Source organism: Spea bombifrons, chromosome 4 (genome assembly GCF_027358695.1).
Source record: "Spea bombifrons isolate aSpeBom1 chromosome 4, aSpeBom1.2.pri, whole genome shotgun sequence".
Taxonomy (NCBI): Eukaryota; Metazoa; Chordata; class Amphibia; order Anura; family Pelobatidae; genus Spea; species Spea bombifrons.
Genome location: NC_071090.1, coordinates 51,361,120 through 51,479,193, shown reverse-complemented (window position 1 = coordinate 51,479,193; position 118,074 = coordinate 51,361,120). Strand labels below are relative to the sequence as shown.

Sequence of the window (118,074 nt, the reverse complement as noted above, 5' to 3'; positions counted from 1 at the left end):
TCTGCTCCCATGATTTGATAGCCTTTTTTAAACTTATAAGGTATTACACATACAGTGTTGTATTTTGTACACCGTGTAGAAACCTGGTTGCTTAGGAGCTATTAGGTGATGTGCTTTGCAATGCATTCTGGGATTTGTATTTTCACGGTCACTGAAGGTTGAAATTCAAGTGTCTAGTCTGAATTCCCAAACACACTGTTCAGTGCCTTTATCCGATATGCATTCCATAATGCACTGCTCTGCTGACCGATAAACTACAGTATCATCATTGCCAAAAATGTAAATTGTGTAAATGAGAAGTTATGAAAAACAGTATGCTCAAATCTATAGATCGTCTTACTGTAAATTAAATGAACCTATTTGCTGCTATGGGTACACTGTGTTAATGATCTTTCTTGGCAGCAGTAAATAGTTGATAGCACAAACACCTACCATGCTCAAGTTAAAGCACAACATGCATAGAGAATGGTACTATATATATATATATATATATATATATATATATATATGCAAGGTGACATAAACATATTATGTATGTGAAAGCTACTTGCAGAGATTGGTAGGGATAGAAAAAAAAGACATTGTGTACCTAAACTATTCCAATACTGTGGTTTAGCTTCATATGACATTATATAACAACCTATGGTTGAAGCAATGCTCAGTTTCATTTGCCAACAAAACTGCTTTTTCATAACTTGCATCAAGTTTAATTTTAAGTACGCTTTTATATGTAGATATTTTGTTCAATTTGTAAATATACTGAAAGTTTAGATGCTCTATGCTTCTAGATGTTACAGAGAAATAATAATAATACAATCATATTGTACTGTGTAAGAAGAACTATAGCCAATGGAGTGCATGGTATTTTTAAAGCATCCACTTTAAGAAAACATATATTTTGCTGTGAAAACGACATAGTGAATTATTATACTTACTGCAGATTTTCTCAATTTGTGCCAGTATGTTACATTTTGCCATGTTCCTCCTTGAAATAAAATTCAGAAATAAAGCACAGGTTTGGCTGTTGTATATCCTGGTGTTTTGTCACTTTTAAATACATTCTGCATTATATAGGTGCCATAAATTGATTATTGTTAAGAAATCATGTTTGAATGGAAACTTGGTTTAAAGGAGTAAACCAATAAATAACTGTTTTCATCAAAAATTATATTCAAAAAGCTGTCAATGGGAAAGACAGGGGAACAGAGGAGTAGGTGCTCACTGGATACAAGTGTATCACCATCAGAAGACTCAGCCCGGATAATGGTAAAAAACAGTTCTCCTCTTTATTTATGGAAACACCGACCGGTTTCAGCGTGAGCAAACGCCCTTATCAAGATGAAGCAATAATTATATAAATCGCATTTCATAACACATCAAAGACTGATCTCAGAAGACACAATTAAAATCATAACATCTATATGGTGGTCTATTATCTAGGTAACTATAGCAGAATTGCTGTGATGTGATGATGAAATTAAGCTAATTGGCAACCCATTTAACAAGAACACTATATGCTAGGAATCTCAAAACAGCAGGAGAACTTTTTCAGATAGACTGGCCTACAAGTCGGTATAGGCCCTGGTACATGGATGTGCCGTACTGTCTTGGAACTCTCTCTTCCCTGTGCCTCTATCACTTTAGAAATACAAATAACAAAAGTTATGGTGGGTGAAGGTGATGGAAAACCCTTCCACTTAAAAGCACAGCGGGCAATTTCTTTCAAGGGATCCATGTATAAAGTGGATACAGAGGCAAAAGGTGATCATTGTTGACCTTATTTGCATGTGCCTACCCAGAATCCCTTGTGGTTGTGGCAGCACCATGAGATTTCTGAGGGAAAAAACAAGCCTTCTTTAGCACATTTTGTTATCCTTATTTTTACTACTGTTTCTTGTGTGTATTGTTTTTAATATATTGGGATAAATACCACCTTTAGACTCAGTCTTTGCATTATGGTACAAGAAATGGTTTACGGTTCAACTTACTTGCTCTTGTGGTAATATCCTGATAAACAAACATCAATCACCTTTGGCTTTTATAATCCAAATAAAGATACCTGGATTCATTGTCCCCACTGTAATTCAACCATTTAGACCTACTTGATGTTCCACAATGTTAAGGTAGAAACATATATTTCATACATCTTTGCTGAGACATAATAGTTTTGAGGCATTATCTTGGGGTTTGCAGATCTCACCCCTTCTCTTCTGAACTCTATTCTCCCAGGTAAGTAGAAACACTTTTCTGGCACTTGCTCACCAGCTAATATTGTATCCATAAGAGTACCTCTTGTTCATTAGCATGTTAGAACTTATCTTAATTTGATAATTTGGTAAGGCACGGCTTTACCACTTACTAGAGAGGGCAGCAACCACTGCTAATTATACATAAAGTATATACATATATGAAGAGAAGACCTTTCAACACAGCTTGCAAAAGGCTCCCAGCAATTTGTGTTTTGCCACCGCTACTGGTGCTTGTCTTTCTGTCCTTGTCAGGTATCATGCCTCTCACAGGTAAGTAGAGATTCTACATCTCCGTCATGGTGTTTATGCGTTTCAGCTATTTCCTTCATCTACACTCCTGAGACTTTACCATTTTAGAAGCTCTATCACTAAGTGGGAGACAATTTTCAAAATCTAAAAATGTTATTTTTAGTTGTATGTGTGCCATTAACCAGTAAATTTATAAACAATTATTATTTATTTTATATAGTGCCATCATATTCTACACACAAGGAAAATATGAAGCAAAATAACTTATAAATAGATTAATTTCTTCTATGAAAATCAGTAATAAGGTAGGGCAAAATGTACAGATGACAAATGAATAAATGCAGGATATTATGAAATTCTTTCCATATTTCCTATTTCGAGAAATCTGTCAATCAGAAAAGAAAATGGCATGTGATTGTCCGACAAATCTTGCAAATGCAAGATGGTGAAGACTTTTTAGGCATCCATATTTCAACTTCTCTAAGCAAGCAACAATAGATTCCTGTGATCCGTGCATACGGTACAGTTTGCAGAACAAAATGTATTATTTTATACAACATACCATGGCGGAATTTTCATACACGGCTTATTTTAAGTTATCCTGTGCCCAATTTTTCAATTTTTTTTATCTGTATCCCATTTACAAATTATTTGGAATATAATTCTAGTTCTAAGGAGGGTGTCCAGCATTGTTTACTAAATATATTTTTGTAAGGGTATATTTCATCTGACATTTGGTGATTTTATTGTAGACTTTTAATCTCAAGGTAAACTTGTATATATTGTACATATAGCACTTTGATGTTGAAAAATAGCCATCTTTAAGAATCGCTAAAATGCTTCCTTCGGTCTTAGACTTTGCAGTTAACCCCTTCAGCGCTAGACGAAACGAAGAGGAACAGCAATACAATGTAGCCGGAGCGTAGCTACACAGTGCTAATATTGTCCTGTAAAGGACAATAAGTTGTCATAGCAGCCCACCCCAATCATCAGACAGAACCAATGTGGAGGTAAAAAAACACAGTTTATTAGGAATAGCACAGGTATTTATACATACAAACGTAATTAAATCAAGAGTATAATCCCATCGACTACCAGACAGCCCAGCAATGATCCCGGGGTATAAATGGATAGCTTGGGGTCCCAAGATTGTTCAGTTTAAAAAGTGTTGTGATCCATGGTCAGGACCCCGAGCAGCAGCAGTTTGAAGGTTCACTGATACAGTCCGCGGTGCACCCCGGTTGAGGCTCATAGCCGGTCTAGGAACCAGGGATCTTTAGAGAGCTCCCAATCACCCCTTGTTCGTACCCCACATATTTAGGGTTAAAGTCAGCAGCTGCTCCTAAAGATCTTACCCTTTAAACAATTCCAGACCAATATTGCTAAAACCTGGTCAGGCAGACAGCTTGGGAAATTGGGTCCAAGAGGCTGGTGACATAAGAGTGTGATTATACTACTGTGGAAAGGGGAAATGGGAAAAACAACTCCAAAACAAGGAAAATTGTCCTCTGCAGCCAATGTTCCATGACACCTATGTTTACATAAATTCTTAAAATTTTATATCTGCACATGATCAAAAAAAAAAACCATTTAACCATTTTTTAGATATAAAGAACCCTTTCACGATGAACAGAATGTAAAAAATTAATTTTAAGAACAGAATCTTTGACAGACAAGTCTTTATAACAAATTAAAAATATGTGACAAGAACAGTAAAATAGATTCTTAAACATGTAATGGGTATAATAGGGTAGATGGTAGTTTGGGTATTATTATGTCTGATGGCCAATAGGTTTAATCAAACACCAAAGGAAAACACCTAGAGAAACCAAGATGGCATCTGGTAAAAATACTTGAGGGACAAGCAGAAAATCTCCACACTTAGCAGTTATGTTACATATCATAGGACTTTATTAGCGTCTAGGGATTTCAGTTTGGCTGGACCTCCTTTTGGGTGATACAATTTATATCAAGGTTGTACTGCCACAGCTTTGACATTGGCTGACTGGGTATCCATTAATACATAAGTGATGTTATGTGACCAGGCGTACACCGTGCTTGCTTCTCAGGAGTAAGAGCCTCTGTGACTACCAAGAAAAAGCCTTTCATGCCAGGCCACTGTTAAACTCAAGCTGCAATTGTGCTATAGGGGGTGTCTTGGCCTTCATCTCTAAGCTGCTGATTCCATTGATTTGTCCATGTCAATAGGGGTCAAATATTACTTACCTATATAAACCCTGCTCACTCCTCATTCTATGCTTTAGTGTTGCCAAGCTGTGGTGTGTGTCTCTATACAGTCACCATTCCCATTGAACCTGTTTGACTTCATTTGTCCTCCAGGCTTGACCTTTGGCTTGTTACCTGAATTATACTGTCTGTCTCCTGTTCCACCACATCAGCTTGTTAACCTATTTTGGTCCTGTGCTGCCTGCCTTGCCAATATGGGCTGCCTGCTTCTGGGTGTCTACACCTCTTGCTTTAAAGCTCACAACCCAGTCCCAACAATTTTAGTTTTTCTCCAATACTTAAATGTTATATTTCAAAATGAGTATCAAGTACAAATTGTATAGATAAAATATATAACAAATTCAGAACCTTTCTAGATAAGCAAAACCAGAAACAGCAGAATGATGACCTTTTAATGATGTGTATAGTAGACAGATGGTGAGCAGAGTAATCTAATGTTATTCTATAAAAGAGAGTATAATCCACTCACTTTGGGAAATTAACATAACTTGAACCTTCCAGAAAATAGAACCTAACACACTGTATACATTGTGGAATACATTGAGGAATCATTGGAAAAAAATTAACATTGTATCTTACCATAGATAAATTACGAATATTACCGTATAAATTGTTTTTACACAGTATGTGTTATACTGTATCATACACTATAAAACAATATGTAGATACAGTATGCTTAATGTTTAGAAATACTGATTACATGGCTCAATAAAGATTCCAGTGGATGATGCTAAATTGCTGAGTATTAGGAGAACCCGTCAGAATCATGTGGGCTTTAGAAACTTTGTAATTTTGTATAGTGCTTTTAATGTCACACTTGCTTTTTATGAATATTGCACATTATGAATATTACACGCTATTGCTATTGACTGCATTTGAGATGTAGGTTGTGCTGCAATGATGCTCCCCAAAGATTAAGTTCATAAATATCCAATTCCACTCTGAAGAAATCATTTCAAGTTACCGTACACGTTATATCTGAACCACATAAGCATCCTAACAAACATCTCTTTTCCTGTCTAATGCTCCTGATTGAGTTTTAGCAATGTATAGAATGCTAATTTGGACTTTATTAATCTCTAACCCCAGATTTTCCTTTGAGTGAGCAAGTCATCTGCCTTCAGTGTTAAGTTTAGAAGACCCTTGTTTCTAGCTTGAAGTGCCACCACTTTGCCCTTGGTTCTATGGGAATGGGAATATAGTAGTGTAGGCAGCCAAAATGCCAAAAAGCTTTATTCCTTTTGCTTTAATTAATGCTAGTGTTAGTTATCCATTAAAATAAAATGTGTTTTTGCTGCTGCTTAGAATATTCAATGTGGCGTCCCCAAAGATACCAAATACAGGTTTGGTAGGAAACACCAGTGTTAAAGGGCAAGTCTTGTTGTCCCCCAAAATGGCAGCATTTGAAATCTAATATAAAAGTTTTTTAGACAATATTTTATTGGCACAGTTTGGGGGCACTAGTGTTATAGTCGTGTATTTGTTTCCAATGCATGCTTTAAAGACACATTGTTAGTTATTTCAGTATTTTTTACATTTATAGGGTAATACATGGTAGTCTTGGTCAATAATAGTTTAATAAAATGTCTGAGCTTTTTTGATTTATTTTGCCAAGCATAAGATATAAAAGGTAATGAGAAAAGGAAATGTGATGTAAAGGCAAGGATGGGAAGTATTTCGTTTTGAGGGTAGGGATCTAGGGGGCAAAACTATTAGCAGCTTTGTAGGTGATCTGATGACAAAATTCTGATGAGCTGAAAGGGGTCTGTCTGAATTAAAAAGAGTAATAGTATCAGCATTTAATTTATCCCTCTAAACATTTTGTATTTTGATTGAATATGATAAAATGTATTTATGGTGAATTTCATTTTATTATTACTTAGTCATATGTGCATTTTTGATAAACACTTCTGTATGATTTACCCAAGTTAATGCTATATTTGTTTAATAGTTAAATAAAATATATATTTTTGAAATTTACATTGCTGTGGCTGGTTAATAGAAATATTCATAGAAATATTTATTGGATTAGAAGAACATGCGTGAATTGGAATATAGCAAATGTGATGCCCTTTTGTGGATGGATAGGCATATGTCTTTTCTGATTAACTGACTAGACAGGAAATGATCTCTGTATAGACTGCAGACTATGTAGACTGAAGTTCAGTACTCAAGCAAGCCGGATAAAGGATGAGACAATCAGCATTAACCAAAAATATATTACTGTCTGACTAGCTAAGGAATAAATTGAAAAGGACCAAAAAGAACTAATAACTGATCTGCCAGAAAATGTTAAATTTAAACATAAATTATTTCTGGAAAGGATCAGAATATCTTCCCAGGAGCTCAGACTGGATAATTATTGGAAATTAGAAGACTCATTTCAAGAGGTGTTCTGCTCAAAATAATCTCTGAAAAGAAAAGACATATTGTTTCATATTGAAACATTTATTAATATACAAGACATTTTTGTTTTACCAAGGGCTAAAGGATATTATGTACTATGGGCTACTCTAAGTATAGTAAAAATTGTGTAACCGAAAAAAATCCCTGAACAATTAAAGGACACTTCCAAAACCTCAGTTTAAATTTCTATAAAATAATGTGATTATTAATTGATATATTAAATGAAGAGAACGAAGAACAAGAAATGGGAATGGTTACCTTAAGGGGACATCCACATCTAATAGATGTGTTTCAACTACCATTCTGTCACATACAAATACCATTCTGTCACATACAAAGTTACCCATAGTCGTGCTCTTACATTCCTACACACAGTACTATAAAAATGTAATAGGGGACATCCACATCTAATAGATTGTATACTCATACAAGCAGGTCCTTCTTCTCCTTATGTATAGGTGTGTGTTAATGTTATTGTCAATTTTGCATATTGCCAATGTTATTCAAGAGCAGATCCAGAGCCTGACCTTGGGAGGGGCATTCACACTAACACACACCCAGACACTCGCACTAACGCATGCACACAGAAACTAAGTACACTAACACACACCCAAACACCCACACAAACATACCCAGATACTCAAACTAACACACCAGTGACACAAATAAATACCCAGAGTCAGAGAGACACTAACATACAGGCACAACATTGCATGACCCAGTCTCCTCCTAGAAGTTAGGGGCATAAATTAGGGATTTAGCGGTAAATCCTGGTGTTGGAACTAAAATAGAATAAAATAGTGTCCTATGGCTCGGCTCAGAGACCTCCCTCATCACTTTTACCATGCATAGTTAGTATCCTTTAAAATGATGTCGGTATGCATATGGCTAGCAGATTATGGGGCTATATTCTACAACAAGCATCTCCAGTGCTACACTCACAGTCTGCACCTTGAAGTTTTCTGACATGTCTGGGGGATTTTGTTGACTTTAAAGTCCATGCTTCTGTTCAATATGTCATACAATGAAAATCTATATTTTAAACTTCATAGAACTCTTTCTATATTTAACAGTCATAATGTGGCTTACTGTGTTCTCTACTCACTATTCTTGTCTTTTTCTTTCAATGTTTCCCGCATCATTACTTTACATACGAGGCCACTGAACTTCCATCACTTTGCAAAGAAACATATTCATCGGATGTTTATCTAAATGCTAATGCCCTGTCAGTGTCTTGTCTTTTAAACTGTCATTTTTCTTGGCAGTCAGACCTTGTAATATACTGTTACAAGGTTTAGTCTTGAAGGACTCCATCCCTTACTGACGTAATCACACTGCATTTACTAAAATCTGTGCCTTATCTATAAATATATCACATGTGAATCTACCTATATACAATCACATTAAACAACAAACGTCAAACATGTCTTTGTCAAATGGATTCTTTCATCTGAGGTTTTCATTCTCATATAAATGTAAAATGCACACCTACGTTGTCACAATTATGTTTTTGTTGTGGATAGGTTGGATTTTGCAAGGATTTTTGTTTAATATCTGGGAGATGTCTTAATTTTGATTCTTACTTTTCTTGATGTATGGTCATTTTTCTAAATTGTACCCATAAAAGTGTAGGGAGTAACCAGTGACCTTTATACCATCTACTCATGTATCCCAACCCAATGTGTGCACGGTAGGTGCCAAACTAAGATAGTGGCTTTTATAATATGCACTCAGACAACAACCTAGGTGAACACAAGTGAACTTATCCCACTTTAGTACTTGTTGCATTTACAAATTACTTTAAGTGCAATCTTCACTGATCTGTTCATTGGCTGGAAGGTTTTCTGTTATGCAGACCACGATGGCTCGAAAACATGTCCTCTGCGGTCAACAGTGCATTTTAAATCCTTAATAGTCTAAGAAAAATCCTAACATTGGCACTGGCCACAGACAGCGTTCCAAAAAGGAATCACTCCTATATACCTAAGGATCTATCACGATGCAATCAAGACTGCTAGAGACTATTATGAGACTATCATTGCTTTATCTATTAAGCATTGTTCCAGATCCTACAGACCAAAGGTGTTAAAAGAAGGATTAGTCACATACCTGTGTCTGTTTTTCTATATTAAAAAAAAGCCCTATTATTGCTCAATATCATAAAGTGATACTTAATATTAGTCCAGATAACAAAAAAGGGCATTTTAAGAGAGAAGAGCAGTGGGACTGTAGTTTTATTGGCTGATTAAATTCTTTGCTCATACAGTATAGATGAAAGTATGGGCTTTCCTAGTGATCAATATGCAAGTGTTTCTGTGGTTGGTTATTGTTTTTATATTCTGCTTGCTCAGATCTACAGGATGTTTCTCAGTTGATTCCAGTATGAGAGCTTATTAAAAAATAATGTGAAGGAAACAATTTGAGCTGACACAGCACATTACTATGATCAGTGCCGCAGAGAGGATTCCATCAGTCTCTTGTTCCCGGAGCCAAGAAGAGAGCCAGCCGTGTAGATGTTGCTGTCTTTGTTAATCAGCAGCCCAAAGAGAATGCCTGCATAAAATTGGCACTGCTGTATTGGTGTGTCTTTCATACATATGCAGTTCACAACACAAATATAATTTTCATTGTTATTTTCAGATCCTGATATAATACAGCTTTCCATATACACGTTTTTGGGGTTCTGTAAGGTTTGCGCCACACTTTACTCTCACCTTAACCTTCCTATATTCATTGGAATTTTGAAAAATGGGAATAATATAATAATATTTATATTGCCAATGACTATTCAATCAGTCATTTGGTTTCGACAATTTACCCTCTTCAAACAGAACACTCTTTCATTTATTTCCAGCAATCTCATATAATTTGAATTCAAAATAAAGTGAAACAAAGAAGCCATTAAAGACATAAACTTGGGATGACGTTAAAAACAAATGATTATCTGCATTATTATAAATCTAATTTTAAAACAGACAGGAGGCTTCATATTATGCATTAAATCCTTCTTTACTACTCCCAGCAGCAAATAGTTAACAGAGGGAAAAAAAACGGTTGAACAAGAAATCTATAACACAGGTGTGCAATCAAGGTGAACACAGGTAACCAATCAATAAACAGCAGGTAGAATAAGATCAAGGTCCCTTCATATATCATCCTCTTTCTTTGCTGCTCCCTGGAACAGATAAGTATCCTGCACATTTACTAGATTACTATTTTGGCATTTCCTAATTATATATTTTTCACCTACATCTGCTAGTTTGTGAAATACATATTCACATTTCCTTCTCTTCCACACACTGACCGGGCTGACCCCCAAGACTGTTATACCTTTTTGCGGTCTGTATTTTGGTTTCCCTGCATGACTTACATGACTGCAACACACCTGGTTCCGCCCCCTCGTACTCACGAGCGTTGCGGACCCGCCCCCTTCCCCAGCTGGTTGTCAGCTGTTCTCCCGCTCTTTTTGTTTTCCCTCACAGTACACAGTCAGAGTTTTGGGATTACCTCAGGATTTAGTAATTCTTTCTCCCTACTCACCCATTCTGTAACTTAGTACCCCTATTATATTGTTTCCCTCATGTCCAAAAATTGCTCTAATATGCCTTCTGAGGACATTAACCCCTCTCCTTCCCCTGAAGGGGATTCTGTAAATGAGGAACACTTCCAGAGGATTTTAGACTCAACAGTTAATAAAACTGTTTCTTCAGCAATTGCCTCTGCCATGGCCTCTATGCAGGATTCCATTGCCCAATCTGTGGCATTGGCCATTGCCCATTCCACTGCAGGTACACCTAGTACCTCACATACTTCACACCACAGGACCCCCTCTGACCATTTCTGGTCAGCTGAGGAGTCTGTATGCCAGCTAGCCACTGGTATTAAGAGGTCTGGGAAGGCCACCCAGAAAAGACGTCATTGTTTTATTGACGCACCCCAAGAATCGCCTAAAAAGCGTAGGGGGCAATCTAAAGATGACGAACAGACCTTACGCTCTGAGCGTAAAACTACCGAAGGTGTCAAACAACCCTTCACACGACCCTCTACCCGTGAGGAAGACAAACGGGCATGCAAGGCTGCTTTAAGGAGCAAACCTGACTCCTATTTCACCTCTTCATCTACCGATTCTAACTCAGATTCAGACGATTCGGAATACAAGCCTCCCACTTCATCAGACTCGGAGGCTCAAGACACTGACCCTCATAATGGGGAAGATAAAAATGCACCAGTTTTACTGGATTCAAAAGGGCAACCATTGTTTGACCCAGAGTTAATTGCTCACCCTCGCTCAGCAGAGTGGATTCCGAACACTCATATTTCCAAATATTTCATGACCTGGCTAAGAAAGCCTCTAGATAAGGCAACACGTAACAAATTAAGGGCTGAATGCCCCAGGCCTACCTTACCTAATAAAGTCGCGCAGACCCCTGAATTGGATCCTACTATGGTCCGTTTCCTGTCCAAATCAGGAAAGAATCCTAACAAAGGCCTGGACAGGTCTTTTAAATCATGCCAGGACAAGGTGTTGGACATAACAGGGCCGCTGGCAAAAATGTTTGAATTAGTTGAGGAAGCAGAGAGGACCGATACATCCGTTGACAACAGCGTTATCAAAGGATGGCTCCAAAGGGCTATTTGTTTCCTAGGCAACGCAAACTCCTCACTATCAGTCGAGCGTAGACGCTCGATCCTTATGAAGATTGACCAACAACTCACACATGTGGCTGAAAATGAACCGGGCCCCTCTGCGGAAGGTCTCCTATTCGGGGATTCTTTTATAAAAGATATCGGGAAATATGTGAATATTTTTACATCCCTCGATAAAGCCCAAAGTTCTATTAAAAAAGTATTCAACCCAAAGGTTTTTGGGAAGGCTGGGAAAGGCAGGGGCCACTTCCCCAGCCGTTCATCTCAGAGATACGGCTCCAGAGGCTCTCGATCCTCATCGTACCAACAGTACAAGGAGACCTCCGAAACCTCACCCTTCTTTCCTCAAAGAAGCCGACCTTGGCGGTCCCGAGGATACCGAGGGGCATCACGATCCAAAACGTCGACCGGTAGGTCCCATAACACGTCCCCTTTTTTCCCCAGTAAACTTGGGAGGCAGACTGGGTCATTTTTTCCATATATGGGAACAGATTACATACGATCCATGGGTTTTAAACACCATCAAAGGTTACCTGATAGAATTCGTAACCGAACCCACCCAGGTGACACCCCCTGGTCCCATTCATTTCTCCACACACGACCAATTATTAGTCGACAGCGAGATTACCGATCTGGCATTCAAACAGGCCATTATTCAAGTCCCTCTTGCCACTCCAGGCTTTTTAAGCAATATCTTCTTAGTAAAAAAGAAGGATGCAGGCTACAGACCTGTCATAAATTTAAAACATCTAAACAATTATGTCAAATACCAACATTTCAAAATGGAGGGAATACATTTTCTCAGAGATTTGTTAATTTTCAACGATTGGTTTATCAAGATAGACCTAAAGGATGCTTACCTGATGGTACCCATCCATCCCTCACACCAACACTTCCTCCAATTCATTTGGAAACACCAGAAATGGCAATTTACATGTTTACCATTTGGTTTATCTTCAGCACCATGGTGCTTCACAAAACTACTCAAACCAGTAGTCGCTCTATTGAGGAGCAGGGGCATACGACTTATAATTTATCTAGACGATATCCTCATCATGTCCCAAGACTGCCAGACACTACGCACTCATATGGGGTGGACCATTTCTCTACTTACAGACCTGGGTTTCATCATCAACGAGAAGAAATCAGTTTTGATTCCTTCTCGGGAAATGGAATTCTTAGGTTTCCTGGTCGACTCTCATTCTGCCACACTCAGTCTTCCTCCTCGGAAACTAAAAACTATTCGCAAAGAGATACGTTCAGTACTCAACAAATGTTTAATTTCGCTCCGCAATCTAGCTCGCATTGTGGGTCTCCTCTCAGCATCCATTCAGGCTGTTTTCCCGGCCCCGCTACATTACCGGGCCCTTCAACGCCTGAAGGCCCAACATCTGCGAGAGGGCCTGGGATATTCAGACGAGATCCCTCTGACGACAGAAACACGAGAAGAACTCTTGTGGTGGCTTCACCACATCTGCAAATGGAACGGGAAAGCAATTTTCAGTTCTTTTCCAGATTTGGTCATAGAATCAGACGCCAGTCAACTGGGATGGGGAGCCCGTTGTGGCGCCATGTCTACCGGAGGGAAATGGTCCCCACACGAACTTCTTCTTCACATAAATTGTTTGGAATTGTTAGCCGGGTTTTTCTCTGTCAAAAGCTTTGTGAAGGACAGGACCCATTGTTGTGTCCTTCTCAAACTAGACAACATCTCTGCGGTGCAGTACATAAACCGATTGGGAGGTACCAAGTCCAAAGCATTAGCGGATATTGCCAAAGAATTCTGGCATTTCTGTTTAGACAGACACATCGTCCTTCGGGCCGAGTACCTACCTGGTTTATCAAACACCATAGCCGACTGGAACTCTCGTTTCCTCTTGGACCTCAGCGATTGGATGTTGGACCCAAACATTTTCCATCGCATATCTTCCCTGTGGGGCCCATTCAGCATAGATCTCTTTGCATCGAGACTGAATCGCCAACTCGAAATCTTTTTCAGCTGGCGGCCAGATCCCGAGGCAAGGGGCCAAGATGCCTTCCTCCACTTGTGGTCGGAGGGAACCAATTATGCTTTCCCTCCATTCGCCATGATTCCCCGAGTTCTCCTTCACACGAAATCCCAGAGAGCGACCATAGCCATCATAGTACCTCTCTGGCCAATGCAACCATGGTTTCCCCAATTGCTCAGCATGATGATAGACGTACCCAGATTGCTCCCGTCACACGACCACATCCTCCACGACCCTTGCGGGAGACCCCATCCACTGATTCTATCCAATCATCTACATCTGATGGCATGCTTGATTTCGGGTCAATCTCATCTAATCGAGACCTTTCGGACTCGACTAAGAACATCCTATCAGACGCCTGGGCTCCGGGTACCCGTATCAATTACGGATCAGCCTGGAAACTTTGGGTTCGTTGGTGCTTGGAGAGACACGTGGATCCCACACATGCCACTATAGCCCACATACTTAATTTCCTTTCCTTTCAATTTGATATGGGTAAGGCATATCGCACACTAAATGTATATCGATCAGCCATTTCTGCCAAACACACTCCGATTGACTCTCTACCTACTGGTCAACATCCCCTGATTTGTAAACTTATGCGAGGTATTCGGTTCAAACGCCCCCCTCAACCTAAATACACTTGCACATGGGATGTTAATATTGTACTGCAACTTTTGAAATCCTGGGGACCTGATGACTCTCTTCCTCTAAGACTACTGTCCTTTAAGCTCACCATGCTCCTTTGCCTGATTTCCTTCAAACGAGTTTCTGATGTGAAGGCATTAGACCTCACCTCCCGAAACTTCTCTCCATCTGGAGTTTCCTTTTCAATTCTCAGACGTACTAAAACTCATACCTCATCTGTATTTTACCCGTCTTTTCCTGACCACCCTGACCTGTGTGTAGTTCACTGCCTTAGAACATATGAGACCGCAACGTCTTCCCTTCGTAATCCTACTCTTCCTCAACTTCTTATCTCTTTTCGCAAACCTTTTCTCCCTGTCTCTACGACGACCCTAGCTAGATGGGTTAGAACTACTATGGAGATGGCGAACATCGATGTCTCTCTATTTGGGGCTCATTCCACTAGGAGTGCAATGTCTTCTAAGGTTTTCCGAGCCGGGGGATCTTTAGCTGACATCATTAAGGCCGCTGATTGGTCTTCAGACTCCACTTTCAGAACTTTCTATTTTAAGCCTGAGGTCCATGTTTCAACTGTAATTTTGTGACATAATTGGCTAGATCATAGCGTTGAACATGCATAATATGAAGCCTCCTGTCTGTTTTAAAATTTTAGATTTTCCTAGCTTTGCGTATGAAAATATAGATTTTATTAAAGACAGGAGGCGAATATTATCCCACCCTATTAACCCAACCCTGTTTTTTTATACCGTTTTAGCATAAAGACTACAGCACAGCTAGTGATCTCCTGTTCATCGCCATTCGGTTCCGGTTACAAGATTTTTTTTTTTTTTTCCAGTTCGCAGCGTGAAAGAGGATGATATATGAAGGGACCTTGATCTTATTCTACCTGCTGTTTATTGATTGGTTACCTGTGTTCACCTTGATTGCACACCTGTGTTATAGATTTCTTGTTCAACCGTTTTTTTTCCCTCTGTTAACTATTTGCTGCTGGGAGTAGTAAAGAAGGATTTAATGCATAATATTCGCCTCCTGTCTTTAATAAAATCTATATTTTCATACGCAAAGCTAGGAAAATCTAAAATTTTAATTACTTATTTTTATTGTTTCATAATTGAATTACCGGTAGTTATGTTAGCTCTTTTTGTTGGTGGATGGTATATCTGTGACGTGTCCCTAGACTATATGATCCTGACTTTCTAAGCTGTAAGATTCCTCATAGACCTACGATTGAAATTGACAGTAAGGTGCTTTACATCTGGCTCTGTTTAATACATCTTGGATAAATGTTCTTATTATTTGAGATGAAAAATTGAAGTCATTAGTTAGAATGAATGAAATGGAAATAAGCTTGGTACTTTATTGGCCCTTTCATTGGATTAAAAGCTCAGCTGTCTTAGGTATGCTTGTCTTAATCAGCTCTGAAGGCATCTCTAAGCAATATTATAAAAGGTACAATAAAGTGATCGAAGATCAAAATCTAGACCACTGAGGTATGTGCAGTGACGCTCTGAGGTAGTAGTTAGCCCTGTGTGAAAACAGGGTTACTATTATGTTAATGTACACTAAGGGTATCTTTCTAACAACGGGCATCATATTGCAATAACTCGCTCGGTCCGGCAGCATTCCTCCTGGTAGTAGTGAAGGGGGTGCGGCCGGTCTGCTTCAGAGGCGGGGTTCTGGGAGATCTTCCAGCGCTAATGTGACACGGGCAGGGGGGGGGCTTCGTCTGATACCCTGTTGTGGTCTTCGTTGCTGTTTGTATCCTGTCGTTTAGTTCTCTGAGTTTCTCCGGACTTTTGACCCTTTGCCTGCCTGACCATACTTAGCCTTGCGATTTTGTACCGTGTCCTGTGTCTCCTGGTTTCCAGTTTTGGCTCGTCTTATTATCCGCTCCGTTACCGACCCGGCTTGTAGGACTACCCGCTTTTGTGTTTTGACCTGGCTTTCCTGACAATCCTGTCCGCTGTTTCTCTGGCATTGCTGTACTGGCTCCTGCGTTGCTGTTCCTGCTCCTTGCATCCAACTCATTCCTATATATATCCACTTGCACCTGGCCTCCTCACTGTTGGGATCTTCTAAGTCCCAGCTTCCTGTCACTAAGGGTTTCCTTTGGTGGTTGGCTGACTGTAGAAGCCTCGACATCCGTGCTAGGCATTCCCAGAACACATGACTCCCCCCAATAAAAACACAACAACCAAGATTTTGGTTTGAAAAGGCCACAGCCGATTTTATTTCGATGCAGTCATTGCCACACAGACCTAAAACCGAAATAGGTGCGTTAACAGGACAATGACCAACACACGGAAAACAATAAATAACATAAATAACATAATTAAACATAAAACCATTAAATGAAAACCACACCAAGCTTACCAGGTTATCCAGGTACCATACATTGAAGGACATACCGTGATGCCCAAACCCAGACTTGAGTTTCCCAGCTCCACCTGCCAGGAAACCTCCCACCGCAAATGCTCTCCCAGCAGCATTAACCCCCTAGATACCTGGTAAGCTAACGCACGACTGTGACAAAACACATACACCAGAATCACTCAGCACACAAAAAAGGAAAAGGGAGGGTGGGACAAACAGCGAGTGGTAGGTGACACAAAATGGCGCCTGCCCTAGAGGCGCCAAACCCTTAAATACCCACCGTTAACCCCTCCCCCAACTATTCAAAAAATGCCGCCAAGGCCTAGCCCTGCTCGGCATCCAGTCAACGGCCCACTCAGGCCCATTCTGAGCTCCGTGTGCTTCATTCTGGGCAGAAGAACTTTTGCGGTGTGCGCCTTAGTGTAAGCGGTCGTGAAAGCAGGTTAACTTGCATACATGCAAGTTATTATTGTTAAAGATTATACACAACAATGATGCTACATTTACCTAATTCAGTGTTTAATGTGTAAAATATTTCACAATCTTATCCAGTGCACAATTCTAGTTCCATTTTTTTGGAAAAATAAAACTGATTTCATTTTGCATGCATGTAATTTACTCTTTTACTTTAGGTTACTATGTGGGAAGAACAGACAGTCATTTTTCAGTACACAGTATCCAACTGTATGATGGCTGGCACTGGAAGCTTCAAAGACATTGCCTTCAGCAAAATATCCATGTGGCAATCTTGTGATTTATTCATTGTTCCATGAAGCCCTATAATAGCTTAACATTTCTGTATCTAAATTTTGATTCACATGTTTTTAAAATGGTTGCATACTTGAGAGTTAAAATGGAATATGCATTCTGACTTAATGAAGGGGAAGTAAAAGAGCACAATGATATTTTTAATCAGTGATTTTTTTGTAAGCTATGGCGAATATTCATGTACATTCTTCGTGTTTGTTTTTTTCTTTGTTTTTTGCTGTTATTTGTAGAAGGGGTTAATACGGGGTTAACGCCGTACGCACTATGCAGCAGCTTTGGCGCCAGGATTTTAAAGGTCCGTACGAGCAACTCTACTGGTCACCGGCAGGGGCCTCCTCTGCCATCAACCAATGAAATGCACCTGCACTACGCAGCATTGCAGGGGTTAACGGGAGCGGAAATCCGTAGGTTCGACGTCAGGAGATAAATGTCCATAAGAGACATTTGGTTGATGCCAGAGGAATTCCCTGCAGGCGACCAATAGAGTCGCTCACACGGCCCTTTAACTCCTGACAGCGAAGCTACGGATTTCCTCTCTCGTTAACCCCTGCGATGCTGCCTAGATAAGGTAGGCTAGATGGGTAATGGACCAGGGATATTTGTAAACGAAGATTCTTCATGTTGTGTGTCTTCGTATACGTTTTGCTGCCGCTATGTTCGTTTCTTCGGTATTCGGGCTGAACAACGAAAACGCACCCTTCGTGTTCGTTTTCATGTTCACTCAAATATGAATGCACTTTGCACTTTGCAAATATGAAAGTCTAATAAATGCCATTGTGTTCGTCAAACCATTCCTGAACGATTTCTGCTCTGTGACAGGGTGTGACAGGTGCATAATCCTGTCAGCTTACCTTCTTCTCATGGTGCATCCAGGTGCCACGTGTTCTCCAGGTAAGCAACGCACATGCACCCAGCCATCCATATGATGTAAAAAGAAAACATTATTCATCAGACAGGCTACCTTCTTCCATTGCTCCGTGGTCCAGTTCGTATGCTCACTTTGCTGACTGGTTTGCAGCTATGCAGCCCCATACTCAACAAACTGTGATGCACTGTGTGTTTTCTATCAGATCAGCATTAACTTTTTCAGCAATTTGTTGGATTTGGCCAGTTTTCGCCCCCCCATGTGCATCAATGAGTCTTGGCCGCCCATGACCCTGTCGCCGGTTCACAGCTTTTCCTTCCTTGAACCACTTTTGATAGGTACTGGCCACTGCAGACCAGGAACACCCCACAAGAGCTGCAGTTTTGGAGATGCTCTGACCCAGTCATCTAGCCATCACAATTAGGCCCTTGTCAAAGTTGCTCAGATCTAGAGCCCTGCGCGGGACTGTTTTTTTAGTCTTGCTCCAGTGTCTCTTCTCTTGTTCCGCCCAGGAACCCAGCAGAGTCACGTGACATGACGTAAATTCACGTGACTCCGCTGGGTTCCTGGGCGTGGGAGCAACGGGAAGGCAGCCTTCCGGGAGTGCGCGGGATTACTGGGACCCGCAGGTACATTGTCTGATCGTCTGCTCCCGCCCGCAACACCCAAAATGTTCACTTGCTACCTAATATATCCCACTCACTGACAGGTACCATGATAATCAAGACAAAATGATTATCAGTGTTATTCACTTCACCTGTAAGGAAGGTCATATGGCAGAAGTAGCAGGACACTAAATATTTTGTGGTTGTCTACAAATTAGAGGTGTGGCTAGTAGTGTAAATGGGCAACTATCTTAATGAACCATATTTAATAAACAACTAAAACACACTGCGTGCAAGCAGAGGCAAATGCCTAATTTTGTCACACATATTTTTTTCCTGTTAACCAAAAACTAGAGGTTTTGCCCTAAAATTAATTGGGAAAAATATCTGCTGTAGTCCCTGTAAGTGGCATCGATAAATTACATACATACATACACTATAGTAGTACACTATAGTTTCTCCAATCCACCCCATTGATTTGTACCCTCCTATACACAGTCCCTCCCACTTTACCTTATCAACGAGCGCCAAGGCGGCAGCTACACGTGGCACCGCATGGACGAACCCTTACAAAATTTCTGCACTTTTGCATCTTCAGCGGTTTCATTGGGGATCACTCTCGTTATTGTAGATTCATGCAAACACACAAAACAAGCAATTTAAAAAAAAAAAAACAAGTTTGCATGAATCTAAAATTCTAAATTCTTATTCATTTTAGAACCTTATCGAATTGTGTCTATTTTTAAATTCTAGTTAGTGAGTGGGGGGGGAAACAAGTAAGGAACATTTCTATGTTTTTTTTAATACTACAAATACACAGTAGTAACTAAATAATAATGTAACAGCATGACCCTACCTAGTCTTTTAGAAAAGATTGTCCATGGGGCGCTGTTTTTCAATATGTACAAACAAGAAAAAAGGAAAAAACAAGTACTGTAACAAGTTACTCTAACACACATGAACCACTTTTTATACATATAGTTAATTTTCTTATATAAAGTATACCGTGTATATAGTACTAATAATGCCCCCTCACAGAGCACTGTAATAACTATAATAGAGGTGTCATTACAAATAGGTTTAGTATTGTTATAGCTTTGAAAAATTCAAATGATAAAGGCACCAAAAAGACACATTTCTGATATCCCGACTGCCACTTATGTGATGCACAATACACTAGTTCATATACAAACCAATACAAACAGCGTGTAGATAAAAAGAAACACTAAAACAGTTTTTGTTAAGAAAGTATGGATTTAAGGCACATAGTTCTTTATTGGAACACCTACAACCTTTTCCTTTTTCTTTATTAAAATCAAGAGCTATAATTTCATTTTTTGGAGCTACGAGAGACTTTAGATAATCACTTCTTATTTTTTTTACTACAGTAAAATGAATTACGGTACTATCCTCATTTAGTCAACTGTATATAATTAGGAAGATTCTGGAGTTAATGACTTTTTTGAATAATGTTTTTACATTCTTACTAAGTTAATAATTTGAAGGAACATAGAAATCACAATGCTGAACGTATATAATTGTTTCTCAAAGTGAAAAGGGCATTGCACATGGAACATAACACATACTATGATTTAAAGGGCATGCCTTCATTGCCTTGTGTGCCATTATTGCTTTAACACTTCAGATAATGACTTTTAACTTAAAGAATATAAGGGTTTTAAAGAACATGCAGACCCTAACTGACCATCTGGCACACTGGGCAAATGCCAGGTAGACTACTGGCCAATAGCGCTCCATACACACCCACTGTACTATTTTACCACACAGGTTAAAGACTGCATATTAAAATACTTACACACTACTTTAATATGAATTTTTTATTGGAACAGTAAACTTACAGTAACCAAAGAACTTGCCATAGACTTACAGTGACCAAATAACTTGTCATAGATAAAATGCACTACATTTGGACTCAATAAAGCTGCTAATGCCATATTGCTCTTTTAATAATAGTTATCCATTACACAACTTTGTATTCTTCTTTAATTAAAAAATGCACTGGTAAATTTCTAGTTTTTATGAAATTGCTGGGATTTAGGCAAATTATTAGCAATTACAAAATACCGTTTAAGATAATGAATAGTTGGTTTCAGCTGGGTTATAATAAGAAAAAAGACTGGAACGTGGCAAAAATGAACAGAACTACAGAGAATTTCAAAGACAATTAGGACCATCAATCCAAAATGTAGAAAAACAATTAGAAGTGGAAACATTATTGAACAATATACTGCCACTAGTTGCTTTTCACATACATACTGTTTAAAAGTCCAGCAACCGTTGGTCGAAAGTGAGAGAATTGGTCTTCACAGTGAACTGCGACTCACCATTTTAAGGGTGAACATTGCCCAGTTAACATTAGAGAAGACAGGGGGGTGAGACCAAGAAAATATACTTAAACATTCTGGAATCTAATGAGTTTACAGTCCCCAGATTCTCAACCTTAACCATTAGATTTTTTGGGTTAGACTACACAACTTGGTGAAACCTTTTGGGTTTGTTGATATGTTGACCCAGCTGTTGTTGGAAGATTCCATGGTGCAGAAGATGGAGGATATCTAAATTCATTAATTAAAGGTAGCTACAGCTTGCAGTGTAACCTTTTTACCCACCCTTTTTACCCACCCTTACAAAGGCTGTCACATTTACCTAATTCAGTGTTTAATGTTTAAAATATTTCACATAATCGTATCCAGTGCACAACTGATTTCATTTTGCATGCATGTAATTTACTATTTGTTACTTTAGGTTACTATGTGGGAAGAACAGACAGTCATTTTTCAGTACACAGTATCCAACTGTATGATGGCTGGCACTGGAAGCTTCAAATCCATGTGGCAGACTTGTGATTTATTTGTGGTTCCATAAAACCCTATAATAGCTTAACATTTTTGTTGTATTCATCTAAATTTGGAATCACATGTTTCTAAAATGGTTGCAGTTGAGAGTTGAAAGGAATATGCATTCTGACTTAATGAAGGGAAAGTAAAAGCGCACAATGGTATTTTTAATCAGTGATTTTTTTGTAAGATATGGAATAAATGAAAGACAAATAAAAAATTTAACATCCATTAAAAAGACACACATGCCATGCCAAGTATGATCTTTCCAGACTCTTCGCGTTCGTCTATATGGGGAAAAAAATCTTCGTATTCCACAAATATTCGCCTGTTCCCATGTTCGGTTCGGGCGAACATTCGTGAACATTTCTTCGTGTTTGTTTTTCTTCTTCGTTTTTTGCCATTTTTTGTAAAAGGGGTTAATACGGGGTTAACGCCGTACGCACTACGCAGCAGGAAACGGGAGCAGAAATCCGTAGGTTCGGCGTCAGGAGATAAATGTCCATAAGAGACGTTTGGTTGATGCCAGAGGAGGCCCCTGCAGGCGACCAATAGAGTCGCTTGCGCGGCCCTTTAAATCTTGACAGCGAACCTATGGATTTCCACTCCCGTTAACCCCTGCGATGCTGCATAGATAAGGTAGGCTAGATAGAGAAGGGACCAGGTAAATTAGTAAACAAAGAAGAACACGAAGATTCTTTGTGTTGTGTGTCTTCGTATACGTTTTGCCGCCACCATGTTCTTTTCTTTGGTATTCGGGCTGAACAACGAAAATGCACCCTTCGTGTTCATTTTCATGTTCGCCCAAATATGAATACACAAGTCTAATAAATTGTGTCATTGTGTTCGTCAAACCATCCCCAGTAGCGGGGGGTTGCGGTCCGCACCTGGTGCCGCTCATCAGGGGGGTGCCAACTTGCCGGCACCCGGTACCCCTCCAGAGACGGACAGTAATGTCCGCCGCTGGAAGAGCAGGCTCGCAAGTTGCCGCTCCCTTGCGATCCGCGCGGCAACTGCTGCTGTGCGCCGGGGTTTGTTGTCAGATCCCGGCGCACAACACTGAAGCCGCGCCCACCGCCGTCCGTGCCCTCTGAACCGGAAGAAGACAGAAAAAGAGGAGTGAGGAGCAGGAAAAGGAGCTAACTGTTGTAAGGAGAAATGAGGAAAGGTAGGAAAGCATTCAGTGAGAGTGACAGTGACAGTGAGAGTGGATTGGTATGTGTGGATTGGTATGTGTGGATTGGTATATGTGTGAGAGTGATGGGTGTTATGCTGTACCATTTCCAATGTCTTTTTCATTATGTAATTATACTATACTGTTCCATACAGTGGCAGAGCTGGGAGGCAGAGGCCTTGCACCCCCACCGCAGGACTCCTGAAAGGTAAGTGAACTTCAAAGGGGGGAAAGGGTAGATAGTTAGGAGGGGGTAGATAGATCAGAAGGGGGTGAGAAGGGGGTAGATTGTGTGAATGAGTGAGAGAATTAATATTTTACAATATTTTTATTTAATAATTTGTGTGAAAGAATAAATGATTGTGTGAATGAATTGTGTGAATGAAAGTGAATTAGTGAGTGACTGTAAAAGTGTTTGTGTTAATCATAGGTGTATAATTGATTTGTCAAAAAGGCAAATATGGTATAAGCAGGGTGTTTATGGGACAAAGATGGCACAGGTAGCGTGTTTATGGGACAAAGATGTACACTCAGCTGTTTGGGAACAATGCTGACTCATGCTAGTTGATCTATACCTGCGATGCTATGTTTCCGTACTTTATTATTGTATACCTGCAAATAAGGGATTTGTATGTCTGATTTTATGCCTATAATATTAATATATATTATAGCTGTTGTTGGAAGATTCCATGCTGCTGAAGACGGAGGATACCTAAATTAATTAATTAAAGGTAGCTACAGCTTGCAGTGTAACTGTTGTACCCACCCTTACAAATAGTGAAATAGTGAGAAAATGCTGGGATACATTTCCCCATACTATAAATATATATAAAATATATATAATATAATAAATATATATTAATCATTTAAACCTTTAAATGCAACTACATAGGCTTAATTACTGCATAGCACTGAAAGGTATAGTATAAATATTAGCACATTTGCTTTAATTAAAATAGGCAAACTACTATGAAAGTAAATCTGATTTATGACATCACTATAAAAGTGCCCCGTTAAAGAACCCTACTGTCATGTATTGCATAGTACATCACCCAAGAAACTTTAACCAGACGTTATTTTTTAAAGAACATTTAGGGTGTCAAGTAGTTGGGGAACTTGTTTTGGGCCGTAAGGAATTTGATGCAGAAGGGTGGCATGTCCTAAAACCACATATAAGCATGCAACTCTGCATGCAAAATCTGCATACAGGAACCTTCTACCAAAAAAATGGTTATCTGCAGTCAGAGGGGTAACAAAGTCCACAAGCCCATGCCTGTTTTGGATCTAAATTGGACATGTAACATGTGCTTTCTTATTTGTCTACTTATGTTAAGTAACAACCTGTATATGCTGGCATTTAGGGAAATTATAGTTGCCTATCCCTTTGGGGATATATCCCTATCCCCTTTTTTTTGCTTTATTTTTTCATCTCCACGTTTTCACTTTTATATTGAAGCATTTTTTCCTGAAGCTACAAAAAATACTCTCATGCTACTGAGCATGTGCAAGAAGTGTACATAGGAATGCTTCTTGATTTTGTTAGAGGCAGCTGGGGGAGGAGTTAAAAGAAACAGGTCTCATTTCCTAACTACAACAATTAAACAACTGCACCAGTTTGCTTGGAGTAAAATATGTTTGAGTCCAAGCTAAATGTTTATTTTACATTAAAAAAATGTCTGAAGTTAAATGAATGTCATATACAGATATATCTCATAGGAGGACTGAAAAACAAGGAAGCTCAAAGCTTATGGAGCCCTGACTAAGAATCCATCAGATATTAGTCCTGTGTCTATAGCTGGGTGGCTTGTTAGGAGGAGAAGAGTGTCAGCCAGAGCCAAGCTGGTTAAAATGCCTTCTGTCTTCCTCAGACGGACATGAGGGGTGGAAAATGATGTTATACCTGTATAGAACATGTCTCGGGAACAATGCCCATACTAAATATCCTGATTGGTTGTTGGTTGTAGCAGCAACCTGGGAATCTGAATGTATATGTATTTTAGAGGAGCCCCACCAGCCACATAATGTGCCTCATTAATGGTGTCCAGAGAAGGCTTTTAACTTGAGTCTCCTTTTAGTTCCACTGATTCAGCTCCTTGGTAAGCAATATCCATGAAAAATTAGACAGGACTCTCCAAGCTTTGACGTAGTGGCGGTCTAAGCAAAATGCGTCCATATAGTGTGACAAAATCCCCAATATTTATGCCTGAGGTATCCTTGAATTCTTGCTCTGTTAAGGGAGGTATGCCCACCTCACATTCGGAGGTATCATACACATAATGCCCCTACATGCATTTATTACTGAGGACCACCTTGAAAGTAGGTGACCAGCTCATTACCACCATGCTAGTGGATAAAATGTCAAGTCTATTTTGATTGAGTAAGCTACACATGGGATCTCCTTAAAAGAGAGCCCCGGTAACTGAATGAATTACTATTCCTAATTAGTGACCCCCAGCACCCGCTAAGACCTTGCTTGCCAATCCATGAAGCTTGTGCTCTCAGTTCCCCGCTGGAGGACCCCCATATGCTGGTGCCATGCAGCGCGTCCTAAGGGGGCTCCCGGCTCACCAGCCCCTGACTGCGGACACACTGCAGCTGCCAGGACTCACTGCACAGGAGCATCGCTCCTCAGGCCGGCTGGGAATGACATCACTCTCAGCCAATCACACATCGCCGCCTCTACCCCAAGCCCTTTTCTGCGCCGTAGCCCACCCTGAAACCAGCAAGGGGAGGGCACTCGGCTGCAGAGAGGGCTGTCTGGGCTGGGACTGCGGGCAAACCGAGGCAGAGCAGGGGGAGGGGGCTTTCCCAGGTGTTTGGAGCTGAAGTGAACCCTTTTGGTGGCCGTCCAGTGGTGGAGCTTGAAGGTAGGACCCCTTTATTTTCACGAGCTTCCGCTGATTTTCATCTCGAATGGTTCTTATTATATCTAAAACACTGGCATTGGTATAGAGTATGCAGCTCACAGCCTCGGGCATCGTGTCTTCAAGGGCAGAGTGTGGCATCAGGACCAAGAACGTGCCCTGCAAACCATGGCTCATAAAGCAGACCATTGAAGGGCTCGTGTAATGGGTGCCGGAGACTGAGCTTTCCGCTGAAGCCCCGGTTACCAGGCAGTGAGCAGCAGGCAGTGAGCAGCATTTTAATGCTTATGCTGCGACCATGTAAGTGAGATTGTGCCGTGATATAACAGCATCAATGCATTTAAAGGAGTCCATTGCAGCATCTTCTGTCTGCTGTGTGTCCACCCCATGCAGGGTATCATTAACCCTTACAAGTGTTTGACATTACATGCATCTTTACACTTGTCACAGTGTCCATAGTAACCGATCCCCCCACACACTGTATTGCCACCGGCATCGTCAAGCTTAACTCTTTTGGTGCCATATATTCAAAGGATCGGTTTAAAACTGAATGGGTCAATCCGCATCGGTGCATAACACATATTGTTAGCAATACACACAGCTATCTGATATTTTTCCGGGTGGGCATGGCTGCGGTGCCAGGATGGGTAAGTACATGTTAGGTCTGTAACCTGCAACCTCCATCTATAGTGTATAAGACATCTTCCATTGCACGGACCGCTTTCTGGGGCCCCCTACCCATCACTAGAATTACGAGTCACGATTTCTATAGACACCCATTGCACAGGCTCAGATCGCGATTCATCACGATTAATCTGTCTAGGCTTCTGCTTTAAGAAGATTAATTTTAGCTCGGAGTCTAAGCTAGCGGCAAGGGTCTTCTATTCACTGGGATGCCTTTTCATTTTTTTGATGGGGATGCATTGATAAATTTTTGATGAGGATGCATATATATATATAAATATGTATACATGTGTGTGTGTATGTATGTATGTATGAATGTATATATATATATATATATATATATATATATATATATATATATATATATATATATATATATATATATATATATATATATATATGTAAGTGTGTATATAGTCACATTGCGTTATGCGCATTCTCTGTCCCCTGTAGTATCTCCCTTTGCCCTCCAGAAGACATCTTGGTGTAATAAGGCGATGTTCGATGTTGTTATATTGCGTTGTCAGTTCCTTTTAATGATGAGGAATTCTCAGAGACTGCAGTAACACCTGCTGGTGTGAGAAAAGAGGAATTCTATGGAGAATCAGTTGTTACTACTGAAGAATTAACCAGATATCCCCACATTGACTCCTTCCCTGCTGGATACACCATCCATGTAGTACAGTGAGTTGTTATCAAGGCCATATGTGATCCAACTAGTCTTTATAAATATGACTAAGGAACTGTACCTGGGCTCCTATTCATTTGTATATAACCTATTGTTCTGAATTACTGAAACATTGTCATGTTAATTCAATATATTTTTTTTGTTTTGTTAGTCAACAATGCCCTCCAGATGTGCTAAAATGGAGTGTTTATGTATATGTGTTGTTGTAACAAAAAATCAGTTGTCTATCATATTCACTCCTATATCAAATTGTCGATATTTCATTCCTTTGTGCTATTCACCAATATCTACAAAAGGGGAAATAATATAAGGGAATGTAGGGCTGACATTATGATTGGTGTATCTTTTACCCTGGTAATAGTAATTGATTTAGCACAGTACTGATTGTCATTCATGCCTTTTGTAGCAGATCCTGGATCCCACCATTGTTTCCTTGGTCCACTGAGACAGATCATCATCTCATGTCCAGTCCATGCCATGACATTATGTCCACCATGCTCGTGGAAAGATATGCTCTAGGGAATATAATGAGCTGCTAGCAACATCAAAGGAACATCATTTCCATGTATTTTTTATAACCAACATGAGATGTGTCTCTCTTGAGAACTTACTGTATTATGTAGCTAAATCTATGACAAATCCTGCCTTCTTTGTCTTAAGACCACCCTGTAATTCAAAATATACACCCACGTTTATCATTTTGTAATAATAAGTATGAGGAATATTTTTCTGCTTCTGTGTGGGGCAAGATGCATATCCAGAATTTACTACTAGGATTATTCCGCTTTTCACCCCACCCTGAAGAGCTGTGTGGTTCAAGATATAGAGTGGATTTTATTCTGCAGCCCCTCCCCTGTGCAAATGTCACTGAATCATCTTCTTGTCTTGTTTGAAAAGCTGTGTTCATAACACAATTTAAATAACGCTTGCTTTCATGGAGATATGTTTTGTATCAGACCCTCATTTAATGTGCCATTGGCAAAGTGAAATCAGCAGGTTGAGTCTTTGAGTTAAAGCATCCTGAACATTAACCTGTCCTTCAAATAGGTTATAGCGTATCGTAGTCCATCAAAAATAAGGCTTGCTTTAAGCCAGGGGTGTTCAACTCAATTGGGCCGGTCCAGATATGTTTCAGCCTAACGGACGCTCATAAATCTCACTGCATTCACACAACTCACAGTCAGATACTCAAACATCTTGCTTTGCTGAGGCACTCACACAACTCCCAACAATCACAGATGTACACACAACTGCACAACCCAATAAAAAGAAATTGGGCCCTTATACAAGAACACATTGCAGCGCAGCATTTAAAGACATGCACTCACACAACTCACAGCACTAACACAAGAACACAACTGACATTCTTCACAGACACATCTCTCATGGACAATCCCACAACTTACATCACTCACAGGCACTCACACAAGAACCCAACTCACATCACTGACAGACATAACTCACAGTACTAACAAACTAGCCACCAGTCTTTGTTCTGAAAGAAGTCTTTGTCAATCAAATAGATTAGCAACACATCTTACTACCAACAATGGATACATTAGTTACAAAGCTGTTAATAAAGAAATGTATCCTTATGTACTTAGTTTCATCTGATGATGAATATTCTACCAAGATTACAAATTCAATCGGAGACCTGTATTTTTGAAACATTTTTCTATTCACCATTAAGCCTTTTTTTTCTTTGTTTTTCTTCCTCCACCCAATGTTTCTTAGGACAATTTAATAGTTTCCATTTCCAGAGTTTCCTGTTATACTGAGTTCTCAGATACCCACAGACAACTAACAGCAACTCACAGCACACACACAAGAACACAACTCGGAACACACACACAGCCAGCAACACAATTCACAGGCACAAAAATATAACTGAACACACACAAGAACCAGTGTTCAGAGACAGAGACAGTCACATGGCACACATCACTTACAGACAACTCATAGACACTCACACAGTCATTCCCCACTCTCCAGGCTTCATTTGCCTCTCCCAGCTTTTTTATAGCAGGTGGAACATCAAAGGTCCTGAAGCTGCCTGTCAGTACAGATGTCCATGTTTAATCCAGACACACAGTGCAGGAGCTTCACTGAGCAGAAACTAAAAATTCACCTGCAGCTACTAAAGCCAGCTATGTGCAGCCGTCATGCCGACTGTCCATCAGCATGACACACAGACCTCCTTCTCCAGACAGGCATCCATTGAGTATGTGGGGGCCAGATGAAGGGGTTAGCCGACATGTAACTGACTATGTTTTTATGTGCACTTCCCTTTATGTAGTTTAAACGGTTTTCAATGCTTCTGTACCTGGAACATGGGAGGTAGGAACACACAGATGAGATTTAGGCCTTCATAAGACATTGCTCTTTCTACCAGGAACAACAGCTCTAGTTGTTTGTGGTGCAAGAAGCATATTATTACCTGCCTCTCAAACTATAATCAGCTCAGACCGCACTGGCTGCCCATCCAGGGGTTGACCAGCCTTGCTCCTAAAACTGAGGCTGATAAGGTGAGTGCCTATGGACAGCTTGAGTGCAGTGATGTCTCTAGATACTTCAATCACCTGGTGAAACCCATGTCGGTATGGTCAAGCCTTAAGGGTGCATACAGTTAGTGTAGCCTTGCCTTACAGTTGTATTCAGTCACCAGTGCTGCCTTCCAGCCATGCCTCCTGGATTACTCACCTTTTGGTTTAAATGCCTGTTGCCGAATCTTAGCTGCTTGCCCCGACCACTGGACTCTTGTATTGACTTCACCCGATGCCTCTTTTCTGCTATGACCTTGGATTCTATACCCTATACCACCATTCTGCACCCTGCCACAGCTCCAGACCAACTTTCGAGGATTCTCTCCATCCTTACATATAGGGCTTAATTCTAAGATTGATAAATTTTCAACTTATATTAATTATCTAATATAAAGGGCCAACTCTATTCATCCTGCTGAAATTACCTATTAGGGTTGTTCCTTCGTTATGCATAGTTAACGTGACAAAAATGTCCTTGTTAAAGTGGTAGAGAAAATATAAAACACCTTTTCGAATATGTCACAGTTGAACCTTTCTTTGGGCTAAAATATTAATTGCCCAAAGTGTTTTGGCGCACTGATGACTGTTTTTCCTTTGATAAGAAATTAATTTTCTGCCTAGTCAACCTTCACAGTCACAATTACTTTATTTCACATTGTAACTCTGCTCTTGGCAAATACAAAGATTAAACAACTTTCAGCTAATCAGAAAATCATTTGCTTGCAGTTCATTTGGAAGATGATAACAATGTTCTCCATAGCATATAGAGAAGTATTTGTGTAGAGTTAGAGCGTACATGAATACAAGCTTAATTCATTTTAATTAAAATAAATCTTATGAAACGTTTGGATATTTATCATTGTTCACTTTGTAAAAGAAATTAGCTCTGATATTTGTCTTTTAATAAAACTCCTTTGAGGCATATATATATATATATATATATATATATATATATATATATATATATATATATATATACAGAATATGCTGATTTGCATTAAAAGCAAGAGAATAATCTAATAAACAGGAATATTCCTTCTGGGTGAATGGGCGGGGCTAGCCTAGAATGGGGCAGGGCTAGCTGTCCATAAGGGTAGGGCTAGTCCCAGGCAGTCTTAAGTGAGCAGTGAATGGGCTGCCAGTGGGCAATGCCAAATTCCTCTATTCCATACCCGAGAGAAAAAAATATCTCCCCCATTTACCGTAAATTAAAGGGGAAGCCTCATGCAAAACAATTTTTTTTAACTTTATATATAAAATACAATGCTGCATACAGTAATTTAGGTTTGTATTGACTGTCGCAAGTTATGTGATATGCTGAGTGATGTTTCCTGCACAGTTACCATACTGAGCTGATTCTTTATGGCAATGCAATGAAGTCCTTTCCTACCTAGTATCTGACTAGATGAACCATTCTATGGTTTAACGCAGGCACTATGCCAAGTCAAGGTGTTTGCCTAGTATATTGGGCTAAGACGTGAGAGTTAGAACACAAATAGATAGCTGCCTGAAAGCATTATATTTTGCAAAAACTAGATAAGAAAAAAAGAGAATGGTGCAATATTTTGAAAATTTATTTTTAATATGATACTAGTAATAAAAAAAGAATGTGTGACTTCTCCTTTCATTTTGCAGCGTCCCAGACTTCCAGCCTTTTTATATGTCATTATAATCTATTCAGATATATTCATATTGACCATATGCATTAAGTAGAACCCATACATTGCTAGATTAAATTAAATGAAGCGTGTGAATTCTTTTCGCTGGCCGGCACGGGGCTGCCAAAAAACCTGACACCTACAATTTACGTGCTATAGGCCAGTGTTTGACAAGTGCTGCCTGGCAGTAGGTGAAATTCGTGCACAGCCATCATTAGATTTTTCTTTTATGAATTTCCTAAATGGCTAGGCAGATTTTTCTGTAGCGTGTAAAATGTATATGGGTCAGCTATGAAACTGCAATGCATACTCATATAAAGAATTCTAATAGGTATAGCACTTTCACACCTGTAATCTCCATCATTATGTGTCAGACATTGTATGTACAAAGGAAAAAAAAGCTGCAATGCATAAAACACTGCCTCATTTTATTTAACTAACTTACAATACATGCACAATATATATAACCACTTTGTATTTATGACCACTATGTATATCTGTTTTTTTACATATAATTTCCCTTGAGGGTGGGATATCTGGATTGCCTTTTTAAGTTCTTATTAACAATACAGTTATGGTCAACATAATTGGCACCCTTGAGTATTTTGTACATCATGTGAAAGCCTTGGTCTACATACACTCATATGTTTGATAAAGAACAGCACAGGAAACATTTAAAATGGGAACATTGTCATGACATTGGCATCTTCTTGAAGAAAAGAAGAACTAGAATGTAATTGATGTGAAATTAGATTCATCTTCGATACATTTTCAACGCCCCCATTGCTTAAATTAATCTGTACCATAGCTGCACACTAAACCAAGAATGACTTTATGAACAAAGACCAAGGAAGACCCCATTGCTGAAAGCAAAACACAAAAAGACTTGAGTGATCTTTGCCAAAACCTACCTAGCAAAAACAGCAATCACTCTGGCAAAAGTAGAGACCTTCAACAATGCAGAAAAGGGGTATGTTTATAGGCGACAAAAAACGCTGATCAGGAACAGAACACCTTACCTATAGTTAGATATGGTGGTGGATCTTTCATTTTGTGGAGCTGCTTCACTGTCTCTGGTAATTGGAAGCATTGGAAGTATTAAGGGAATCTTTAAATAAGATGATTACCAAGGAATTTCACAGTAAAATGAGCTATCCAGTGTCAGAAAATTAGGTATCAAAGTAACTTTTGGTAATATCCAAAGACACAAAAGAATGGTTGGAAAGAAAAATGGACTGTTTGAGATTGGCCATCAATGAGTCCTGATCTCAATCTGATTGAAAAGCTTTGGACAGAGCTGAACTTTGGGAAAAGGATTGCTGCAAACATTCAAGAGCTTGAACAAATTACAATTTGAAGAGTGGAAGAAACTGCCAGCAGACAATGTTTGCAGGCTGTTATTGTTGCCAATGAAATCTCTACATGGCAGTTGAAAAAGCAACTTTTCTTAAATACCTTTGGTTAGCCCATTAAAATATGTCAATAATACTGGGTAGGAACATTTCCAATTATTTCTGAAGATATTGTACTTAATGTACAAAATATTCAAGGGTACCATAACTGTTAATATTTATGGTCTACAGTCATGTCATTTCCACTACACTATTTGCTGCTTTTATCATCCTTTCTAATTTAATCTTTGAGAAACATCAGCCTTTGTGCTAGACAATGGTGGGACTACCTTATAAACAAAATTTGAAGCTACTTAGGGTCCCCGTTGCCAGTGAGTTTATGCAACTCACATAAGATTAATACCATTTCCCAAGCTGTTTCCTGGACACTGTTTGACATGTGTCTAGGGAGTAATGAGCGTGGGTTATCTGTGATACGTAAAACTATTGGTTTAGGAGAATATAGAGAAAAGAAAGAAAGAAAGAATGCAGAGGAGAAATAATGAAAACACAAAAAAGAGACAAGAGGGAACCATAAGGAGAGAAAGGAAGGAAAGAAAGGGGATGACAAAAGGGACAGAAAAAAGTAGAGGACAGAAAAGAAGGAAAGAAGAAAAAAAGGAGAGAAGGGGCAAGAGAGTTGGGGGAGCCCCTTTAACTATTACATTTTTAAAAAGAAGCAAACCCAATCACAATATTATTGCTCCAGGCAGCGGCAAGAATGTGGGTTATCTCTAAAATTTAAATCTCCAACACATGCACACCTCAATACTGTGGCTCAGCTTACTGCCATGTGCTCAAATCCCATCAACTCTCGCCACCACCCATCTAGAGACCCCTTGCAGAATTTGACAACGGCCCAGCATTTCCTGACTCAGTAAGGTAAATCCAGAACCAAGGACACTAATACATTTGAAAGTGCAGTCTCGTTAAATAATTTCCTAGACTGGAGTGTTTTAATAAATTATGTACCCATTCTGGGCTGTTTATGTTTCCTGGATCCTAGTAATTTTTAGAATTCATTTACAAAGCACTTATTTCAGAAATGCTCAAGTCGTTCATTCAATATTTGTAGAATTAAACATTTTAACCATAGACCATGGGTTTCTTTTTCTGCAAGTCTGGTTATTTCATATAAATAATAAATGTTTCCTCCCTGTAAGTTAGGAAAGAGTCATTGAGTCAACTCAATTCAATTGATGAGTAAATGGAAATAAATGGATCTGTACACCTGGATGACCTGGATGTCAATGCTTGCCAAGATTACAATTAAAAAATAATTAAAAATGAAATGAGATTTAAAAATCAAAACAAAAAAATATATATATTGGCATGGGCATAACTAAAAAACAGGGCCCTGGTGCAAAAATTGCCCCGGGGCCCTCCAACTTCACAAAGCAACATGTCCCACAGTGCCACCTTTCTCCAAACAGCTTGCTTGTGAGTGCCTTTACCAGAAGCAGCTTATCAGTGCCATCTTAACCCCCAAAGAGCCTGTCTGTGCCACCTTTGGCCCCAGCTTGTCAGTGCCCCCAAACAGCTTGTCAGTGCCCCCAAAATAGCTGGTCTGTGCCATAATTTCCCTCAAACAGCTTGGCTGTGCCATCATCACCCTCAAAGAGCTTGTCTGTGCCTTCTTTGCCTCTTGCCCCCATTCCAACACATTCGTACTCTCACACACAATTACACATCCATGCCCACAATTATACATAGACATCCATACTCACACATACAATTACACATCCATAATCACACACTTATACACAGACATCCATGCTCACATACACTTATGCATGCACATTCATGCTCACAAACATACATACATACATACATACAGGACATATATGCAAACAAACATACACACATACCTCCCACGCTTACCTCTCACCACTCCTGCAAAAGAAACCTGGGATGTCCATAAAGTTATTTTAACAAATAAATCAGTACTAGGGGCTTTTTGCCATTGTTTGAATGTTTATATTTGCTTGGTAGCTACATTTCAACATCGACCATGTAAGCTTACCAGATGAGCATGCTTTTGTTAGGAAGTTGTCAAATAATTATGAATCAGAAACTAGGTCATGTTGTGCCTTTCTTTTTCCACTAACAAAGCTTCATATGCTAATAAAGGGACAGATAATTCATTATATATTTTTTGAAATATTGTTCTATGTTGAAGGGCCTGTATGTAAATGAGATAAGTCTGACATGGGTCTAATAGCAACCTGTATTTGAAAACCAAATGTAATTACCCCACTTTAACCACTTTGCAACACAGGATGTTTTAGTACATCTTAGCAGAGCAATTGCTTAGCATCAGAGGACATACAGTCTATTCCGGCGAATAAGACGACTTTTGAACCCGAGAAAATCTTCTCAAAAGTCGGGGGTCGTCTTATACGCCGGGTATACTTACTTACCGAGCCGGACTGGAGAATCACAAATCTCTAGGGGAGGGGCGAGCGGAGAAGCCGCCTCCCCTGGGCCAGTCTTCAGGGCCGCGCCGAGGTAGGTGCAAGATCGTGATCTCCCCAACTAGCCCTGATCAGCGGGCGCCCGATGAGCAGGGCTGGTTGGGGAGATCACGACCTCCCTCTAACTAGCCCAACAGGGAGCTCGAGGTCTGGCAGGGTTAGGATACAGATCCCCCGCACCGGTGCAGGGGACCTGCATCCTACTCTGCGATACGCTCAGACAGCCTCCCCTGCCTGCACTTTCCACGGGGGGGGAGTGCCAGCACGGGAGGTTGTCTAAGCGCAGATGTTCACCGGCAACGGCGATGCGCGTAAACCCCCGCTGCCGACACGTCTGCTCGGTGTGCTTTAACAATCTCCCTTGCCGGGAATTCCCACGGGGGGAGTCCCGGCAAGGGAGATAGTTAAAGCACATCGTGCAGACGTGCCGGCAGCAGAGGTTGTCTACGCTCGCCGGTGAACGCCTGCGCGGTAAGCTTTAACAATCCTCCTTACCAGTGCAGAACAGTATACAACTTCCGGTGCCGGAAGGAGTCAGCATTGCTTTACTTGAAAGGGATTTGTTTGAGCCAGCATAACTTTTATGGTGAATTGAATGCTTGCAGCAAAGGCCCCTTAGACTCAGGTTATGTGCCTGATCATCCTTCTGCAGCTAATCACATGTAGTATGGTGAGGAAAGCATCATGGATTTTTCTGGAATCCATAAAGAAACATCATATGAGAGCAATCAAAGATTTTCACAAGACATCTGGATTGTGTGACTCATTTTGTCCAACATAATTCGTCATACATTTGTTATGAAGTCTGTAAAGTATTTGGTGAAATACTGTTATAGGAGTAAATGTGTGAGTGGTTAGGAGTTTGACATTCTCTGTTTGATAGGGGCCCCAAAAAAATCAAAAACTACTCTGACATATGTATATAAATATATATATATTTTTTTTGGCGGAGTAACTAAAACAAGAAACTGTTAAATGTTCGAGAGTTACTTGATTAGGGAACATTGGTTGAAAGTAGAGGCATCGAATAGATGTATGTCTTCAGCTGATTCCAAGGACAAATCAATGGCTAAAGGGCTTGTAGTAACAGAACCTTAAATGCCTCATTAGTCTGTCCTTGGCTGACACAAGGCAAAAAAAAAATGAATAAAGCAGCATGCATCAACCTTTACTTATAGATGAAGGAAAGCACAATATCATACTAAAATATGTATACCTATAAACTAAAGTTAGATATACCTTTCTGTGGTGAGTCTCCATTTTAAGATTTGTACATGGCTGTTTCCAATATGTTTGTGCTTAGCATTTCTTTCTTATTTAGTGTACCCATATAAATGAAATATTGTTTTTTTTCCAGGACAAGAAGAGCTTTCTTTAGATACCATTATTTTGGTCATATCATAGAAACATAGAAACATAAAATTTGAAGGCCCATCTAATCTGCTAATTTTTCTTCTATGAGGCACTGTGTTGAATGCCTAACTGAAATCTAGATAGGGTATATCACCAGCTCCTCCCTGGTCTATTATCTTAGTTACCCAGTCAAATAAACTAAGTTAGTTTGACAGGACCTTCCGGTAGTAAACTAGAAGTACTGCTGTTTCTGATCATGCAAACCATTTACTTCCAGATATTTAACAATCCTATCCTGTAGCATGATTTCCATTCATTTGCCAACTACTGACGTAAGGCTTGCTGGTCTGTAGTTGGCCAAGTCTTCCCTCCTACCTTTTTTTGTAGTGAATGTACTACAGTTGCCAACTTCCAGTTCTCTTATCTTCTTCTGAAATTAGTTGCTTCTTAAATATTTGTGGTAGCATTAGTGACTTCTTAAATATTTGTGGTAGTGGATTTGCCAGGAAACTTCGGAGCTCCTTTATTAATTTGGATTTATCCTATCAGGTCAGATAGTTTTTCCGTTTTTACTTTCGAGAGTTCAAGCAGAACCTCTTCCTCTGTAAATGTTACCCTATTTCTCTTGGCGAATGAGGGCCCCTCACCTTTATCTTCCTCTATAAATACAGAACAGAAGTAATTATTTAGGCAGTTGGCTAGATCTTTATCCTTATTTATATAATTTGCCTCATTTGTCTTTAGTTTAATTATCCCTGGTTTATGTTTTCTTTTTTCACTCTTGTGTGAAAAATAAAGTACATTCTTTTTTTTTAATTCTATGGTTTTACAATCAAGATATAATAATAATTTTTCCTTAGCACGTTTAAAAATGAGGCAAATACAAGTTTAGATGAGCAACACATGCACCGTGTTATGATTTATTCAACAAAAATAAAGCTGACATGGAGAAGCCATGTGTGAAAAACTACATCCTATGATTCAATAGCTTGTAAAACTACCTTTAGCAGCAAAAACTTGAAGTAATCATTTTCTGTATAACTTTATCAATCTTTCACATCATTATGGAGGCATTTTGGCCCAGTCATTCTTTACAATATTGCTTCAGTTTATTGAGGTTAGTGGGCATTTGTTTATGCAAAGCTCTCTTAATGTCCCATCATAGCATTTCTATAGGAACACCTTAATTGTTTTCTTTTTCAGCCATTCTGTTGTAGATTTGCTGGTGTGCTTGGGCTCATTGTCCTGTTGCATGACATTTCTGCCAAGTTTTAGATGTTGGACAGATGGCCTCACATTTGACTCTAGAATACTTTGGTTTACAGAGGAGTTCATAGTCAACTCAATGACTGCAGGTTACCAGGTCATATGGCTGCAAAACAAGCCCAACTCATCACCCCTCCATCACTGTGCTTTATAGTTGGTAATGAGGTGTTTGTGCTGAAAGGCAATATTTGTTTTTTGCCAAACGTGGCGCTGAGCATTATGGCCAAACATCTCCACTTTGGTCAAAGGACATTGTTCCAGAAGTCTTATAGTTTGTTCAGATGCAATTTTGCAAACCTAAGTAGTGCTGCTATGTTCTTTTTAGAGAGGGGATTCTTTCTTCTGGCAACCCTTCTAAAGAAACATACTTGTTCAGTGTCATGAACTTTAACATTTAACATGCTAACTGAGGCCTATAGAGGCTGAGATGTAACTTGTTTTTTTCTTTTTTCAATCTCTGTAAGCATTGCACGGTGTGAGCTTGGGGTAAATTTGGTGGGACGTCCACTCCTGGGAAGATTGGTAACTGTCTTTAATGTTTTCCACTTTTGAATAATCTTTCTCACTGTAGAATGATGGACCTTAAATTGTTTGAATATTGACTTATAACACGGAACATCCTCTTTAATAAATTGTTCTTATTGCCTTATAACCTAAATTGATGGCCTTCTCTAATACATCATTGCGGATGTATTTCCTCCTTGGCATTGAGTTAACACAAATACCTGAATGTGCCAGACCAGCAACCTGCTTAAACTTCACCTTTTATATAGGTGGTCACACTTGCTGATGATCAATTAATCAAGGGCTTTTGTCTGCTACTTAGCATCTTAATTCCTATTGAAGCAGTGATGCTTTACTTAGATTTTCCACACATGGCTTCTCCATTTTGGCTTTATTTTTGTTGAATAAATCATGACATGGTGTAATATGTCATTTGTCATTCATCTGAGGTTGCATTTACCTAATTTTTAGACCTGCTAAGGAACAAATGGTTGTTATTTTGTTCTGTGTTAAACCATATAATTCAAAGAGGGTGCACTTTCTTTTTCACACAACTGTATATATCTAAAGAGGTTTTTTTGTTAACATGACAATTTGCTCATCAGTGTGTGCTTTGGCTCATCTAATAATGCGCTTTGTCCCCTTAAGCTTAGCTTTAAATTTGCTCTCATCTTACTCATTTTGAACCTGTTAAAAGCTAGCTTCCTCTCCTTCAGTATATTTGCCACATTTCCTTTTTCTTTTAGTCTTGCAGTTTAATGCAATGATTTGCTGCCTCTAGCAGGATATCTCTTAAATCGTTTCTAGACTCCATCTAAAGATGTCCAGACCATCAATGACTCACCTACAAATCTCTCTATGAAAGAAAAATCCACGTTTCTAAAATCAAAAACCTTGGTGTAAGTGTGGTTCAATGTAACCTTTAACCTTATCATAAACCACACTGATTGATGATCACTGGAGTCCAAATATTTTCCTACAGTGACATCGGACAGTGACATCTCGATTTGTAAATACCAAATCCTGCATAGCTTGTTTCCATGTTGACTCCTCTTCCAACTTCTTCAGACTTGTTATTAATGCAGTAAGTAGAGGGATCTTATTCCCTAAGCTACAGGCATTTGTACACATCACCACCAAGCTATTTTTAACCTATATGTCACAACATGTTGTGGTTTAGCTTTTTCTAAATCTATACCGACCCCACCATTTCTTTTTCAACTTCCTAAAGCTAAGCCCTGCCCCGAACTTACCCTTTTAATGCAACTTCACCCTCCCTTTATATTTAAGTTAAAAATCTCTTCCAACCGTCTAAACATCTTCTCCCCCAGCACCGCAGCCCCCCATTGAGGTGCAGCTCTTCCCTGTGATAGAGTCTGCAAAATCTAACCAGTTCTCTAAAAACCCAAATCCATCCTTCCTATACTGCCTTCACTGCCACACATTTATCTCCCTAAGCTCCCACTTTCTCCCTAGTGCAGCATATGGTACAGATAATATTCCTTTTCCTGAATATGTCACCTAGTGCTATAAAATCTTTTAATAATTTACTATTAAAAAATTAAAACAAAATCACTTTCTGATTTTTATTTGAAAACCCTTTAACCATCTAGAAAAGCTAATGAAAAAAACAATTTATAGGGCAATAAGTACAAGTAGCGCATTGCTTTTTCAAAAAAATATTTTTCAAATATGGTCATCCTGCGCCCATGTCAAATTTGGGACAGCATTGAAGCCAATCAATTCAATTTATTCCAATCAATCTATATATGTTTGAAAACTAGACTCCCAAGGGTATTTCAAATGGTGGTGTTTTAACACTTTCTACTCACTAATTCTGCAAACAAACATTTGTGAAAATTTGCGGTAGTAATTATTTGTACTTCAGGTATGAATTTATAGCTGTTCGCATATGTCACTGACAAACAACACCCTGATATGTTTTCAACAATATCTTCTGAGTACAGTGATACCACCTATTGATAGGTTTGTCTGGTAATTTTGGGGCTAAAATGCCACATTTGTGAGGTGTGCATTTTCCAGTTTGGAATTTTGACATCTCGTTATCCTGGGCCCAAGTCCTATTTGGGACAGTTTTGAAGCTGGACAATTCAAATTTCCCCATCAAACCACATATATTTTTTGAAAACTACCTGATACCTCAGGGTATTTCAAATGGTGGTATTTCCACAAACTCTTGGGAAGATACAGTGCTAATTTTAGGACTTCAGGAATAAAGATTTTATTTTTTATTTTTCTTGGACATTTATTTTTTACATTTTCTTGAAACTTGATAATCCCCCTTATGGTGTCATGGTGAAATCACAGGGGTCTTTTTTCTGTTTATTTTATAATATTTTTTTTATTTCATTTTCACATTTTCTGAGAGGCAGCTCTCACTGTGGAGTGACTTTTTTGTGTTGCTGAATGCGTGATATCGCAGCATTGCAGCGACACCAACTGAGCTTAGGAGACAATCGTTAGTCGCTTTTATTAAGCAGCTGGCCACCACCATATTGAATATGGTGAATGTGATGACACAATTCCCTTGCAAGTTTTTTGGTGTTGCTAAATGCCTCAATTTTGAGGAATTGCAGCAATATCGTGAAGAAAGCAATTGTTGTTAAAGGGTTAATATGCATTCTTCCAAAATGAATATAAAATTAAAATAAAGCACTTACCTGACAAAAAAGTTGCAGTTCTTCCTACAGGATCCGACTGTTCCTGTCAATGATTGGTTGCTTCAAACTGTGGCAGTGGCTGGAGAGTGTTCCCAATTAAACCAATGGGAGGACTTTCCACACACTGTGGTCTGAATAGACCCCTCCCAAGCAGCATTCAATCAAGCTAGTGCCAAAGCTGACTGGACAAAAGTGTGTCACATATACAGTGTGATATGTTTGGTGGGACTCATGTTCTGCAGGGCATTTAGCTGGGCATGGTTAAAGGGACAAATGCATTTGAAGAATTTGAAGGGCCCACTGAGTTATTGTATACATTTAAGTGCCTGGGCTGGTCTGAGTGCCTCTTTGAAGGACACCTCCTACAGCTGCACAAGTAGAAATGCCTGTTTGCTGACAATGCATAACTTTACAAAGAAATAGGGGAGACCTGGCAGGTACCTTCTGGCAGGTAAGGCCAAGTGACCTTCCCCTCACTGGCCCTTTGCATCCCCTCATAACATGCACTCATTCTCACACTAACATGCACTGACTCTAACACACACACATACATACTCAACATCAACATCACACCCCCCATCACTTTGTCACACCTCACACCCGTACCTTGCCTGGAGATTTTCCCTATAGCTACTGCTATACTGGGCAAGCAGCTGATCTTTCACCATGGATAATGGGGGGCAGGGTGTTTGAAATAGCAAAATGCTACTTGTAATTATCGTCCTGAGAAAAAAACAATATATAACTTGTGTGGGTTCAGTAAATGGGAAAGAAGAAAATTACAGTTAAATACAAGAACTGCAGAAATTTTAAAACGAAGGGTACAAAAATAAAATCAGCCATTGACACGAAGAGGTTAATCTTACATTATTATTTATTGATGTATATAGCGCAATCATATTCCACAGCCCTTGACAATGTGTAAACAAGACATTACAGGTAGTGCATAACATAAACATAACCAGTGGGCCAGAGAGAAAGCATGGTGCAGAAAGTGAGCATCGAAAGGTAAGTTGCTTAATTTTTCAAAAATGTAATTTTTTAAGACAACAGCTGTACAAAGCTTTTAAATTCAGTACAATTTGCCTAATTATCTTCTTATTGTATTAAATTTATCTCTAAAAATTCTGTCCTGCTGGTTGCTCTGGGCAGCTTAGTACATTTATTACAAAAGGACTTTTGTTAATACAGCTAAATGGTAGATTGTTGCAGATTATTAGTACCAGTAAGTGCAAGGGTTTTCTCGCTTTGTCCTATTGAATGCAATGTATTTATTGTCTTGTTACCCACAATTCTGTATTTAGGGATTACATTATGGTTGCTTTTTAGAAAACAAGAAATATATGTTTAAACTAATCCAAATACATGTCTATGTGCTTTCATAAAGGGACATGAGATAAAATATCAGTCTCTCCTGTATAAAAGGACATTTTACTATATTTATGTTATTTTCTTTGTGTTGACAAACCTATTAGATAACAGTATTGCAGCTCATATTAGTAGGATGAAGGGAGCCTCCACGTCTATAATCTGTCTATGATTAGCCCATAAGAACAAATGCAACTTTCTAGCTGTGTCATCTCAAGTCCTGGCAATGTACTTTCAGATATGTACTGATACACATTGGAAAAGTCTACTTAATGTAATTACCTTAATGTAGAATATATGAAATGTAGGATGCAGTGTATTTTGTTTTGCCTTTTGGTCAGTAGATTTACGTCTGACCATAGGGTGAGTTTGTTTCAGTTTTTTTAGTTACAAAATGTACCTTTTCCCTGGTTTAAAGATCACATATTTATGTACATTTTTGGAGCATGGAGAAATGCTGCTCAATTACCCAGTTAGAGACCAATTTTCCTGCCAGCATCTTAAATAATAATGTTCAAAGCCATTACAACACGTAAATTGCAAGTAATATTTGTGACAAGTACTGGATGTTTCAAATAAACCCATATTACAATCATTGTTATTAATGTTGTTTTGAGGAGCGTAATGTCATTTATAATTCTTCTATACTGTATATACCTCTCAAACAGACCTACTGTCTCGCTTTTCCACCCCCCAAGCCTCCCCCAGCCCCTGCTAAGCCCTTCCCCTTTCCAGTGGTACAACGTAGAACCGATGGGTTGAACCCTAAACCCAGCTTCAAGATACTGTATAATTACATCGAGAGCCTGTGGAACCTCTCCATGCATAAGCAGCATTGTATGTATATGAGAGGATACTTCGTGCTGGTGAATGACAAATTGGCAGTTGCAAGGAAAATTTACCGTATTGGCTTAATTATAGGCCTCACCCATAAAGTTTGGTGCTATTTTAAAATAAAAATTAATTTTTAAAGAAAAAATACACGAGTGGAATAGTAAAAAGTATTTTATCTAATGAACCGGAATACATGTATTTGAACATTTTTGCTATCTATTATGCAGTTAGTAAGCATATGTTATATACAAACTTGAAATTTGGAAAACCAATAGCCATTTTAAGGTCCCTCCCCTTAATGCATAATGCACCTTACTTATAGATGTGTCCCTCTGCCCCCCAGATATGCCACTCTTCTCCCCAGTTATATGCTTTATGCCCCCCAGAGATATGCCACTCTGCCCCCTAGATATGCCACTCTGCCCCCAGATATTCCACTCAGCTCCCCTGATATGCTTTATGTCCCCTGATATGTCCCCAGACATGCCACTCTGCTCCCCAGATATGCCACTCTGCTCCCTAGATATGCCTCTCTGCCCCCTCCCCTGACTTACCAATACATTCCCAAACTCCTTGATGTCTAGTGGGGGCAGCCGGTGCTCGATGCGCATAGACAACCTCTGCTGCTGCTCGCCACTTCTGCTGGGGCTCCTATGCAGGCGCTCCGTCATAGAAGCCCCGGAGGAAGTGACGGCAGCAGCAGATTTCCCCTGCAGCGCTGCCTGGCAGCTGGTGAACATCTGCACGATGCCCTCAGACAACCTCCGCTGCTGCTGGCAGCGCTGCAGGGCTTCTATGGTGGAGCACCAGAAGGTCATGTAACACTGGCGCTCCTTCATCGAAGCCCTGGCGGAAGTGCCTGCAGGTTGTCTGCATCGCGCAGATTTCCACCGGTTGCCAGAGAGGAGGATCCCCTGCAGCGCAGCAGAGCTAAATGAAAAGGAAAAAACACCTGCCCGGCGCCCGGAACTGCATGTCCCAGGCATCAGGCGATACGAATTGCGCACCCCTGCACTACCCCCCGATTATAGTCCACACCCCCACTTTAAAGACTTAAAGTGGGGGAAAGTGCGCCCTATACTTGAGCAAATACAGTAATTTCTCAATAGAGGATTTCCACAATAATCAACATTTTGTTTTTCTTCCCCAAATGCATTTGATATAGTTCTATGGTGATATGCAACAACCATCTGACCACTCTCATATGTTGTCTAAAACTTTCTGAAGGGAGATGACATCCAATTGTAATTTAATTACCTTGCATAATTTTGTGTCTTCTAGGAATATTGAGACATTGCATTAAGCGCCCTGTGAAATCACTTTCAATCATTAACTTCTCTACTAGATAAGGAAAGTCACAATATGAGCAAAATAATCAGGTGTTGTGTTGAATCAAACATGATATGCCTGAACATGAAGTGTCTGAATTTCATACCAATCTGACTGGCGGGAAAGTGCCCACTATTGATATCTATGGGTACAATTTCTGTACTGCTTCAGCCAAAAGTCTAGATGTATTTACACTCACAAAAAGTTAATTTAAACGTAATACTCAGATGTCATTAAAATGCAAATTTGTGCTAATTGAAATTTTAACGAAAATTGCTAATTTTGTTAATTCCTACAAATGTCTGAAAGTGTGGAGGGATTCCCAATGAAACACACAAAAGTAAAGCAGAGAGCTCAGAATTGTTGTTTGCATTTTGTTGCTTTCGTTACTCTCATACTCTCACTCTGTATTACACTCTGATTCACTCTCACACTCTTTCTCACACTCTCTGTCAATGTCTCCCTACCTTCTCCGCCGATAACTTCTATGCCCTCATTTTCTTTTCCACAGCTCCACTTTCTCTTGCCCCTACTTGTTTTTCTGTCTTCTTTCTATGTTGGCATCTCTTAAGCATTAGCCCCCTTATCTAGGCCTCCCTGATGGCTTCCATAAAGGGGCAGAGCCTCTGCGAACACCCTATTCCCCGATTGTAGTAATGGGGAGAGGCTGACCCCGTAGTGTGAACTGTGGCTCCGCCCTTTTTGCGGAAGTACTCCACAAGGCCAGAATATTGCAGACGGATTTGTGGTGAAAGAGAAGCATTTTTGTGGAGACAGACGATCAAGAATAGGCAAGAGAAGAAACTGAGATGTGGAAAAGGAGACAAGGACATGGGTGCCGAAGGTAGGGAGAGATTGAGAGAGAGCATTAAGAGAGAGTGAATGAGAGTGGGAGATAAAGTAAATAAGACTGTGACGAAGCATTAGAGAGTGTGAGAGAGCATGAGTGAGGGTGAGCGACAACAAATTTTGTTTCCAAATGGAAAAAGCCCATTGAATTTCTTCCAAACTGAAAGGGCAGGAAATAAAAAATGTGTCTGAATTGTTTTTGGTCCATTTGCACAAGTGTCTCCCTTTAAGATACAGCCATAAGGTATGGTTCCCCATGCTTGTGGAGAACTTTTGCTTCATTTATTTTCGAAACTAATTAACACCTCTAGTAATCTGGAAATGTAATTAGGAAATAGTACCAGAAGTGTTAATATTGCTCTACTATTCTTCGAGTATTTTGCCGCATTGAAGATTTAGCTGAACAGCTTGAAGGCCAATCACAAACTTGTCAGAATCTTATCCTGCATGACAAATGAGAAGGGACACCCTTTTTTTATGAACCACCACATATAAAGATTAGTGTCCTTGGGCCCTGACACTTTTTTCCTAATTTATTTGTTTTTATTATAATTATTATTTCAATATACATACTATTTATTAATTATGACCTAGCCTGTCAAGAGCTAATAATTTGATTTGATGTCCTCTGTTATGGTGGCATGGAGCCCACAGCATTTTAATGAATAATGAAGCTAATTGAGCTCCATCACGTTTAGTACACATCATATGCAATTCATTGAATAATTGACTTGCAAAAGCATACTGGATGAATTGAACTGCACCAGACCCAGGCAAAACACGCCAGCAACAGTATTTATAGACCCTTTCTACCAATTAAAATCAAAGCACGTTACTTTAATAATGGGTGCCTGAGACTTGTGCAGTTTAAGCATTGTAGGCCTTTTGCTATTAGTCATCTTTAACATTCACAATATGTATCGAGGGCTGGATCACACCCCATATTGAGTACTTTGTTGCTGTTCCCTTTTTTAAAGAAAAGTACTTGACGCTTAAAATTACTTTACAGGTGGAACACAATTTACTTCACAGCGGTATTTTTTTCATTTCACGACAACCTTCTGTTAAGTGCTAGAAACGTATGATGTCATATTATTTGCAAACATGCAATATTTCCTTATAATACCAAGATCTTTCCTTCATTTACACACCAAAGCACGCAAAATATACAATTGTCACTACAAAATATTTCTATAGCACCTTGAGGTATTATTGTTGGTTAAGCAAATTTCTCTATATGTATTCCAATGTAATATAGACATTTCGAACAATTTTTTAATACATTTCCTCAGAACAATTTTAACAAACACATATGTTTAATACCGTAGATAATGTGTGTTTGAATATGCTAAGATGAGAATGGAGCTGTTTCAAGTCCACACATGATATTTCATGTCCAGACTGAAATACAATTTGTGGGTCAGTGTGCCAAAGATTAACCTGACGCATAGAATCTACATTTGTTACATTTACAGATTTATGAATTCAGTACATACAAATGCAAAATGCATAACAAGAGGTAACAGACAGTTTGATATATGGAGGGTGTTTTGAGACCCGTAATATCTGTCCCTACTGTATCTGCATTTTAAATGGGTCATTTATTACACTAATTGAAGCTGAGAGGTACATTTTACGTCACCACCTTGTTTCAGCATTAAAATTCTGATTTTGTTTTACTACTACATGGTTTCTGCCCACGGTTAAGTCAGCTGCAACACTTTAGTACTAATATAAGAATTTCCTCATGTCATAAGTATCAAATCAAGTAGGTTGTAAGCATGGTTAGTAACGTAAACGCAAATAAAGAAAGCCCTGAAGCTATAAGCACAAGGCCAGCATGAGTCGGGAGCCGAGCAACCTGTAGATAGGCCATCTAGGGAGTTGTAACAGTACATAAAAAAAAAAAAGAGAGCTCAGGGTTAAAAATGATGAGTGGTGTAGATGGATCTGCGGGGGGAAATTACATCAGAGGAAAGGTGACAATTCAGAGTTCCCGACCAGAGCGTATTGTAATAAGGCAGAAAGGATTTCACTTGTCATGAACTATGTTTTTTTGTTTAACAGGGTGTATGCTTTTTTAGAGGAAATCATTTTACAAAATGAGTAAAAACACAATATGTGAACCACTTAATGTGTTTTATTAAATAATGACTAAGAGTGCATGAAATAGAATTTGTGAAATTGAGTGACATAAAGAGTGGTGAAAACAACTCTTTTGTTATGCGGGACCAAGGACAACACGGATGATGCACCCACTATGCAGAGACAGTAGCGTAGAACAGCACGAAGGGTTTAGGCAGAAAGTCCAAGGCAAATAGGTGGTACAGGGTCAGCGGCAGAGAGAACGCAATCAGGAAATTCCACGGTCGGGACAGGCGTACACGTAAATCAATCAGGAGTAGGAACGTAGGCAAGTGACTCTTTGAAGGAGCACTGCACTAATGGGACAGGAGGTTTAAATAAGAATAAGGGCGGGAAAACAAGCAATAAACCTGTAGCAATGTGTATGACGTCATCGTGACCGGCGCACACGAATGGCGTCGGGCCGATATACCAAAAACGGCATCTGAGTATGCTACACCCGTGAGCGCCGCAGGTGTGCCACACGGGCAGATGCTGGGGCAGCAGCTCTGCGAGTGCCGCCGACTCGTCACAGCGGCTCACTCATTGTTATTGCCATGTCGTGGGCGTGCCACGGCGGATCGCATGTCTTCCGCACGTTACACTGAGAGGACGGGTGCGCCTCACCCACCAGAGTCAGACCGGCGAGGGACCATGGCGGACACGGTAGGTATCACACCTTTAGCTAAAGGAAGGCAGAGAGAAAAAAAATTAAAAAAAAACAGCACTCAGTAGTTTATTGTCATCTTTAGCGGGAAGAAGATATGCTCAGGAAACTCACTTCCCCTTTTTTACTGGTATTTTTCCTCTTGCTAGGAAAACAAAACCAATTACCTATCCCCAATTGCTTGTGTAATCAATAATCCATTACTGGACATAACTATGACTGCAGGAAGTGCTGTGAGATTTTAATGTTTTCAATTATGCATGGCTTTCATTCTGTAGTCTGCGAGAGGCGTGATATGGGCCGGATGGAATGACTGGAGGAGTTCACTGCATCAAATGACTGCAGTAAAATGTTTCCTATTTCCACAAGCACAGGCAATGTTGCTGGATCAAAAGGCTTAAGCAGATAAACCCTTGACTTAAAGCACAGAATGCCTAATGTGAAATCAGTTCCACCATGTATGGAGTGCGCTTTAATTCTGGTTAGCACGCAATCTGTGCAAGATTGGATGTAGGATACGCAATTGCATGACTGCCATTTCTGAGGTCATATTGTGAAATCTGTTTATTTCTTCCCTGCTGCAGGATTTACTATGTGGATTATTTTCACTGGACCACCTTCTGTTTCACTTTCACATTCCCAATAGTCAAAGTGCGCCAATTCATCACTCGAGGTAGGACACGTAAAGCTTCAATAAGTGGATGGGGTCTTCATAAATTGAGGTAGAAACATTCTTGCGATAATTCAGCTACTTGCAGTTCTGATTTTGAATGCAGAGTCATGATTAGCTGTTAACTCTTAGCAGTTGTTTTGCTCCAGTGATCTTCATAAAGGAGCTTAGAGTCATTGTTTTGAGAAGATTTGCACTGTTGTTTAATGTATGTAAACATACATTAACATGTAAACGTGCACTCATCATATGTACAAACATGTAATGTGTGGGGTACTTATTGCAAATTAGTTGTTTGGACTCATGAGATGTTTAGTGATAATTTTGTAATGTAGCCTGGAATTTTCTGGCATTTTTAAAAGTATCATTATGATGAAATTCTGGCATTTTTCCACTGTATTTTCCATTACGTGCTAAACAAGCTGAAGACCTAGCCTGAGTATTCTGTATAAATTCATTAACTCCGTAATATAGATAGCTGACATAAAACATTGCTATTCAGTTATGTGATTATCAATTTGCTGGAGATTCAAAGCAATCAGCATCCCAAAGGGACTATGAAAATTGCATAATTTGAGATGGTGATGACCAAGAAAAAGGGTCTTTGTAAAAAAAATGAAAAAAGTCTTCTTAGTTGTACCGTTGTAAATCATTTTTAAAAATGAAAGCGTATAATGAGATTTCTCCCCCGTGTCTCAAAAGACACCTTCAACATGTTACTGTTTTATTTTTCTGTTTTTAGTGAGCAACGTTTTATATACAAATTCCAAAGCACATTCTTGTTGCTATAGCAATCACCGGTCTATACTTGGAACGTTATATTGATTTGTTGATTGTCATTGTTATGTTAATGATACATAGCATGTTGATAGCATTGACGCCACAAAATGTAGCAGGCATAGCTGTTAGCAGAGGCCTGTACATCGAGCAAAGATCCAACAATATATTAACTAGTCTAAAGGGTCTAAAAAAATGTCCCTCCCGGGGGTTCGGTTTCCAAACAAGGATATGCCTTACCACATACTTTATGTTTTGGTGTGTTTGATATTTCAAGATCGTCTAAATTGTGAATGTTCTTGAATGTTTTTGGGCTGTTGACCTCCAGAAGGTATCGATATGGAGAGCTCACATCTTGACCCAGCCACCACCACATATACTGTAGGTAAATGTTGAATTCCCAAGCAAACAGTCATGTTCATTATTTTGCTCTCATTTACAGTCCATGTCTCATTTTTGTAACTCTTTCCCAGAATCCTATATATTTAACCATATGTATTATCATGTAGAATATTTAAGATTTCTTAGCATTTTTCTATTTGACCCTATTTCATCAGAAAAAAGCCCCAAAACACCCAGACCTACATAAACCTGAAAATGTCCAAATTTTAGAAGTAATTAAAAAAAGTTTCTTTCATGTCTTGTCTTCTATGATAATGCTGTTTTCTTTTATTGTTTACTGAAAACTACAGCTGAAGTAACGGTTACAAAACAGCTATAGCCTGTGCGTTTTTGTTTATGAATCAGTATAATTCTGAGACATTTAGATGCAAAGGATGTGTTTTACCTCATAAAACAGAGATCTGTGGCAAAATATGACAAAACTAGTCATCTCCTTTTCTCCTCATCCCACACTTACGAATGATGGCGAAAACAGCAGGGATTTAAGAAAAGGGGAAAGATAATCTAAAAGGGGGGATAATAATGCAGATCCTGACGATAAAAATGTAATTACTCCCCCTTGGTATACACTTATGGTGCGTTTATAATACATATATGTCTTGTTTCAGTCAGTTGGACTTGAACATTACAATATTAAAGATGCTTAGCAAGATACTTAAACATATTTATTAGCAAGATCTAAACAAGTCTGCAGTCTTTCATTTATCATATGCCCGGTACAAATTCTGCATCACCTTACTTTGTGACTTCTAATTTACCTTATACAATGCCAACCACATATCCCATACAAGGTTGCACTCTCCCTCCTCTTGCAGTTGCACCATGTGTGGCACTTTCCCCCTTCGTCTTGTGATTACAAAACACCTTCTGTAATGTAGGACAGAATATTAGCTTTTATTTTATTTTTTCCTTTGTTAATATCCTGTGAATATTTATATAGAAGCATCCCACCTCTGGGATAACTGTGAGTGTGTTTTTGACTTGCTTCGAAATATTCCGGGATTGCATGGTTTATACTGCTGGGTTGGGTTCCATTTTTTTTCTGAATGCAGTTTTTCTAGTACGTGGATTATACAGCCATGAAATTCTGTTCAAATTGTGATGTTATCTATCTTGCAATATTTCTTTGGTAAATGTGTTAGATGTATCAGGGGACCAAATGAAAATGTGAGAAGCATTAGTACAGAGTCTGGTTTAAATCAAAAGCAAAGAAACAAACAAAAAACAATTATGGCAACACTGGTTTCTGCATTCATGTCCACCATTGCAGCGCACATGAATAAATTACCATTGTGTGAAGAAAATGGCTAGCGCATCTGCCTCTTCTCTGTCTTGTCATATGCAATTTGTGGAAGGATGCGCTCCTTATTAAGTGTTAATTAAGCGACTGAGATAGCTCCTGCAGAACACGAAGCAGCTCATTATGTAATTGGCCTGTCTCAAGTGTGAGATGAGTGTTCAAAAATCGATATTGGCTTAAATAACATAAATAGGAGTGTGCAATCATCATGACACTCTTAAAAATACTCATGTGAGATGGAAGTGCAGTGGCAGATTTATTAATGAAATGATGTTGTTTGGCATGAGATATAACATTGTAGGAATATACAAAATAGAGCTGTCAGGAAGGACAAAGCCTTTTTAGATTAAGATATTGTTTAAACAGCTCAATTCATATCAGTTGCAATATCGTTGCTTACTGCTTATTATTTATTACAGTAGGTACAGGAATACATTTGGAAATTATGTTTATATGATACAGCAGGACCAGGTAAAACTAAACTAAATTTGGCTACAATTGGAGCAATGTCTCTAGAAGCTAGTAAGGTGATTCTGCTGATTGGTCCATGCAGGGCAGTGGTTTGGTACTATCTGTAGTTGAAATATAAGCCCAATATACCCTATAGCCACTCCAGGCCTGATTCCATGAATTCAAAAGTCATTTTCCCTTGGTAGTTCTGGACCATTGAGCTCATTAACACTGTGTAGCACCTGTTTACCTACCCATAATGGCAGCTGAGCATTTTTCACAGCTCATTGGGTTTAGACTTTTAAAATGCATTATGAAGTTAGAAACCTGAAATGATCATATCTAATGCAAACTACCAGGTTAGCTATACTCTGAGTGTTCTTCATGACAACACAACTGAATTATTCTTCATGAAAATAAAGGACATGTTTGTAGAACCAAAAAGGAAGATGAACATGCAACAAATGCTATTTTCAGCGACTATGAGGCTGGCATTCAGGAAAGTCTCTTGGATGGATTGAATGTGTTATGTTAAAATTATCTACCCAGTGCCAGTTCATAAATTGAACAGTGTCCTATATTGTTTAAGCAAATATATTGCTATTTGCTATATATTAATCCATCATGGGTGGATGTTTATTTGTGGGTGCCTAAGGGGCTTTCCCAGAGTTTTGCAGTACTGCAAAAAGTCCAATGAATAAACAGCTTCTCCTTAGCAAAACATATCATACCTGGGATCTATATAAGTTTGATATGATGCCTCTTGGTTAAGCACTGCTTCACTAGAACTCCTGGTCAGTTTTGTCAATATCGAAGCAGGGGAACAGTGTTTGGTCATGCCCACTCCCCAGCCAGGTTCTGCCACCTTCTCCATGCCTACTTCTGCCTGTTCACTCTCTACCCACTGCGTGCTACTAGCTCCATGCCCTGAATTTAGCCACACCACCAGCAGATGGGGCATGCAATGTAGGTTACATAATCTAGGGATGAAATACACATTTCCACAAAATAGCCCATTTGCTGTGCTGGTGCTCCTGCTTTTGTGGACTACAACTTATAATTATATTTATATAAATATATGTGTTTTTAATTACTGTTATTTTTTTATTTCTGATGGGGGCTTTGACGAATGTGTGGAAGTATTTGTAATGTCATACTGTCTGATCGCTGAAGGTTATCAGTAATTGATGTAATATCATCACTGACTGTTGCCATAATTGTATCTGCATGTTGGCAAGCTGCCCTATCTGACAGCAGATCAGTTGCCAACATGTAAGAGCTGTTTTTTTTTCACTGTTGCTATGGTGACCAGGCAGGAATATTTTTTTAACGTGAGAGAATCTGCCAGTCAGTGGCTGACCTTCTCCTTTCCTCGACCATAGTATCCTCCGTTAAATTGTAACATAAAGCCTCAGTCTATACTCCAAGCCTTGCAAGTACGTTTAAACATGCAGGGGTTAGGCTGGAGTTAAAGGAGATGGATGCTGATTGGTTTAGAAGTTGAGTTGTAGACAAACTGTACTACAGAGGTGGGAAAGGTATATGTTCAACCCATATAAATACTGCTGTAGTAATAGTTCCTATAGTTTCTTACATCCCAATTTGGATGGTTGCTAGGAATCAAGTAGAGCATCTTAAACAATTGATCCCCAAAAAGCAGTCATAGAAACAAATATAGGTAAATTAATTTATAATTTTAATCCACATGCAATTTCATATAAGAATAGCATCAGTGTCAATCCTCATCAAAAACTTGATTGGAAAAAACTAATTTCATCAATAAATATACCCACTTTCAATAAATGTAATGGATTTAGGGATATTAAATTGTGGAATTAGCAAACACAACATGCCATTGGAACACAGGAGCGATGGTTGCTGATAAAGGGCCTCTTATGAAGATATTCTATTAAAAATTAGCCGTTACCATTCTGCAATACTGATTTTCAACGTTAACAACTCCTACACTGTATTTCTAAGCTATTTCATTTTATGGACAAAATGTGCTTTTCTTTAAAAAACAAAAACAAATGGTAGTGTGTATATATATATATATATATATATATATATATATATATATATATATATATATATATATATAATCATCCTGAATAAATGTAATCACTACTCAAAACATGGAGCGCTATGATCTTGATGCAGATATACCCCTGTGTCGTTGGTGCTGGTTTCCGTTTAATCAGTATAATAAATTCTGCTGGAGCCTTTGTCTGCTGTGGCACCATGCTGTGCTGATACACTTATTACCTTTCCCATCTGTGTATCAAGGTGTCCTTTCTTATGTTTACTGTTATAAAAGCACACTTAAAACTTACTTTGTTTTTTTATTTTATTTTTCTATCTAAAATGTAGACTCAGGTAAACAAACCATCTAAATCAAGATGTTTGTGGTAGGGTAACTAAAATGCATTAGTAATTAAACATTTGAAAAATATATATTTGATGTATTATAGTGTTAATTGGCAGCTCAAGAGCCTTAGTCATCTAAACAGATGCAACTTCATACTTTGCAAACCACAGCCCCACTGTTATCAGAGCAGCACAGAGTTTTAGGGCACTGCACCCTGTCATTGGGACTGATGCAAACTTGGGAATTCGCGGAGGCTGTCCTTCAGCAATTCTTCCTCTACTACTGCTTAGAGAAGACAGAAAGGGTGGTTTGAGTCAGGGGGCATGGTCAGCTGTGCATAGGTCATGCTAACTTAAAAATGGCTCCAAAAGGTCAGTGGGTGGGTATAACCCAAGAAGGTAGGAAACCATAGGCTGTTCCCTGTTTGGAGATTAAACATCTGGACCCTGGGGCTTGCTAAGTAGCTCTGAATTAGCGTTTATGAACCAGAGCTGGACACTTTAAAAGAACACTCTAGCCCCGTTTTCATGTTAACCACATATTGGAGTTTATTTTGCGTGGATCCAATGCAATTTACTGCATGCAAACTGGTGCAAACTTAGTGTTTCCAGATAATTTTTATCTTGCAAACCATTTACAATTTTAGTAGCCCTCGTCTGAATTCTCTCTAAAATACCAATATCCTTATAGCGATGGGGTCTCCAAAACTGTAAATTTGTCAACATTAAACTGCAGTTGTCACACTTTCAAGCATTCTTCTATTTTACTTTATTTACTTACCATTTGGCTTGTTCCACCAGGAACGTCTACCCTATTACAGACCTTTGTATTGTCCACAAAAAGACATACCTTACCATTAAGATTTTGTAATATCACTAATGAAAGTATGAGTCCGAATACAGATCCTTCAGTTACCTCACTAGTAACAAGACATTCCTCTGAATATATAGTATTAATTATATCTACAGTCTTTTGTCACTCAATCATTGTCATTCAACTATTAGAACATCCAAACCCAAAGACTGCGGTTTATATATGTCTTCTATGAGGGACAATGTCAAACACCTTCCAGAAATTCAGATCGGTCATATTTACTCCTTCTCCCTGGTCTATTATTTTAGTTACACAGTCAAACAAGCATATGAAATTAGTTTGACAAGTTCTCCATGCAGTAAAACCATGCTGTTTCTGATCTTGTAACCCATTTACATACAGATATTTAACAATATTTTCCTTTAGCAGCTGCCTCCACTTGATCAGCACATGATCAGTAGAACTCCAATTTAATTAAAGGAATCAGTTAGGGTGGTAGCAGCCAGTCACATGCATGCTGTGTTAACACTGATGTTTTGTTATACTTGTGATTCGCTGCTGCTTGCAATCTTGTGGAAAAGTATTTGCCCCTTCCCCTTTCTTCTATTTTTGCTTATTTGTAACATTTTAAAGTTTCAGTTCATCCAACTAATTTTAATATAAGACAAAAACCACATGAGTAAACACAAATGGCAGCTTATTGAAAGGAAAGAGTTAATCAAAACCTCTATTGCCCACGTGAAAAACAACTTGCCCCTAAACATAATAACTGGTTGTGCCACCCTTGGCAGCATCTACTGCAATCAAACATTTGTGATAACTTGCAATTAGTCTTTTATATCGCTGTTGAAGAATTTTGGCCCACTCTTCTTGGCCGAGTTGTTTTAATTCAGCCACACTGGAGGGTTTTTGAGCATGAACTGCCTTTTTAAGGTCATGTCACAGCATCTCAATTGGATTCAAGTCAGGACTTTGACTAGGCCACTCCAAAACCTAGTTGCATGAATATTTATGTGTGAGCGTGGATATGTATGCGTAAGAGTGTGTGAGCATGAATGTGTGTGTGAAACGGAATATATGTTAACATGAGTGTGTAGGGTGTGAGTATGTGCATGTATGTTGGCATGAGTGTGCAAGTCTATGCAAATGTGAAAGTGTGTGTACAAATGTGTGCCAGTGTATATGTGAGTTACTGGGGATATGTCAAAAAATAGGATCCTGGAGGCCAGAGAACACAGGGGGATGTGGACAAAGAAAGAAGACAGAAGAACATGATAAGGCAAGAGAAGAAGAGCCGTGGGAAAGGAGACAGAGACACAGAGGCAGTCAGCAGAGAAGGTAGCAAAATATTGTGAGCTTGAATGATAGTGTGAGAGAGCATGAGGAAGCATGATTGAGTTGATTTATTAATCACGATATAACCTAATGAATGTGGTAGTGGTTTTGATGGTTGTGGGAGGAGGGCAGCATTTCATCCTTGGACCCAGGCTCCACTTTTGAGCACAGAATATTAACCCAAAAGCCTTGAGGGTTATTAAGATTTTTTTGGCAAATGTGAGATGAGCTTTTGTGTTATCTCATTATATTAAAGATAGTTTGATGATCTGAAACATTTAAGTGTGACAAATATGCCAAAATAGAAGAAATTGGGATGGGGCAAATACTTTTTCACACTGGAAGTGACTTCTAGAAATTCTACTAATTATATGCAAGATGTTTACATACTAATGCCTCCTAGTCTCATATAAAATGGACTCCAACCTGCACTAAAACCTTTACCTATTAGAGTGCCAGTTACATACATGGTACATGGCTGCAAAAAGGGATGAGAGCACTAACCATATGCAAAACATTACATTTTCATTGTTGACACAGTCACCAAAAAGATTCTAATATTACTGTGTTGATTGTTAAAATTCAGCACTATAGCCAAAAAATGCTCAGTTTTTTTCCTTGATAAATATTCTATTTGCCACCTACTTTAAATAGTGATGTAGTAATAGTGAATTGATGTGTTCTTGTATATTAGCATCAGCACATCCCAAAGTGACTCCTCATAGCCTCTGGGCCTATCAGATTCATGTAGCCTGAGATGCATAGCTCATTAGGCTGTTGGGTTGCTGTGGGAGATGTAGACTGTTTGTTAAATAGGATTTGTGTGTAACCATTGGTCACAGGCAGGAAAACCTACCTTGCTGTTCAACTGTTGACTTGTTTTTTATTTTTACTAAATAAAGATTATGCTACATAATTATCCATGTATCTTGAAGCACAATAATTATGACATTTCATTTATTTCTTCATCTAGTTCACTGAATCCGTCATCAAGGAATGAAGAAGGCCCTTTCCTTGTTGTGTGCTACTGTGCTGCTAATGGGTAGTTCTGAGACATATTTTGCAACAGACAGGCAGTGTCTCTAGAGAAATGCTGTTTAGATAATTTCCCTTGGAGAATACTTGTCTGGCTGGTGAATACATACACTTTTCTGTAACACATGGGTCACCAGCAAGAATAAGATTTGGTTTGACATAGCCCTTAATCCAGGTAACAGCCTATGCCTAGTTTAGCTCCACTTTCCGCTTGCACTCAGTCGGGATGTTTTTTCACATTCGTTTCCTAATTCAGTTATGTGTTTAACATCAAAATAGGGTTAGAGTGCTCTTCAAATATATCAATTGAAAGACGGTTCCTTCCAGGTGCTGTTTGAACCTGGATGTCTTATGTTATCATCAGTCATCCATGAATTGTATATATATATAAATATATACAGATACATACTAGGCTCAAAATGATGGATCACGTCAATGTTTCAACCAAACAGACATTCTCATGTCTTAGAAGGGACCAATTAAAATGTGTTCATATATCTCAAATCAGTAGATAGAGCTTCTTACCCAACATTTCATATCTATTTTTAATTCCTTTCAGTAATTAAACAACTATACCTCAAAATCCAATTTAAAGAGATTTAAGTAAATCTCTAATCTGTAAGCACTTTATTATGCACCCCCTTCCAAAAAAAATAAAGCACTTACCTTACACTGAAGTTGTAGCCATGCTGCAAAAATGTTCTTCTTCCTCCATAATCCAACAATTCTTCCCACTGATTGGCTGGTTAAAGTGTCAATTAGTGGTAGGAAATGCTCCTGTTAGTTTCAGTAGGTGCATTTTACTGACACTGATTGGTTGGTCAATCAGTGCTCCCATTAAAATCAGTTGGAGGACTTTACACATGTTGGGCATGTGGGGCCATGCAGCTATCATCTTATTGATGGTGGAAAACAATTTAGAATAAAATATGTTTAAAGACTGGAACACTTTTTAAAATATATTTTAAGGTGAAGTTCTTTCAATAAAAGTTAACTTTTAAATTGTGAAAGTGGGACATTCATCTGTTCATTACTTGTTTTCCGTTGTCTCAGTATTAATGTAGTTACTAGGGTTCTTACCTTGTACAATATGAGGTTATTCCCATTGTCTGATATAAGGACATATTTAACAATATATATTCTTCATTTAGAAAATCATAAAATAAATGTATGTTTTTGTCATTTTGCTCCAATTTTTATGACTTGTGGAATGCAACACAATTTTGATCATTTGAAACATGGTCCACATAAGGTTCACGTAAGTGTACTAGGCAACGTGGTATACTGTAAAATGCATTCACCTATCTGACTCAAATATAGTCAAAGGGAGCCTATAGACACAACAAAAAACAGAAAAACTAAATACCAGTATATAGTCAATAAACAATGTAATCCTCTAGCATAAAGAACATTTTCCGTTGTTCTTTGTTACACAATGTTTTCTACTTGCTGGCAACAAATTTCTTATATTTGTTTTTATGTTGAAAGCCTTACTTAGTGATTTGGCTCTAGCAGCACAGATTGGACAGTAAATGTTCCTCCAGATGTTACATTTAGAACTCTGTGTACAATATTACATATTAGTAAGTTCCATCATTTTTTATTTCAACGGGACACTGAATTGCAACTTGTGAGAAAGAAAAAAAACCTTTCATCAGTTTTTATGTTCTTCCACTAAGAACATTTTCTTAAATGAAATATTTCTGCCATCACCAAGGCTAGGTTGAACATGTCCTGGAGGTATGCTTACCCACAGGTATATACAGCTATATACAGCAATACAGCATAGATTCCTGTAAGGTCAATAAAAAATCTTTTAATGTGAGGGGAAAAAAATACTTTTCTTAAATTAACCAAAACCAAGAGCTAATTAGGGTGTCTTGGTATTTTTTCATACAAAACCCCTAGAAGCTAGTTTTTATTTTATTTTTTTGTTTTTAAGAATCCTTGACAGATGCAAGGGTGATGTAAAACCCTTCAGTTCAAAAAAGAGTTGCTAGGAAACACTACTTCGTACATAAAATTCCCTACTGAGCCAGCCTTTCTAAATGCGGAAAAACACTTCCCATAGCTGGTGTGTGGCTACAGACCTTCTCTACCAGGAATGCTATAAATTAATTTCAAAAACCATACAGAGATTATGTAGAAACACAAAGATATTCTACTTGCTAGTAATTAAAATTTAAAAAAAGGTTTTTATACCCTCCCACAGCAGATGGTCTATAATAAGAAAATTGCTTCTTGTCAATAAGGAAAAATATAATTAAAAAAGTTACAGAAAATAGAATCTTAAAGAGACACTCCAGCCATCGTATGCACTTTATTGCATTTGATGGCTGTGTGGCCCCCTTAAATTCCTGTGGTGTTGGCCGTCCGAAGGCATGTGGGAGATTCTGCAGAATGATATTATTTTGAATAAAACCATATCTGGGTAGGGTACTTGAAGGGCTCCTAACTCCAGACAGCCGTTAGTGGGGGGGGGAAAGCATGAGGAGAATGGGCAAAGTGGGTGAGGAGTATGTAGAATGTAGGGTTGACGCGCTCAGAAAAAAAGAAACAAGGTAATAGGAGTTGGGTACAAAGTTTTTGTGGTCCACTGTATAATATTCAAATATAATATATAAAGACAAGCTACGCCAAGTAATTAGCAGTCCCTTTCTACTGGTCATTGCGGTGATTGCACCACTATTACCAATCAGTGGAAGGAAAGTGCTCATCTCCCTTATGACAGTTGTGGGAGGCAGGGGAAAGGGGTTCATGTATTTGCAAGGAAGATACCATAAAAAAATGTAATGGAGCAGTGAGCTTTCATATTTATTAAGTGCATTTGATGGTTAAGATGACACTTTAGAAAGGTAAAGGTAAGTGGTTTTTCTGTAGCTAGTCTTTTCTTTGCATGTAACATTTGGTGTGCATTCAGCTGACATGACCAATATTGCATAGTAATTGAAGCGGAAATGAAACTTTTTAAATCTTTTTTCATGTGGAATAATTGTTTGTTGTTGACTGAAGAATGACATTTGATTTATTCCTGCATCAGCATTGTACCTGTTACCATTATAACCTTGTAGATACTGATTTTTGGGTTGTTAGAAATCATTGGGAAAAGTCAACTGTCAACTGGACTATTCAGCAGCAGTACAGACTTCTAGGGTACAATGAATGTTTAATTCCTGGACAGTTGGAACTAAAGTGAGAAAAATAGAGTTAACTGTAAGTTCCATCATTATTAATTTCAACGGGACACTGGCGAGAAAAAAAATAAAACCTTTCTACTAAGGATATTTTCTTAAATGAAATATTTCTGTCATCACCAAGGCTAGGTTGAACATGTCCCGGTGGTATGCCACAATAAAGACCTAAATGCACTACAGACCCTGCATGCTCACATTTTTTTATTGAAGCCCCTAGGTCAGAGCTTCACTGTAAAGAACAAACAATTGGGTGAAAAATCTGGTGTCCTTTAAGGGCCGCAATACCCACCAGATCCCCCAATCTTCACTCCCCGAAGGAATCTGTGACCCTTGTCTACAGGAGATTTGGATCCCAATGATAGATAAAAAAGAAAAGTGTCTGTGTACACCAGTGCTTGTGTAACCTGCACATTACACCGTGCCCAGAACCTAGTATATGGTCCACCTAAAGGTATCCAAATATATTTTGGGAATACATGTAAATTTCAATATTAAACCCTATGTTACCTGTTTGTGTCCCCAGGGGGCAGGTAAAGCCCTTTGCCCCCGCCTAGTAACTCACAATCACACTGGCACACATATTTACACACACTCTCACATTTACACAAACACACTCACTAACACACATTTACTAACACACACATTACGATACACAGTCGGCATGACTAAACCCCTCTCCCCTGATTAAGAAGAAACTGCCACTGAAACTTGGGGAAGCAGGATTGTATATGTCATTGGCCATTTTTGTGTTTCTATGCTTCTCTTTTATTTTTTCCTCTCATTAAGCTTACATGACTTTACATCTCTCGTACTCTCTTGTTCTCTCTACTATATACTGTATATATATATATTTCTAAAAATACTGAAAGCTAATCCAGTGCACAACTTTCAATTTCATGAATAATTGAATTAGTGAGCATTCATCTAAAAACACAAAGGCACTGTTGCCTCTTGAGACAGAAGTGATTTGTCTTGGTGAAAGCACATTATAAAAGAAGGCTTACAGAAAGCCACATGGTAATTAAAGCCAAATTAGCCACCAAAGTAAAATAAAAAAAACTGAATAAATCTGCATGTTTCTAAACTAGAATACATGAATATTTTCCAGCTGTTACACGGCAGGACTTGATTTGCTCATTTAAATCCCATCACCCTCAGCTAGGTAAGAGGAAGCTGTTTCCACAAATAACTGGATTAGTGTTGTTGCAGAGCTCAACACTTGACCGCTTCAGTTCACCAACTTGGTATTCTATGAATGCAGTAGACTATGAGACATGTGTTTTATGTCTTCACCAACAGTTTTGTTCTCCAGTATAAAGGCTTGGCCCTTAAATTACACCTATAAGAGCAAAATTAAAATATAATTCGTAGTCTTATGAAAAATGTACGGTATTTCTATATATGTGACAAACATATGTTTTTAATTATGTTTTTAATCTATGTCTGATAGACTGAACATTTTAAAAAGTTATATATTTCTGTGCCTCCACTGACAATTCCATTGTATTCTTGCATAGAAAATCTTTAGGAAGTTTATTCAGTCAACAATGAAAATGATATTTATCTGAATTGTTTAAACATGCACAGTTCAATAAGATTCTAATAAATAAAATGAATACATGGTAATAGCACTGAGAATGATATTGGTTATATACTGCACAGACATTGCCATGAATGCTAGGTCTTTTATCAAACATGCCCAGCCTTGAATGAGATATGAGTTGTTGCCAAGGTAACGCAATGGAGGATCACAGGAACCCAGTGTGATAAATTGAAAGAGAAAGTTAAAGAAGAGAGAGGTTAAGAGAATGCTTGATTAGATATAAATAAAACATAGCAAAAAGGTTTGGTGGAAGAAGGCAATATGGAAGGCTTTTCCATTTATCTCACCAACTTTTGTTCTCCTGAATCTTCGTCTGTGTAAAAGAGGGCTAGAACCCAAAAACATGACCTTGAGAACCAAGTAGCTTAACATATCAGTGGAATGTGCCTTTGAGATCCATTTGAACTCTGTGTCAAGTATGTGACACAACCTATGGAAGGTATAGTCAATAAATGCTTTCTGCTCAACAGTAACATCGTTATTCTTTGAGTTAATCAAGCAGAAAGTCCCTCATTCTGACCCCTTCTGGACAAGGGGATGCCCAAACATGCTGCCATGTGTGATGCAACAGTGTTATTATTACCACTGTATTTGCTCAATTATAAGACGACCCTGATTATAAGACGACCCCCCAAAATCTGAATATTAATTTTTGAAAAAAAGAAAAAGCCTGAATATAAGATGACCCTATAGGAAAAAAGTTTTACCAGTAAATGTTAATTCATGTAAACTATGTGAACAATTTTTTTTTTAAGAAAAGCTATGATTGAGAAAAATATTTTGTTTTTATTTCCTTTTTTTTCAACCTGCCCCCCCCCCAGTTATGCACATATGCCCCCTGGCTTGCCACTCTGCCCCAGAAATGCCTTATACCCCCTATATGCCACTGTGCCCCATGATATGCCTTTTAACCCTCTAAATGCCACTGTGCCCCATGATATGCCTTTTGACCCCCTATGTGCCACTCTGCCTCCAGAATTGCCTTATACCCCTATATGCCACTCTGGCATTTAGGGGGTTAAGAGGCATATTATGGGGCAGAGTGGCATATAGGGAGGTATAAGGTATTTCAGGAGGCAGAGTGGCGTATAGAGGGTTAAAAGGCATTTCTGGAGGCAGAGTGGCATTGAGGGGGTTAAAAGGCATTTCACAGAACACTCTGCCTCCAGAAATGCCTTATGCCCCCCATTTGACACTCCCTCCCCCTCCCTCCTCCAAACTTACCGGTGCTTCTGAGTCCCCGGTGCATAGACCGGCCAGCGTGTAGAGCTCTACGCGATTCGCGTAGACAACTTCCGCTGCAGCCGGGAGGAGGTGCAGTTAGCAGCGGGGGTTGTCTGCGTCCATCGTGCAGACCTTCCATGGCTGTCAGAGATCAGCGGAAGTTGTGTACGTGAATCGCGTAAACCTCTACACGCTGCCCGGACTAATCACCGGGGACTCAGAAGTACCGGTAAGTGTGTGTGGGGGGGGGGGAGACAGGAGGATCCAGGTCCCCTGCATCGCTGAGGGGAATCTGGATCTTAGTCTCATAGTCAGACCTAGCTGAGGTCTGATTATGAGACGACCCCGATTAGAGTATTTGCTCTGGAAAAAACCTTGTCTTATAATCAAGCAAATACGGTATTATTTATTTTTTATTTTTATTATTATTGCACAGACTACCCAAAAATCTCTTTTTCAAACAGAATAAAAGAATGCATAGAAATGATCCAAAAAGTATCTAGACATGGCCTAATTGTCATTGTAAATGACTATATATATATTATACATACCTTGAGCCGACCAGTTAGCAATTACTGCCCATTTAGCCAGTTAACCATTACTGCAGTGAAAAATATGGTAACGCTTCTTTACCCTGTTTGATTTTTTCCACAATATTAACTTATGTTAAGTGCATAACTATGGTTGTTCATGATACTTCTAATAATTACCGTATTGGCTCGGATATAGGCCGCCCCCGTATATAGGCCGCACCCTAAAAGTTTGGTGCTTTTTTAAAGAAAAAGTTTTTTTTCTTTAAAAAAGCACCAAAAAAAACATGCTGCCACTCTGTCCCCCCCCCCGAGATATGCTGCCACTGTCCTCACTCCCCGAGATACGCTGCCGCTGTCCTCCCTCCCCGAGATACGCTGCCGCTGTCCTCCCTCCCCGCGATACGCTGCCGCTGTCCTCCCTCCCCGCGATACGCTGCCGCTGTCCTCCCTCCCCGCGATACGCTGCCGCTGTCCTCCTCTGCCCCCCCCTCCTCGACTTACCGGAGCAGACTCCCGGGTGTCTTGCGGGGCCGGCGAGGGACATCTACGCAATACGCGTATGCAACTTCCGGTACCGGTACCGGAAGTTGCATGCGCGTATTGCGTAGATGTCTCCCGCCGGCCCCGCAAGACACCCGGGAGTCTGCTCCGGTAAGTCGGGGGTGGGCAGAGGTAAAACGCTTAGATAACCTCCCGTGCCGGCACCCCCCCCCCCGTGGGAAGTGCTGGCAGGGGAGGCTGTCTGAGCGTATCGGGGAGAAGGATGCAGGTCCCCTGCACCGCTGCGGGGGATCTGTATCTTAACCCCGCTGCCTGCCCGGCGCCCGGGACTGCATGTCCCCGAATATAGGGGGGGAAAAAAGTGCGGCCTATATTCGAGCCAATACGGTATTATGCATGGCTGGTGCTAGAGTAAGACATATACTGAGAACAGTTCCCAACTTATTATTGAGTTCATAGCGTGTGATGTGACCAAATCTTCATTTCAATTTCCACAGGTACATGAAAGAAGCTTAGATCAACAGGTTGCTGCAAATTGATTTTTTAGGACTGAACGTAATCTAAAATGTGGCCAATTTTAACTCATCTTGTAATACACATCTTCTTCTGCTGGGCAGGTAAGATGATTCTTTAATTATATATCTATGACATGTTTGCATAATACATCATAAAATAATGGCAATTCTCTTTGGTAACCTGAACCAAGTATTTTGAATTTAAAACAATTAAAACCTAATCTCTTCTGAGAATACCAAAGTGTTTTTCTTTTTTATATGAAATTAAGTTCACATTAGTAATTCATACTAATTCAACAGTATCCCTCAAAGAAAGAAAGGCAAAAAACATTGCTTTCTAAATTACCGCTCCCTTCCTAAAATTCCACTTTTTTAAAAAAAAGCTTCATTCCCTCTACTAAACTGAGACATATATATATATATATACTGTACTCATTAGTTGATATTTCCCTAAATACATTTTTGGGTGAATATGTATAATATGAAAAAAACAAAGAAGGAATTTACAATACTTAACCCCTTAAGGGCAATGGGCGGTCCCTAAACCCATTGAAAACAATGCATTTTGTCATTAAGGGGTTAAAATAAAGTACATTCTCTTTGCTGTACCGCTGAAGTCTGTGTTTTGTAAACAAAATTAGAGGCTGACAAAAGATGAAACCTTTTCAACACAAAGCATGAACCACTAATCCCAGCCAGGTAGAGCAGACACACGTCTCCTGTAGTTTCTACACGTAGTAGTCTAGAGGTTAAATGGTAACTGTGCTGAACTGAGAACAGTAGCTGGGAGCTGAAGAAGCCTTTGTAATAGTAACTGTCAGGCCACAAGGTCACATATATCTCGTTATGTTTACTTTAGTGTATTATGGCAGCACAGTTATGAGTGTTCTTTGAGCACTTTACTTCCAGATGAATCAGCTCAGCAACCAAGTACATCCCACACCGAGCCAGCTTCATAAAAGCAGTGCTTTTCAACAGATTCCTAGTCATGTATAACTAAGAACCCCTTTCCCCAAACAGTTTATCCCAAATGAGAATTTCCTGATTAAAGTTCAACAGACATTGGTTTAAATGAACTAGACAACAACAATAAAGTGGCTCTGCCCATTACTCAAATCTGACATTTCAGCAATCTGTACATTGAATAAAGATATGCAAGGGTGCTTACAGATTTAAATAATATATATATATATATATATATATATATATATATATATACACACACACATTGTATACATGTGTACTTTTTAAAGGATTGTTCCTTGTTTGTTCTCTGTGCGGCCATCGTTTTGGAACGCTTATGTCTAAAAATGCAAATAAAGACATTGTATTTAAATTCTCTTTCAGATAACAAATTTATTGAGTAAACAACTAGTAATTAAATAACTATATTTTTGATACATACATTTTTAGTACAAATAGTACTTCCATTCGCCACATTCTTGCAAGTAACAATTACAAAATGTTTATTGTTCATTTGGCATCCTGCTTGTATGTATACAATTTCCATTCCTGCTCCTACTATGTGATACTAACCAGGCAATTCTGGAAGAAAGCCATATTGGTTCCTTTCTTCGTTTTTTTCATATAATTATTTGAGCAGCAGAAAGAGGAGGAAAGACAAGTCACTCATTAATATTGCTTTTCTTGAGATCTTGAAAGTTTGTTACCCTATATACAGATATCTTGATATGATGCCACACTAATTGTACTAAAGCCACAATCTTCAATGGAACCACTATAGCAATATCTCTGTTCGCATAAAAGTAAAATGAACACTGTTGAGTCTGGTTAAATGTCTTCTTGATCCAAGAGGGTTTATTACCGGTATTAGAAAGAAAGACAAATTGCACGCAATAAGTCAAAACAAGTGTTCATTTTTAGCTGCACTGTTGAAGAAGCTTTGAAATCTACTGTTAGAATTGGGTCACAATTGTTCTTGAATTTCCAGTTCAATCAAGCATCCCATGTATTAAGTGAATGTAAAAAAAAAAGTGTCCCATACTAGCGTATACAGAAAAGCAATAACTATAATTATATATTTTAGAACATTTCTTCAATTATGCCTGCATAAAAAGGAGTGTGTGCTTAAATAATACTTTAAACCTTGTGTTTTTTGTTCCTTTTTCTACATTAGAGATTTCAAATTTAAAGTGCATGGAGGAGTTTAATCTCCTGCACTAAAGTACAAAGTAGATGCATATTAAAATAACAGAATGAATCTCCAGGGTTCCTAAGATTTCATATACCAGGACCTCCTCTGTATGATGTACCATTTGTTCCGATAACCAACAAGGAGCTCTTTTTTCACCTTTTTTTCTTTATGCAAGCTGCTTATTGCACGTGATTGAGCTATTCATAGCACATAATCAGAGGAACGTGGGTATTTATACCCGATGATGCTGGTCTATGTAGTTACAATGTACAAATGTTATTTTTCGACCTTCCCTTTCATATATATCACACTGTGCATTTGTTTCTTTGCCTGGAGTAGAGAACAGCTTTAAAAAGGTCAGAAGCAATTGGCGGCAAGAGGCATGAACAGTAAATTCATTCCAAATGACAGCTAGCATACTGAGACCACATAGGCAGTGTGAACCAGTGCAAAGTGAAATGACAGCAAGAACGTTCCAAAACGATGGCCGCACAGAGAACAAACAAGGAACAATCCTTTAAAAAGTACACGTATATACAATGTGTGTATATATATATATATATATATATATATATATATATATATATATATATAGTTACAGTTTTGGGAGAATTAGAGGCACCAGTTTATTTTAAGTATTTTATTTTGCACATATGGCCAAACTGTTGTCCTTAGCTTTTGAGGACGGTAGGGGCTGATGATGTCAGTGGCCAGGTTATATTGTAAATAACAATAAAATGGTGTATTGTGCTAATAACATTGGTAAAGTAAAATAAGGAACTTGTGGAAATCCCTTTCATTTCTAGGTGTTTATAGCCATTCACAAGAGCCTCTCACTTTTCTTGGAAGATGTCATTAGACTTGTGACATTCTTTAAAATGAATCCTGTAGACAGTGGCAAAATCCGTCCTATGTGGGAAAGGTCATTACCCTAAAGTGTGTGTGTGACATTTCAAAATGTGAAATGAAGGTGACAGTACCTACTTTATTATGGCCAGGGTGACTGTAAAGTGGCAAACAGCCAAAGCTTGTTTAAAATATACCTTTCGACATGGATTTTTTTTTTTAAATCCTCCAAAGCCTTTAATGCCTTTCTGGGTCACACAATCATGTTAAGCTCTCTGAAACTCCGGCTGGCCACAGTATGTTAGAAGATGAAAGCAGTGCATAATAATGCTTAACTTTACATGTCCAGCACCAGAGAGGTGTCCACGGCTTTGCTCATACAGTGTTGGAAGGGCAGCTCTGACTGGAGGACTTAAGTGGTTAATTTGGTTGGAAGTGAGAGATCAAAACATACATTGATTTTGGAGAGATCAATGTGAAACCCTAGCCCTGTTTTTTCGAGATAAGAGCTGATTGCTGGTTTCCTCCAGGGGTTTATGTAGAGGATTAATTTTGTACATATATTTTTTCCCCATTGAAGGTTAAAGTCTGCACAGTTTTCCCTGTCTGACAAACACAGTTCCTGCAATACTACTTAATAAGGGAATATCTAACGGGTTCACCTCGGTCACCTTTACATTACATTACATTTTTTTACAGTAGCACTAGCAGATTCTGTAGCGCTGTTACTACAGAGTCGGTAAAATAAGTTAAAATCACACACAATAACAAACTAATACAAAAGGAGAAGAAGGTCCTGCTCTTGCAAGCTTATCTTTTGTTCATAATGTCACAGATAATTCAACATTGGCTTCATTTTTGTATGGATAATTCCCATCTGTATTTCTGTTTTATTATATTGCAGAAGAAGGAAAAAGATATGGGCCAGTGTTTGAAGAGCAGCCTACTGACACAATTTATCCAGAAGAATCTCAAGAAGGAAAGGTGTCAATGAACTGCAGGGCCAGAGCAAATCCTCCCCCAGAGTACAGGTATTATTACAACAAAATGCTTTCCTTATTTTATCTTCAACGTATACAGTAGCAAACTAAAAAAAACCAGCTCATATGCTCATCATATGCTCATCAGGTTTGGTTAAAGTACATTTTATATTTCCAATGGCTCTTTCTGACCATTTATAATTCATTTTGGCGAGATAGATTTCTGCCTAGAGATGACAAGCGTCTCTGCTACGTTAAGGCCAGTAGCCAGTATAGTAAAGTATAATTTAGAAATCATTGCATATTTGCAGGTTTTAGAAAATGATGCTTTCATTTTTTGGCATTATTAACAAACATAGTTATAACAAGAATAAATTAACCATAATTTCTAAGCATCTATGACTTATTTGATATAATTGAACTGCTCATCTTGCTGGAAGCATGCTGGGTTGCTTTGATCTTATTAGACACATTTATATGTATCTGAACAGTTAGTAATAATTTTTGCTGACAGTCGTATGGCTTTCTAGTGAGTCTTATTTCCATTTTCATTATTTCTTGTTTTAAGGTGAGTCAGAATTGAAACCTATATTTGTAGGTACACATGGTCAGGTGTCGAATGGGAGAACATATATTTTCTGCTTGTATGTTATTATATTCACACCAGCTGTTTCAGTTACAATATGTTTTCATTTTTCGTCAATAATCATCACATTTGAACAATGCATTGTATTCAATTCAACAAGGGGATGATTTACAGAAACTATTTAGGAAGTCTAGAGAACAGTAATCCTGTTTTTCTGAATTATCTCTTAACAATCTGTATTTCTTTTTTTTCAGATGGAGACTAAATAACTGGGATATTAATCTTGGAGATGACCATTATACTATGGTTGGGGGTAACCTTGTAATCAAGAACCCAGATAAGTCCAGGGATCAGGGGAAATACACATGCATTGTCTCAAACATCTATGGAAAAATCATGAGTTTGGAAGCCACACTGAGTTTTGGATGTAAGCACCATACAATTTACATGTACAAATTACAACATTTTGGTTAATGTAACTTTATGCCTGGATAAAAAAATACCTACAAGACTTCTAATATGTGAATCATCTGTCTATTGATTCTGTTATAGACTAAAGTATCCTCCTTATGCATTACCTGAATCACATTGCTTCACTAGACAGGTTTTTAAGTTTTATCACCCCTGTGAAACTGCTTATGTCAGTTAAAAGTTAAAATTAATGTCATTTATGTGGCCCGACTCATTAATACACTATTTGGGCAAAAGTTTTGGGACATCCGACCATTACACCAACATGGACTTTATGACACTGCATTCTAAATACATAGATTAATATGTAGTAGGGCCTCCCTTTGCACCAGTTTCCACTCTTCTGGGAAGGTTTTTGGTGGGAATTTTTGCCCATTCATCCAGTAGAGAATTTGTGAGGTCAGACACTGATGTTGGATGAGAAGGCCTGGCTTGCGATCTCTGTTCCAGTTTGAGATGTTCGACGGGGTTGAGTTTATAGTTTTATAGTTTGAATAGATTTTAAGATGAATCTAGATCAGTATTTAAATCATATCCCTTATCACTTTCTGATATTGTTGCCAGCAACAATTTTAAGCTGTTTGGGCAAGCCATGATGTATTTTAGCTCTAGACATTGAAGTGCTCAGATTTATTGATCTTAAAGAGTGAATGTATGAATGAATTGTCAACCCTTACAATAAATGTCTGTTCACTCATAATTTTTTCATAGATCTTGATACATTTCCTGTAGAGGAACGCTATCAAGTGAGAGTAAAAGAAGGAATTGGAGCAGTCCTGATATGTGACCCCCCTCCACACTATCCAGGTAAATTAGTGCATAAGGTACATACAGATTTTCAGTAGGGCAACTACTTAAGTTGTGTAGCTCTTTAATTGTATTTACATTTATCCTTTACAAAAAATTAGCACCAGGCGTTCAGATGGAAACTGAGTAGTTATATATATATATACAGATATACCGTATTGGCCCGAATATAGGCCGCACTTTTTCCCCCCACTTTAAGTCTTTAAAGTGGGGGTGCGGCCTATATTCGGGGTCTGACGCCCGGGACATGCAGTCCCGGGCGCCGGGCAGGCAGTGGGGTTAGGATACAGATCCCCCGCAGCGGTGCAGGGGACCTGTATCCTACTGTCTGATACGCTCAGACAGCCTCCCCTGCCGGCACTTTCCACGGGGGGAGTAGCGGCACGGGAGGTTGCCTAAGCGCATCGCACGGACGTTCACCGGCAGCGGCGATGCGCCGTTGCCGGTGAACGTGCGCACGATGCATTCTAACCCCCCCGACTTACCAGGGCAGACTCCCGGGTGTCTTGCAGGGCCGGGGGAAGACATCTACGCAATACGCGTATACAACTTCCGGTGCCGGCACTTCCGCTGAGTGCCAGCACCGGGAGTTGTATACACGATGTGCATAGATGTCCCCCTCCGGCCCCGTAAGACACCCGGGAGTCTGCGCTGGTAAGTCGGGGGGGGGACAGAGTGGCAGCATATCGGGGGGAGGACAGAGTGGCAGCATATCGCGGGGAGGACAGAGTGCCAGCGTATCTCGAGGGGGGGGGGAGGACAGAGTGGCAGCGTATCTCGAGGGGGGGGAGGACAGAGTGGCAGCGTATCTCGAGGGGGGGGAGGACAGAGTGGCAGCATATCTCGGGGAGGGGGAGAGGACAGAGTGGCAGCATATCTCGGGGAGGGGGAGAGGACAGAGTGGCAGCATATCTCGGGGGGGGGGAGAGGACAGAGTGGCAGCATATCTCGGGGAGGGGGAGAGGACAGAGTGGCAGCATATCTCGGGGGGGGGACAGAGTGGCAGCATGTTTTTTGGTGCTTTTTTAAAGAAAAAAACTTTTTTCTTTAAAAAAGCACCAAACTTTTAGGGTGCGGCCTATATACGGGGGCGGCCTATATCCGAGCCAATACGGTATATGTAAAAGTAAGAAAGCAGTTTCAGTGCAACTTAATCAACAGTAGGCACATTGCATTGGTGGATATGGTGACCACTTTTACCACTTGTTCTTGTTCACCATTGTTCTTGCAAAAGGCCTGAGAGTTGATTTCTGAATCAGTACTTCTTGGACCCAAAAAAATCTTTACAATTTTCTTAAGGCTCCAAATAGCCCAAAATGTTTGGGTACTGTTGCCCCAGAGATCTTTAAAGTCTAATAAAAAAGCTTGTTATTATATGAGATAAAACAATAGCTCCGGTATCTACATATCTCTTTAAGCTGTCTTAATGTATGCAACAGATTAAACCTATGATTTTAAGGAACTGTCCTAATATCTTGATGATTCAGCTAATGCTATTATTAGAAGAATGAAACCTCTGAATAAAAAAAGTATAGTATAAGAAGAGGTACACATTAAAAAGCCCAAATCAGTAGATTGTAAAAAAGAAAAAGGTTTTGCCATTTATAAATGAAGGGATACAAATACATAGGTAGTTACAATATACCTGAAAGTTCCAGTTATGTCCCTAGTGAGTAATTCAATGCAGAGTTTACATATGCTTTCTTCCCAGGGCACATGGGAAGGTTCAAAATAGTAGACAGAATGAAATACAAACTAGATCAGAATAATACAGGCTGTTTGTGTCTAAGTTTTTATACACATTGCCCTTCAGTACTGCCTGTCTAGTTTCTGTTGTACTGTATATCTCTTTAAAGCAGAGACCAAAACTTTCAATTGCACAACATAACGCAAAACACAAACCTTGACAATATATATGCCTAATCAAGTCAATGGTGTATAAGTTCAACATTTACAATTAGGGGTACTTGTCTCTAATAAGTATATTGATCCATAGGGTATTTCTTCTAACGTATCTCTTTTATTCCACTTAGATGACCTTAGTTACCGATGGCTTTTAAATGAGTTCCCAGTCTTCATTGCAATGGATAAACGGCGATTCGTATCACAAACGAATGGAAATTTGTATATTGCTAAAGTAGAACAATCTGATAGAGGAAATTACTCTTGTTTTGTTACCAGCCCTTCAATAACAAAAAGCGTATTCAGTAAATTTATACCCCTTGTACCACAGTCTGACAGTAAGTATCAAACACTTTTGTTGATATTTTTAAATGGAAAGTGTACCAAGACTTTCTTTCCAATATGACAGATCACTTTAGTTTCCCGTGGGACATAAGATTTTTGTAAAAGACAGCATGTATGTTGCAATAATGTTTTTCCCCCAAACTGGACTGCACTGGTGTTTAATTGAGTTTACTTGCTAAAATAGGAGTTTGTAAGTGCATTTCTGAGTGCATTCGAGGAAGGGTGGCCAAGTTTACTATGTAGGACCAACCTTGGTAAATTTCTACTGCAAGAAGGACTGTGCGGGACCTGCATAATGTATAGTTCAGTGAGATGTGAGATTTCTTGAAAGTCATCATACTGAGACAGGGGTGGCTCTGCTTTTCTTGGAAAGTAAACTTCCCCCATTGCAAAATAGATAGCTCTTTAAGACGCATAATTAAGTCGGTGAGGCGAAACTGCAACTTTCCTGCAGGCCCCTCATTTCTCACAATACAATTCATAATTACAGTGACTAGAGGGTATTGCAATAAATAATGTAATGAGTGTAACTATTAAACAAGTGTTTGCATTATTTTGTACCAATAATTGCACATACATACAGTAGGTGACTGAGGCCTTTAAAGAGCATTGTACAAATATTCTGTACTAAATGATATTGTTACAGCCCCCAATGTACTAATTACTTGCATTTTAGGTTCCTAGCTGCAAGAATATATCTTTTTATTGACTTTGTATTGATAATATCTTAATGGATAAAAAATATCAAATGCCTCAGACTCACAATCTATTTTATTTCTGATTAAACATCTTGAGGGAAGCTCCCAAAAAATGAAAATGTCACATTATCTAGATGCTGCTCAGTTGCTTTGCTGTTAGAGCAGCACCATGGGAGTCATGAAAAAAAGGTATATTAAAAAAAGTACCTTCAAAAACAGTAAGAAAGTGACAATAAATCATTTGCTCTGGACTTTTTAAGTAGTGGTTTAGTAATCACTGGCATTTCTATTTACCTCATCACAATATGTGTGGGATTTTTGAATTACCTTTGCTTGTTGTGTGCTACTGAAATCATAGGTTGATACAAATGCTAATTTGTTTCATGGTCATGTAATTGACATTCAAAATCATTTCTGGAAACATTGGCTCATTTATAATATATATAGATTTATGTTATAATATACTGTAATGCTGCATATATATATATATATATATATATATATATATATATATATAATTTTTTTAACAAATAAGAGGGTCGCCTAAAGGACCCATATTTGAGCAAATATAAATATATCAATTACGTGGATTATTTTGAAACATCGCCCAATGATGGGTTACATTTCAAATGGGTTTGATGTATCTGTTCTGTAGATATATTAAACTGTAATGTTTTGTATCACTAAGGATTTTTCTAATATATACATATATATTTTTATAGCATCCACTAAAAGATATCCAGCAGATATTAGCGTTGGATTCAAAGATACGTATGCATTAAAGGATCAAAATGTGACTCTGGAGTGCTTTGCTTTGGGAAAGTAAGTATACATCATATGTCCCCCCTCCACTATAAAATACTCTCTCTCCTAATAAAATCAACATAAAAGACAAGGGGAGACACATTTATATAAGTATTATGTTTTTATTATTATTCATTGTTAAACTTTAATCTCTTTCTAAGTTAGTTAAATTTAATAACAGGAAATATACAAAACTTTGCTTGGCCTCCCACCAGGAAAAATGTGTCCTGCCATACCGCATGCAAATGGTTTAGCATCAAGAAAAGGTTGATTGTTTTGGTACCTAAGGGCATATTAGTGAATATTAAAATCCCAAAGTAAATGTGTCTCCCAGCACAGTTTCTAAGCTACCTATTCACTGTATTATTCCAGTCCTGTTCCTGTAATTCGATGGAGGAAGGTTGATGAGCCAATGCCAGCTACGGCAGAGGTAAGCATGTCTGGAGCTGTCCTGAAAATCTTCAATATTCAGCCTGAAGATGAAGGAACATATGAATGTGAAGCAGAAAACATAAAGGGAAAAGACAATCATCAAGCACGGGTTTATGTACAAGGTAGGTACTTACTAATTTTTCCGATTATTTTTTTGTAAAATATAATCTCCTTTAAAGGGGTATGCCAAAGGTAAAACCTTTCACTTCATTAGGAGTCATTTACTAGAGTCAGTTGTTTGCAGTGCCTCCAACTTAACTGCACATTTGGCTTGCGTCATATGCTTCTACTGTGTGTGTGTGTGTACTGTACAGCATAGTGTAGTGAATGAAGGATGCAATTCATCCTTCAGCCACTAGATGCTGCTGGTTACATGCATGTACATATACAGGGCGGAAAATAACCATTTGCTGGGGGTTCAGAGAAAAATGTAATGGATGTAGGCAGTCTAAAAATCTTACCCAGTACAAGCTTACATGTCAGTAGTCAATATGTCCCACAGTCTCCCTCACAGCCCTTAGTGTGTTACAACAGGGCTTGCTGATATTGGATGCTATTATGTCTTTGCTGTCTTGAGATCATTTTCAATGAAACAGATAAAGAGGGGGTTAGGTAAGTTCTTAGTTTTAACCCCCTCATTCCACTGTATGTAGAATAGAGGGTGGGAATGGTTGGGGGTAAGGTGGGTGACATCCTCGTTTGCAGCTGGCACATGTTCAACTTGCAAGCACTTGCATCATTTCAAAAGCAATTGAAGTGATGATAAGTATTTGAGCTTCTTTTTCAGTTGCAGAAAAGTACATCTAGACTGTTTCAATTTTTTATGGGATGTCTCTAACTCCACTGCAAACTCGTCTTTTAGTGAATTGACCCAAATTAATTATAATCATACTATTGCTTGGGATTACTCGTCTATGTGTGTTGTCTGTAGTAGCGTATTTGATATTAACAGTCCAATGGCTGTCCCTGTCTGTATTTTTGTTTTAATTATATGGTAAGATTATGAAAATACAATCATGATAACATTGGGTTTTGTTTTCTTTTGTTTTCTTTCTATTGCTTTTAGCTCAGCCCGAATGGGTAGAACATATAAATGACACAGAGAGAGATATAGGCAGTGATCTGCACTGGCCCTGTATTGCAAAAGGAAAGCCAGTGCCTACCATTAGATGGCTGAAAAATGGAACATCAGTAAGTGGGCAATCTTTTTTCAAACATGCATTTATTGTTTGAAAAACCGACAAAGTATAAAGTATGTTGACACCTCTACATAAACAGTTATTGATTTTAGGTTTCAGCCACATCCATTGCTAACAGGTGTATAAAATCAAGCACGTAGAGAGCCACCTCCATAGACAAACATTGGCAGTAGAATGGGTTGTATTTAAGAGCTCAGTGACTTTTAATGTGGCACTGTCATGGGATGCCACCTTTGCCACAAGTCAGTGCATGATATATCTACCTTTAAATTTTCCCCAGTGCATGTAAGTGCTATTATTGTGAAGAGGAAATGTCTAGGAGTAACAGCATCTCAGCTATGAAGCAGTAGACCACACACTCACAGAGTGGGGCTACTGAGTGCTGAAACACATATCGCCTAAAAATCACCTGTCATCTGTAGCATCACTCTATACAGTGTTCCAAACTGCCTCTAGAAGCAACATACGCACAAGCACTGTGTCACGGGAGCATCGTGAAATGGGTTTCCATTGGCAAGCACCTGCACAAAATGCCAAGCGTCAGCTGGAGTGGTGAATCTGGATTTGGTGGATTCCAGGAGGACTCTTCCTACTGGAATGCATAGCGTCTACTGTAACGTTTGGTGGGGGAGGAATAATGGTCTGAGGTTGTTTTTCATGGTTTGGGCTAGACATTTTAGACAGTTGTATGCTTCCAGCTATGCGGCCCTTTTCTCTCTCATCATGACTGTGCTCCAGTGTGCAAAGCAAGGTCCGTAAGTAGATGGTAGGGATGAATTGGAACTTAAATTGCGACCTTTTTGTCTAAAAGGGTGCTCAACTCCTTAATGCCCATGGTTTTGGAGTGAAATGTCTAACAAGCTTATATAGGTTTAATGGCCAGGTGTCCACATACCTTTGATAATATAATATATACTGTATACATCTATAAGGACAGCTTGCTGAGCTCTGTTCATTTGTGATTAGTGTAATTGATAACCTGCCTAACTGTGGAAATGTGTGACTGAGCAGTTCATAGTTATATAGATATTAGGTTAAAACTATGAAAAGAGTCTGTTATAATCCACTTGTTTTGGACGATCCAGAAGAAAGCAAATAGGAAAAAGTGCACGTTGACTGAATATTCCATATATCTCATTTTATAATTCTATGTTTCTGTTTCTATTTCAGTATGGAAAGGGTGAATTAAAAATATGGGGATTAACTTTGAAAGATGCTGGAATGTATCAGTGTATAGCTGAAAACCACTATGGGATCATACAAGCTAATGCAGAGCTGAAAGTCATCGGTCAGTCTCATTTATTGTCCATATATAATTGACACCCTAATAGGAAGAGTATTCTGATTTCTAACGTGATCTCTGTTTTTCTTCAGCGTTAGCCCCTACTTTTGAATTAAATCCTATGAGAAAGAAGGCTTTAGCTGCTAAAGGAGGACGTGCAATCATTGAATGTAAACCCAAAGCTGCACCAAAACCCAAATTCTCATGGAGTAAAGGAACAGAATTGCTCACAAATAATTCTAGGTTTGTATAACATCTTGTCCATTTTCTGTATTTAGTAGGACACATACAGAAAATGTGTTTGAGATGTAGAACAAATGCTATTAAGGTATTATTTGTATGGCACCGGCATGCATCCTTTTTTATGCCATCTGAAAAAGAGACTTCTGCAGCCCCACAAACTTACATCTTTTTTCTATGTTGGCCTAATAAAAGTTATCAACTTGAACTAAAGACTCCATGCGTCATTTCACAATAATTAGCTGTAATAATGTATTACAAAATAGCGACCACAGATGTACTTTATGTGATATTATTGCCTCCAAAGACAGCTGCCGACTTTGTCAGTACACACAGTCACAGTATAGTATCCAGCTTTTGTTTTTTAGTTACTGTAAATGTGTTATAAATATTTGGGTTGAAAAACTCTAATTGAAAGCAAAATTAAGTTTTTTTTATTGAAGTTGATAATGTTTTTTGGGCCAACATAAAAAAAAATGTAGAATCACATATAGCTTTTATTACTATGTATAAATATCATAGCGAAGTAACACACTTCGTATAGTATAGGCTGTAGAGTACATATCAGGCATTGACAGCAACAGGCTTTGTTGGAGACATTTTAAAAATGCCTTTATTTTGATTACCCTTGGTACAGGTACTTGGTCATAGTACTTATCACAACCTCATAGAGGTTCACATTTTAGTCCTAAACATTGATAATTCAGATAATAATTACTGTACACAACTTAATATCTACACAGAAGTGTGTTGATCACTCACTTAATGAGTTCTGCTTCTGTTGCCGAAGGGCTTATTTTCAAATGGTCTTTTGGGTATTCCGGTATTTTCATAGTCATTGTAGTTGAATAAAATTGGCCTCAGGTGCTATGCAGAGCACTCTTTTATGTACACTGTATGGGGGGAGAAATAAAAATGAAACCGCTACAGGCAATCAGATAATATGAATGCCTCGTCAAGTTTACCCACTGTCTGACATGGACGGATTAAACATGCAAATCCCAAGTTCCCTGGAGAATAGTTTGGGTGTCTGCAATGAACATTTAATAAATTCTCTAGCGCCATCTGATGTTTGTATAATGGCAATCAGATAATAAAACATAATAAAAATTGCCTAAAAGCATGCAAATATTGCACAAGCCAAAAAATATATGTATAGCTATGTAAGGCAGAGTATAAGAGGTACATAGCAAGTCACCTGTTGTGCAACATGCTTCCAAGCTGTCCATCTTTGGAATTCTCTTTGGGACCTTATAACTTCAGAAACTATGTCCCCTTAGCTTTAAATAAGTATTAACCATTGTTTGAAATGTCCTTTGTAAAAAAAAAATGTTTGCTCAGTATGTTGATTTTTTTTGTATTTAGGATATTAATTTGGGAGGATGGCAGCCTGGAAATCATTAATATCACAAAACTGGATGAAGGCAGCTACACTTGTTTTGCAGAGAATGACAGAGGAAAGGCAAACAGCACAGCAACTCTTTCTGTTACAGGTAAAGTTGAGTGGTCAAAAATCACTCACTTGGAGTTGTAAATCTTTGGGTCATCAGCAAAAAGACATACGTTACCCTCAGACCTTCCGCACTATCCCTTATAAAAGTATACAATAGAATGGATCCAAGTACAGATCCCTGAGGTACCCCACTGGTAACAAGAACTTGCTCTGAATATACACCATTGACTACAACCCTCTTGTGGGTCACTCAGCCACAAATCTATTCAATAATATTGATATACGTTTGATAATATATTGATATGTCTTCTATGTGGGGCAATGTCAAAAACGTTACTGAAATCTAGATACGCAATGTCTACTGTACCATCCTAAATCTATTATTTTAGTCATCTAATAAAAAATCAATAAGATTAGTTTGGCATGATCTTCCTGAAGTGAACCCGTGTGGTTTCTGCTCTTGAAATCCAATGCGATTTTAGATGTCAAACAATCCTATCTTTTAACATTGTTTACATTAATTTCCCCACTACTAATGTATTTCTAAACTAAAATGTAATTAAAAATGATATTTCTAATTTTAACTTTTCACTTTGTATAGCTGCTACAAAGATTACCCTTGCTCCTTCCAATGCTGATGTTACTGTTGGAGAAAATGCAACCATGCAGTGCCATGCATCCCATGACCCTTCTTTGGACCTCACATTCATCTGGTCCTTGAATGGCTTTGCAATCGAATTTGACAAAGAGGATGGCCACTACGAACGGAACACAAGGGTAAGCTGATCACATGATCACATTAAAAATAATTTAAAAATGGACTAATTGAACTATAGGTCAATGGTATTTAATGCATTATTTGCAGTATATATATATATATATATATATATATATATATATCTTACTACTTACACATATGTGTACAGTGAATATTAATTTGTTTTCATAGCAACAGATATTTTGCATTGTGTTACCTTTGGATTTATTCGGTTGGTTCTGACTCCACATTCTTGCTAGATTTCAAATAACCAATTACTGACATGTGTGGTTAATGGGGTGCCTTAAATCTGTCTAGAAATATATAGTTTCCTGTTAGCATTCAGTAATGACTTTTTGAAATTAAATTACATATCTACCCTGAAATTGTGGTCACTGTGTACTCATGTCCAGTCTCCACATTTGCTTTGTAAGCGATCTTATTGCCATTAAAAGCATATTCCTTTGAGGAAAGAAAATTCTAGCTGTACCGCAAACAATATTTTAGCCCATTATAAACTACTTTATTTTTTTATTTGCTTACTCAATACAGTATGCCAGTAATTGTCTTTAGTGAATTGTATGTTCAGATGGTGGTCAACCAATGGAGACTTTTCGAACACTTGAATTTGACTCTGAAAATACCTATAACTTACACGGCAGTTGTTGTTTTTGGATTATGCATTTTGTACGAATTCCATTTAAATAGTTAGAGTTCTTCTGTATGAAGTATTCTCCAGTTCTCCTGGTTATAATGTTGTACATATTGCTGTGTGTGATGTGCACTACATTAACTTTAACAAAGTTTACAAAGTTTGACTATGACGTGCATTTTGGCTGAACTAAAAGAAAAAAAAGTTAGCAAGAGCTTTTATTTTCTTCAAAGGGACCATTGAAGAAAACAGTGTTTGCTTCAATAATGCCATTTATTTTATTTAAATGGGGTGTTTCACTTTTTGTTCACTTTCTAGTATACTACTAGGGCATTCGGGGCAGGCATTACAGACGTATAGTCATGGCTGTGCTAAAAATGAAATTGGCCTTCACCCAGTGTACAGTAGAGAGTGAAAACACAAACACTCTCAAGAATTTCCAAATCAAGTACAATTGATAAAACGAAATGGGTCATCCTCATATTATTACATGACTTCAACATTTTACTGTAATGAGGAAATAGCACAAATATTGCATCCATTATTCACAAAAGAAAAAACTATATAATGTTTTATACTGACAACAACTCAGAGATGCCCGTGTTTTCTAGTATTGTTGCGGTAAACATTTGTTGACCCTGTGCAAATGAAAGGGTATATTGTTTATGAAGATTCAATGTTAACAGATTCAGATCTAAGTTCTTTAGAAGCAACACTGACCCTTTATGCTCATAAATGAAGCTCAGAACTATGACTGAATCTTGAAAAAAAAGAAAGAGATATAGTCAAATAATTGCATCTCATTCAATTTTTGCACCTGAGAAGATCAAATGAATGTCACGGAATCACAACTTTAATTATTTTGACACAAAATCCCACGTTGAAGCCCTGCTCCCCATGTGTTCACTTCAGTTTATTTTTTCTGGTGGAGGAGCGGTGGTTGTCCATGCCTACTCCCCACCGACTTTCCCTACCACCAAAGCCTGTTTGGAGCTAACCTTGCCCCTAAGTTAATACGGTAATATATGAATATTAATAATCCTAATAATAGTCAACTTAATTAAACATCAGGCAATAGGTGTATGTTTTGTTAATGGTGCAACATATACAAGTTAAGCTAAATTCCAAGTTGGATTGTGTTCAAACAGTTGCTTTTGTTATTATTCCAGTGCTGTCTGATATCAGTCCAATTTTTGTTCTTTTAAAATTAAGCCTGTACCTACCATGAACAATTTTCAATTATGCTTTGAGAGGATAACTTTGTATGATTAGCGACCAAAGCCCCTAACTCAGCATTCCATTGGAAGTATTAAGCTCTTTAGTTGCTTCTTAAGGCACGGGTATAATGACTATGTGACTGAAGTATGCATACAAAATTCTTGGTTTTAGCTTTTTATGACCTTCATTAATTCTCACAAAATTCAGTTAATACAGAATGAAAGAGGAATTCCAACTCTAACCACCATACTTATTTGGTTACTACTACAAGTATATATGAAACATTTCACCAGTGCTCCACAAGTCAAACTCACAATACACACAGGTTGTGCTCTGAAGTCAAAATACCAAATTGCTGAAATCTATCCGGTATTAAAGCAGAAATATAACACACATTATATAGTCCACTTGTATTATAAAGTAAGTACCGGTATATGTATCAGTAATGGTTTGCAGGTGTAAAGATTATTGAATGTTTTAGGTTCTGGCAAGGGAAGTCTATGAATATGTACTTTTCAGGGTTTTTAATGGCAACTTCTTTATGCACACATCCTGTTATGATAATATGCGGGCTCATGCAGAGGACATGACGGTGATCGTTGCAGAAGTGGGTGGCAAAGGGCATTAACATGATTTTTGGAAAATCTCATGAAGTGCTTGTCTTTGAGGTTTATCCAAAGAGTCACCATGTATGATGATGATAAGGGCGTATTTATAGTTCCTCCACTGAATGCAAATGCCTTCTTATATTAACCACTAAGTATCTTTGGAATGATCAGCGTATTGATATTCCTTCTTAATTGTGTAACTGTCTATGAACTAAAATACTATTACTTTCCTACGTACTGGTTGGTGTAGTTGACTTAATCACCAGTTGAGTAGAAAGATGGCCATTTCAGCATAACATAACAATGATAAAGATTAGCATGTTGTGGTTGCGGTAAATAGCTAGCAGTTGTTCAAAAATAACTTCTCATTATTCTAACGTATATTGCACTCAAGTACTGCTACTCATGGAGTCATGGAAAGAACTGTGTATAGAATCTCTTAGCCCTCTGCGTGTATTGAGGCTTAATCATGTTTCATGTGAGCTGGCGGCGCATTGTTTCGTGTGACACGCTCTAACAGAAAAAGAACCAAGGGTGCATTTACTTTGTGTAATTACTAAAGCTGCTTGTGTTCCATGTGCCAGAAACATCACTAATGGCTTCACGCTTTTGGTGAGCATTACACATTTCATAAGCCTTCCCGTGATCAGACAGCCACAGGCTATAAAACCATTCTAGCCTGACATGTATTAGTATATCTGTTTGTCTCTGGTGTTGGTATAATATGTTGATCTGCTATTGCTTGTGAGTGTTAAATTAAAACAGAAGAACAGATTAACAATTCCCACGTTTATTTTTAATTAAAAATGAAACATCTCATGCGGGATCACAGAATGCTCCAATCCATAATAAATCTTAACATTAGCTTAAAAATCCATTCAGGGACTCACTGACTGTCCACAAGATATGATCATAATATTGACCTCAGTCGAATGCACTTCTTTGGTGGGACCAAAGTAAATCGTTACTCTCCATATTCAATTTGAACCAATTACTTGCTTTTACTGGCATGTCTGTGGAGTACTAGAGGTCCATTAGCCGCATATTTATTGCATTACCTGACAAAAAAAATTGTTAGGCTTCACAAGAGTGTCTCTTGGGGACACTAAACGTGCAGAATTACAGAATTTGATATAAGCTTTTATAAAACGTGGCTGGATTACTACAGATTCAGCATGGAAACATCTCACGTCACAAGCTGACAGGGCTTATTATACAGTAAACATGGGCTGGCATAGTAAGGAGAAAATGTATACCTTAACTGTGCTCTAAAAATGCTTTACAAACCTTTTAAAAAAAAAAAAAAAAAGATGTATTAACGAGAAGTATCCAGTTACAAATTGTATACTTGACAAATCCTCCTGAAGGGGATAAGTAAGTATGGCTGGATTGCTTCAAACTATTGCACTTTTATCTGTTGTATAATAATTACACCCTTGCTACATTTGGGTTGCAAACTTGGTCTTCATAACCACTTGTTCCTGTTTGTGTCAAATTGTAGTGTCATATAAACGACTTGTAGGTTGTGGTCATGCTTTGTATGTCCTAATATTGCGTGAAGGACGCACATTGGAGATGATTCATACGTCAGAACAGATGATGACTTACTTATGAATCAGAATGCTTTTCGTTTATGTAAAAGCACCAGTAGACGGTATGATTATGACACCCTGTGATTAATTGGTAAAAGGTTTACTTACACTAATAATCGTAGGGGGTCATAATCAGTGAATCAGAATACCCATTATTAACAGCAAAATTATTATTATGTATATTCATAAGGATAACTCATTTGCTACAGTTAACTACTTTATTCTGCTTTTTTTTTAAATATAAGAATATTTTTTTGCAGATTGAAGGTGGGAGTGAACTTATAATTAAAAATACCCAACTGAAGCATGCCGGAAGATATATGTGCACCGCGCAAACTATTGTAGACAATTCTTCAGCTTCAGCTGATCTTGTTGTCAGAGGTGAGAATTTCCTCATAAATAATCTATCAAACACTAAAGTGTGTGCTTGTATATTTATTCATATGTATTATATATATATATATATATATATATATATATATATATATATAAAAACTTTCATCAACTTTATTGTGCTGCTTACTGTATAAAATAAATATATATTTCTGGATAGTGCTGGACTGTTTTCTTTTCCATTTGTTCAGGTCCACCCGGTCCTCCTGGTGGTGTCAGAACAGAAGAAGTACGTGATACTTCTTTGAAACTTTTGTGGAGTAGTGGAACAGACAATCACCAACCAATTTCCAAGTACACTATTCAATATAAAAACAGTTTGTCCGAGGACTGGAAGGATGCAAAGACAGGTATATTATAAGCCACCCCCACTGTATTATTATTATTATTATTATTAATGGTTGATATCTTAGTAAAGCCCTGTGAACTGGCTACTGCTATATTGAGCCGTCATCTGGCAGCTGCAGCAGGACATGATACTTTCATATATGCTGGACTTTGCTGAGTTTTTAGCTTTTAAAAACTAAAATGAAATTGAGCCAATTTGGGTGTTAATAGAGGCTAATTAATATATAGCAAAATATTGTTAATCGTAGATAGCTAAGATGCGATCTCATTGTCTGTGTTGTCCCAAATGAAAACATTAAGAACCTATTATCGTTACAAGTATTTTTAAAATAAATATTGTTAGGAGTATCAACCAATGTCAGCAGCTAATGACATCTTAAATACAAAAATGTCTAACCTATGTAAACATGTGCCACCCAGGTAAATCCATTCTATAATTCCTATACTGTATAATCAAAAGTGGGATTTAGCTGATGTGGAATGATTTTATAACTGAAGCTCTTATAAGTAGAAAAACGACTAATGTGTTTTGTGTATGCATTTGATTTATGTTGTTTTTAATCAATAACATGTCTTTCTTTGCAATACAGTTAGATGTTTAGATTGTCCATATTGCTTCTCATTATCAGATTGTAGTTGATTGTAGTTTTTATTCATTTAAGATTGTCTGGAATACAAATAAATAGTTCATTTTTCAGATAGTCTACATCCAAGCTAGGTGGGGGTGTGTATGCAGTGTCTTTTTATGTGCCTGTCAAGGGACTGACATTTGGCAGATAAACAGAATAAATAGGAATGGGACAAAAGCATAATGCTCATGGTGGACAGTGGGACATTTGCATACGGTAGATGTATCTGCAGCACACCACAGACCAAGAATATAATTCATTTGTTTTTCCTTACATTTCTAGAAATTCCAACCATTGAAGGAAATATGGAATCAGCAAAGGTTATAGATTTACTCCCTTGGATGGACTATGAGTTTCGAGTTATAGCCACAAATACATTAGGAATGGGAGAACCTAGTCTACCGTCACCCCAAATTAGAACTGATGGATCTGGTAAGCACCATTTATACATCATTTGCTAAGATTTTATCGCAAATGTACTTTTTAAGAAAAATAATACATAAAATTATACAATCTTATAGTTACTATGACCACATACTATGCAAAATTGAATCAGATCATTCTAGGAAACGCAAATTTTAGCGTCAAGGACAGGGAAGTTGGATACCACTAGGTTATTTATGGACAGTGTGCTGATTGGACACATGAATGTGTATTGTACTGCGTCCCATTCATGATGTCGTCTTACACTGAAACAAGCGAAGCACAAACTTCCATATTTTAAGATGTTATGTTATGAATACACAATATTATATATATATATAACAACCTCAATGTAGAAAAAGCATGTCCTATTTGTGTATCAGTTAATCTAGCATGCCTTAAAACAATTATTTTGTCAGTAAATGGGCCTCTTGACTTGTAAACCTAATACCTTTATATAGGCGTGGAATATTTACTTCTCATCTCCTGCTTATTTCTTGCACCAGTTCCTATAGTTGCGCCTTCTGATGTTGGAGGTGGAGGTGGAAGCAATCGGGAGTTAACAGTGACATGGGTGGTAAGTAGACTTGGGCGCCGGCCAACTCTTCGTGTTCGTCTTCGTCTTTGTGGGGAGAAAAATGTTCATATTCCACAAATATTCGCCTGTTTCTGTGTTCAGTTCGGGCGAATATTCATGTACATTTTTTCATTTGCATGTTTTTTTTTTCTTCGTTTTTTGTAGAAGGGGCTAATACGGGTTAACGCGGTACGCACTACGCAGCAGCTTTGGCGCCAGGATTTTAAAGGTCGTACGAGCAACTCTATTTGTCGCCGGCAGGGGCCTCCTCTGGTTGATGCCAGAGGAGGCCCTTGCAGGCGACCAATAGAGTCGCTCACACGGCCCTTTAACTCCTGACGGCAAACCTACGGATTTCCACTCCTGTTAACCAGTTAACCCCTGCGATGCTGCCTAGATAAGGTAGGCTAGATCGGGAAGGGACCAGGGAGATTAGTAAACGAAAACGAAGACGAACACGAAGATTCTTCGTGTTGTGTGTCTTCGTATACATTTTGCCGCCGCCATGTTCGTATATTCGGTATTCGGGCTGAACAATGAAAACCCACCCTTCGTGTTCATTTTCATGTTTGTCCGAATACGAATGCACAAGTCTATTGGTAAGTCTATGTTTATATACACCATCCATTGATGTTTTGGCCCAATATGCCTGGCCATTCTGTGTAATAGTACATAATTATGTAAAATCATGTTATATTTTATATGCATACCTGGGAATGTCTGGGCTCTGGCAACCCGGAGCCTACCCTTGCGGGACACAGCCAGGACTGCCCAGTGACCTCAGTTGGTCGGTCCCGCTGACATGGGGCATTCCCACTGATATCAGTGGACGATCCCGCTGACCCCGGTTGCCGTTCCAGTTGGTGTCAGTGGGCGCTACCACTGACATTGTGGTAAACACCCCCATTTAAATGGGAAAGTGATGCAATTGATTAAAGTCAGATTTACAAAAAAATTCCCATAAGATGTGTGCCTGAAGATGTGAAACATAAGGGGAACTTACACCAATCAGCCATAACATTATGACCACCTGCCTAATATTCTGTAGGTCCCCCTTTTGCCGCCAAAACAGCCCTGACCCGTGGAGGCATGGACTCCACTAGATCTCTGAAGGTGTGCTTTGGTATCTGGCACCAAGAGGTTAGCAGCAGATCCTTTGAGTCCTGTTAGTTGTGAGTTGGGGCCTCCATGGATGCATCCTGGTGCCAAGTTGATTATAATTACAAATTATAATTTGTTGAAACAAAGGATATACAGGAAAAGTAAAAAACTCACTGGAGCATAGAAGGGCTTTTTATTTGCTTAATGGAAATAGATAAAGTGCATTTCGCATACTATTATATTAAATTTGAATGTTTTATTTTCAGCCTTTGTCTCAGGAGTATAATTACGGTGATGGCTTTGGGTACATAGTTGCTTTTAAATCTTTCAATGACCGAGAGTGGAGAAAAGTGATTGTTCAAGACATTCAAAGTGGCCGATACGTGCATAAGGATGACACGATTACGCCTGCAACACAGTTCCAAGTAAAGGTGAAGGCCTTCAACAGCAAAGGAGAAGGGCCATATAGCAGCACAGCCAATATATATTCAGCAGATGATGGTAAGTGTAGCAGTTTCCTGGAGTGCTTTCATTATGTTTGTAACACAAAAGACTCAGAGGCTCTATTTAAGCTATCCTGAATCTAACACAAGATCAAAGATCAGGAAAAATGGGCAGACTACGTGGGTCGAATGGTTCTTATCAAACTTCAAGTTCTGTTTCAATATGAGAGGAAACTCAAAAAATGCCACCAATTTAAATATACACTATACAAGGCCAGACAAACTCTTTCCTCAGCAGAAGCTCAGTGGGGTTGGTTCTTCATAATTCATTATCCTTTTACACTCGCCTGCCAGCTCCTCTTTTAGAAACTCAACAAGTCTCAAAGATTGATATGAACATAGATAACTTGGATAACATAATGTATGCATGATAATCTAGTTGGGATTAGTCTTTCTTCATGATTTTATGTGGCAAGTTATGCGCATTGGGGCTTTTTTCATCTTATTTTACTCAAGCCAGAGTAAGTCTTGTGGTAGTCCTTAAGCAGAGCCAAAGCTCAAGGTCAGTTGGACGACTCAATGGTAACCATCTTGTACAATGACTGACTGTACAAAGGTCTACATGTGAAATGTTTATATAAGAGATATTCTCAGTCCTACACTTGCTTAAGTATATAAACTCTTGTGTGTTCATAGGCTGCAACAACCTTTAGGAGTCTCAAGGCACAGACTTGGGTTATGGCCACATATGTGTGACCCCTGTAGATATTCTCTTTTACTGTAAATGTACCTGTGTGCATGATGTCACACTGTCTAAAAACCTTTTATTTTAATCTTTCCTAGTGCCAACAGATGCTCCTTCAGGAGTCTCAGTCTCTTTGCTTTCAGCTTCTGAAGTATCGGTTACTTGGCACCCAGTTTATGTGCAGTCTGTTGAGGGTTATCAGGTGAGTATAACACATCTAACAATTTTTTTCTAGTTACTTATAAGTAATATATAAGTAATTAATGTAAACATTATGATGTATACAATATCTTAAAATAAATCTGTATTGTTTGCTGGCTTTGCTATCCCTATAAATTACTGTAATGCAAAAACCCATACACCAACCTGTGTCACCAGGATTTTACCCATGCTGTCACTATTGTATAGAATGCAATACCTTGACCTGTCAGATTCCCCCATAATTATTTTAATATTAAATACTCACCTGCTCAGAGAGTCATACATTTTACACTCTTAATACCCCACATGCTGCATACTGGAAAGAAACCTTCTGTTCCCTCCACCTTTGATATCTCCATGCCACTGACTACCGCATGTGACCTTCACTATAATCAAACCGCCCTCTCCTAAACAAGAGTAGGCCCCTCTTCTCATTCTCTACCAGTGTGTCTTAATGTGTGTTAATGTTATTTTCAGTTTTGTATATCATAAATATTCTTTATGCAATATGTACTATTAATAAGGCAAATCTGATGCTCATTGAGAAACCGGTAGAGGCTAAAAAAGCTCTTATCTGCTGTCAAATTCTGTAATTCGCTGTTTCTCTACAGGTTCTTTACTGGCGAATTCAAGACAACAAAGCAGCTGCACATCGGGTCCAAGTTAAGGCATCAGAGTATACAGTCAGACTTGAGGGCTTATTGCCTGATACAGCCTACAACCTGGAAGTCAGTGCATTTAATAGTGCAGGATATGGACCTCCAAGTGACACGCATAGGTTCACAACAAGAAAAGCACGTAAGTGGAGATCAGAAGACTGAACCATTTATAAGCTGTTAGCACTAATAAATCATTATCAAATCTTGATGCTTTATTAATTTGAATTGTGAGTTGTGGGGTTAAAACTTTGGGTCACATGGAATGTTAATATTACACCCTCTGTCACTAAAAAGACAAGATACTAATTTGTTAAAAGGACAGTCAGTGTTCAGCTTCCGCCCACTTAATCGGCTGCTGCTGCTCACATTCATTTCAGTGGCAGCTTATCTTCTATTTACTTTACTAGGATTGCTACTGTGCATGTTATAGAAGCATACTTAACTATACCCTGGGCTTTAAGAAAGGCAGCCAAAGGGAGGAGAAAAAAGTAGACTGGGGTTTAATTTTCTAACTCAAAATTGACTACAATGTATTTTACATGAAAATAAGACTTGAGTATACCACCAATTCTAAATGTAATTTAGTAAAAGGGAAAACAGTGTCACAAATTATAAACTAAAAAATGACCATTTCCTAAATGTTTATCCTTTTTGTGTCTATGTATTCCATTCAGCTCCAAGTCAGGTTCCGACAATTACCAGTGTGGTGAGATCTGGCTCACATTATATTATTTCTTGGGGTCATGTGAGTTCTTTATCCAATGAATCACCTGTTACAGGCTACAAAGTAAGTACCTTTTAAGGCGCAAAGTATTTCCCAGAATGAGTTTCCATACAATGAAACATACCCAAGCACAAAAATCCACATCACTTCAAATATATCCTCTCTTTTTACACTGTCTTCATAACTCCCCAACTACCACAAACTTGGCTTTGGGGTTTATTCACTAAAGAAGGAATTGGCAAAAGAGGGAAATAGCAGGTTCATTCCACTGACTTCACTTTACAACATGAAGGACAACCCAAAGAATACTTTGGATAACCCTGTATAAAACATATTTAAATTTGTGAGATTCTTTCAAAGTCACTGATTTTACAGATACATTTGCCAGGGATACCCCCTTTATAATGCATAGCGAATTCAGTAAACCACAACTGTCCTGAAAAATGTGCTCCCCAACTCTTACATTAGTGAATATACCCACAAATGTATGTTTTAATCCAGATGTTAAAATATTTTGCCTTAGCCAAAACATTATTGCAGAATTTGTTGGAGTCATCCTCTTCTGACTGCCATTTCCATCCTTGCCTAATTTTGCAATTGGTTGAAAAGGTCGAACTGAAACAGTGTTAGGTGCACTAAAGCATATGTAATACAATTATGAACATGTTTTTCCATATCTGCCAAATTGTGTAAGTAGTATCATTTTAATTTAGGATTATTAAACCCATACATCATGTACCAGATTTCGAAAAGAACCATGCATATAATACATCTCCAATCTCTAAGGTTCTTTACAGGCCAGACGGACAAATAGAAGGTAAATTATATTCAACCGGAAACCATTATGTACAAGTGCCTGCCCCAAAAGATGGAGAATACATTGTTGAGGTTCGAGCAAGCAGTGAAGGAGGAGATGGAGCAGTTGCTTTTATAAAGCTGTCTAGTAAGTGATTTAGTTGTAATTTGCATGTAAATGCTAGTAATTGTTTGAATCTAGGAAACAGTGTACATATATAGGATATAATGCCAGAAAAAATGTAGCAAGTTGTGGGAAAAAAAAATCCAAAAACAGTGGAGATCATGGAAAAAATGACTCCAGTATGCATTTAACAAGAAAACTGGCCTGGAGTGCTCCCTTAGACTGCTTGTTTAGATAGAATGCTCAATCTATTAATTTCACTTTGTTGAATGTATTTGTAATCATAGTGTTACAGTTGATGTACAAATGTGTCTGGCCAAAGACGCTTTGTAATGTAAGGTGGACAGCCCTGGCTACACAAATCTGTTCCTTACATCCTCTGTGTTTTTGTGTTAAGCACGTATGCCATGTTCACAGTTATGGTTTAGTAGAGCAGCACTATGTCCGCTTCTGTAATATTAAAACCAAGTCATAAATAGTTATAGAGGAACAGTGTAGGTTGTCTTTTTTTGTATTATTACATTGTGATATTGTGAAACCTGGCTACAAAAGTACGCCTGGCTGCACTCCAACCTTAATGAGCACTCTGTGCATTTTGTAACTCTGACCCTATGCATGTGCTTTACAGCTTACTGATCTATATTTAGACACCCAGAACATTGGAAAACTATGCTTGTCCAAAGTGGCCGTGTATTGAAAACCACACTCTGAATTAGATTTCTACATTTGTCTCAATAGTAAAAACAACCCTCATACACATGGGAGGACACACTCAACAGTATATACTTGGCTTATTCTGTTGATGTTTATTAATTTAGGTAGCTTTTATTAAAATCTCTATTTTACTAATTAGATAACAATAACTCACTTCTAACTGTATTAAATGTGACTGAACCACACAATTTTAGCAGATACTCAGGGCTGGTGCAAGGATTTTTGCCACCTTAGGCAAAATCAAATTTTGCCGCCACTTGGCCGCACTGGTTTTTGTCCTGACATACCCCGTCTCCTTTAATGATTGTTACTTTAGCATCTTTTTATGCGCTTATTATCATTCTGATAAATATCCCATCATAACACAGAGGAATGTCACATAATGCAGAGGGACCTCATATTATAACGTAGAGGAATTTAACATCATAAAAGAGAGGTATGACATCATAACACAGAAAAATACCACATTATAATGCAAATATCACATCATAATGCAGACGAATATGGCACCATTACGCAGTGGGATATGACCTCATAACGCAGAAAGATATCATATTATCACACAGAGGAATGTCACCTCATAGCGCAGACAAACATCATATAAAGTAGAGATAAATCACTTTGTAACACAGGGAGATCTCACATCATAACCTAGGAACTTGTGGGCTCCAGCTACCCGGACCCTGCCCTTGCGGGATGCCCACTGACATCAGTCAGTAGCCATTTTCCCAGAGGAAAATGGGCAGGGAGTGGGGTGTGTCAAGACCTCGCTTCTACAACCCTGAGGATTTGGGTTGCTGAAGCAGAAAAGTGAAGCTTCTCCTGGAGTTCTCTGGGCCAAATATGGAGAGTTCCAAGGTATGATCATAACACTGAGGAATATCACATTATAAAGTGGAGATATGGCATCATAATGCAGAGAGACATTATATTATAACGCAGAGAGATATCACTTCATGACGCAGAGAGACATATAGTTATAACGCAAAGAGATGTCACATCATAATGCAGAGAAAAATCACATTATAACGCAGAAATACTTCATATTATAACATCGAGGTAAATCACTTTGTAATGCAGAGAGGTATCACATCATAATGCAGAAAAACAAGGTTGTATCTATTTTAATAAATAAAACACACAATGAGAATAGCTAAAACGTCCCTATAATTTAATGCAAACAGAAATGAGATGCAAAGCAAGGCCGATAAAGACATGGGTATTGTATGGAGGAACTTGAGTGGCCTGCACAGAGCCCTGACCTTAACCTCATTCAACACCTTTGGAATGAAATGGAACAACGATTGCAAGCAAGGCCTTCTCATCCAATATCAGCGCCTGACCTCACAAGTGCTCTTTAGGCTGAATGGGCACACATTCCCACATACTCCAAAATCTTGTGGAACGCCTTTCTTGAAGAGTGCAGGCTGTTATAGCCACAAAGGGGGTTGGCACCTATATGATAATGCCCATGGTTTTGGAATGGGATGTCCAACAAGTTCATAAAAGTCTGATGGTCAGGTGTCCACATACTTTGGGTCAGTGTTCATAGCATTGGTGCAAGTGATGGACAATTGCTTAACATTTTTAACAGCTTGAAATATTATTGACAAATGAGCAAAATTAAACAAGGAAAGGAGTACTTTTGAATAACGTTAGTTAAGTAATGCCTAAACAATAATGTACATGTGTGTATAATAGCTTTCAGAAGAGAAAAATATTCACAGGGCATATTTATTGTGTAATGGCTGATAAAATGCAAAGGAGAATAATTGTGCTTTTAATTTACTTTTAGGTAACGCAACAGGGATGTTCCCCAGTATTCTCGGGGTGCTGCTACCAGTCCTAAGCCTCCTGATGTACATGGAATTCTGAATGTAATCTCTCGTGTCTTGAGTGCATTTGCACGACTTTCACTGCTGCGAAGGCTATGATCAGTTTCTGACTACCACGATACCATCAAACGCCAAAAAGAAAAAAATATATAACTGTATACATAAACATTACCCTACACATTTATTAAGAACTTACGAAGAGGACAAAGGCATTGGGAAACTCCTCTGATGAGCAAATTGTTTTCAATCATAGTTAATAATTTTGAACTTGTTCCAATATGCCTTATGAAATGCAAAGCCAATGTGTGACAGTTGCATGATGAAACTGGGCAAGTCACAGTGTTAAACATTTTAATAACTTACACTGTACAGTAAAAGTAGAGTCACCAGCATTGGTGATTATACTTCAATGAAACATTGTGGAATATATTAGAGATACCAATGTTGTACAACATCTGTCTGTACCATCTGTTTTGTGTGCCGCATATTTTTAATGACCCCGTCATTAGCGAGTTTCAGACATGCAGTCCCATCAAAAACATTGCATTATGGAGAATTGGTCTACAATAATGTAAGACAACATGGTTGAATCTAGAATTTTACATTTTAAGTTTAAAATGAAAACCAGAGGCCAAACGGTTTCCGCAGCACTAATGGCTACATATTTGAAAATATGTTTAAAGTTTGCACATTAGGCAATACACTATATCATTATGTAAAGGTGCAATAGATAGCCCACAAATGAATGTAAAGAAAACATTATTAAACACAAATATTCAGCTTGCAGCATATTCTAAAATGTTTGAGTTACTTACTTGAGCTACTGCTACTACCATTTTAGATTTTAGTTATCTATCTAGGCTGAAAACTATAGATTAGCAGTATCTTGCTAGCTTTTTTGAAGTTCAAATTTAAATTAAGATTGCTGAAATAAATGAAGGATTCATTCCTATTTTTAAACTATTTGCTACATTGTCTTCTTATCAGAACATTCCCAAACTTCATACCGCGTGTTCTGTATCTGACAATGGCTTCAACAATAGGATTTTACTTTATTGCTGATTTTTAGGTGTATGCTTGGACATAATGGAACTATATTTCTTTTTTTTTTGATTATTTGTCACCGTAAGACTCACAAACAAACGCTTTCAATGAAGTATGGTTTGGTAAATGTTACTGTTGTCGTTGTACCAGAATTGTTGTGTATCAGTTGATGTGGAGACACTTGTCCAGTTGTGGTTTAGTAGCAGAAGTTGTGTTAAATAATACAGTGAGAAAAAAATGGCGAATGACGATGAAACCAACATTCTGAATTGCCGTGGTATGGACACATCCGAAAATAATGAATGTGTTTGTTCTGACTTTGTCTATATCTATTTTGTTTTTGGACTGTTCAGCCATGAGGTTTTTCTAGGTGTGCCACGATAATTTTTGTTTATGTGCGAATGGTCAACCCTCCACAGTGTTATTAAGCTGGATCCAGTGATAGTGGAATGGTCCTTTTCATTATTATTTTTTTTATTATTATTATTAGCACAACCTTGTTAGCTGATTGAGTATAGCTATAATATCTGTATAGATGCAATACCATAGAGGTCTTTATTAATATATTATGAAAAAAAAAGAAAAAAGCTCTCATTTTACTGTGTACCCTGGCTTTACTTTTTGTATTCTCTACATACAGAATAATGCTTAGACTGTGCGTTCAAAAAGAATATCAGTTGTAGCATTTTATTGATTTCAGATATTTATCAAAAGGATAGTATGTGCTGTGTGCTTCAACAAGTAACATTAAATATATCATTATATAGCACTATAGATTAACACAACACACTGACAAATATATATATATACATAAACCTACCCGCATAATATTATATATATTTAATATTATGTGCTCTGTGTACATTATCCCTCTGCAAGTTTATTCAACCTTTGTCACATAATTTCATTTGTGTACTGACTATTTCTTTTTTTAATATATATTTCTTCAAACATTTTTTATTTGCCAAAAAGCATGACGGCCTTTTCATTTAATAAAAAATATATTAAAAAAATGAAGCAAAACTTAACAATTTTTTGCTTGAATAGTACTTAGATACATCTAAAAGCACATCTATTTTCTGAGAAGAATGGAATAAAGAATACAAGCATGATTGTTGATCGATTTTACAACATAGAGTTTGACCTGCTATCTAAATTTGCAATTGAGATATTTAAAAACATTCTTTCAGTTTGAAAGCAAAGACTTTATTCTGGTTCATAGTAAGATCATTTTTGTATCTTTTTTTATTGCACATGTGGTAACATGAATTTTTAGTTTTTTTGCTACTTTGGATATTTGTTTCTATGTTGTTTTGTTTTCCTAAATAAAGTAGGCAGGGAATATATATATATGTCATTACTTTTAAGAGTGAATGTCAATTATCAGTATTACTCACAATGTAACTGCTGGCTTTTACCAATATGTTATATTTTGTTTTTTTAAACACCCAAATAAAAGGCGTTTGACAAACCTTTTTTTATATTTAGAAAAAAGTATTTGACAAAACATATTATTGATGGTCATGTTTAAATTGTCTTAAAACCTAACCAGGTAACCTTTCAACTAGGGCTGCAACAACTAATCGATAAAATCGATAATAATCGATAATGAAATTCGTTGGCAACGAATTTCATTATCGATTAGTTGAATCGATTATTATCGATTATAAAATGAGGGTTTTTTCAGAGCAAACGCTCTGAAAAATCCCCCTCATTATATAATCCGTTTAGTCTGACTCACCGTCTCACAGCAGCAGCTCCTACTTACTCCCCCTCCCTGTAATCACTGTGACAACTGGCTCCGCCCCTTCCTTCTCCAGGCCAGAACCACATGGCTGTGACACTCATCTAACTGTAAGTATATGTACATATATATATATATATATATATATATATATGTATATATATATTTATATATATATATATATGTGTATATATATATTTGGGCTACTGAAAGTTAGGGGAGGTGGGGGTTAATTTAGGGGCAGTTATGGTTAGTGGGGTGTTTAGGGTTAATTTAGGGGCAGTTATGTTAATAGGGTGTTTAGGGTTAATTTAGGAGCAGCTGTGGTTAATGGGGTGTTTGGGGTTGGCATGTTTTGGGTGGCATGTTTTTGAGGCAGTTGTGGTTAATGGTGTGTTTAGGGTTAATTTAGGGGATGCTGTGGTTGATGGGGTCTTTAGGGTTAATTTAGGGGATGCTGTGGTTAAGGGGGTGTTAAGGGTTAATTTAGGGGCAGTTATGGTTAATGGGGAGTTTAGGGTTAATTTAGGGGAATCTAAATCCTGGGGGCAGTGAAGTGACATATCTGGGGGTATAAGGCATATACAGTATATAAGGCATATGTGGGGAGGGCAGTGTGGCATGTCTGGGGAGGACGGAGTGGTGTATCAGGGTGTATAAGGCATATCTGGGGGTAGAGTGGCATATCTGGGGGTAGAGAAGTGGCATGTCTGGGAGGCAGGGTGGCATGTCTGGGGAGGATGGAGTGGGGTATCAGGGGATATAAGGCGTATCAGGCACAGTGGCAGATGTGGGAGGCAGCGTGGCATATGTGGGAGGCATTGTGGAGTGGCAGATGTGGGAGGCAGCGTGGAGTGGCATATGTGGGAGGCAGCGTGGAGTGGCAGATGTGGGAGGCAGCGTGGTGTGGTATATGTGGGAGGCAGCGTGGTGTGGTATATGTGGGAGGCAGCGTGGAGTGCTGTGGTAGGCAGCGTGGCATATGTGGGGGGGGGCAGCATGGCATGTCTGGGAGGCAGCGTAGCAAGCCTGGGCTCAAATGTGCATATATTGGGGGGCTGGTTCGGAAATAAAGACAAGAAATTTATTATCAAAGTTTTTTTATTCTGCTGTTTGTATTTAACATCATTTGTTTAGTAAATTATTTTAAATAAATGAAAAATTTACATTCATTTTTTTTATCCGATTAATCGATTAATCGAAAAAATAATCGGCCAACTAATCGATTATTAAAATAATCGTTAGTTGCAGCCCTACTTTCAACACAAGAGGACACGATAAATTCATGAACCATTCTAGAAAGATTACTAGGTGGCTTGGACACTGATTTGTGTTTTGGTTGTAGTTCATTTTTGCCCTCCTCTCTAGAGGTAGAAATGCATGGATTCTGTTCAGATGTTTTATAATAGGTATAAAACATTTCCAGTCCAGGCGGTTCCACTGTGGCGAACAGATCTTAACCCCAACAAACAAACACAAAAGTGAGAGTTGTCAGGAAAGTTGTAGTTTCTACCAGACATGTGCATTCATATTTGGGCAAACATGAAAATGAACAGGAAGGGTGCGTTTTCGTTCTTCAGCCCGAATACCGAAGAAAGAATATGGCGGCTGCAAATGCCAGTTGGTTGATGCTAGAAGAGGCCCCTGCAGGCAACCAATTGAGTCGCTTGCACGGACCTTTAACATCTGATGGCGGAACTTGGCCTGGGGAGACCATGGTCTCCCCGCTCCAAGAGTTAAAGGTCCGTATGAGTGACTCTTTTGGTCGTTCGTACAGACCTTTACATCTTGGAGAGGGGGGACCAGTGGTCTCCCCTGGCCGAGTTTCGGCAACAGGATTTTAAATTTGGACGAGCGACTCTATTGGTCGCCAGCAAGGGGCTCGTCTGCACTTCATTGGTTGATGGCAGAGGACGCCCTTGCCGGCGACCAATAAAGTCGCTCGTATGGAACTTTAACTCTTGGAGCAGGGAAACCATGGTCTTCTCAGGCCAAGTTCCGACGTCAGATGTTAAAGGTCCATAAGATCGATTTTATTGGTCGCTGGCAGGGGCCTCCTCTAGCATTAACCAATTGGTCTCCCCAGCCGAGTTTCAGCACCAGGATTTTAAAAGTCTGTATGAGCGACCAATGGAGTCGCTCGCACGGACCTTTAAAATCCTGGTGCCAAAGCTGCTGCATAGTGTGTACGGCCTTAACCTCGTATTAACCCCTTCTACAAAAATAAAAAAAAACGAAGAAAAAACACGAACACAAAGAATGTACATGAATATTCGGCCTGAACCGAACACAGGAACCGGCGAATATTCGTGGAATACGAAGATTTTTTGCCCACGAAGACGAACACGAAGACGGACACTAAGAGTTGGTCGACTCCCATGTCTAGTTTCTACTCCCTCACTTCACTATTCATTACAAAATCCCAACACTGACCAGCTTTTTCCTGCAAGACGGCTGAGCTGGTTCTGCATTATGCATAATGTATAATGTAATGCATTTAAGGTTTTAGAAAGACAGGAATACCTAAATGCTGAGTGGAACGGTATGGTTGCAAAATGGAGCTATTCAAAGGACACAATAAAAGTTACATTATGCCAAAGTATATAATTTGAACTGCTTACTCCTTTGCATAAAAGCTGTGTGGGAGTCCCTACTATAGAAAGATGATATCATATTTTTAAGTTTGTCATTAACACCTTTCTTATTCCTGAGTCAAGATCACTTTAAAATGTTTTACAAGCTTTAAAACGGACAACTGCAGAAATTAAACAATCTTGATTATTTCTCGTTTCATTACATAAAGGAGATGCAGCTCTTATCTGAATCATTCTAAGATAGATCTTGCTGTAGCAGCAATCTCTAACTGTATGAGAAGCTCAGTCTCTAACTGTATGAGAAGCTTTTTTTATCAACAAATTTATTCCCTGCCTGCTTTGGTTTTGCTGAATACAGGGTTTGCAGACTGTAATTGAAACTGCACACACACACACGTATTACAGGGATCTTGGACATAATCATTGCTTCTGTAAAAGAGGTACTGTGAAATGTAATCTCTTTAACACAGAAAGTCATGTCAAAAGACATTATATCTTAGCTTTAATAAACCCATCGCCTATAATAAAACATGCTTCAGTAGCTCTTAATAGAATTTCTACTTCACATAGATTTCACTCATTTAGACAGACCAAGACAAGTAGGAAGGTCGACACATTCTCTGTTTCTACTTGGATCATTTTAACAAGCAGCACATGAACTGTTAGCACTAGAAATTATTTACAACATGGAGATACTCTATAAAGCCATTATGACAGATATCTTTGGGTACAACAGATTTGACACATCATGCAGCATCAAGGTGGCGACAGCAAAGGATAGGTCATTTTTATATTAATTTGAAAGTGTAAAAAAAATTATGCTTAAGATGTATATAAATGTATGCATTTGGTTCAGGGATAAACTGGAATACAACTGAGGGTATGGTTAGAGAAATGATAATATTCTAAGTCTACTAAGGGTATAGTTTTAAACAAATGAAGGCACCGCATTTTAGCTTGGAAAAATAAGATAGATCGTTAACATCAAGGTTAACGTAATAACACTAAGGAAAGCAGTTTGAATTTCTTTATTAAGCTAGCCCTAGTACAATTTCTATTTTGCACAAATAAAGCTGAGAGCATTCCGTATTCTGTTGCATTAGTTTTATGTTTCAAGATCCATGTAGGTGGTCAATCGACATTGCTATATGAACAAATGTTATTTTACTCTTTATTTGGCAGTCAGCCTTAAGCAAAGGATTATTTTCCATTATTAGACACACTATTCACCTGCATTGCTATTTCCTTCAGTATTCATTCAGAATGTTCTGGTGTAATTTAAGAATAACCTTCCTGCTTTTTTATCAGCCCAAGTCATCATATGCCAACGAGGAAAGCATTCTCAAGGGTCAACATCCAGCGACTCTATATAGTTTTGTGTTGCTGCTATTTAATGCTTTATTGCCAAGTGGCCATTTACATACAAAACAGTTTACAAACACACACAATGTGAATTATTAATTAGGATTAATACACAGTACAGGAAGCCCATGGGCCATATGTTGCTGAAAAATAATTCTCTATGGCTCCTGACCATACACAGAGCGCTCCATAGGCTTCAATATACTAGAGCTCTGGTGCTTAGGTTTTGACCTGAGTGAAAAATGTTTAGAATGATTATCGCAACTGTGGGGTAATAAAGAACGTAACTAAGGCTCGACTAGTTAACGAGACTGGCAAACCCAGTATGCCCTGTGTTGCTAAGTATGCATTAGATGATAGATGAGACCACCAAAAGACTTGGGTTTGTTTATGGAGTTGGGCCAAGACAAACCCAATCCCACTGGCAGACACAGGTCCCTGTGCAAGTATGAAATATCACCACAAGGGTCAATGGCATGAGGGAAGGTCTTGCTCATAGTTGGTTCTGTCTGGGCTCAAGCTCACACTCAACCTCGCACACATCTATTGGCCTCACAGTCCATGCTGGCCTTCTATATATTCATTATAGAAATCAAGGTCTGATAATCACTTACCAGAAAGCCGAGTAATTGCTATATTGCATTTCCAAAATACTTTTCATGTATGCTTATTATTTTCACATTAGGTGTCTCATAAAAAGGAAAGCAGGCTGCGGGTATAAAGTATTTATATTAACCAAGTAACTTCTTAAACATAGTTATTCAGAATTAATAAAAAATAAATATCACTTGTATTTGCTAATACAATGTCCAACATGACGCAACAATGCATTTAAAACTACAAAAGTATTAGTATTTTGGCAAACCAACACCAGAGCTTAAATTAGAGGGACTGTGGTTAAGAACAAATTTATGACTTGGAAACTTCAATTGAAATAAACCAAGAGACCACTCCCCCCTTTTCATTCTCTTGCTGCACAAGGAGATTTGGAATTTTATTTCCAGCAGGTCATTGCAGTTTGTCTGGTTCTGCTGCCTGAAGAAACATTTTAAGCAGATTGAAGTATAGCTTGTAGCTCAACTCTTTAAGGTCATAGAACTATGGGCTTTGAATTGGGACGTTTTTCCGAACCAGTGGATCCTGATTTAACATGCAAATTATGTAGCAAGGTTCTGGAGGATCCTCTTTCAACACACTGCGGGCATGTTTTCTGTGCCAGTTGTATTTTACCTTGGGTCATGAGCCGAAAATCATGCCCACTGCAATGCCAGCCTGTAACTGCTGAAGAGCTGTACCGGGTTCTTCCTCTGAGAAACCTAATTCAGAAATTGGACATCAGGTGTGATTATCAAGGCCAAGGCTGCGAGAAGACTATTAAAATGCGGGAGCTGGCAGAGCATGTTGAGATGTGTGATTACAGACCAGAAAAATACCACAATAAGGGCTGCAAAGAAGTTCTGCATTTAAAAGACATGGCTACCCATGTGAGAGACAGTTGTGATTATAGAACAGTGGGTATATGTGATGAGGGATGTGATCTAGTGCTACTCCAAAGAGATCAAACCCAGGGAACCCATTCTTGTTTACAGGCCTTGAGAGCCTTGAACACCACATTGCTTGGTAAGAATGCCAGTCTGGAACATGAATTGAAACAACAAGTTATCAAATGGAACATGAGAGAGAAATTCCTCATGGTTCAGCTCACAAGTGCCCGAAATGAAGTGCAGCTTACAGCTCTCAGGTACCAGATGATGGCCAGGCACTGCATGGAACACATAGCTAAGATCACCAAGAATCTAGATGATATCTGCAAGGTAAGCACATTCACTAAATGTAGATGATGTCTGCAAGGTAAGCACTTTCTTTAAAGATGACTACATAACTTACCAACATACGTGCCAGGAAATTGATAGAAATCCCTGTAAATGATATATACATCCTGCTATTATCATGCATTATTAAAACAGCAATTAATCACTAAATGAACATTTTTCATATGACCTTTTTGCAACATGTTCCGAATGTTACAAAAGACTCTGCTAGGTATAAATAATATCTATTCCTAGATTTGTATATGTGCAAGATCTGTTATATATGAATGTATGGTGGTGTGTGGGTTAAAATCCAACGTTTTGTATGTTCTTGCAAGTAAATTATTACAACGTTAAGTTCTTTCGGTCCTGTAGTCACATTCCTTGGCCATAAAGAGTATAAAAATGCTGACTCGTTTTTTAAATGTTTGTTCTTGTGAATTTATCCAAAGGTAGTATCTATATTTTGTCAGTCGTTCCCCCAACATTAACAGAAACTGGAGTGGAAAATTTGCATTGACGACAGCTATTATTGTGTGTATATCCTGGGGATAGAACAAAAATAGTCTGCTGATTTCATTCAATATACATCAAAATCTGTAGCTATTATGTCAATGCCGTATGCCGTTTAAGTCTGAAAGTGAATAGGTAACTTTGTAACTGTAGCAGAGAAATGCTAATGTTTGAAATGCTGCAATATTCTAATCACAAACGGTTTATTCACAATGTCTATCAGAAAAGTTAATGTATGCAAAAGTTACATTACACAAAGTAAAATATCACCGTTTTCTGATTTACAAAAAGTATTACATATACATATTATGTTACTTAACCCAGATATATGAAGATATATGGTGGCAGCAGCTTATTTTAACATCCCAGCCTGTCTATTCCTGAAACACTTGGAGTTCCGGGCCCTTTGCCCACCCTGCCTGTGGCCCCTGTAGTAATGCCAGTGACTCTCTTAAATCCAAACATACTTTCACCACCCTGTTAGCTTACAACTACTGCTCATGAAAGCAAACGCAACATTTTTTTCCCAAAAATATCTGTTTTGCTGTAAACACGTTGGGACCTTAATCCTGACATTTTTCATTCAATATATATTTAATGCATAATGAGCTACTGAATTAAAAACAGATTCCGAGCTAAGTGTTTACTTTGGCCCAAACGTGCTGGCTGCCATGAAACAAGCGTTACGCTTATTATGCAGGGTTTTTTTTTGTTTTTACAAAAACATTATGTAGTTATTAAATTACACCAGTAGGTGGCAATGCATTCATACTCTTTCATCTTGCCCAATGCAGACCCTCTTACTTTATTCTTCACAAAGCTCTGTCCTTATTATGGTTCATGTTTTAGTATTTCATTTAATTTGTGAATTACTTGATCATAAGCTTCTACATTAAATGAATACTAACCAAAATATGAGTGGCAACTGACCACCAGATCGGTCAACATAAAAAAATATATTGATCTGTGTGACTTTTCATCAATTATAAAAAAGTGGCCTTTCCCTGTAAAATGTTGCACATTGGTGAATGTTTCCACATATGTAAGCATGATGTATGTTGAGTAACATCTCCGACTATGAGGCCCCCGCATTGTTCCTTTGTTCACTCTCTAAGCACCGTGATCGGTATTTAACTGGGCAACTCTTTGGTTATCCAACAAAGGCTGCCTTCTGCAGTACACAATTGCTGGCTGCAGAGCATCATCATTACCCACAATGTGATGGCGGTTTAGGCAAGCTCTTGAATTATTTGCAGGGGGTCCCGTAAAAAATTATTGATATATGTGATGCCCCTAGCCAGCTCCACGTTGTATATTTATCCCAGCCCCCTATAGTATTGATTTATGTGATCCCCCCAGCCAGCATCCCTTGTGAATTAATGCCACACACGATTGCATATTGCTCCAAGCCAGCCCCAGATTGTGTATTTATGCCACCCAGCCAGCCCTCCTTTAGTATCATGTCAGCCCAGGACCTGCCTAGCACCCATACTGGAAGCATAGGACTTGCCATCTTTGCCCCAAACAGCCTCCCTGTGGCATCTTTGCCTCAAACAGCCTCAGAAGTGAGCAGAGAGTGGGGGATGCAGCAAAGGTGCTCCCGTGATCTGGCCTTTCCCCTTAGTGACCCAGAGAAGCGACATTTCATGACTGGCAAACATGATGACCATCTCAACAACTGTTGAGCTAATCTCAACTGCAACCTCTATGGGAGACTCTCAATGCGGTGTGTTCATTAAAGGGAGACTTAACAGGATAGTTGTTGACTCAACTCCCTCGCTTCGTTATTGCTTACAATCTTCTGACAATCTTCTCCTGCAAGAAGGACTGACCTGGCTGTGTGTAATGGATAATTCAATCTGTAAAGAGACTTAAGAAATGTTGGTGCAAATCTGTTCATACAGCAGAAGATTATTGAGTATATAACGTATTGTGAAGTCAATGATCTGAAACATAACTCTGACAACTTTCACTTGAGTTACTTATATTTTAGAATAACTATAGGAAGTTGCCAATATACATACAAAGTTGGGGCCCACTGTTACTACAGTCCAGATCCGTGTGTCGGTGTCCCCATAGCACATTCCACTAGCAAAGGGAAGCATTGGGAAGGTGAACACTTAACTTGGATGCTGTGATTGAAATTAATTGTATATTACATAGTAACATAGTTATATAGGCTGAAAAGAGACATACGTCCATCAAGTTCAGCCTTTCCTATATCTGTTAATTTGTTGCTGTTGATCCAAAAGAAGGCAAAAACCCCAGTTTGGCTCTTTCCAATTTTGCATTAACCAGGGAAAAATGGCAGTCAGATTTCTCCTTGGACCAATAAGCTGTTTCCCCATAATTAAAGATTATATCCCTGAATATTATGTTTTTCCAGGTATCCATCCAGTTGCAGTTTAAACGTCTGTACAGACTCCGATAAAACTACCTCTGCAGGCAGAGAATTCCACATCCTTATTGTCCTCACTGTAAAAAAACCCTTTCCGCTGCCTTAGACTAAATCTCCTTTCTTCCAGTCTAAACGCATGACCATGTGTCCTATGCATAGTCCTGTTTATGAACAGAGTTCCACACAAATGGTTTGTATTGGCCCTGAATATATTTATATAATGTTATCATATCCCCTCTGAGGCGCCGTTTTTCTAAACTAAACAGATTTAAATTAGTTAACCTTTCTTCATAACTATAGTGCTCCATTCCTTTTATTAATTTTGTAGCCTGCCTCTGCACCCTTTCTATTTATACATATATATTTCAGACCTGATTATTGAGGACTGGATCCAAGTATTGAGCTCTGTGTATATCCATTTCTATCTGGTAATAGTGAAATGCATATATAAAATTAACCGAAGCCTGTAAACATAGTTACAGAGACGCTTGTTTGACATCGGTAAACAAGAAATAACACAAAGGTCCACATCTGGTTCATTGCAACATTTGTTACTGTCACTCAGTTGTCAGGTGTGTAAATGTGATTAATGGCCTAAATTTAATTGATTGACGTGTTTTATAAACTATAGTTATATTGTCAGATAATTTTATAGCGTGTCTTCATTTTCATGGCCTTTGGAACTACTGTTCAGTGGCTTATAACACTATAGCCTGTGCTGTGTTTGCTGGAGGCCACCAACCATATTGAAAAAGCAGACTTGATCCAATTATTTTGTAAGATAGCCTCCAGCACATGCTTACCACCAGTGCACATCAATATATCAAGCAGAGGTAACCAAGCAGGAACAAAAAGACAGTCAACATGTGTGTGCTGCTTAGCTTATATTATTAAAGACAATATCATATATAGGACTGTACTTTTTTATTTATCAGGGAAGTATTGGAAAGTGAGGCAATGACTCTACGGGTTGCTATGAATTAAAGATCTAGAGAAACTACCTGATACTTTATCTTGTATTTCATTTGCAATTCCACATACAACCGCCAGGATGTCTTGAGTAACCAGGTTTTTTGATGGCATTTCTATCCTGACTGGATACTTTCAGCATACCACCCAAAATTTCAGATGTCCAAATGCTTGGAGTTGTGGCCACACCTGGAACAGAGAGAATGATGGGACATGGGACCACCTATCCACCATACCTGAAGAGCCACCTTGAGGCATACAGCTTAAGGGTGTCATCAATAGTACATACCCTAATTGATTTTACAGCTCCCTGGGTTAGTCATGGAAGATCAGAGGATCTCCCCAATCAGCCCATAATTCTTACTGTCCACAAAGCAGCGACGACAGTCAGACAGTTAGGACCATGGTAGGTTTGTTTTAGTGCTCTCTTTATGTGTTTTTCCACATTCTCAGTCAATGGATAAGGACATGGCCGGATAGTATGCATTGGGTGAGAAGTCTTATTAACTGGACTGTCTGCCTAGAAGTGCCATCAGATAGAATGGTCATTTGCTTGTATTTATGCAATTGTATTATTCATCTTAAGGTTGGACTATGATTATTTTTTTCTTGATGGCATTTATATCACATTTCTCAATGAAATTACTACATTAAAAAATCAGATTGCAGGCTTTTTTTTAAGGGCGCATGAGACCAAAGAACATGGCAGATCCACAGAGAATAGTCAAATAATTTATTGAAGTGTGCTTTCCCTGTGGCCTGGATCTGAATCAGGCTGTAGTTCTATATAGGTCTACGTGGGTGTAATTGGAAAAACAATAATGTAGCTAATTTAGAAAAGTGCAAAAAGGCACATCATTATTATTACAGATGACAAAAGCATTGGTACAAAGAAAAGCACTTGCAAAAGGGTGTTTTTAAATTAGTTTTTCAATATTATTACTGTGTGATTGTATCTGGATATAGGTAGCAGATTGAGTATTGATAAAGTGGTGCTCTGGAAAATGCAATAAAATTGCAAGCTAAAAGTATGCATACATTTAAAAAGGATCATTAGATTGTATAAGGGAATACCATGTTTGATCCCTTCATATGTTATGTGTATATTGGGTTTCTTGAATTCTTAGAATTATGCAATGTAAAGCTGTAATTTCCTCAGTCCTAGGGTATTATAAAAAATGTGAAGGCTGAACGCTTTAATAACATTTTCTGTAATGCATTCAATAAAGTGATGTTTTGCCACTTATGAAAAATGTCAACTGCTATTGTTTTAAGCATATTTTTGAATATGTTGAACATGTTTTTTTAATCTCTAAAGGGTGGATGATGTAAAGTTACATCCCCACAAAACCTGCCTTTAAGGTCTATGACTTAATATTACGTCCTCTGCTACTGTCACTGGTTGTGGCTAGGGTTGGGAGGGGAGCAGATTTAAAGGGACATTTATTAGTGCAGATGCATGGATTATGGGTAGAAAATCCCTAACAATTAAACTAAAAACAAATTTAAAAGGTCGATGTACACGATCCAATTTTAACCCCGCCACAGGACAAATACTTATATATACAGCAAAACCAAAATATACAGAAAAGGGAGCGCACAACCTAGAAAGCATAAAGCATACACATTCAGATTCCCTATTGCTACTATGCTGCTATAATAATAATACTACAAATACAACAAATACACAAAACAAAGCAAGAATTCAGCACATACACAACAAATATCCCCCTTTTTTTTAAATACGTTTTGTACTAAATGGTTTCTTAAAAAAAACTTTACTTCTAGAAAAAATATATAATTTGGGGGTTAAACTTAAGGAGAGAGGGGGAAATTATCCTTGAAAACAAGGTTTAAAGTTTGACATGATTACAAACCTTATGTGCAAGGTTTATAATAAATATTCCACTAGTACAAAGGCCATTTACTGATGAGTGGGTCACTACTACTATCTGGTTGGGGTATGCAGGTCTCAAAAGCTTTTACCCCCAGAGATAATTGAGAACATTCTAGAAGTAATCCTTAACCCTATGCTGTGTATTGGACTGTAATATCCAACAAAGACCATGCAACATCATGCAGTAGCGTACCTAGCGGGGGGCGGGGGGGGGGCGGTCGCACCGGGTGTCGCTCATCAGGGGGGTGCCAACTTGCCGGCACCTCTCCAGAGACGGACAGTAATGTCCGCCGCTGGAGGAGCAGGCTCGCAAGGGAGCGGTATCGGAGGTCTTTAACAGACCACCGGCTCCCTTGAGTGATTTTAAGCCGGTTCAACGATCTCCCTTGAACCCGGCTTAAAATCACTCAAGGGAGCCGGAGGTCTGTTAAAGACCTCCAATACCGCTACCTTGCGATCCGCGCGACAACAGCTGTTGTGTGCCGGGGTTTGTTGTCAGATCCCGGTGCACAACACTGAAGCCGCGCCCACCGCTGTCCGTGCCCTCTGAACCCCGTGCCCTCGGAAGAAGACAGAAGAACTGAAGAAACAGAGGAGCGAAGAGCAGGAAAAGGAGCTGTAAGGAGAAAAGAGGAAAGGTAGGAAAGCATACAGTGAGAGTGGATTGGTGTGTGTATGGATTGGTATGTGTGTGGATTGGTGTATGTGTGTGGATTGGTATGTGTGTGGATTGGTGTACGTGTGTGGATTGGTATATGTGTGGATTGGTATATGTGTGGATTGGTATATGTGTGGATTGGTATGTGTGTGGATTGGTATGTGTGTGTGGATTGGTATGTGTGTGGATTGGTGTATGTGTGTGGATTGGTGTATGTGTGTGGATTGGTGTATGTGTGTGGATTGGTATGTGTGTGGACTGGTATGTGTGTGGATTAGTATATGTGTGGATTGGTATGTGTGTGTGGATTGGTATGTGTGGATTGGTATGCGTGTGGATTAGTATATGTGTGTGGATTGGTATGCGTGTGGATTGGTATGCGTGTGGATTGGTATGGGTGGATTGGTAAGTGTGGATTGGTAAATGTGTGAGAGTGATGGCTGTTATGCTGTACCATTTCCAATGTATTTTTCATTATATAATTATGCTCTAAAGTACATCATAACTCCCATCACTCTATACTGTTCCATACAGTGGCAGAGCTGGGAGACAGAGGCCTTGCACCCCACCGCAGGACTCCTGAAAGGTAAGTGAACTTCAAAGAGGGAGAGGGTAGATAGTTAGGAGGGGTAGATAGGGAGAAGGGAGTGAGAAGGGGTAGATAGGGTAGAAGGGAGCAAGAAGGGGTAGATGGGGCAATCATACTCCTATCATGCCAAGTCTGCGAGTGCCTCCTGGAATCTGGGTATGCCTGGGCATGATAGGAATGTGATTGCTGTTAACAATTATATATATATATATATATATAGTTATTTAATTGTTTTGTCCTATTTTGGTGTGTTACTTACTTTAAATAAAACCCTTACGAAAAAATTACTGCAGTTTTTCTGAAGTAATACTGCAGTTTTTTGGACATGAAAAAACTGCAATACTGCACTTTTACTGCAGTATTACTGCACATTTACTGCAGTTTTACTGCATTTGTACTTCACTGTACTGCAGTTTTACTGCAGTTATTTTTGTACGGAAGTACAATTGCAATAAAGCTGCAGTACATTGAAGTACAATGCAGTATAATTGCAGTAAAAAAAAAGCGCAGTAAATACGCAGTAATAATGCAGTACAGTGAAGTACAAATGCAGTAAAACTGCAGTAAACGTGCAGTAATACTGCAGTAAAAGTACAGTATTGCAGTTTTTTCATGTCCAAAAAACTGCAGAAAAACTGCAGTAATTTTTTTGTAAGGGAAGTGTTAGATTTTTTTATGGTGTGTGTGGGGGGGTCATATTCAGTTTCGGCCAGGTAGTTTTAAAGTGTGTGTGTGTGTGGGGGGGTGCCACATACAGGATCCGCCCCGGGTACCAAATACTCTAGGTACGCCCCTGACATCATGCCATTGTCTGCCTATAATAACTGGATAGAAACAATGTGCACAATTTGGAAATACATTTGCAAATTCTGGACCATTGGCGGTTGCCTTGTTTCGCCCTCCTTATTTTATAGTAAAAAGCAGAGTAAAAGACCTGTGTATTGGGCAATCCAAACGTTAAAAGTATAGATTTTCTAAAGATTCATAATCTTCATAAAAACCCAAGGTTAATGCACCTGTGTAGACAAACACTTTTCTTCATCTGACTTGAATCCTTGTATTAGCTTTGGAGAAACCTACAGTGTATAAACAAGGAAGCTGCCATTAATATACAAATCTGCTTAAACAGAAGTGTGCATAAAAAAGGATTAGCTTTATCTTTATATAAAATTGAAAAGTAAAAAAAAAAAAAAACGAAAAAAGCTTAAGCTATTTCTACACATGGTGAATGCACGGTAACATCCGTGACAATACTTTAACGGCATTTGTCAAATTGGCTCATGGGTCTATAGCACTTGCTAAAAGTGCTTGGCTTTGTAAATGTCTGTGCATTTGCATAATTGGTTTCACATCTCCCAAAACTGTTATAATTTTTAGCTGTTTTGTGTGTACATTTCTGCCAATTATGAAGCACTCTTTCTTCCAGGACTCTTAGCCCGCATCTGTGTTGTTAATAGATGCAAGAAGCTTAACTCTTTCCCCACTGTGCGGCATATTCACAGAACAATAAAGTGACTTGGCTCACCCTGCGATATGAGTTAAAATGCCAATCAGCGATGATTAATCACAACTGCCGCTTACATGTTGGAAGCCATAACTGTGCTCACTTGCATTGGCCCAAGTGATTAATGAACATTAATCAAACCCGACATTTTATACTCGTAGCTGGAAGGGAAAGTATTGTTGGAATTGCTACATATAGGTATTTGTCAGGTTTCTCTACCTTTTTTTATTGTTAAAGTGAAAACAAATGTTCTTTTTTTTCTGTAGAATGTGCTGATGTTAAATATTAAAGATATTTATTATATTATTAGTTACTTATTTTGGTTGATAGTGTACCACCTTTGTGATCATATGTTATTGCGATTTCAGAACTGTAGCATTTAAATAGGTATTTCAACAAATATTTTAACAGCTAAGCCAACATAAATTTAAAATGTATTTGTCTGCCAAATTGCACATTCACTAAATCTGACACACACAGTAACCTTCACTTTTTTCTTTAGGTAGCGTCTGGATTTTTCATTAACTGTATCCAAAAGAAGTAGTATTTTCCATAACCTCCCTTAGATTGGAATGGATTCAAATTTAGTTATCTTTTAGGAATGCCAATAAGTCAAAAAATAACATTGTACTATGATTTGCTAATTGGAGTTTTAATTAATAGTGAATGTATTTTTAATCAGAGGTTGCTGAATGCCAAAGTTATTGTTACGTTGCATATAGTTTACCGCTTTATGGCCCTAGTTATGTTAAGACATTATAAACGTTACAATTGTTCTGAAGAGGTTTCTGCAATAAATGATGTCCAGGTTCCAAATATGAAGATAACTACAAAATAAAGACTATGATGATGATGATAATAATGAGGCCCATTCTTATTATATCTTTCGTTTGTATAGCACCAACAAATTCCATAGCGCTGTTCAACTGATTGTCTAAGCAATAAAAATGTAAGCAGAGCCAATGGTCAAATGGCCCTTGCTGTTAGACCTTGTAATCTAATTGGAAAATGTATACTAGAGGGCTTTGTTAAAAATCATTGCTGCCCTGTATGATGCATTTGCCAGAAGCAACCTATGTAAAGGAGCTTATGGCCTTCTATTTCATTATTAATTTTTCAAGCTTTAGGCATACACCTCTCTAGTCATTATTTTAAGACATTTGTAAATGGGCCAAAAACGATTTGGAATTTTGTTCCTCGCCCATTCGGTTCAGCAGAAAATTCAGGGGCATTTTTAATTGGGGAACGGAATTCATTGCCTGGTGCCCACATTCACTCTCTCACACTCTCATTCTCGTTCACTTTCTCTCTCACGCTTTCAAAATGTTTCCCTATCTTATCTGACGACCACTTCGCTTCTGCTGACCACTTCTGCATCTTCTTCCACATTGTCTTCTTCATCTATATTCTATCGTCTCCTTTCTCTTCTCTATTCTATCTTCAGTCTTCAATCCTTAATCTGGTTTCTTCTTTGTTCATCCGCTTCTCCGCAGACATAACCTGGCAACTTCGTCAAAATGGCGGCACAGCAGTGACGTCCTCCAATCATTGTTAGCGCTGAAAAAAGTTACTATAATTTTTTTTATAATTTTATAATTTAATTTAATTCCCCTAGGTTAAAATGTGTTAGAATTAATCATTGTATTCCCTTTATAAAGGCCCAAAACAGTAACAGATAGACTGTCAATATGGTCAGGGAAGAGGAGATCATGGTGGCACTTGCAGTGACGTCCTCTCCCCTGATTGGAGGATCGGGAGAGGATGTCACTGCAAGCACTGCCATATTGTCAGGGTCCGTGTACCAGACCCCGACGCAGTGACTCACCTGAGTACCCGCTACTCGCGGGTACTGGGTCCAGAGCTACATCTCTGGTCCTCTCCTCCGTGTCCCACGTGGCTGCCTCTGGGGTCACGCTCGCGCGCTGTCACACAGCTTTATGCGTCCCCGAATGGAGACGGCAGAGAACACGCACGGGTGACGTCACATTCTGAGGCGGGGCGTCCCCCGAGCAGCAAGTTTAAAACCGAGCACTGAGCAGTCTTTACTGGCTATTTAAAGGTGAGCAGCTGGGGCTGATTCTCTGATCAGTTGTAGAATCCCTAATTAGAGTTTAGCAATAGCCTCTACAGTCTCTTGTGGCAAGTTGGCAGTGTGCAGGCCTTTCAACCAGAGGGTCTGGAGTTCAATTCCGACAGAAACTGTGGCAGGCATGAACACCTTTGTGTATAAGTGTGTGTGTGTGTGTATGTAAGGGGACGTGTGCATCTTGACAGTCTATCTGTTACTGTTTTGAACCATAGTAAAAGGAACAGAATGATTAATTCTAACACATTTTAAAATATAGTGTCTTTCACTGAGTCAGGTAATTTTAAAAAATGTCGGCTATGAACCATGTCTGTGCCTATCTCTGTTTTGACCACATTTGATTGGTACCAAAGGTCTAATGAACTACTTAATGACTGAAAATTGTAACTGATGGACACAGATATTTTACAAACCAGGACTATTGTAGTGTTTCCACCAGGTGGCAGACTAGACCAGTTTGTGAAAAACATGGCGCTTTCAAATTAATTTTCTCAAAATTTTTTGTTTGGTCTTCTTTTAGTCAAATATGGTGTAGCTGTATGGTTGACAGTGTGTATTGTAAGGCAGCCATAGTCAAAATAAATGGTTTACATGCACTAGTATCTATAGGACCAGCCTTTTTACAGGTGGACAGCAATAGACCACATGCTAATCCAGAATATAACTGTAACCAAAAAGTTATTGGAGCATTTACATATGCAAATTAAATTACAACACTGTCAAGTAGGAGTGTTTATGGCCAAGTATAAGTTGCAGGGGAGTAAATGCATCTGAACTTTTCAAATATAACCCTCTTTGAGTGGGAGGTTGTAATTTACGCAGAAAACTAAAGCATAAACTTTATTTTAAATCTTACCTAATTCTTTATGTATTTATTTTTACAGTCGAATGATAGCACAAATTATAAATTATAAGGCATGCATGAAATATTCTTCAAACATGTGAAATAATTACTTATATTACAATTGTGATGTTTACCATTATAGTACGATTTCTATGACTATGATGTAATAACAAAGAGTGGCGCAAAGAAAAAGATCTTTGATTATTTCTTTAATTTTAACCACATCTAAGGTAACTTTTGACAGAACTGGACTTCATTTCTGATTCATTGTCAGAAAAAAAGTTGACATGAAATCATCAACTCGGGGATGGTCTAGGGGAGCAAATATGGGAACCACTATCCTAGGTTATATTATAACCTGAGTAAACCAAGACATACCATTTGCATCAATACTGTTAAGCAGAGGAGGGCTGGTAGCACTTACACTGAGGTAGACAAGTCTGACCAAGTGGTCCAATAATACAGCAGCCCAAGACAGCTACAGTATGTAAGATAACACATCAGCACGGTCCGAATGACTTACAGAAAGAGAATGCATAGAAAGCCAGTAATGATATAAATCCTGCTTTGCCCTAGTTGAGTACAATACAACTGCAAGTACAATACAAAGCTTCAGATAGTGGCACAAAATATTTGAATCAGATCACCCCAGGGAGCAATTGCCCCCAGTTCTAGCCTTGCCAGTTTTTGCTTAGCCCGGTTACCCCTTTTCTCCCTGTTCTAGAGGAGATGCTTTGTGTAGGTCTAGCTGTGCCCAGGGTTGTTTATGGCCTATGACGGTTTTTAGTTGGAGGAAACATGGGTAGGAAATGAGCATGGCCACATATAGCTCCCCTACCCAGAGAAAGAAGATTACCCAGGGAAGAAGGGATCACCAGGAGACTCCTGGTAAAACCTGGCTAGTTTCCAGGTATGCTGATAGGTTGTCATAAAGATTTTGATAAGCGACAAGAGAGATGATCCTGCTAATACTATTACGTAGTAATTTTTCTATGACATTGTTTGTTACAGCAGATCACAATGAAACCATGGGAAAAGGACAAGAGAGCTTGTTTTCGTTCAATGATAAATGTATACAATTGTAAAGAAATAGCCAAGCATGCTACTGGCAAGAGAAACTTGATATGGCTGGGGCTTGTAAACATAACGTATGAGAAGTAATGAAAGGATTGATCTTAATATGGTAAAGGTCGATTGGAGCATCGGTGTCATGGTACACAAATCTATAAATGGCGTATCTATGAAACAGACTTATTAATGCAGAGCTGAACTGTCTGAAGAGGTCAAGGAAAGGTTTACACTTACCTAAACAATATGGGTTTGACTTATTAATAATCAGACAATGAAAATTTGTCCCAGAGAGGAAATTAAATGCATTAATAAAAGGGTAATTAAAATGGCAGTGGCCAAAGAAATTGGATAGAGATTTTGTATGTGTTTAATTTGTGATGTGTTTAAATGTTTAAACTCATTCCAGTAATGCATTATTTACCCTCTTTTATTTTTGATTTTCCAAGCTACAGAACGGCATAAACTTCCTGTCTCTGTTCCCCTCCCTGTGAAATGATCTTATACTGAATATAGTGCTGTGACCTGGGTGGGCCTGCTTCTGTTTTTCTATCACCTTACCAATAAAATAGGGTAACATTACCATTTATAGTCATTTATACTACACAGCAGTGCTTCATACAGGGTTAAATATCACTTGAGTTGAGCAAAGGAATAACCCACCATTTCTCTCTTATAGAGAAATGGCAGCATTGAACAACAACTACCCAACACAAAAAGTGTTACGTTTCCACCTGCAGTCTTTTGATGTTTAGTTTAGCATATTTAGAATATCAGGGTTATGTGTTTGTTAATCTATCTCACAGAAACAGCACTGCATATCAATCACAAATGATACAGCTGTTAAGCGTGGTAGGAGGGGATAAGCCATTGGGAATATTTTTGAACAAGGATTGTAATTTTCAAAACAGACTAAGACATTCTACCTTGTTATCATTTGTAAAGCAGTATAGTGCTGAAGTTACTTTCAATTCAGTATCATGCTACTTTCCATGTCAAATATACTCGAAGAAATGTGATTAAATTCCAAATATATTATCAAATATGCATCCACACACTTTTTGTGTCAATATAAGGGGTAACAAAATGCGCAAATAGATTAAAAAACGATTCTATTTTTTTGGTTCCTTTTTGGCCAATTTGTTTTTGAGCAACTAATTTCGTTCCCTGCCCATTTGGTTGTGCCGAAAATTTGGGGACATTTTTAATACAGGAACGAAATTTGTTGCCCAGTGCCTACATTCACTCTCATTCACTCTCACTCAATATCTTACACCGTTACAACCACTCTCTCACACTCTCATTCTTGTTCACTCTCTCTCAAGCTCTCTATATGTTTCCCTACCTTCTCTGCTGACCACTTCCGCTTCTGCCGACCACTTTTACTTCTGCATCTTCTTCATCTTCTGTCTTTTATCTTCTCCCTTCCCTTCTATCTTCTCCATTCCATCTACAATCCTTAATCTGGTATCTCCTTTCTTCGTCCGCATCTATGCGGATATAACCCTGCAACAGTTCACCTGAGGGCAAAATGACCGCACTTGCAGTGACATCCTCTTCCCCCATTGGCGGATTGGGGAAGATGTCACTACAGCGCCAGTATTTTGTCAGAATCTTGTACGAAAATGCTGAGCTTTTTGCTTGTCTGCCCTCTTTTCGGGGCTTTGTATGAATTGCTGAATTTACCATTTTTTTTATTTGCAATTTGTATTAATCTGAATGCACAAGTAGACCAAAGGAAGAATTGACAGGAGAGTTGTGGTTTTAACTTCCTCACTTCACGGTGCTTTATGAAGGGCCTTTTCCCTTTAGTGAATAAACCCCATTGTGGTGGGAGATAATTAAAGGTGAGCCAATCTTCAGACTTGGCAAACTGAGCCAGGCTCTCCAACAGCTAATACAATAAAACGAGAAGAAGCGTTTTTAGTGGACCCTGCTCTGGGTATTCCACCATATTTAGATTCAAAGGAATGTTTTGTTTATGCCGTATTTAATTTAAAAATTAATTATTCCTCTGTATACTGTGTACATGTTTGCCTTATCTTTTTGATTACCAAGCACTGGCATCCACCAACCCCCCCACTAAGAATGTCTCACTAAGCCTTCTACATTGTCCTTAGTATAGTACTGAGTATGAGAGAATTATGGGTTTGTTCTATACTGTGGTCTAAAGCAACATGGGATGCAGTTATGGCATAAAAAGGGATATGTCTTATTATGAACATCATCAAATGTGCCTTGTTTTAAATATAGTGTGTTAAAAATAAAATGTACAGTATAAAAGGAAAAGGAAAAGAAGACTAATGCTTTATTGCAAATGTCATGACATATAATTTATTCATTTGTCATGAGAATTTTCTTCCTCCATATTTATTTGTGAATTAATTTATTTTAAGTATAAAATGTTTTTAAGAACAAAACATCATGGATAACTGTTTTAGAAACTTAAAAAGAAAAAGGAATCACAATGCCTATTCTAATGCCTTAAGCGGTGGTTTTACAAACTGCATAAAATGTTAGGTTGTGGACTTTATTTTCTATAATTTCTGGCTGTGCTGTAAATCTATTGTTGTATGCAAACCATAGTAAAATATGCTGACAAAGTGAATATCATTTTTCACAGAAGATACCTATGATGCACTGGATATTTTATTATAGAGAAATACAATATGCAGCTTGTAAATAAAAGTGTTTTTTAATAATGAGCACAGCATCGCTTTTATTTCTGTTTTCAGCTGGTGTCCATACTAATATGGTACTCCATGTATAATGTATGAATTGCGTTAAAGGGACAGTTTAGTGTCCCACCAATAATGGATTTTGTGATTACTTTAATATAAGTTATTTTACTTAAAAGAAGAAGACAAAAAAATCACTATATGGGCAAAAGTATTGGGACACCTGACCATTACACCAACAGAGATTTTGATATCATTGTATTCTTAATACATAGACATTACTATGTAGTTGGTCTCCCCTATGCAGCTATAACCGCTTTCACTCTTCTGGGAAGGCTTTCCAGAAGATTTTGGAGCGTTTTTTGTGGGAATTGTTGCACATTCATCCAGTAGAGCATTTGTGAGGTCAGGCACTAATGTTGAACAAGAAGGCCTAGCTAGCAATCTCCATTCCAGTTCATCCCAAAGGTGAAGGCCAGTCA

General features: G+C 38.5%; 1 protein-coding gene across 2 annotated transcripts; it reads left to right on the top strand.

Moving 5' to 3' along the window:
- The first annotated feature begins 25,845 nt into the window (after positions 1–25,845).
- On the top strand, positions 25,846–94,575 carry CNTN1 (contactin 1). Of its 2 annotated transcripts, XM_053463093.1 has the most exons (24): positions 25,865–25,965; positions 48,960–49,048; positions 65,078–65,197; positions 69,001–69,127; positions 69,917–70,089; positions 70,845–70,940; positions 72,974–73,180; positions 74,608–74,707; positions 75,062–75,243; positions 76,188–76,312; positions 77,491–77,608; positions 77,695–77,845; positions 79,208–79,335; positions 79,897–80,072; positions 84,383–84,503; positions 84,707–84,865; positions 85,775–85,924; positions 86,422–86,492; positions 87,860–88,094; positions 88,880–88,983; positions 89,594–89,780; positions 90,316–90,428; positions 91,152–91,308; positions 93,794–94,575. In XM_053463093.1, the coding sequence occupies exons 3-24, from the start codon at positions 65,146–65,148 to the stop codon at positions 93,871–93,873; spliced, it is 3,012 nt and encodes a 1,003-aa protein (XP_053319068.1). In that variant the 5' UTR covers positions 25,865–25,965; positions 48,960–49,048; positions 65,078–65,145; the 3' UTR covers positions 93,874–94,575. The 2 variants fall into 2 exon arrangements, with proteins under 2 accessions (XP_053319069.1, XP_053319068.1); XM_053463094.1 differs by lacking the exon at positions 48,960–49,048 and having other exon boundaries at positions 25,846–25,965.
- The last annotated feature ends 23,499 nt before the right edge of the window (positions 94,576–118,074 follow it).

What these genes read in the sequence shown, in the direction of transcription:
- CNTN1 (XM_053463094.1), top strand. Translation starts at nt 65,146, where the DNA reads ATGTGGCCAATTTTAACTCATCTTGTAATACACATCTTCTTCTGCTGG. An exon ending in AATCCTCCCCCAGAGTACAG is followed by an intron (nt 69,128 to 69,916) that starts GTATTATTACAA and finishes CTTTTTTTTCAG; the next exon opens with ATGGAGACTAAATAACTGGG. An exon ending in CCCCCCTCCACACTATCCAG is followed by an intron (nt 70,941 to 72,973) that starts GTAAATTAGTGC and finishes TATTCCACTTAG; the next exon opens with ATGACCTTAGTTACCGATGG.